At 38.9% G+C, this 117,657-nt stretch overlaps 1 protein-coding gene across 1 annotated transcript; it reads right to left on the reverse strand.

Moving 5' to 3' along the window:
• Nucleotides 1–21,044: 21,044 nt before the first annotated feature.
• Nucleotides 21,045–96,210, reverse strand: VWA3B (von Willebrand factor A domain containing 3B). The gene is made up of 29 exons (XM_067289704.1): nucleotides 96,110–96,210; nucleotides 93,885–93,971; nucleotides 92,015–92,239; nucleotides 89,889–89,983; nucleotides 87,228–87,478; nucleotides 85,200–85,359; nucleotides 81,155–81,324; nucleotides 79,161–79,285; nucleotides 72,146–72,262; nucleotides 67,981–68,177; nucleotides 67,187–67,341; nucleotides 64,550–64,688; nucleotides 62,984–63,115; nucleotides 59,891–59,989; nucleotides 57,427–57,609; nucleotides 55,906–56,033; nucleotides 54,251–54,432; nucleotides 53,411–53,575; nucleotides 52,273–52,312; nucleotides 51,996–52,152; nucleotides 47,526–47,644; nucleotides 44,713–44,763; nucleotides 42,287–42,503; nucleotides 32,363–32,483; nucleotides 31,190–31,314; nucleotides 29,930–30,067; nucleotides 29,365–29,462; nucleotides 24,172–24,413; nucleotides 21,045–21,125 (listed from the first exon to the last, which is right to left on the reverse strand). Exons 2-29 carry the CDS (start codon nucleotides 93,922–93,924, stop codon nucleotides 21,058–21,060), a joined length of 3,939 nt encoding a protein of 1,312 aa, XP_067145805.1. The 5' UTR covers nucleotides 93,925–93,971; nucleotides 96,110–96,210; the 3' UTR covers nucleotides 21,045–21,057.
• Nucleotides 96,211–117,657: the final 21,447 nt, after the last annotated feature.

The raw sequence follows: 117,657 nt of genomic DNA on the forward strand, positions 1-117,657 counted from the left end.
GCTCTAAACTAGTGTAGAACCAAGAAAACCAAAAGGACTGAGCCTATTTTTGCAGTATCTGAGGGTCTGGCTATGCATGTCTGCCATGAGGGGCATTAACATTATGCTAATAGTTCTATCAAGCCTGCTATGGTCTGCTATAAAGAACTACCAGAAGCCATGACAGAAGAATAGGGCTTTTGAAAATCTCATTTTCTTCAGGTTTAGAAGTCATCATTTCCTGTTTGCACTGCAGTTCTGACCCATTTCTTCTGATTGTTCCACTTCAGAGGAATTAAATGAACAAAGATCTGTGAAATAATTGGACTGAAATGCAAACCTGAGGAAAGCTCATTTGGTTTCATTCCCAAGAGAAACACTGATTAGATCTGCCTTAAAAAGCCACTCACATTTAAACAGTTTGAGTTATGATTTGGAGCCAAGTTGCAGAGTGAAAGCCCAGTGGAACAAAACCACACATGGAAATGTAAAACACAAAGATTCACAAGACAGCAAAAACAGAAACAAGGAATAAAAATATTCAAATGATGCATGTGAAATATAAATCAAAAGTACTTGCATAGTTCCAAAACAGCCTAAGCCTGTAAGGGACTGAATACTGCCAGGAAACTGAACACAGATAAGCCATTTTCAGAAACTAGCCCCACTGGAGGGAGAGATGTCCTGAAAACCAAAAGGGCACACTCACCTTTTTAGTGTTCCGGGCTATATTTATATATAACAGGTTGGCCAACCTGGTAAGGAGGGCTTTAAACTAGGAAAGACGGGGGAAGGGGAGAGTTATAGTGCCAGGGTAGTTGGCAAAAGACAGCTCAAGTCGTGACACCTCCAGCAGGTGAATGCAGCCAGGGAAGTGTGCATGGGATGTGGCTATGGAGGATCCTCTTGTACCCCTCCTGGGAAACCTGCATGCTCCATCAGCTCTCTGAAATGCCTGTACACCAATGCACGCAGCATGGGGAACAAACAGGAAGAACTAGAGATCTGTGTGCGGTCGCAGGGCCATGATCTCATTGCCATTACAGAGACATGGTGGGATAGCTCGCATGACTGGAGTGCTGTCATGGATGGCTACGTGCTTTTTAGGAAAGACAGGCCAGGAAAGCGAGGTGGCGGAGTTGCTCTTTATGTGAGAGAGCAACTGGAATGTATTGAGCTGTGCCTAGGGGTGGATGAAGAGCGAGTCGAGAGCTTATGGGTAAGGATTAAAGGGCAGGCTAGCATGGGTGACACTGTTGTGGGTGTTTGCTACAGGCCACCTGATCAGGATGAGGAAGTCGATGAGGCCTTCTACAGACAGCTGGAAGTAGCCTCACGATCCCAGGCCCTGGTTCTCATGGGGGACTTCAACCACCCTGGTATCTGCTGGAAAGACAACACAGCTAGGCACAAACAGTCCTGGAGGTTCCTGCAGAGCATTGGTGACAACTTCTTGACACAGGTGGTGGAGGAGCCAACGAGGAGAGGTGTGCTGCTGGACCTTGTTTTAACAAACAAAGAAGGACTGGTGGAAGATGTGAAGGTCATGGGCAGCCTTGGCTGCAGTGACCATGAGATGGTGGAGTTCGGGATCCTGCGAGGAGGAGGCAGGGCACTAAGTAGGATCACAGCCCTGGACTTCAGGAGAGCAAACTTTGGCCTCTTCAGGGACCTACTTGGAGGAATCCCATGGGTTAGGGCCCTAGAAGGAAGGGGCGTTCAAGAGAGCTGGTTAATACTCAAACATCACTTCCTCCAGGCTCAAGAGCGGTGCATCCGTATGAGTAGGAAGTCAAGCAAAGGAGGCAGGAGACCTGCATGGATGAGCAAGGAGCTCCTGGCAAAACTCAACCAGAAGAAGGAAGTATACAGAAAGTGGAAAGGGGGACAGGCCACTTGGGAGGAATATAGGAATGTTGTCAGAGTATGCAGGGATGCGATGAGGAAAGCTAAGGCCCGTTTGGAATTAAATCTGGCGAGAGATGTCAAGGGCAACAAGAAGGGCTTCTTCAAATACATCAGTAGCAAGAGGAAGACTAGGGAAAATGTGGGCCCGCTGCTGAATGGGGTGGGTGCGCTGGTGACAAAGGATGCAGAGAAGGCAGAGTTACTGAATGCCTTCTTTGCTTCAGTCTTTACTGGTCAGGCCAGCCCTCAGGAACCCCAGACCGTGGAGGCAAGAGAGAAAGTCTGGAGAAAGGAAGACTTTCCCTTGGTCGAGGAGGATCGGGTTAGAGATCATTTAAACAAACTTGACACCCACAAATCCATGGGCCCCGATGGGATGCACCCACAAGCGCTGAGGGAGCTGGCGGACGTTATTGCTAAGCCACTCTCCATCATCTTTGAAAGGTCATGGAGAACAGCAGAGGTGCCTGAAGACTGGAAGAAAGCCAATGTCACTCCAATCTTCAAAAAGGGCAAGAAGGAGGACCCAGGGAACTACAGGCCAGTCAGCCTCACCTCCATCCCTGGAAAGGTGATGGAGCAGCTCATCCTGGAGGCCATCTCCAAGCGTGTGGAGGACAAGAAAGTTATCAGGAGTAGTCAGCATGGCTTCACCAAGGGGAAATCATGCTTAACCAATCTGATAGCCTTCTATGATGGAATTGCTGGCTGGGTAGATGAGGGGAGAGCAGTGGATGTTGTCTGTGTTGACTTCAGCAAGGCTTTTGACACTGTCTCCCATAACATCCTCATAGACAAGCTCAGGAAGTGTAAGCTAGATGAGTGGACAGTGAATTGGTGGACTGAGAACTGGCTGAATGGCAGAGCTCAGAGAGTTGTGATCAGCGGCGCAGAGTCTAGTTGGAGGCCTGTAGCTAGCGGTGTACCCCAGGGGTCAGTCCTGGGTCCAGTCTTGTTCAGCTTCTTCATCAATGACCTGGATGAAGGGACAGAGTGCACCCTCAGCAAGTTTGCTGACGATACCAAACTGGGAGGAGTGGCTGATACGCCAGAGGACTGTGCTGCCATTCAGAGAGACCTGGACAGGCTGGAGAGGTGGGCGGAGAGGAACCTCATGAAGTTCAACAAAGGCAAGTGCAGGGTCCTGCACCTAGGGAGGAATAACCCCATGCACCAGTAGAGAAGGACCTGGGAGTGCTGGTGGACACCAAGTTAACCGTGAGGCAGCAATGTGCCCTTGTGGCCAAGAAGGCCAATGGTATCCTGGGGTGCATCAGGAAGAGTGTTGCCAGCAGGTGGAGGGAGGTGATCCTCCCCCTCTCCTCAGCCCTGGTGAGGCCGCATCTGGAGTACTGTGTCCAGTTCTGGGCTCCCCAGTACAAGAGGGATGTGGCGCTACTGGAGCAAGTCCAGCGAAGGGCTACAAAGATGATTAGGGGACTGGAGCATCTCTCTTAGGAGGAAAGGCTGAGAGCCGGGCCTGTTTAGCCTGGAGAAGAGAAGGCTGAGAGGAGATCTTATCAATGTGTACAAGTATCTGAAGGGAGGGTGTCGAGAGGATGGGGCCAGACTCTTTTCAGTGGTGCCCAGCGACAGGACGCTAGGCAACGGGCACAACCTGAAACACAGACACTTCCATCTGAACATGAGGAAATACTTTTTCACTGTGAGGGTGACAGAGCACTGGAACAGGTTGCCCAGAGAGGTTGTGGATTCTCCTTCTCTGGAGATATTCAAAACCCGCCTGGACTCAATCCTGTGCAACGTGCTCTAGGTGACCCTGCTTGAGCAGGGGGGTTGGACTAGATGATCTCCAGAGGTCCCTTCCAACCTCAGCGATTCTGTGATTCTGTGGTATTGCCCTAATTATAAGAGCATAAGCTCTACTTATTTTACGTTTGTCCACACCACGACAGGGATGGAGGTGGGGGGGGGGGGATGTATAGGACTGTTTTCTTTTTTATCCAAAGTAAATGAACTTTTCCTTGGTTTGCCTAAAAATAAACACAGAGTAGACGGCAGCCTGCGCTGTGTCCCACTGCAGTCAACGGAAACCATCCCACACATTTTGGTTTAACACGATTGCATCCTTGATATAAAATTTAAGCCTTAGCATCCACCTAAAGCCATTCATTTTTGCAAGCAAAATCACAATACAAGCCATTACAGGCTAATCTTTCAATAGAATGACGTGTAAGCCTCTAATATTGTTTGGTGTTATTGCCAAGGCAAATGGAGGTATTTGCATTAGAGTACTCCAGTGCTCCAGATAAGGAGCTTTCCTGCCTATTGCTTCAGTGAGCACTCAGCTGTATTATTTACGTAGTATAACCAGGTTACAGAACATTTCACAGAAAAGCAAATAAGTGCCCATGGCCGCTATTCTCCTCTGTAAAAAGAGAATGGCACAAAAGAGCTCAGAGGGATGGGGCACACACAGATGCTGAAGAGCAGGGGGACAGCTCACGGCCTAGGAGAGGTGTGGAAATCACTGCCAACCGCAAGCCTACCTGTGAATTCACTTATGATCTTGTGTGAATCAAACTGCCTGGGGACAGAGGCTCAGGGAGCCATGTAGAAGCACTACAGATGCTCAGAGACCTGTGGAGATTTTTCTGTGAATTGTCATACTGCACTGTTCAAACAAACATGATTAGAAATGCTTCCTCATTAATGTTTCCTAGGTGACTAGCTTGGGTTAATGAGTGTACACAAATATACTTATTTTTATGTTGCTTCCCAGGACCAACCTATCATAGTGAAAACAAAATTACCCTGCTGTCTCTCAGAGGTTTACAACAAAATGCTAGTCAGGTCTGAGGCATTGCTAGGGATACAGCCCAACTCCTCCAAACAGAATAAATTGGCATTTTCAGGCACATAATGGTGGGCCATTAGCAGGCAAGCACAAGGAAAGAGAAATCATGTGAATCACGTGAAACAAAGCGGAGCTGAAAGCTTTTTCCATCATGTTTTATGAAGGCAGTTGCTGTCAGTGCTGAGCCTCACTAATGAGCCTGCAGAAACCCAGCTGACAGTCTGTGGTCAAATACTGGCAATCACAGATTAAAGACATCTCCTTCATGAACTCAAATATCTGTACTTGGGTCTAACAACAGTCTGCACAGACTACTAGTGAGGCTGTGTCCTGAGATACATAAAACAAAAATATAAGTGGTAGGTATCTAACTGCTTTCTCTAAGCACTGTGCTAAGTTCTAAACTTAGAACTAAAGAACTAAAGAAACTAAAGAAAGTGTATGGGAAAGCTACAAGGGGTAAAGAGCTCCAAGTGTCCCTGTGCTGATTCTCACTTCAATAGCACTTAAAGCAGTCTGATAACTCATATATTGAAAGGAATGATTTATGGCAGCCACTGAGCAAAGAGAAGAAGGAAAAATGATATCCTATTTATTTTGCTCTGGAGTTATTTTAGCTAACATCATTTATTTCATTTTACTGTATACGAGGCTCAAGGTGTAAAGTATTCCTCATTAAAACTGGTGTTAATAGCCGCCATAAAAAGCAAACATTTAAAAATGAGACAGCAAGTTCAACATTTTAGTGAAAAGCACTCTGGGTCCTACTGAACCTTCATTTATATGGCACTCTGATGTCTCTTTATATGACTTTCCAACTTTTCCGACTTGGTTCCATGCAAACAGCTGCAGCCCGACCTGTTGTACTCAGACTACAGTGTCACTGGCAGATATGGGCAGCCCCCCACTCACAGAAATTGGATGAGCCAAACTTGAAATCTTGTAGAAAGTAACAAATGTTTTTAAGAGAGAAAATATCATTGGTTGGGGCAGGTGGGACTTGTATCATGGCATCAAGACAACCACTGGCAATAAAGGCAAAGACACCAGAAATCTCTGCTAATGAGCACATATTGTATAGAAGTCTAGCATAAAGTAACAAGTTTTTACCCCACAGTCAGTGATTAATGAGCTCCCTCACTGATTTACCTGAACTGAAAAAGTTACTGGCTGTCACTGTTCTCTTGGTGGGAGAGATGGGATCCTTATAGATGGCTCTTCTCTGCCTCTCTTTTAGGGGGCTACCTTCTTTTATAGTGTTAGTGCTATGCCACCTATGCCCTAGCTCACTTTAGCTTCCACACACACACAGTTAAGGCATGACAGGCATAGTAGGCTTTATGAGGATGTGTGTATTTGGCAAGACAGTGAAATCATCCTAGTTTCAGGCCGGCTCGTCCTAGTTTCACACCAACAGCAGTTTCATTTCAGCAAACTAATAAAACAGTTAGAAGTCCTGTATAACAGCCAAAGATTCTCCATAGAGGCAAGTGTCAGCAAAACAAATGTTTGAAAGTTTATGCTGCCCATGGGTGAGAGATGAGGAAGTCTGTGCGTCAGCCTGTGCCTCTGTTGGCCTGAGTAGGCATATGGTATTGCTTTGGGAGTGTTATAGCTATTTCAGTGGTGCTCAGAGCAGGGGTATCACTATATCTTCGTTTATATCACTGTAACACCTATGAGCCCTGTTCTGGCCCAGCTTCCTCCCTGGCTGTATGCAAATACAGAACAGAGACGGTCCTCAGCATGCCGTCACAGTGTTGTGCTGCAGAAGGTGCCAGCTATTGTGGGAAACAGACACTGACCTTAAAAACACATCATTGGTTCTTATATTTTCCCTCTCTTTTCAGTCCAGGTCTTCCTATCAGACACCTTTCCTATGCTTATTATCTTCTTACTATGCTTATAATCTTCTTACACTCATATTCAGAGATGGGGACAGCAAGGCACTATAATACTGCACTCTGGATTAGCAGCCTGCAAAGAGATTACTAATAATCTGATGCCTCTTGGAAAGTCAAATGGGAAATGGCAGCACAGCTGCCATTGGGGAAAAAGGGATTTCCCAGGGAAACATTGTATTTTCAGCACAGAAGAAACCTGGGGAAAACTTTGGGTGTCAGCAAACCTGAGAGCTAGAGACGGACACAGAGAGTTTGCAAACAGCTTCAGAGGCTGGTAGCAAAACACAAGAACTCATGGGATTAATCGTGCTAAAATCCTGTTTAGCTGATAAGAATTAACCCTGCTTGCACCAGCCTATTCACAGAACAACAAATACTAGCTGTTTTGATGCTGGTAATGATGAGAAAGAAAGGAATGTTTTGGCAGAACATAATCATAAAGGTTGTCTCTCCATTTATTGCCTTACATATGGGGAATAGCACTGACGGGTAAATTCCATGCCCCTGGAAAGGAATATTACTAAAATTAGGTTATCCTTAAACTGTGTTCTTGCTAAGTGAGATGGAGATTCCTAGAAAACTCTGTGTGCTAGCTGTTTTTCTGCAGATAGTACAGAGAATGAAGCTAAGCTTCAGACACGTTTATGGTACTGAGAGCTATTAAGAGACTACAGAGAAGAGCTCAGCAGCTTCTCCTGCCCCTTCCATTGCCATGTTTCTGTCTCTCGAAGGGAGGAAGCTATAGTCCCTTTGTGTTAGCGCTCTTCTTCCAGTGATAATATTTTATTCTAGGGACATTCCATTTGCCTTGACCTTATCCTCAACTGCACTAGGTAGGAGAAAAGCATGGGCTGATCAGTCTGACTGCTCTACTTCATAAAGAGCTGATGAATTATATGTTCCTGTAATTTAGAGGTATACAAGTCCAGATGTCTGTTTTATATGATAATTCAGATTCTGATCATTTATTTGTATAGATCCTTTAGACACAGGAAAGAAGAGGAAAACCTTATCCAAAATCAAAACCTCCGAAATGTGAGTAATCACTATTCACAGAGAAACTGCATTCAACTTTCACAACCACATCAAATAAAAATACAATATAAAAATAAAAAAATCAACTTTACAAGCTTCTGATTGATAAACTAAGGCCCCAACATTCAGCAGCAGCAGAGTGGGATAGGGTCATTCCTTAGATCTGCAGGAATTGCAGATATTTTCAAAATTAAGTCCCAAAGTTGTATCCCACATCAAAGGTATTGAAAAGTGACATTGCTGCATGCTATTTTTTCTAAAGGGCACACAGGGTAGGACTAAGTCACTGCTATAAGGGTTTTAAAGATTTACAAAAAATTTAGGAAAGTACTCAAGAAATCAGTGTACCACATAGAAGTCAGTAAGTCATTGTAATTGTGGCTACATTTTATTTATGCATAATATGCAGAAGTGAACAGTAGAGGGTGTTAGCTTAAAGGAAAACTTCAGTGCACTATATAGAACATGTCCTGTTTGCTACATTCGCAGTGAAAAAATCAGGCCCCACGAAGTGCAGCAGTGGCTCAGTATAAATGGCACTGGGGAACCTGACTGTTGCCTCATCTTCAAGACTGAAATAAAGAAATAAAATGATCATGAAAAATACCCTCTTCCCACCTCAGTCTAACTCTACAAATGCTTTGTGTCCAAAGAGAGTCCAGCTGTGATGGTTGGAGGGGGGGGTATTTCCCCACATGCATCTTTATCAATAATGATGATTCTCCAGGACAGACTTGGACTTCGGCTGGAGCTGGGCAGCCAGGATGATCCCTGCAGCCTCACAGCTGGAAATGCCGTTGCCCAGAGGGGCCTGACTGGGGCTCAGGGCTGGATTCTGTTGGCTGCCGAGCGCTGCACAACCTCAGAAACCACCTCGGCACTCTCAAGTAATGTAACCCCAGTGCAAGCTTTAGGCTAGAGTTTTAGGATTACTTAGGCATTTCATGGGATTCTCAGGAACATCAACCACTGAAGTCAGCAAGAAATAAGCAGGTGTTTTTTTGAAAATCTCAGAAAGTGCTTGTCTCTTTAGGCACCCAGATGCACCCCAGTGCATGTAATTACCTCTGGGCAATGTTACAGGAGCATTCAGCCCATGGCAGGACTGAGCTCCAAGCAAACAACCCCAATTTATGTAAGAGAGGGTAGCTTCCTTTCTCATTTGCTTTGCCAGGCTGATAGGAGAAAAGAGCCATGGGGGCTCTTTTTTTCCACTAATGCAATACTGTTTGAACAAACACAGAGCAAATATGTCAAGCATAAAAGCAGCATCTTACAAAGCAAGCTGGCAAAGGAGAATGATGCTTTAAGGGCCTGAAACTCCATGTACAGCTGAACCCACCCATAGATTGCAGAAATTTTAAAAAGTGCTGTTACCTCAGTCAGGAAGCCATTCTCTTTACTATCCAGCTAAAAGACCTGGCTTTGCCATCAACAAGTTTCAAGATAGTAGTTTTTTTGTTAATGTTTTTATATCATTTATGACTATTTATTAGACTTGAATGATTTTTTTAATTGACCTTGCAGAATGGATAAATATTTTCCTGATGACTTTCTAGACAGCAGCTTGGAAAATTTCTTGGGTGGCATTTTTCATGACATGCCTTGACACTTATAGGCATGCCTTTGATTTCCAAAGCTTTCTAAAGGTAAAGTTATGTCTTCCACCCTACTTCACATAACCAAGCAGAGTCTCTTGGCAATGAATATAAACAGAGAAACCTAAGATATTCCTGCTGTATTCAGCAGAGGGAATGACTCCACTAACAGGGCACAGTGCTACTTTAGGTGCTGTGGGTTATCTCACCCAGCCTCTAGTAGCCAGACCAGAAGAGTCCAGGTCTTGCACAAGTCCTATGTTGTATATGTCAAACTCAAACAGATGTCTCAGATACCCTTAAGGATCTCAAATAGCACTGAACAGATGTGTCTGGGCAACTGGACTTTGTCCTGTTTGTTTCAATTCTGTATCTCTGAGAAGAAAAAAAAAAATAGAGGGATTTTAAAAGTTCTTTAGTTTATTTAGACTTTCTCAGGAAGCATATTTATGGCTACAATACTTATGAGCATCACCCTACATCTAGGATCACTGGATTTCCCTTTGGATCAACTTAATTAGATGCTAAATCTGGATTCTAGACATACATGTACTCCACAACAAGTGCATGTGCTTAGATAGCAGCTCTCAGAAGAAGATTCTCAAAAGTGGCTCCTATAACTTGGTCTTGTACATTTTAGTTCATAAACACCCATTTAGGTAACAAATGAGAAACATTTGCGGGATAAGTAGCAGGAATATTGTGGGAATTAATTGAAGTCATGCACACTGGTGTCTATAAAGCCTAAAGCAACAACCCCTTAAAGTTATTTGGGGCCACTGGTGAAAAGATCAAAACTGTCATGAGCTCAGCATTATATAGAATATAAGAAGACCCAGGTCTTTTTGTAGTACTCATAATCTAATTCAACAACAACAACAACAAAACAAAACAGCAATAGATGTACATGAAGATATAGCTATATTATGTATAATAAAAGATAACTTTCTTTTTAATTGCCTATTCTGCCTTATCTACTACATTACTATTCTCAGATCTTTCTTTGCCAGCTTCTGTAAGAAGTGGGCCTGATCTCTCTGCTTTTCCTTGACTTCTTCAGAGCTACAAAAGAGCTTGCCACAGCACATACAAGCCACGTATACACAAGTTCACATATATGCAGGAAAAAAGGTTTCTATGGGAGACGTAGCTGATGGTGGGAGGTGGCAAGTATTTTGTTCAGTGCCTTGGCACGTTATGAAGTTCAAGGATTTTGCAGTGAAATTGTATAGTTTATGATTAAAGCTGGTAAAACACCATCATTTAAATGCATTGATCTCTTCAGTTTTAAGCAATACATGGCAGTTAGGCTTGGAAAACTGTGTATAAAACGTCACACATTTATAGGAGGAAAGCCCCCCCCCCACTATTCCCACCTACTGCAGATAATGACGGGTCTTTGTTCTATTTTGTCATTTAAAAAACACATCTTAAGTTTTTCCATTGACTGTAACCCATTTCTCTGTGGCAGTAAAATATGCAATCTTCTGCTGCACTTACAGCCAGGATTAGGCTGAAGATCCATGTCATGTAAAAGAGAAAGAAGAGGCAAAGAAAATTAATTTTGTCCAAGAAGACATGAGGAGAGTGTATGTGCTTGGGATGAAAGCACCCAGTGACAGCCTGGAGCTGCCCTTTGACCACAACGGCTGGCAGAGCCACATGAAAGTAGCAAGCACAGCACCACTTGTCCCAGCCAACGCTAATACATTTAGTCATATATTTAATTAAGAATAAACAGCCTAAAACTCAGCTGTCAGTGCCACAGGCATATTCACAATGTAACCATCTGAAAACACATTTTTAAATTAATGTGCCAAAAGATATTTGAGCACCCAGTACCAAATTGTTCAGTTAAAGTTCTCCCTCTTGTCCAGCAAGGAAAGGTCTGAGCTTCCTTCATGTGGCAGCAGCTGTTTAAAGAAAGGCTGCTGTTAAACCTAGTCAGGAACTTTCTGACAAAAGTGTTTTGTCCAGTGATAAACTTCTTATAATATATTCATAAGAAAATTACACACTGACCCCATGTTACTAATTCTTGATCTGAATGAAAAACTGGCCAGTGAGTATCCAAATCTACTTTTGCTCAGAAAAATGGTTGCCAGTATAAATATTGAAAAGTACAATAAACTCTGCCTTGATGTATAGTCTACAACCATCCTATGAGGTAATTTACCCAATCCAATGGCGACTTGCCTTTTTATGGGTGGAGGTCTCATGTTCAGTGTCCATGACCTCCCATGACAGCAGTCACTACAAAAACTTGCCAAGCCCCTGTATTTTGCATGCTTCTTAGCAAGGGCAAAGCTCTTTCAGTTCAAAGGTGACTTTCGTGTTAGATCAATGAAAACAACAGGAAAGAATAAAAAGGCAGCATCTGTGGGTGGTAAATGAATGCAGTATATGTGAAAAGACTTTCAGAACAAAGCCAGGCTGTGCAGACAGGGCAGAGAAGATGAAAAATGTGAAGAATAGCACAGAAAAAAAAAACAGTTTCAGTTATATTCACCATCTATATTCACCACATCATTGCCTGAATTCACTCCCCACAAGCAACTGTCTTGGTAAAGGTCTGATTTTCCATTGTAGCCATGAAAAGTGAGTAGATTCACAGTGTGTTGGATCAGAAAGAGCATGGGGAGATAGCAATTCCATGAACTGCTGGTATACAAGGAGAATATTCACCCACAGACATCCCTGCTCATGCTCCTAGCAAACACAACCTCACCGCATCTCGGCAAGCAGAGAGACTGGCTCTGCAGTCCTCAGTGCCCAAAACCATGAAGGGCCCTGTACCGCAGAGCTAGAACCTGCAGTAGCTCCAGCCAATGAAGTAGCTGGTGCATAGGCACTGCAGTGGCCCTTTTGCACTACGTACTGCACCAGCTGCAGCTTCAAGTAGATCCTAACAGGAAAATCCAAGGAGGACATAACATTAATGATTTAACCTGAGGAGAATGCTGAGCTTGAAAAGTCAGCATCCACAAGTATTTATTACTTACTGCTGACCCAGATTTTGTTGTCAGGTGCAAGCAAACTAGTTCTGCTTTAACTCTGAGCCTACTAGAAGCTGTGTAGCTCTGTTAGTGCAGTATTGATCCCAAACTAATGCAGGGTGCTTATCCCCAGGGCTTATCAATGCAGGCTGTGTACTGCACTAGCCACATTCATGTGGCTTCTGGTTGACCTCAGGCACTGACAAAGCGAGTTGGTAGCTGCTGGCAGAAGAAACCTGCCTGGGGATGTTATGAGAAACAAGCATGAGATGCGTAAAGAAACTTCGAGCATTGCAACATATGTGTGAACTCAGATGCGCCATGCTGTGAACTCAAAATTCATTCCAGGATTAGGGAAAGCTTGGCTGGAGCTTTTGAGTCCCTGGGAGCAAAGCCTGGTGCAGGTTTGACTAAGTCTGACCTGCTCTGTATCTCTACAGCAAAACCATGGAAGAACTGGCAGACTGCTCAGGTTAGCCTTGAGTTTTAGAGCTCAGCTGCGCCTGAAAGTCACAGCTAACTTTTGAAGAACTAAAGATGCTGGAATTAGCCACAGTCCTAAAATCAAAGGCCTTCCATCTAATGCTGCCTTTAACTTATTTGCACTACTCCTGTGATATTAGATGACAGTAATAACTTTTTTAAAATACTGAAACAGAGGAAAATAGTACCAATGTTACAGAAGAACCAACCATCCAGATACTGGGGAATAAAATGTATCAATGAGTTCAAAGGTCAGATCTAGGAAGAAAAAAAGACCACACTGGCAAATAAGGCCCTGTACTACATCACCATATTTCTTTTTACAACAAACCATAAAATGGTTGCCTGGAAAACCTTGCATACCTGTCCATAACCACTTATCTCTAGATGAAAGGTTATTTCCAGAGGAAACAAGAAGAGCCTGAGGAGAAGTTCTAAAATATCCTTGCTGCAGAAGCTTTCATAAAAATTACTGCATCTTCCATCCTAAATCTCCAACCCTCATTGACCTTCTTGGAGGTCACACAACATCGAACAAAGAAGAGGTGTGCAGGGATCTCCAGGCTCCACATCACTGTGTGACAGAGAGGAGAAAACTCACAGTCACAGAAGTCAGGACCAGTGCATGCAGGTGGCTGTGTCTACGTGTCACAGCCTGTGCCCTGAATTTCCCAATATCCTTTCCAGGAAAACCTCAAGCAGCTAAAGATCTTGTGGAAAACAGGGAAGCAAAGAGGTAGCAGCTCAGATGCCACAATGCTGAGCTCTGAGTTACTTGGGGAACTGGGAGAGGGCTGCCTGGAGCAGCTGAAGACTGCAATGTGGGGGCAACTTTCAGAGGAAGGGGTGGTGCTGTCACTTCTGAGCCCCCAAACCTAAAAGCTAGTAGGAGTGGAAGACAAACTGGGCAAAAAGAGCTGATGCTCAGTTTAGGTCACAGAAGTGTTTGTATTTGTTTGCTTCTAACCCTTTTTTATAGCCCTGTAATTAGAAGATGGAACTAATGTGCTGAAATAAAACCTCACACAGTTTTGCCCTTCAGCATGTTTTGTATTGAAGTGGAACTTGGATATGGCTGAGCAATTTGAGATGTGTCTCTCCAGAAGCAGCAAGGCCTCATAAGCAAACTTCATCTTGAGACTTGATTAGGGACAGCACTTGGTTAGTGCTGTCAACCTTGCTCCAGAGCCAGTGTATAGCAGGACTGGCAATGCCAACTCTTCAGTTTTGAAGAGTAGTTAGCAGAAGTCTGCACCCTTTTCTGCCAAGTGTCCCCTCCTCTCAGAAGAAACAGCTCATAGCTGAGGAAAACTGTGAGTGTGGTACTAACACTCTCAGTTTCTCAACAGCAGGTTGTTACAGGTGGCCCCGCATTCACCTGAAGCAGCGATGTGATTTCTCACTGTGCAGTTTATCAAAAGACTGAGCCCTTTGGAGCTCAGTTTTATTTAGGAAGTTAATTAGAATGCATCAGTCAAGCCAGCAGTGTTGTCACTAGCTAAGAAAGGGAATAGCCATGGAGGAAAAGACCCTTTGCATACCGGTGCAGACAGAGTCAAAGTTTTCTATATAGCCTTTTCCCATGGAACTGCCCTTTCACATGGAAGAGAGGACATTGATCTGATTTCATGGTTTCATGACTGAGTAGTGGGTTACTGATGACTTCTAAAGGGAATTCAATCCTGAAAACTTTTCTACTTCTTCTAGTTGTATCAGCTAGTCTAATAAAAGCCTTTAGCTTCATCTCCCCTTTTATCTTTGCTTCCCTTGGACCTTTGGGGATTCACAGCCAAACTACCAATATGACAGCTAACTGGCAGGTATTCTTTTCCTATGCCTTTCTGTGGTTTAATACAGCAGTCCAGTATAAAGTATTTATTTACTGCCTTCTTGTGCAACACCAGTGAATGCATGTAATGCTAAATGCTAGAGGGAGAGTCCCAAACTTCAGAGACCAAGTGTTTGATCCAGAATGATGAATCCAGGTGGAGGTGGATGTGATAGGTTTTGTTTATCAAAAGAAACAGAAGGGGAGGAAAGAAAATATGCAAGTCCCATTTTAGTAGTCAGAAGAGAATTACAAAGAAGTCTGAGCATAGACTCGGACAGTCCCAAAACCAGATAAGTAGCCCAAACGCCACCACTTCCAACTTTGTAGCAGGAACCAGCTACCTGGGTTTTCAGTGATGTGGACATGGTCTAACCCCAGAACCTGAAATTAGCCTGTCTTGGTCAAACCTAACCATCTGGCAAGTCTAATTGAGAATTCATCATGTTGACAGACCATCGTAATAACACTTGCCTCTTTAAAATACATGAGTGGAAAGAAAGGCCTATGAAAACATAACCTCCTGTACATCTGCAGCATGGTGTGAAAGCCAGGACAGAGCTCAGGATGTGCAAATGGAACCAACAGGAGCATTCAAATGAAAAAAATAAATTATTCTGACAATTTCCAGGTTTAATGCAAAACAATGCAACAAAACATTTAACCAAACTCAGGCAGGAAAAAAGCCTTGTGGGTCCCAGTAGACAAAATTAATAAATGTTATCCCATGACAGGTGATTCTTGAGGTCAAACTGCACATCCAGAAAGGAACAGTGAAATGGATCCTTAATAACAAGCAAAAAGGGAACTCATCGATCACCTTCCATATCCCTATAATAAAGCAATCTTTAAACATAGTATATGTCTAAAGAACCAACAGTGATTTATGATCAGCCTTTTATGTAGAACAATTCCCCATTCAGACTTCCTATATTGCCAGTTTTGATCATGCACTTGGTTAACATTCCTATTTATGCATCTCAGAAATTAGTATTGCATCCAGTGGAATACTAAGGTAAGTTTTCTTAGCCAATATTTCAAGGGGATCCCAGCCTTTGTCACTGTGGGGTGACATACAATCCATCTGCACATACTTGAACAGTATGTGCATGCAAAAACAGCCCACATTCCATTTTGTTCATGTCATTGCAATTGCACATTTAGTTTGAAATACAGTTAGTCACAAAAGACATAGGTGAAATGATCACGTGTTCAAAAGTAGCTGATGCGGAATTAGTCTGATTGAGTCCCATCTTCTGCTAAAAGCAGGAGCTTTAAAATTCCAAAGACCAAGTGATTGAAAACAGTTCTTAGGGGAAAAAATAGATTTTCTATTCAACAAACTTTTAATTAAAATATATTTTCTCCCCAAATTAATAGTTTTTTTGTGCTTCATTGATAGTGACATTTACTCCAGAAAAAAAGAAATGACATTTACTCCAGAAGAAGAGTTTGTGTCCAAAATAGAAATATTTCTACCTCGCTATACTGCCATAATGTTTCATGGAAGTTGTGGTACGGTGATCTTAAATACACTTTTTTTCTCTGGGTAGAACACATCTCCAGTGATGCTCTATGACCAGGGACTCTGTGTATGCACCACCCCCCATCTCCAAGAGGAAACTCCAGGGCATCATGGGATAAATAAGGAGCTTGACCTGCAGAAGAGCAAATAACATGAGCTATCCAAACTGCAGCTTCCAGGATAGACCATTTCAAAATCATATTTTTTCCAGGTTTGAGTCTTCACTGAATCTAGGCAGAAATTTTAACTATGTTTCCCACATCCACACAGAAGCATTCTGACTGCAAGGTCACTCTGGCAACACAAACTCCATAATTCTCCTGTTTTTAATAAATATCTGTAGGCCTTAGTTTTGCTCCACACCGAGACAGAAACAAGTATCAAAACCTCACAAATTTCCCAAAACTGATAGCTCAGTTTTCTCTTGGGAAATACATACCTGCACAGACACTGGATAGGATTTACCTGGCCAAATGTACACCTGAACTAGATGTCTAAACTAGGCACTTGTAATGTGCCTAAAGGAGGCACCTGAGAGGAGATGTCTAAAATACATCCTCAAAGACTCTGTTTGTCTCCATTGACTAGAGAAGGAGCCTAGGGCAACTAGCTCAAATGTAGATCTTGTGTATACGTTCTCCTAAATGATGTCATCAGGCTATTCTCATTTCATACAATGCATGTTAAGAATGTGAAGCAGAGAGAGAGTGGGGCTTGAGATTTTCAGTAGGTTTGTATAATGAAGCTCAGCCAGTAGTCTGGCCCAAAAGAAGCGAGGGATTAAGTAGAGTAATTTTAGTTCTATAGCAGGGGACACCAGTTCATCTGAAAATAATGTGCCACCTTCTCCTCTGTGCAACTCCTGGGGATTTGGTAATAAGCACCACAAGCAGGTCCAGGTGTTACTCTCTCCACACTGGCCCCAGAAAGTCTCTACAAGCTTTGCCATAAACCAAACATGACCTTCCTGCATTTACAAAGTCAAAATGGAGTATTTCACCCACTCCATCATTTTGACACTGAGAATTTACCTCACAACACTAAGGTACTAGCAATACGGAAGGACCTTTGGCGGGAGCTGAGTGTTTGACAGTGGTTTGGGCCCCTTCCAGCCATTGCCTCGTTTCTCTTAGATTTCAGGCCAAAAAGTCAGGGTTCTCACCACACTAGTTACATTGTACTAAGTGGAGTACTTCATGCTCTGAAGAAATTTGCTGCATAAAAGAGAGATCCCTCACTCAAAGAAGGTGCTTCCTCACTCTCATTCTAAACAGATACCAACACACAGAAAGACTGTAACAAAGGCCATATGGTAAAATGCCTGGGCTCTAGCCAACTGCAGCTTAGAATAGCCTTTCTAGAGCAGCGGAGATGTCCTCTGCATTTTTGTCCCACTCATTCTGCTACTGATGGAGATTACTCCCCCACAAATCTATGCAAAAGCCTCTCTACTTTGACTTGTAGAAATCCCTCTACACTCAGCTGCAGAGATGGCCTTGGCTAGCTGTAGCACTGTCAGGTCCCTGGTGTGCATGGGGACAGCAAGCATGGCACGCCCTGTCACTGCAATTTGAAACCTGCAGTGATAGTGTTACACTCCAGATGCCCAAAAGAGCTGGGAGTGCCAGACACCTTCTTCTAAGGTAAATTATGTCCATTACTCTTTAATCATCTGGCAGTCTTTAATATGTGCTAATATATTCAGAAAGATAAGTGAAATGTAACAATAATGTAAAAACAATCTAAGAACATTCTTCAGCTGAGAAAACCATCTGAAAAGAGAAGAAACAAAGTGCAGAGGAGGTAATAAAGCAAAAGAAAGGACCACAGACACTACCACTCCATCAAACAGAAGAATATCCTAGCAGTCATATGCCCTTATCAGTGCATAGTCCACTTTGGTATCTAAAATCAGGTTTGTGAACACTTTTAATATCCATTCACCTTGATATGCCAAAATATTAAGAATCAGTCTTCATCTTCATAACAGAAAGCCCTGGACAACCATACAATCTGTCACTACATCCAGAAGTCATGCCTTGTATAAGATGTGGATCTTCAGCACAAAATACACTACATCCCACCTGCTGTATATCATTTCAAAGGTCATGTCTTGGAAAGTGCACACTGTATGTTACCTTTGTTAGAAAGAGATTTGGATTTTTGTTTTACTGGGTTCAGTCACTTATCCATTATTTGGGAGCTGACCATAGACATGCTCCCAAATGTGTCTAGATACAGTTCTTGCTTTCATTTGCAATGCTATAATACTGAAGTAATTCCACTCTCTTTAGAGTGACACTACTTTTATATAAAAAAAGTCACACAGAAAAAATCAGTCCTTGATCTAAATCTGTGTTATCAAGAGGATAGTCCTCAAGGGCAAAGCACCTCATCTGTGTACTCATGGAACAGCCCCCATCAAGACAGTGCCAGTGGGAAGCTGCAGAGGCTCCCAGCAGTAGGTCTTTCCAGATGCCTTACAGACTGAGTTTGTGAAAAAGGCATTTTGAAAAAAAGGCATTTTGTGAAAAAGACCCATGGTTAATGAATCAAATAGGTCTACTACAGACAAAGGATACCCAGACAAATACAGTTTTCCGTTCTCTCTTCTAATATTGATACTTTTCAGCAGCACAACTGAACATCTGACACTTTTCCATACCTCCAAAATAAGTCCGCAAAATCATAAATAATTTTGCATTAATTGGTTTATTTTTGATTCAAGGAATAAAATCTCACAGTGCTAGAAATATTCCCTATCTGCAGCCCCATCTATTCCTCACAGGCTTCTTCATTATGCATCCTTAATGCTCTGTGCACTAGTGCTGAGGCTGTTCTGGCATTCCTTGTTTCTCCACGTTGCCTGCGATTGGACTGGTGGTGTTGCTCTGACCAGGCTCTGGTGAGGTTCCCACGGCAGGACTGTGAGAACAACATGGACACTGTGGTGAGCTGGGAGCCAAAGTGCTTGGCAAGAGCAGTGTTCCTCACCTTGACAAGCAGCAGGATAATGAAATGGAGAAAGGAGATGCTAGGGGAGAACAGGCACTCTTTAGTGAGACAAAATATGAGCCACCATGGACTCAAATATAATAGTTCAACCACATACTCTCACCCTGAAATTTATCATGGAAAAGATGACTCTGTGACTATGGTAAGAGAGCAATAGTCCTATGTAAAGAGTATTTTCACTGCTTTGCTTTCTTCTTTCACCCTCACTAGTTCTGGCCTGCCTGTCAGCTTTTAAACTACTACCATTTCTAGGCTTTTATCAGTTGTTACTCACATGCCAACCTTTGTGGACATCATATCAATCATCATATCATATCAAATGAAACAACCTATCACTAGCAACCTGCCTGGCACAAAAAGATGACAAGTGTAATGAATTGATAGCAAAAGACCAAAGCAGGAGGAAAAACAAAAATGGTTATATAAAATACACAGTGGTGTAGTAGAAAAAACTGAGAGGCATCTGAAGTTGATATAAACAGGGTGGGGAAGCAACACCACATATTGAGTGTATAGAGAGTATGAGACATGATCAGCATTAGATAAGCTGATTATCCACAGCTCCCACTGAAAACCCTGAAGCTGAGGGCTTGAAAATCAAAACCATGCCTTTGAAAATTGTTTTACACATGCACAACATCAGCATTCAGACACATAAAAGGAACATTTCGATTCTTCTGGGCAAATGCAACCTGAGAGACAGGAATCTGAAGTTTCGCTGTGTGAGGTGCAGGAAATGTCTTGACTACATCCTGAAAGCTAAAGGTATCTGGCTGTACTCTGTGCTTCAAAAACACTGCTTGACTAAAATACTGAAAGCTACTGCAGCCATACCATTCCCTTGAATAAAATGAAAGATCTACTGTTAAATGAGTGTTCCCCATCATCCACAATTCATGAGCTATTTATTTTCTTTACCTAGTGCACATGCTGTCTATGTACCTTCCCAAGAGGCTGAAACAAGCCATTCTGGTCTTGCTATCTGAATCTGGAAAGAATTAGCCCCCTCCTCCCCCCCAAATACCCCAACAGATTATATAGCAATGAAACTGTGCTTTATTCCCTTGCACATCTGCAAGTTTCATTCTTTATAGAAAAATAGATGACCCCAGTTGAATACACTTCCCTCTTTAGATGAATGGACAACCCCAACAGGGGAGAGGGTGGCTTTGGGCAAGTTGTAACATGCTATCAACGGGAAAAAAAAAGCTAAATCTGGAGGCTGCTGGGGAGCCCTTAACAACACACAGCTGCAGTAAATGACAGATGCAAGCATAGATGAAACAACAGCAACTGCTTATTAAACAAGCCATGACCAACAGATGGGAACACTGCTTTATTATGATAGCCTTCTCCAAATGCTGAATGAACTATCTGGAAAACAAGATTGGAAAAGAAGCGGGTCCCAAAAATACGAAATCCTTCTTTGGGAAATCTAGCCAATCCACAAGGCTGCCAGGTGCCACAGCTGTTAAACTCTTGAACCCAACTCAAAGGAACTGCATTTGCCAGAACAAAAAAAAAAAGGAAAGAAAAAGATAATTTTCAAAGGTCTCCCACCTACCTCATATTGGCAGCTACAGTAATTATCAGTGTAATTGCTTCAAGTCACATCTCGTTAAAAATTAAAAAGGAGGTTTGGGCTCTGCTAGCTATGATTTGCTAATGCATCAGGCATTGCAGTTTATTACTGTGTATCATACCTGTACCTTACTCAAAATTTTTTTGTGATTTAGTCTAATTGGCAAGGAAATCACATTAAATGAACACTGATTTTAGGCATTACTAAATGGGGGTTGGGGAGAACAGAGCAAAGATAGTAGACAGAGAGAATTTTTCTATGGAAACAAATACATGTTTTTAAAGCATCTCTAAAAACAATCACTGTAATAACTGCTGAGAGAATAAGCACTTGTGATCTTGGTTTTTTCAATCAAATAGTTTTATTAGAGTTACCTAGACAAAGAATCACTGGCCCACTAAAAGTCCATGGGGGGTTGACAGGACTTCATTTACACTCATATAAACATACAGAACTAACAGAATAGGAGCAAGAGACATACATAGTAAAATAATAACGTGTTAAATGTAACATTTCTGGAATAAATAAGACAAAATTACACATCAAAACAATAATGAACCTAATATACACTAAATAAGTAATACAGTTATTTAATCTTTATTAATTTATGTTAATGGTGTTTTCCTGAATGGAAACAATAGGAAGGGGTTGTTGATTCCTCCCAACATGAGCATGGGCTGGATTACAAACATTCCTCGAATGCTCCATTAAATCACACAGGACCCAAAACACTGTGGCACTATAAGGCTTCATTAACCTATATGAGAATTGTACAGTTGAATTCACATTGCTAAGCACAAAAATCCATCTCTGTATTCCGCAAAACTCATTCATGTTCAAGAGAACTTACTTCCCCTTATAGCACTAGAGAAAAGTACGTGAAGTCAATGGAACTGTTTGTAGGAAGAAATGTTCACTAACACACGGAGTAGTTACAAAATGCAGCCCAATCCGATTAAAAATATATATATATATGGAGAGTTCATAAGTGTGATAAGACAAACCTTTGGAAAGGTAAATGCAGGAATTGTTGATAGTATTAAAAGTTTTTAACACATTACACACATACTAACATACAGGGGAAACTACTGTGTATAATTATGAAGAAAAACCTTTTACTTCAGGCAAATAGATCAGGACTATTGAGCTTTTGTGAAAGCTAAAAGATATCCAAATTATTCAGGTATTAGATACTACAGAAGAGGAATATGTGGGAAGATTATGCATTTTTCAAATAAGCCAATTCCCATTTCCATAGACTGCTTTCAGATATCCTTAAAGAATGACTATAACCTAGTTACTGTAAAAGACACTTAGCTACCAAAGTTATTAGCTTTAACTATTAATGGCACTTACAGGTGTTCAAAATATTTCTCTGAGATGCTAACTCTGTTTTAAAAAAACCTGCTTTTGACATAAACAATCAAGAAATAATGAATTCTTGTAAAAAACTTCCAGGAAAATCAGGTAAGGGATCACTCTGACAGTCTGAACATGTAACCTAGACATTTGCATGTCCAGTGTATGAGGGGCAACAAAGTAGATTTCAAAGTTACACAGATGTCTGAAAATGAAAACAGAGTGTTTGAGCTCATAAGTACTTTAGCAGCTTATGCTCCTAGCTTAAATATCCAGCCTTGTCTGAGCATTATGAAAACTCCTGAAGGGCCTGTGTGCATTGCTAGATACCTAATATATTTAGTATCTGGTCCGCAGAGACTAACCAAACACTTCACTAGCATAGTAGAGCTTTCCAGCCCCTCACTAATGTTATTCTATGGCTTACTCATATCAATGTAATTAAATATGACTGCTTCTGAGAGTAAGTGTTCACCTGTATACATGAATCTCACAAAATTTGGTCCTCAGCACACACTGGACTGCCAGGCTGTGCGTGTGAACTATTCTCATACTAGAGTTGGACCTTGAGCAGAAGAAAAAAATGATGTCAAACAAATTTGTTTTCTTTTTTCTCTCCACTCTTTAAAATCCAGTATTAACTCAGTTAAAACAGAGGAGTATATCAGGATTTTAGTAACCCATTTGATGTAACTTACAAATTTGTATACACAAAATACTGTGAAAAGCACTAGCATAGTTTGAAAGCAGGACAAATACCCAAAGAGGATAAATACACAATCACATACTGAGACTGGATAAGGAGGTATCTGATCAAACTCAGTGAGGATATCCATACAGTCTTATTTAACATCTCTACTAACTCTCTGACTTTCCCCTCTCTGATGAGACACAGGATATGCAAATAGAAATAAATTTAATCAAAAGCGCCAACAATGCTCATGGTGCCAAGAAGAAGATAGGGGCACTCTTTAGCATGTTCCACCTGCATGCCATCTTGAAGAATAGTCTTGATAGATAATATGTGACCAGGTCTCAGCAAATTTGGCAAGGTGAGGCAGGATCAAAGTGATAGATAGCCACTGTCCTCATTTCATCTTTCCTTCAGCCTCCAGTAACATGATCTGCTGATTTCACATTTACTCAACATCTGCATCTCAAGATGTTCAAGAGTGAGGAGTTTAAGGATAACTGAGCATTCCCAGGGAAGCATCCCTATCTGTGGAAGCTATGGTCTCACACAGCTACAGGACAAGCTCAGCACCTCTACTGTCAAATAAGTCTGATCAGGCCACTGCTAAAATACAGTGGCACCTAAATGCCTGGTATAAATAAAGTACATGGAATTTGCAGACAATCATCAAAAGATAAGTGAGAACTTAGAAGATAAGTTCAGAAGACTCAATTCAAGTAGCTTGTCAACATGATGATTGAGTGAATCTATAGTCCACTACTTTTGGAAGGGAGTAAATAAGTAACAAGGATGTTGAGAGAATGTTTAAAATGGTATGAGGAGGTACAACTAGCCAGTATGGAAAAAAATCCTTCTATCGTTCCACTGACAGTAGGCTCATTAAAATGATAAGTTGGCTGTGGCATGCGAGAACATACCTATACTAGCCGAGGCATCTACTACAGAGCAACATGGAATACAGATACTGCTGTCAGATTTAACTGAGTTAACTTAGACACAAAAAGCAAATTAACCTCTGAAGCATTGAGCTCCATATATGCTAACTTAACACCTGCAGTGTAGACATGCCTTTAATCTAGCTAGCACAAGTCAGAAATAATACAGGAACCCTAATATATACTCTGCCTACTAACAGGTACTGAGGTTCATACTACTGCAACTTCACTATTGTTATAAATGTTAGGGAAATTAAGCTAGCATATGCCAGAACATGCTTTATTCACTTCTTTCCTTTACTGTGGAAAAATATGCTGAGCATGATCAGTGTGAAGAATGGTTTCCAAAGGAGCTGGCAGAACCCCATCACATAGGACATTTGAAAGCAGGCTGGTCTAACATCCAGAAATGATAATGCAGAACCCTGGTTCCTTGGGTGGGCATAAACAAAAAGCCTATGAGATCTGTTTAATACCTAATATTTATAGTTTTCTACAGCCTACTTCTTTACCTTCAAATTCCTCTTCATCATTAGGCAGTGAATTTCTTCCTCTGTGTTTTACTTCCCTCCTGGAGATAAACAAAAGATCATCAGAGTCTGATATCCTCTCCTTGGGATGTCTTTTGTCCTCTGCTCTCCTCTTCTTTTTCTTTTTTCCCCTATGTTCTTTCACAATATTTTTCTTTGCTTTTTCTCCTGCTTCATCTCCCAAAGATGAGTGAGGATGGGACTTTTTGGTCTCTTTGTCCAGGCTAGAAAATCAGAGAAGGAAGTTCACTAAATTAAAAGCTCGCATACCATATACTATTTATTTGGTATCTTTTTACATTATATAGATTTCACATCCTGCATCTCACAGTGCCAACAAGAGAAGGGCTTTTCATACTCTTGACCACTTTTCAGGCTATAAATGTCTTACAATTCCATTTCCATTTTAGTTACAAAATAAGTAAAGAATAATCTGGAACACAGCATGTATTGTTTCTCTCTTATTTCTGTAGATAGGGTATATCTTGCTAACCTGTTGCATATAACCTTTTCTCTTAAAAAAAAAAATCTGGACAATCTTCCTGTTAATCTCAATTCTAACATGATTCAACAAGAATTTGCACCCTTCATACCCTCGTAGACAGTCCATTCCCACCCCACTGCTGAGATTCCTAAGATTTGCAGAATAGTTATGTAGCAAAATACAGTTAGAGATGACTCCTTTCACTGCACTCAGCCCCAATTTATCAGAAGTGCTTAGGTAACTAAAACTGAAACAAGTACTTAGGCACTCCACTTTACTGACATCAAATAAGAGAAGGTTCCTAAATACCTTTCTGGATCTAGTCCCTGATTCTATCTACCCCTCATGACTCCAAAGAGGATTGGGCAACTATCTGCCTTTTATGATGTGGGCCCAGAGCTTGCAGTGTTTTAACTTGCACATGCAACTTGCTAGTTACATTTGCAGAGTGCTTGTTCTGTCATAATTCTTTCTTTCTACTGTGACAACAGCAAAACCCCCCAAACAGATGCTAGCATCAGATATTAAAATGAGAAGAGCTATATTAGTAGCTTAGTAGCTTCTAAAGACTTCTAAAGACAAGTGAATTAAGCATGACCCATAGCACACACACCACAAACAAACATCAAAAAGGCAATCCCAAAGAACCCAGAACTGAAGATTTAGACATGCTATTGTAATACAATAAAATTACTATTGTATTTTATATGTTATGTTATATATATAAAAATATACACACAATATATTACATTATAATTATGTATGTAATACAATATTTACATGCACTGTGGACTGTCAACAGGGAAGCCCAGACTAACCCTTACTTTTTAGTCCCTACTTCTACAGGACCTAGCATGAAAAAATCCTCTATTTGAGTTCCTAATACCAGTATTGCCATCAATCATTTTGTTTCCTTCCTGATGAACTTCGGCTTCTGCTGTGTTTGTTTCTATCAGCAGTGTCAGCATGTTCCCATTCAATGTGCCTGCACTGATGAGCAATATGCTGCGCTGTTCCCCACTGGGAAGTATGACATGGGAGGTAAGTATCTATTTTAGAATGCTTCACATAATAAATTTCTGTTGGAAGTACACTTCTGTGCCCCCCGAAAGGTAGGGGCTCTAATGGAAACTCCAACTTAATCTGGGTTAGAGCACTGCCATAGCATTCCTTATATTAGTAACTGATTAAGAGATGTGTAACTAATGAAACACAATTGTTTGTTTAATGGCTTTGAATGCACACCTCATAAAAGGAAAACAATCATTCAGCACTTCATGATGGGTTACAAAAAGAAACAAATCTAAAGTAAAATCATGGTCAGTACTGGCTTTTTATGATGCATCCACTGAGTTAATGCAGCCAATGCCCAGAAGAGGACATTAGGTATGTCTACATGACACTAAAGTCACATGTTAAGCAGCAGGAGAGGAATGAGTTTTCACATTACAAATATGTGGCTTCACAGAGAACTCAAAAAACCTAGCTGAGAATGTTACAGGGGAACTGACTGAATTAGTAAGTGCATTGTCGGAGCCTGTCTATTCATATCTTACAAAACAATTTACTGTAGTGTAATAGCTCCAAGAAGTAGGAAATTAAAAATGCTGTTAACTATAAAAGCTCTAGCTCACTAGACTTCAATTCTTAGAAGAGAGGCTAAAAATTCAGCAGAACCGGAGATGATATGTAACATGGAAAAAGATGGGGAGAAATACATCGCAGTAGATGATAAAGTTGGGAGCATGCAGGGGAAGATGCTGTGATTCTGCTGTGATTCTGGCAGAATGGAGTATCGTGGTTCAGTACTGATCACTGAATTCTTTATTGGCACATCAACGCATTTGACCTAGGTACCTGGGGGTAAGGTATATGCTGCCTATATACTAAAAATTACATCATAAACTCTTTATGTATTTTATCCAATGCCAAAGGGGCCTGCGAATCCCAAATGCTCAAATATGGCTACTTCAGGGCTGTAAGCGGGCATCTAAATTAAAAGAAAGTCTCAGTTTTAGATGCTATTCTCCCTTCATTTATTTGCTGCCTTACACATTTCACTGCACTATGTGCCATAAATCTCTGCATCCAGCCGAGACATTTAAATTCCACTTACACAGCTGTCAGATGCTCAGGTGTTACTGTCCTGAGTGTCACAATGTCCCTTTGTGTATCTGGGCCTTGGTTTCTTTAAAACACTAGTAATCAGATATAAGTGGTATCATTTGAAACAATATCACTTGGAGATACTTTTCATGTGCCTTTAATAGGGGTAATTTGAGGATGATCTATCTGAACAGTGCTATTCTCAGAGACATTTTACAATGCAAAAATTATATTAAAATAGTACATAAATTGTCATTTAAAATGTTCTGCTTTGTTTCTAAAAGCTTCAACTGCAGAGAGAAAAAAAAACAGAAATGATGTAGTGACAAGTTTAGATCTTAAAACAGCAAAGATATTGGTATGTTCAACAATTATTCTTGCAAAATTTATGCTCTGTTTCAGGGCATGCTAAGAACTGTTCCACTTAGTTCAGTTTACAGGGGATAGAATGAATGCCTTAACTAAGATTCCATTATTTTGTGCTGCAGGAAAAATATTTTTTGGAATATATTATTTAGATTTCATTAATTTAATTTCAGTCATCTGCTATACCAACTGACCAGTGTTTACATGACCAAACCAATGTTTACTAGCTGGATACACTACACATAAATTCACAATTAGTAAGACTTGAATATGTAGTTTCACATACTATTTTACCCAAGAGCTGTCAGATTTGACATCACTTCATCTAAAATTTAGATCTAATGAGTACAATTATTTTTAGTTTGCAGAAATTTAGCGCTTTCACTTCAGTCAGTTCTCCAAAGAATTCCTCTGTTTGCCAGTGAATAACTCAATCTTCTCATCATTTGTACATAACAATGGCAAGTCAGCTTGCCAATAAAGTCTATGTTTGGAGAATGAATATCAAATTTGATATTAAAGCACTCAATCATGAAACAAAGCATTTAGAAAGGAAGCCATTCTTATTTTTTATGCATTTAGTCATATCTTTTATTAATAAGGTACCTTATTTAGAATATAATCCAACACTCAGTGGAAAGGAAAGATTTCTACTGATTTTCCTAGAAGACAGCTCAATTATACATCTGCCTCTTTTCAACTGGTTGTATGTATTAAGTAGGAGATCATGGTTTTAAGGTTTACTTTTGGGTGAAAACAGGCTTGGCTACCATCATGTAGATGATCTGGCCTGGGAAAAAAATATTAATATATTTCAAGATTAGAGATTCTGCTCAGTAAATTGGAGATATTCATTTGTTTATGCACTGTGACTGCAAGCTGATAGAAGAGGGAGTTTCAAAATGCATTGGAATCACTCTTAGAAACTGTGTGAGAACCACTCTCTTAGGGCTTGTATCAGTGTTGCTTTTTGGTCCTTTCTGTTATTTTCACGGAATCCATAGATCACCCACTGCAGGTACCCTAGCCATGGATATCATTTTTAACACTGATAATCATATTAGGAAATTTCAATAAAAGTGAAGTTTTAAAACTGCCTTTAATGGTGGGATTTGTCCTGTTCATGTAGCCTCTTGGGAAGAAATCTCCCTTGACAGGGATTATCCAACTCTGGCAGCAGTGCCAATGCTGCATTGACATAGAGGGGATAAAGAGGGAGCCATTCAGTCTAGAATCCCTATGGCATGTCAAAGCAGATGGAATATTCAAAACAAAAGGATGCGTTTTCTCACACAAAATGTAGTAAAACTATGGAGCTCCTTCTGGCAGGAGGTTGTGGATGCTAAAAGTTCACATGGGTTCAAGAAGGTAACTGTACAAATTTGTGTAAGAAGAAGCCATCAAGGTCTGTTTAATACAGAGACTCCAATTCTGCTTCTGAAAATCCTTAACTCACAAATTGCTGTAGGCTGGGATTGTGTTCTGGGAAATAGCCCTAGATGATCATTCTGATCTTATACTGCTTTCGAAAATCTGATGTTGGTAACTATCAGAGACAGCTGGTGCTCTGGAAGTTACCACAACCCAATGCTATTTCAACTGGATAAAACTAGAACTTTATAAAAAATGAAAAAGTAATCCACAATCACTTGGAACCACTGCATGTTCCCTGCATTGTTCACATCAGAAAATTTTAGCCCTGTTCTACAGAAGTTCTGCAGAACTTAAGTAGGGGCTCGTATTCAAAGCATGCTACATACTCTCTCCCTATCATTCCCCATATTTAAGCCCAATAAAAGATCCAATATCCTAGAAACAATTTACAATTCAATGCATAGCTTTATATCACAGCAAAAATCTTGAAAGAAAAATGAGCTCTACAACAAACAGAAACTCAGTCTCACCTTTCAGCAGTTCTCTAACAACTTCCTAGGGCTAAGCTTCAAGCCAACACATCCCATCAATGTTTCCAAAATGAAAATTGGGCAACAAATTGCCAGGTAATAAAATGGTGGAACAGACAAGTAATACTCTTCTCATCCATATGCTCTATGGGTCAAACCACTCGGTTACATGTTTAGAGCAAACCATATTCCATTTCACAAAGACAGTAGTTAGAGTATTAGATATGGAAATCTGATGGTACAGTTGAACCCGAAGTGCAACATTTAGGATTCACACAAAATAAGTTTTATATTGTTAGGTTCAAGTATACTCACATCATATAATCTGCCATCTGCACCATTCTTATGTACCGACAGGAAAAGGCATACTTTGTTTGGCTGATTTTAATAAGGCCACTTCTTACACAGTGTTCCTGCAATGATACAATCAACATTCATCCAAATTAAATTTAAATCTTGGAAACAGTAAAGAAATACGTATATAAAAAAATCCAACCACTTTAATGCAGGTGTAATCATCATCTAAATGATGAAGACAAAAAGTTTCAAGTGCAAAGCATGTTTTTTAATAATGCACCATGAAAAAAATGCAGTAAAATTATCATAATGGCCTACAGACAAACAAACATAATGAAATGAATAAAGATTGTACTGCATGTGATTAAAAAACCCCTAAGTTTCTCATTTTAGCAGCATGGAGCTTGTGAAAGCCACCAAATGGATTATTATATTAGAGGGCTTTTCATTCAACCCTGAAAGCTGACTTACTTTGGTTAGCTGGAGACAGGGAATGGGACAGCAAGCTCTTTAGCCTGGCCAATTATAGCAGCATCCTGGTACTACCACTGCCAAATTTGTTTCCTCTTATAGGTTTACTTACTTTCTTGTTGTTGAACATCAGAACTGTGTAGAGTTTATTATCCGTTTCCACTCTCTTTGGCGTTGATATAACAATGGCAGGTACATAATAATCATTTCCAGTCTGTGTCCAAGTCCTGGCAAACACATAGTCTCCAACCTGCACACCAGGAAAATACTGGTTTGTGAGAACCTTGTAGCTTGTGAGTTTTACAAGACATAAAAGATAGATATTGAGATTTTTACACAGATCATCATTCTAACATGTTCCAGTCCTTTCATATAGAGCTTTAAAGGCAATGATAAAGGACTTGGTTCTCCCAGGTGCTGATCACTCTTAATTTCCACTGGATCAGGAAGAGAACACAAAGCAAAAAATACATGACAGAGCCCTACTGAATGCATCAGGGCTCAGCTGGCGAGTTGGTCAGAATGAGGATGAGGAAACTCTTCCAACTCTTTTATCCCCTTGAACTTTGTACAAATGCATACATTTATAACAAGCTTTTAAAGCAACCTTGGAATTTTAAAGAATAGCATATGTAACTGATGTATACAAAACCATTTTTAAATCAATACAGAAGTTATAATTTCCAGGAAATTCTGCAGATCTTTTCCAGAATGGGATGCTTCCCTTACAGAATACCAGGAACCACCTGTTCAGGATTTGACTTCATTTCAAGGGAAAAAAAAAAATGTCTCTAGTTTCAAGTGTAACAAAATTGTTACGGAACTGCTTTCTGTATCCATCATCTCTCGTGTAAAATAAGAATCACCTGAAAAAAAAGAATTGTGATTGCAGATAGTCAGCTGATCAACTTGAAAAAACAGAATTGGAATAAGAAGAGGTTTTTCCACTACTGTTACTTAGGGTTAGTAAAAGGTTATTTGCTGGATTTAAATTATGCTATGATAAATAAATTGTTAGAACTTCTTGTACATAAAAGGCTCTCCTTGATTCTTAGACTACCTGCTAGGAAACTTTTGCTGGGAAATAGCATACATCTCCTCCATAGGTGGCCAAATAGTCATGTTTCATAAAGAAAATAATATAGACTTCTGATAAGCAAATGAATAGGATTACAATGAAAAGAGGCTCTAAACAAATGAAAAACAGCATGTTGAAAATATCATCAAAACAGAGTTATTGCTGTCATTAAAGACTCTTTAAAATAAATCACTTTTTGCAAAATATAAAAAGAGCTATTATTTACTCTATCTATGACCAATGGGACAAAGTTAACAATGCATATTTGCTACCATAAAAAATAGAATTCTTCACCTGCAGATATGGACATGGCATAGCACCCCCTACAGATATAATGAACTTCACAGGTACAGTCCAGGTCTCCCCATGGATGAAGTCAACAAGTGCATGGGTAGAACTGATATTATTTATCACAGTTCCTAAAAGAAGAACATAATAAAATATTCAAATGATTATGTTTTTACCCCTTTTGGAAAACTTCAAAAAATCCTATAAACTGTCATATGTCACTGAGGTCAGACATACTCTGTCAGTACTATACATTCCTCATTTCCATTTATAGTTAGCTTTCATTTAGCCGGCTTAATTTGTGCTAAGGAAATGGGGAAATTTGTGCCTGAATAAATGCAGCCCTAGTAACCGTTCTTAATAACACAGCCATTACAAAACCAAAAAAAGGATAATTTTCTAGCCCAGGTATGAACTTTGTGAACCTACCAGCTGGCTGATTGTTGACATGATCAAGCTATTACCAGAGGTAAAAATATGGAGAAAAAGAAGAAAAAAACAAGTCAAGGTAGCATAAAAATAATGGACTTCTCCACTACACACACACATGCACGCAAACACACACACTACATCTACAGTTACTCTGCCTCAGGTCACAATTTCTATATGGACACACAGAGCAAGCTCAAACATCCACAACACAAGAAAATGCGAAGATAACAGAATTGGCCATGGTACTTTCTTTTTCCTGTAGCAAAGTCTCTGCATTAGTTTGATTTTTTAAATGAAATGACAATACACAATTTTACATGATAATCATTCTGCCTTAAAACTCAACAAAATGGCAGAAACATTCGATGAATTATTTGAGCAAACCCAAAAGCTCGGCCTTTTCCAAATGCTGCACAGAAACAACCCAGCATGGCACCAAAGAAGGAGAGACAGATACTCTCATCTAGTTTAAAATGTGTGTCAGGTACTGAAAAGCATTTCTTCCCATGCTCTTCTTTTATAAACCTATCTGTCAGCAGATCTGCATAGTTTTTGGACCTTACACAATGTGTGTTTTTATAAATGTATATATGTGCACACACAAAATACATATATTCATTTTTCATTAATATGCAAGTGTAATATTAAATCTAATGAAAACTGAACTAGCTAAATATGACCAAAAGTAATGTTTTATTGGTACTAGGAAACTCTAAAAATACTTAAAATGCAAAGAAAAATATTTACCTGGATAATAAAATCCGGTGATATCTGATCTTGCAATCACCTTTTGGCTTTTGACAGTCAAAAATACTTTGCCTTTTTGTCTTTTTTTAGACTGTGACTTCACAGATTCTTCTTCAAGTTTCTGTAATTTGATACAAATATGTTTTTTTCACAACAACTAGCCAGTCAGGCTGTACCTATCCTTTGGAATTAACTAAACATTTATGCAATATAATGTTATGAACTCTGTCAATAATTCACAGTAAAATGGATTATTTTAAACATTCAGAATAGTTATAAATAGATGAAGCTATGTTACAGGAAGCACTCACAGATAAGCTCACCTAACAGTTTTCACTATAAAATCCTGTTTTACATGGTCATAACAAAGTCTGTATTTTAATTGTCCAGGTAGAAATTTACCTTAATGAATCATGACTCTGGCTGCCATTTTCCTAGGAAAAATTTTACAAAGTTGGATTTCCAAGAATGAGGTAAGGAAAAATCTACTTATTTTGCAAAATAAGTGAACACTGAATACACATCTATTTCCTTCAGACAGGTGGGTTTTCATGATAATGATTTTTTATTAAAAGTATCCGTACTATGTGGAATGACTGATTAAAAAAGTCAAATACAAAATCCAAAATAAAAAGAAAATCTTGCAACTTCTGTCTGGACAAAATGCATATTTACAATCCATAACTTATATTTACCAAATATTTAAAGTTTGTTTGATTTTCAAATTTAAACTTTTCAGCAGTTTTAAAACATTTCAGCTTAGCAAAATATTAAACCACATTTTCCAGAGCCACCACGGTGTATCATTCGGCCTTGGTAGTTTGGGTTCTTCAAACATTAATTCTCTTCTTTGGGGTGGAACTCCCCAGACTATAGCTCCCATAAGGTACCACAGTCACCACAGAACAACACAACTTACTGCTGAATTGCTCACAAAAGAAGCTGGTGATCCAAGCAACTCTTAAATTTAATTAATTAAGTTTTTCCAGATGAAAAATCTTTCTCTTTGGCCAATCTTTTTGATGCACAAGTTCTTGAAAAACAGATGACATTTTCTGTGGGATATTTTGTATTATTCGCTTTTAAAATGTTTTCCATGGGAAAAATGTTTTTCAGTTGGCTTCAGGTTTTTTCAGTGCTATAACTGTTTAGTTGAGATATTCTTAAGAACAGACTAGGTGTATGGAGTCAGACCAAATATCCATCCAGCTGCTTTCTTGTATGTGCTCCAGGCCAATAGCAGTGTAAGAACAGGGCAAGCATGTTCTTACTTGAATACTCTCCCAGACTCCAGTAATGCATAGATCAGGATCTTCCTGAGGCAGAAGAGAGAGTGTTTGCATTTAATGGCTCATGATATCTTCTTCTTGTGTGACTTTTTTGAATATATGTCAACTTTCACAATCCACAATGTCCTGCTGCAAGGAGTTTAGCAGCTTAACAGTGTGGTGCTCGAAGAAGCACTTTTATTTTGAATCTGGCGCTAGCAAGATGCATTTGATGGTCCTATTCTTCATACTGGAAAAGTCAGTGAATAGTGATTCTCTATTCACATTTACACATCTTGATTTCATAGCTCTATTATACTCCCTTCTCCACCAGCTCTTTTCCAAACTATTCAGTCTATTATAAAGTTTTAGCTTATACAGAAGCTGTTCCAAACCTCACCTAATTCCTATTGCCAGTTGCTGTAACCTCCCTGCTCTACTTGATCCTTTCTGAAATGGGGAAACCAGAATTACAGCCAGTATTCAAGATGTGGGCACACTATGGACGTACACAGTGGCGTAACACTTTCCGATCTCTGCTTTCTCTGTACCATTCCTAATGATTTTTCTTTTCACCACTACTGAAAACTGAGCTATTATTTTTATAGATCTATAATAACTGCTAAATTTGTTTGGAAGGATACCAGTCAGCTCAAAGCCCAGCACTGTATCATCAAAAGATGCAATTTCTTTTTCTCAAGCGTTGTTATTTAGGACCATGTACCTCAATGATTTCTAACAAGGTACTTGAAATTTCACAGGCTCCCTCATACTCAATAGAGACAGAAATTTCCAAAGGGCAATCTAGCCTATCGAGGATGTTAATGCAGCTATATCCTAAAGTGAGGTAGGTTGAATTTGGATCCTAATTTTCTGATTTGTGGCAGTGTTTAGTATGCGTAACTGCAACAGGAAACATCTGGTTTGGAAGGGATGAACTGCTCTAAAATGACCAGCTCTCAGAAAAGTCAATGTGCTACATTTCTCAGCCTGGACATCCTGAATCCCTTATCATTCTGGTCTCAGTCAATGTCTACCTTGCTTCCCCATCTGCAAAATGAGGATAATAACACAGTTTTACATCACAAGTTTTGTGGAAACAAGATGACAAATTCTTTCAAAAGACTAAGATATTATAATGATAAAATAAAAAAGTTCATAGATAAAGTAACTACCCTGGACCAAATGAATGGTATGCATGGTACACTATAAAAAAGAACTGGGGCCACGTGCTGAATAGTGAGAACAGAAAGAAATACAAAAGGAGGTGGCCATATGTGGACAGACTCAACTCCTACTGCAGTCAGTGACTGCATTCAGCACTAACTGAATCAGGAACATAAAGAGCACTATGCGTCCCATGCAGTGACGGAGGTGAAGGGTTGTGGAAAATACAGTATGTGAAAAATAGTCAAAGACTATCATAAATGACAATTGACTCTACATAAAAAATATACTGCTGGCCTTTCTGAGCTTCTGAATACTTGACTTTGCAAGTCATTATGTTTTTTTTACCCTAAAGCCTTTTATATCTCACTTTACCATTTTATGGGGCCTCAGGGTTATTTGCCTTAAAAAAAAGGTCATGTTTCTGAATCTCTTTTTTTCTAGAAGAAAGAATTTCTTCCTATTCAGGCCCTCTCTCTTACAGCAGGTTTTGAGAGTATCAGGGAATTATGTGTATTTGTCAGAATGTGAAAGAATACTTCACATTTTAGTTTCCTGAGAAAATTAAGAAAACTGATGATACAAAAACCTTGTCTTTCTGATACTGAAATATTTTAATAATCTAGAATCACAATGTAATTTACATCTGCTACAACAGTATGAAATTAAGTACTGAATAACAGCATATTATTCTCTCCATACTGCTCAAGATAATGTTTCTAAATGTAAATTATAAGCAAATGCAAAGTTAAATAAATCATTCTGTTTCCCCATTAATTTTTAAAACATTTATTAGCCCACATTAGGTAAACAATTTGCAAGCATCCATCTCTAACACTGCTCCTTTGAATCACAAAATCATATGGTTTGAAAAACCAAACTTGTCCATAGATCTACACTCCATTTATAAATTTTGTTTCTGAAAAAAACCCATAACCCATAGACCCTTAAAAAAACCCTGCTTGCTAGGGTGAATATGCCCTGCTTCCTTGTCTGATGACATTTTTTCCCTTAAAAGTACAATTGACTTTGATACTAGATTTGCCCTAACAGAAAATAATGATGCAAAAGTCAGGAATAACTTTGACTACATTATTTGTTCTCAGTTTCGTTATAACTATCAAGAACTCCTCTCTCCCCAGACTTTTTCAATATCCCACACAAAAATCACAAACAACACTAAAAAATTCCCCCAAAATAAACAAAACTCAAAAAAAATACAAACCACAAGGAGATATTTTAAACAGGAGATATGTCTGTTTTCTAGTTTTATTCTTCACCTCTATAGAACATAAATTATACCAACACTCCTGTTTCTCAGACAGTCTCAGACACAGGCTCTTCACAGTGCTTGGCTGTTTGAAGTATAACCTAACAAAGGGTGATTTGAGTGCAAAGACTTACAACTCCACAAACACAAAAAGGCATTTGGATAAGCCATTTACTTAATTCCTCAGGCTCCAAAGGGACAGCTGCTGCTGCTGAATATTTATTATTAACTAATTTGTAATGCTTGACTAATAACTTGGGCAGCGTTCAGCATTCCACATTAATCCCGGTACTAAAGACTGAGGACGCATGCACAACGTACTGCAGAATTCAGGTGCTTCAGAACCACCGTCTAAACTCAAACCCATCCTCCCTACCTAACGTGAGCTTTAGGTGCTCAGTGCAACTGTCCCAGTGCCCATTTCTGGAATGAAGTTGTCTATTATCTTCATTACAAAAGAGCCTCATCTGATTCACAGGGATTTCTGCTGAGGCCAGGGTGTTTAGCTCTGCTTACGTTGAAGCCAATGCATTAAACCATTGAAGCCAATGCATTAAACCATATGAAGTGGAGCAGATTTTGTTTCCCTCTGCCAGTGTCTGCTGTATTTTAAAATTCACTTTCAAAAGAGATTTGTTGTTGCACTTTCTTACCGTAGGTGAGAACGGATAGGAAGACTATCCACAGACCTCTGAGTATATTTGTCCTAACCTTAGCCCTACTACCAACACAACCCTGATTCCTCCAGATCAACAGTGCCAAACTACCGATTTTCCCCTGAGCGGTGACAATGAGCCCATTCTGTGTAAACCACAGTCCTTTTTTTTTTTGGAGCAAGCATAACTTTTTGTAGCTACGCACTTTGTCCAACAGGCTACTCCATTGATGACAATGGAAAATTTAACCAAACAATTTTAGATAATTATTAAAATTAGTTATAACTTTTTTGTTGTTATACAATCTGTGATGCTTTTTTTTTTTTTTTTAACCTTCTTCTCCCTAAAGATGCACAAGAACAAAGACAGGAGATGCCAAGCTATTTAGGAAACATTTGAAATGTAAAAGAGATCAATAGACAGCTATTAGTGTTCATTAAACAGTTAGGAAGATTGAGGATTGTAAGAATTAGGGCATCAGGAAATAGAAGAAACTGCCAAGGGAGGTAAAGAATTTCCATTTTTGGATAGAGTTAAGACTCAGCTCTATAGAATTCATTAGGAATAATTAAATCAACCGTATACAAAAGAACGGGCTAGATGGGCCACTAGAGGTCTCTTCCCACCCAAATAAACCCGCTTTACAAAACACTCACATTACATTTATAAATCATTTTAGATTATTTTTAATCACACAGTGGTCATTCAGCATGGCCACAATCAAGGCTAAGCCCTGCACATTCAAGCTCATGCTGAGGGAAACACAGCGCTTTTAAAACTGTAGTCTTAATGAGAGTGGTTCCTTCATAAAGAATGTGGCTTTATTTCTTTGCAGAATCTGATGTCCATTGACATGCAGAAACAGAAATATTTAATATGAAAGGAGATGTTCTTTGCCACTCTCAAAGGCAGGATTATGACACTTAGGGAAAGAAAGAATTAACATGAAAATGCGAAGGCCATTAACAGAATGCAAAAACTGTCCTGGAAGCTACCACATTTGGAGAATAGTAATGCCATGACCCTGGTACTTGAGAGGCTCTAATGTGAGGTGGATAGGGGAGAGTGTACAAGTCCTTCTATAAGGTAAAAATGTCATGTTGTAAAGGGCTTTATCATTCAGTGAGAAAAATCATAATAAGAAATGATGGCTGACCCTTATGCCTGACAAGTTCAAAACAGAAATGAGATACAATATTTTAAGTCAAAATAGTTACTTATTAGAACACACAGACACAGTAACTGATACATTCCTCATCTTTTATATCTTTAAATCAAAGCCAAGCACCAAACTGAAGATGAAGCTTTTAGTCAACATGTTTTAGCGCAGCAAAAGAAACTGCGTAAACAGAGTGAGATACAGTCTACAATTATCCCTCAAATTAGCTAATCATCAGTTTTTGGTGTTTTAGATTTTCTCTGATAATAATTAAATGTGTTTGCTTATTACCCAAAACATTTACTTTCTGCATCACAGGGGATCTTCAGCCACCTCAGGGCCCTGTCCAGGTGGATGTCTACTTCATCCTCTTTCAATAAGCTATCGACATAACTTACCTTTCACAGATATCAGCAAACAGAGCAGCCTGAACTCAACTCCCACAGAAGGTCAAAGCACAGAGGGAGGATAACCAGACCATTAATTCAGTTGCAGGCTTAAACAGAAAGCTCCTGTAGCAAGGACATCCAAAAAGGATTACTAATTCTTCTAAGAAGTTGTAAAGATAATTAGGAACTCTTAAAAGCTAAAAGCTAAGGGTTTTTATTTTGAATTTTAGTAAAAAGAATCAGCAGGTGATTTAAAAGTCTGCTTTGTTGAGGAGACCTCCAGAATAATTGCCATTTTTCTACCATCTCACAATGACAATTTTCATTCAGTGCCAGATATTTTGTTGCTGTAATGTATTTCAGCCGGCAGTTTACTTTTTTGTATCCCTTCTGCAGACAGAAATCACAGCTGAAAAAACCCTGGCAACCTTTTAAGGAGGCTCCACATTTTTTTTTGCTGCTTTTTTCACTGTTTTTTTCCACCACATAAACAGAATTCTAATTACATCTGCATTCCTGCCTCTCACTCTTAAAGCCTTTCAGTTGCAGATTAGCAATTACTGAAGATGCTGCTCTGATTAGACTCCTAAAGCAGGTTGACTCAGGGTAAGTGATTGCACAATGTTAATCACCTCATGTCTGAGAGCACACATTGGTGTTTCAAGGCAACAGTAAAATTACACAGAATCAACCATAAAGATGTTTCTGCTACTCTTGTACTGAGACATTAGGTGGCAGAGATGAATCAATAATCCAAATAGCTGTATTAGCAAGGTAATATTTTCAGATTAATGTAAAATGAATCAAAATCTTCATCTGTTTTTTGAAGAACTTAAAAATGTTTTCAAATTTAGATTCTTAGTGGAACAAATACATTCTCCAAAGTTACAGAAACTGAACATGATCCTTCTCATAATCATTCATTTTCATACATGGCCTGTGTTCTATTCAATATAATACAAAGAAATTTTTACAACTTACATCATAGTATGAAAAAGACCACAACTCAATGTGAAAAGTGTTATTGACTTCAGTGAAAAGAGAAGTGGATGAACATCATATAAAACTAAAGACTGTCTTTTTAAAGAAACTGGCATTATATATCTAGGCATGACCTGCTAGGTAGGGTAATACCTGACAATTTTCAAGTAGAGGACAGTCCCATTCACTGTAGAGAACTCACAGTACAGGTTCATATTGTGCTCATTTGGGTTTCACTTAGCTTACCTCTTCATATTAATCCATATATAGATATACATGTATGTATATATATGCATACACAGATACATCAAGGTAAAAAAGAACTAGTATGATCATGTAATCAGGCTTCCTACATAATACAAAGCATACAGCTTTCCCCAGCATTCACTTCACTTAGGCCAGCCATGCATTAAAGTTCAGTCAGAGTAATTTCCCTCACTCAGTGATACAAAACAATGAAAAAGAAAAGGAGTACATTAATATATGAGCTTTATGATGAATTCTCTACTTGTTTTTACTTATCCTCTGTTAGAACTTAGAGGTCTGAAATAAGATTTTCTTTCTTCTTATTTTTTTAGTGAGCTTATTTTAGTATTAGCACAGTACAACTCTACCTAGGCAGCAGTTCTACAGAGGCATCAGCATTCCCAGTGAGGCACTGTTTAATGAAGCTTTTAGATGAAAAAACTTGAAACTGAATAAGAGAGATGCTTTGTTTTTTTAGAGGTAAGTACTTTGAATTTTAAAGCGTCAGTAGTGTATACAGGAAAATTAAATCAATTTTTAAAACTTAAAAGTATGTTTTTGATTTCCCTAAGAATTCACTCACACACTCTGTTGCAAAGACAAAACTCAGTGCAGAAGACCTATGCATTATTCAAATAGAATATAAGGTTTTAAGTGCTCTATGGGATTTTATACATACACACATGCGTTCATGTTTATAAAGTTATTATGCAAAATAACTTAAAGGTAAAAGCTATTAAGGTAGAGTCAATTCATTTTCAAGAATATCCTGAAAGACTGAAAATAATGATAGAACACAATATTGTAAGCTAAAATATGTTTTCTGAACATACATATCACAGAAAAAGCTAATATGATAGAGTATATTCTCTCTTCCCATAGTGCAGCCTAAAATAACTTATTAGCCTTATCTTTATACTTGTTTCTTCATATATTTCCATAGGCACTTCAACAAATTCCTCAACACCACTCCAAGTAAAATCAGTGGTTCATTTCAGGAAAACATATATGTAAGATCAACAAAAAAATCTCAGACTTCAATTATAGTTTTGGAGTAGCTAGATTATTTTGCGCTAATGCAAAAAATGGAATTAATGGAATGGAGAGAGCACTCTGGCTGGGCAGAAGCAGATGTCCTCTTTAGGATGAGCTGAATAGCTCTTCAGATGCCACTGACTCTGTTGACTAGGGCACCATCCCTGACAATGTGACTTAGATACCTGTTCATGCGTAGAGGCCTACATGGTACGGACACTGAAATTTCAGTGTCTGAATATGGAGATGAATCTCACCTATCTTTTCTTTTAGAATAAAGATACCATGGAATGTCACAGTGAATCACTTTTGACATTATGAAATCTTTTAGTCTTGTATATCTGATATTAACCCAATTTCTACTAAACCTGAGAACTGGGTAGATCCCACTGGAGATCTCTGTAAGAAAGTATAAAGATGAGATATGTTTATTCTTCTCATCAAAATGTCTGTGAAACTTTAAGAATAACAGACACTTTGAGCTGCTGCACCATCAGTGTGATGACAATCAATCAGCTTTGTATCTTTCCCCTAAGACTGAACAGTGCAGTTTCTTTTGTCCCTGTTCCTGGCACCTGGATGAGAGTTAGTTACATGGTGCGGAAGCTCAGCAGGTTTTGACATTATGTGAACAAGAAAAACACACAAAGGAGATTTCTTCTGTCTTTTTAACCAAAGTATTTATCAACCCTTTGGTAAACAAGTCTACAGTTCAGAAAGTCTTTTCTAATTCTTCAGATAATTCCGAATCTTTAGCAAGGAAATAAAATGCAGAACTGAGGCCAGTTCCTAAGAATGCCTTACTCTTCAAGATTGTGCAAAAATCTAACAGGGGAGCTAATGCTAATGGCAGTCCAGAGTGTTGCCCATTTCATTAGAGAACATTTCATTGTGTTCTGCAGATTATTACTGTGTATTTTACATGAAGTTACTCTTAAAAAAACACTAAAATTCAAGCAATGGAGAAAATGACTACTAGTCTATGAAGGTGCACTTCCAAAGGCAACCTTTTTTTTCTTCTCCATATTTTATGTATATGTAGATTTATGCAGATCTGCAGGATGAACTGCCACAAAGCTTATATCATAGCGATCTTTCACATATATCTTCTTTTTCAGCTGTCCTTGCAGAGGAAATAAAGGTATTTTGCTCAGATTTGGTTCCTAAGAAGCTCAATTTCTCTGGCTCTGTCAGCTCTAGAACTTCTGTTTACAAAGTATATTCAACAGAGTCGAAATTTGATGTACTACTGTATATAAAGCAAACTCTACTTTTTCATTCAGGATAAATTTTAGCTTTGCTAGAAGTAAATTTAGTGTCTTGCTGATTATTTACGCTTTACAGACAACCTATGTACACAATTAAAGTGCATACCCGAGCAGATTCATCTGCTTTTCCTGATTGCCTTGGGGTGCATTCTTTTAAAAAAAGTTGCTTAAGTGCCATATGACATGGGGGTAAGCTGCATCCCAAATAACAGTATTTCAGTAGTTCTCCAGAGCTAGTGAGTGTGAATAGTTAGGTAGACACATAGACAGACAGATAGACAGGAAAAAAAGTTTACTGTAGAAAGATATGTCGTCATTACAGATCACTTTCTTTTTGATTACTTTCTTTCCTCTATCCATTTGAATAGCATTACACTAAGTGCCTAATTAATAAGATATCACCACAGAACAAAATTATGCCAGAAGCACATACTGAAGAGGAATATTTGAAAGAAAAATGTCTGCCTGCCTTTCCAATCTCCTACCTTTTTATTGTTAATGTGTGACTCTGAGCTTTTCTCAATTTCTTTTTTTACAGCTTCCTGAAGATCAGAGGCTTGTTGCTTATATGTTAATGCTGCCAGTATCTCATCTTCTAACAATACTACGTCTTCATAGGAAATCGGCCATCCCAGGTTTTCTAAAGCCTCCAGCAAAGCTTCCTTATTCTGCATATATTGGACTGGCCCATCCTCTTTAAATCTTAAAAAAATAAATAAATACAAATCAGTAATTGCATGTAGGAGAGATTTTAATTTTTACTGTACTTTACAAACAGAATCATGGCATTTAAAGGCAGAATAAAACATCAGATTCATCTAATCTGATCTTTCGTACGCCACAGGTTCTTGCATTTCATTCCACTACTGTTGTGTTGAGTCAAGTAACTGCATCTGGCTTAACCATATGTCATAGAAAGACATGTAGACAGCAAATCGAATGGCTCAGCATAGGTGTCTGGTGCTGTTTTAGATGCCCTAGAACACCTGAGACATTGACAAAGAGCTTACAGATATGACCTAGAAATCATGAAAATCCCAGGCCCTTCTGGAGTAGCAGCTACGGCCAAGTAGCATTCAGAGCATCTAAAACGGTACCTATTAAGTCCTGATTTGCCTCATCAGTCTTGACTGAACACATCAAAAGAGAGAATCTTCTTCTATTTGTTCTTCTGTCAGTCCTGCTCAGCTCTCTTTTCACCCATCAGTCAGAAGTTTGCTTCCATTCATGGGTTATGGTTATGTCAATATCCACTAGACTGAAGACCCATTTTAAGCCTACACACTGAAAGTACTTCTACGCAAAAAGCTGAATCAGCTACAGCCTTATTGTTGATTTAAAAAACAAACAAACAAACAAAATAAAACAAAACAGAACAGATGATAGAATTCTTTAAATCTCCGATTGCTAGTAAGGTATTTCTTTTTAGTATTTCCATTACACCTGCAGTTCTTTTCTATAACTTTGCCAACATTTTAAAAATGTGAAACCTAGACCTGCACAGAGTATTTAAGTGTTTGTCTTACCAACATGTACAGCCATGGCAAGCCTATTCCACTGCCCTACTCTCTCTCATTACTCAGCTCTCTACTCCTCTAGGAACTGTTTTGCATTGGAATCATATTGATTGACATGGTTATTTACCCAGATTTTGTTCTCTACTAACAGAATCCATTATTCATCTAGAATCAATGTCAAGCAAACTGATCTACTGAATCACTTCTCTCAACTATTTTGAACATAAGCCTATTACCACTTTTCCATTAAATTTGAATTTCCCTCATAATCTCATATACCTTTTAACAAACACTTGTGAACCAGAGATCTGCTCAGGCAAATCCTTAACAACTCTTGTGACCAAGTTAGTAGGCTTTGTTTAATAGTCGCCCCAGATTCCTAAAGAATTTGAAAATACGTTGTCATTCTTTTGTTATACATGGACATTATCTCTGGAGTTGTAAATTTAGAAGAGAAAGATTGACCATTTCAACTTTTATGCATCAATATTAACAGTCTTTATATACCCCTCTAGTAATACACTGTACAATTGCTAGGATTTCTTTGTTCCTAATATACCTAAACTCATGACTTGCCCTATCTTTGCCAGCAATAAAATTATTCTGATGTCACCTTATCAATTTTATACAAAGTATAACTCCTTATCTGTACTAATAGGTATCTATTTCCTTTTTTTAATTATATGCTGTTCTTTCGTTTAACAACCTTCACTTCCTCTCTGAGCTAGAATGGGTTTCTGCCAAAATTGTTCACTTCATTAATGATAGAACTGTGTATTTTTTGCTCACTAAGTTAGTCTTCTATAAAGCCTTCTAGTTTTATTCCCATTTTTCTGTCTAGAATATTTCCCACCCATTCAATTTTCATTAACTGATCTTCACATTATCCCATGAAGAAAATAGATGCTAACTTCACTGATGTCAGCCCTGTTGACAGTCTGTGGTGTTCTAAATTGATATGCAGAAACAAGCTAGTTAAAGTAATATAAACTTCCAGTGTGGTATACAGCTCCAGCAGGATAAAGATGTTTATTAAACCTTTACAAACAGCCACTGAAGTGCTCTTTACTGGATGAGGGGAGATTTAACAAGATGCCAAAGGCGATGATATGCTGCCCTCCCAAGGCCTGCCACTTGACACTTGATTAAGAATAGATTAGCACCATTCAAACGGATTGTAAATCCTTTCCTTTAAAAATAATCAGCATTGGAAAAAGGAGGCCCAGAGTTTAATATTACTCCATATTACACATACATTTTTAAAGTGAGGTACGGGCATGAAATATTCCAAAATAAAACAAGCTAGTTACAGAAATACTGACAAAAAAGAAGTGTGAAATATTTACGACTAGCTTGTCAGAGGTGAGGTAGAAAACCCAAAGGTGATGGCTTACTTGTCTCTTTCAGCTTGAGGTAGTGCTCTCCAAATAATTAGATTTAGGCGCCTATCAAAGAAAGCAAAACAGCTTTTGAGAACGCAGTTCCTTGTGCAACTGATAATCTCAAAATAGCAAGCAAATAGTTTCGTAACATATCTGCACTGATTTGTATTCCAAAAGCACTGTATTGTCAAACTGTATCCTTATCATTCAGCTATGAAATTATCAACTGCAAGAGAAGATAGGAAAACAGCATCATCCACCAAGCAGCAACATGACTACTTCTGGGTCACTGAAGGATTAGTGGCAGTCACTGATTCCTGCCAGGATTTTCTATGGAGGGTTCAGTTCAACTCCAGCAAGCTAAACCAAATAACAGAACTGATTAAACGCCAGCTAAGTTAAGCACAATTCCTCAAATTAAACAGTTTCAGAAAACTGTAGCCTGAAGACACATGGAGAACAATGCTAATTATTTTTTCTGCTAAGATAACCCCTCAGTTGTGCCATTCAGATTTCTGCTTCATTAAACTCTGGCTACAAAGGAAAACTACTGACTGATAGGAAAACAGAACTGATTATCCCAAAGGAACGCAGTTCTGTGACCTTTCAAAAGGACCACAAACCTTTCTGCTTTTGCTTTTTAGACATAAATCGTAAGCTCTTATTGGGTTATCTACCTTACAGTTTTCTCTGTTAACATCTAAACAAGCCATTGCTCAATAACTTCATATCATAGTGTAGAAACAAATCTCTACCGATGATCCTAATTGCTGTAATTATAGAAAAATGAAATTTACTATATTCTCTTTGAAAACATAAGAACAGATTCATTGTTAGGAAAAATTCAGATCCATTAGACTTTTAAGTATCTTGCTAGATTTACTGTTGCAGATCCAAAAAAAGCCCATTAAAACCAGATTTTGAATACGAATTTCTTGTTGATTCATTTTATCCTCTAGAAACCAAAACCAAGCACTTTCAGAATGTAAATTACTTAATTCATTCACAATCGGCAGTCTCAGCATGCTCCACTGTCTATTTCACACTTCCAAATCTGCATGCTCATAACTGACTTATTTGTAAAAGCCTCTAGCTATACAAGATCATACAGTTTGCAGCTTCCAGCCTTTTTCTCATTCAGGACCGGAGAGTCTCTTTGTCAGAGCATGAAATTACTGCCCTCACCACTTTTCTCCCTCTTAATTTGGTGCTAAGGTCAAACTATATATGGGGAAGATATTGTCATGCTTTCTTCTGTTCTTCCAACCTGCGTGCACTGACATATTGTCTAACCTACGAATGTCAGAATAAATTTGTGTCCAGCCACCACTCACAAAGCTGAACTGCAGCCTTTGCAAATTCAATTACTGAAAAAGTATTGCAGCGTTTAGAGCAAAATAATTCAGTTGGGTTGCTGTTTCACATGTAGAGCAAACGCAATAAGAAGACACCTTTTTTATATCATTAGTGATAAGGAACTTAAGGCAGGCCTATCTTTTACACATATTCACAAGAGTAGGGAACTCAGCCCTGCTATTGTAAATACATCTGACTCATTAAGCCCTTACTGTCTGCATAGGTAAACACTCCCACTCACCACAGTTTCAGAGACAAGGGCCAATATTGTTAAAATGCTCAAAACTGAAATCAATGAATATTAAATATAGAGTGGTATAGCACAACAGTGAAAAACTTGAAGATTTATTGGAAATCGCCATCAAAAATATCTCACTTACCCCTTCTCCTACTAAAATCAGTGACAAAATGATTTCCTATTGAAATTAGTGACAAATCTAGATTTCTGAGTTCATCAGAGCACACAATATCAACAGATATTTTTTCACTGATTTCCATTAATATTAGACATAGTAAGCACCATTTACAAATCACAGTTCTTGACTTTTACCACAAAAGATAGATATATATAGCAATAGGAAATGGGAATGAAAAAGAGAGCTATTAAATGTTTAAAAAAGAACTGACATGATCACAGAGCTATAGAGGAAAGAAAAGCTTAAAGAGCCCACAGTGGAATTAATCAGAAAGCAACACTTAACGCTCGTCATCAGGGGTTTTTTTGGTCATGTAAAATAATTACTTCTGTAAATGTTATTGGAATAAAGCCTGACAAGACATCTCATTTATTAAAACAATTCTATCCAAAGCCCTAATAAGGTTATTAAATGACTATCAGTAGTCAAATAATTGCAATACTTCAAAAAAGCCCCACAAAATTAGATTAAGGAACAAAATAGACTAGATATCTAATGTCCTTGTCCTGTTCGCTTCTTATGTGCTCTTACGAACATTTAATTGATAACCACAACACATCTCTCTCAAAAAAAAACACATTAAAAATGATCAGTATCTTATAGGTGCCTCAGTTATACTCCTGTACCCAGAGCTAGATGCTAAGCAGCTGGCAGCAAAAAGAAGGCCACTTATTTAAGTATCAGTCTATGCTTTTAGAAGCTTAACTGTAGGTTAAAGTCTTGCTACTATTGTATGTTCTGGGGTTGTCTCTCCAGGGAAGATTGCTTCCAGGTTTATTCTCAGAAAGCAAGCAAAATATTATTTTCTTTGTCATTGAAAAAACATAATATGAGCAACAGGGTATTTATGATCTCCTTGGCTATTCACTGGCTTTTCATTCTGCATTTTTTCTGAAGAAACTAAACATTTCTCCTACAGGTTAATGGTTGATTAAAGTGTGTCAAAGTGTGGAACTACCAGTATGGGCAGAGTATGCATGAGCAATACCCAATACATCAGAAAAATCTGGATCTAGACTGTAAACATGGTAAATTTCTGATTGGCAGACTTGCCTTTCATACGATTTAATTGCTTGTTCCAGTTTCTCTTTATAGGCATCAAGATTCACTGCCTGAGGATTAATTAGCGTGATCCGCTTCTGGTCATTGCTAACGTGGGCCAATGGTAAAATCTATAAAAAAAAAAAGAAACACTTCATTTATCATATGTTTCCTCCATCAGAGTAACAGAATGCTCCATATTCAAGCATCAGAACAGACAGTAAGGAAAGGCATGAGGAAAGAAAAGAAAGGCTGCAGTAAGAAATCTCTAAGCACCCCAAGGAAATGGTCATTAGTCAGCAAGAAGGATTGTCAGAATTAAGACATCATTTTCATACTGTTAATAAAATCTTCTGAAATGATATGATCCCCTTACACAAATCAACGGTTTTAAGGCAAGGCAACTCAAGATTATTAATTACTAGTTAATTTTAACTAAATCAGTACTCTCCAGATCTCACTTTAATAATGAAAGGATAGGCCAGAAGGACACAAGCATGTCTAGATCATGACTATATTCCAGATTGTACTACTTTAAAACAACACTCTCTTATACTTATTAGCATCTAATTCAAGCATATAGATGGGGTAGTTACTTACTTAAGTAAGTACTTATTCTGGAGGACCATATTTTCAAAGGAATTAGAGTCCTAAAGAGAGACATTTTTGACCATCACACTGATTACTGACAAGAACAAGGTGGCTATTACCTACTGAAACCAGTCTTAACTGATTGCAATAAGACTTAGGAACCTAACCAGACTGGCCAGAATCAGGAATCTCATTATCTTTCAAAGCCCACAACAGAGCATCTCCATATCACCAAAAAAACAGGAAGCCATACACTTATCATCAGATCTTCAAAAGGCAGAGGAAAGGGGGAAAACAAGGCAAAGAAGAGGAAAGATGCCTTCACATCTCTCAATCCAAAGTCCCACCATTCTTCAGCCTATTAAATTACTCAGTAGTTACTCTATGAAAAGCTATTTATATATCAGTGTCCTGATTAAGATCATCAAGAGAAAAAATCCAAAAAGGCTATAGAGAAGCATGAGAATGTTACTCTCCCCAAAACACTCCTCAACACATACAGTGGAATGTGAAGCTTCTCCAAGTGTCCATCTGAGATCAGGATACGGATGACAAAAAGATGGATAAACTTCAATTTAGATAAAACTGAAACTCATGTTGGTGAGATAAAGCAAGCAATCAGAAAATGAAGCAATAAATAGATTTCTTTAATTGAGAACACTTTTCAGTTATGTTTCATTTGTGTTCAAATCATCACAACCTAGCTGAATTCCCGATTACTTCTGCATTATCATTTTTCAGGAGCAAGGGCGTGACTTTATATTCCCCATTTGCAGGCGGCCGTGAAGTTGCAGACCTCTCTTTCTGAGGACATCTTCACTCTGATTTATGAATCTGCATCACTCTAGTGTCAGACTACATTAAAGCTCTTCATATTGGATTAATTTTAAGATCACTTAGAAGCTAAAGTTAATGGGAACGTGACAGTGAAGTATGAGTTTGTATAAAAGTGGACTTTGAAAGCTGAATGGCAAGGATCTGAGAGCACCTCTCGTCCAGGTCCATACTGCCATCATTGCTGGTTGTTACATTATTCAAACCAAGATTATAAAAGGTCAGCAGGGTTCTGCCATGTAGAAGCCCTCTCCTACAGAATGCATTCCCTTACAAACTCCTGCAGCAACTCCAAGTACAAACAGCATCATGTGCTAAATGAGTATTTAATACAGGTTATAAAACACTCTAAATAGAATATGAAGGACATATAAACATAAACACATTATTACAGTACTGAAAAATAAAACCAGAATAGAATGTGTTCTTAACATATACTAAACTTATAAATACTATGCATACTCTTGGAGTCATGAAAACTGCTCATAAAGTCAAGTTAAATTTGAGAAATAGACTCAACTGAAAGAAAACACATGGAAATTTTTTGAATGTCAAAATGTTTTGGCATTTTATAAATTAAATACTTAAACTTTCATATCATACAAATGCTTTTGTTTCAAAATAGCTTTTATTTCAGAAACAAAATTTCAAATGTTTTAAAGACAAAAACAAAACCCAATAACCCTAGAAAAATATTGCTTATTTTAGACTGAACCAGATGTTTTGGTTGGACTGAATCTGAATTTGATTCTTCTGAGCAAATCATTGAAGGCAAAAATCCATGACTTGCAAGGCTGTACTAAAGATGCCACCATCTGCAAACCAGATACTCAGAAGGTTCCATACGGAAGGTTTTCTCCAAAACTACCACAGCTATAACTTAGATAAGCCCCCAAATCAATTTTTTTTTCTCAATATGAAACTGATGGGTAGTTTAATGAATTAATCTCTTTGAAATAACTCATGTGAAACTGACAGGTCACACAGAATTGCAAAACCAGGTCGGTCCCTTGTTAATGAGCAGTTGACATGGAAACCTTTTACTTGCCTCATCTCCAAGGTGAGAAAACCGCTCAGTTAGTCCATCACCACTGCTAGCAAAGGCTGAAAATAAAAATTCTACTGTCCCCAGAAAGAACAAAGCAGCACGTCCATATTCCCCACCAAGAAAACTAAGACCTCAGGAGAAAGAATGCAGATATGTCTCTACATTTATTACCCTCGGTGAAGTCTTCCAAACTACTGGAATAATCAAGATTCTTAATCAATCTGTTAATGATTCCTGTTCAAGCCTTCTGGTTAGTCTTAGAACCTGTTTTCTGCCTCTCCTTGCTTTGCTAGCATGAAGCTTGAAGGAGAATGGGTACTGTAACTGATAAAGTAAAATCTACTGGTTCCACTTTGTTTAAAATCCTGAATTTTATGCTTCCTTTCTATATCCTGTTTCAGACACAGAAAAAGCCATGCCTCTAAAGACAGAATGATAACTCCTCATTGCCCTAGAAACTGAGTGCTTTCAATGCAATTAATGAGGGTTATCTAGGTATGAAAAAGTGGTAAAATAGATATATTATTTTGTAAGTGCTTCTATCTCTGAACTAAAGAACGCCCATAGATAACTTTTCAGATTTCATACAGCAGCTGTACAGATTCTGTACAGCATCCTAAAAGCAATGAACTTAATTCGGCCCTGAATTAGGCTAACATACACACCCACAAACTACCTATAAAAATTCCTCTAACACAGCACTTGTTGAATGGTAGCTTTGCTTGCTTTCAAAGACTGTTACATTTTATAGACTACTGTTTTTGTGAACAGTAGTTCAAAAGCAGCTCAGGATTGTCTGGAAGGGATACAAAGGAGTCTGTTCATTTAGAAAGGTGGAAGAAAGCACACTACTTAGTACACGTGTGCAGAACAAGATAGGGGAAAGAAATGACTGCTCAGAAATCAATCATTAAGAGCTGTGTGAGAGTTTCAGTGCTTTTTGTTTGACATTTTGCTGAAAATAGATTTTTTTTGTAGTTTTGCAGTCACTGAATATTTATTTTTTTTGCAAAAATGGCTATTTTACATCTGAAATGTGAAAATGTACATTTTGAATGGTCCTGATACAAGACATCATCTTTAATACTATTACCTTCCCAATTCAAAAAAATACTTAAAGATCTTGGATTTGACTTGGCTTTACTAAAACAAAAGGTTTTGCTTCAAAACCTGCATGCTATAGCAAAAATTCCCATTTCTAAATGTAATAAATTTCAAGATGCATATTTGTACATTCATTATAAATATTTTAATTAGCTCTATATCACATCACATTCCAAAAACTCTTGCTTACCCATTATTATTTAAACAGATCCTGTTTAGCTTTTTATTTTAGCATTGTTTAGAGAAATAGCTTTTATTAGTTTAAAAGAATTGCAGCATGTTCATAGGACTTTGATAGAGTGCATCATATAAGAAGAATTAATTTAGAGAAACTTGGCACAAATGGACTTCCTTTAGAAGGAATAACAATTACAGCTTCCTTGGCACACAATTCATTGTGAATTTTGCATTTCCAGAATCTCACAATGCTCTACATATATTAATATTAGATTTTAATTATTGGATTGGATTCCCATGTGTTTAGAGGGACACAGGCAAGCACTGAGAATGTACCAATCCACAAAAGCCTGCACAATTTTCTGTGCAACTTAATGAGCCTAAAATATAGAACTCCAGTGAATTAATACACATCAGTAGTGGCTGTGGCCCGCAAGAAATTTGTGAACACCTGATGGCTGCACACTGCCATCAACTGGTATCTGCGAAAGAAAAATGAACAGCTCTAAAACTTGTAATTTCTCCACTTGGTAAGAAATACTATTAACTGTCAGCTTTATCTTCTTCCTGATGCAGGAATGAACTTTCAGATATGTACTACACATTTAGTGCGCATCATAGTGAACATCATAGAATGCAGTCATGACATTTGTAGAAATGAATAACAAAAACCTTTTTAAAACAATGCCAAGTTTTATGTTTGCTCCGAAACAGCATAAGAGCTTTACCTCATCAAATACTTTAGAACCCACATGCTTGTCCAGAACTGGGACGTATTTAGTACCATGAGGGACAGCTGTTGGAGCTAAGGCATCCATGATGGTGAGTCGCCTGGCAACCAAGCCATGAGTCTTTAACCAGTGAGCCGAAGAGATTTCTACAGAACTGGAAAAAAGAGACTGTAAGGTGCAGTATGAGGTAGAAATGTATTTGAGCAGTTCAAAATGACTCAGGAAAAATATAAACTATCACTTTTATGATATATCTATATATGCGCACACATACCTTTCACATGTCTTTTTCGCATCTTCCTGCATTTTCAGACCTGGGAAAAAAACATTTGCATTTCATTATGTCATGGCTTTTGTGCAGACAAAAGCACACATACTTATGCTGACATAGTAATAGCATCAACTTTTTATTTTAGCCTACTAGCAGTGTCACAAGGGCTGTACAGTAACGACCATTTCAGTGGCTAAATTTATCAACGAGAATTACATTTCCTGTGTTTCTTTCTTGGTGCTTGATCAATATTAACAGAGTTACTCTATCCCTCATGATATCTAATTAATTAATGAAGAAATATGTAAAGTAGATGGGAAATAATTTAATTTTTCAAAAAAAACCTTTGAACTTTTTATATATTTATTTCCTATAAACCAAAAGAAAGATTAACCAGTTTATCCCCAAATTCAAGATACAATACCAAATAGTATCACTATTGAGATGACTAGGTATGGCTAATCTAAGGTATAGCACTATGAAAATCTGTATAAACTCAAAAGGTATCTAAAGAACTAAAAAGAAGACACCCAAATGTTAAAACATCAAACATCTTTAAATACAGATGAGGTTTCAGAAGAACTTACAGGCCATATGATAAAGTTTGGAGTTGTATTAATCACTGAGAGAAATAAAAACTATCTGGATATATATCCAAGTCCCATTGGAAATACTTTCGTCTCTACACACTCATCCTTCCCAGTGAGCATGTTTTTAGCAAGTCTAAGCATATTAATGAAGTGCAACCTCATTTTATGTTGGCGCTGCAGAATTAGAACTAACAACTACTATATCACAATGACAGTATACTACTGTATCACAACAGGAGTCTGAAGATGTATATACCCTGTTGATAAAAAGCAACTACGCTTCGGTCTTCCCTCTGCAGTCCTAGGCATAGCTGTAGCACAACTGCAGCACATTGTGGACATAAATAAGCTATTCTCAAACTGACTGGCTTAGGCACTGGAGCAAGGAACCTGGCAGCGGCAGCAGCAAGGACCCTGTTACAGTACCCTCCTGCATGTCCAGCCCTCTGCATCTCTGCTGAGTTCCAGTCCTCTTTACTAGAGGTTTGCATAGTTTTATCCCAAACCACTAATTTCAAACCCATTAGGCGAAATGTTATCATCTGTCTCACTCCCAGCTTCCTGTTGTGTTAACTTGCCTTTGAAAATGGTTGCAGATTTCACACTCTTTCTGACAGAAAAGCCCTTTTTTCCAGGAGATATTCTTTCCTCTGGGCTTTCTTCCCTAGATTTCACGCTATGGCTCAGGATTCTCAACAGACTCGTTTTTGTTTGCTCTGTAGGTGTTGAAAGGGAAAGAAAGGAACAGCTAACTTATTAGTCAAATACATGCCAGGGATTTTTGGAAACTAAATTCTTCTTTGGTGTCCAGTCCCAATTTTTAAGGGACTGCCTGCAAAAGACATCAAAGATAATATCACTTCAGTGCTAATTTGTACTCTGTACTTTCCCAAGGGTGAAGACTTTTTTCACATCAGCCAGGTAAACTTGGTTTCAGATTGCATCTATAGGATACTTCAAAGAGAAACTTAGTGTACTAAGGAAAAAATATGTGTAACTAATGCTGTAACTAATAAAACATAGAACAGCCCTTCATTCTCATCAATGATGTACTTATTTAGATTTAAAAGAAATGAGTCAAATAGCTACTGTTAACAAACTGCTTACATGGGTTTTAAAGCATTTCTGACAAAACAGTTCCATCTTTCATTGCAGGGCATGTGACGAAGCATAAGCCAGCAGACATTTGTCAGTCTGGGTCAAATGAGTAAGACAAGTGAGAAGCAAAAATGATTAAAACTAAGTCAGAATTACAGGAAAATGGGGTTTTCTATAATCAAAGGCTTCATTTGTTCCCACAACAAGGGCTGTTTTATTCTAATATTAACACAATCTTTTAAAGTTAGTAAATAAATTCTGCTAACAACTACAGTTCATTTTGAGATTCTTACCTGCGTATAGTGCTTTCTTCCTCTGGGCTGGACTGTTGCCAGTTGTTTGCCAGGCCTGTACTGAGCACCAATGTGGAGTTAGTGCTGGCTCTTCCAAAGCACAGCATGGCCTATTAAGAGCAGTACTCAGCTCTTGAACATGTGTAGTTACAGAAGACACAGCCAGTATCTGCTTGTGATTACTGCTTTTAAGTGACACAAACAAAAAAAAAAGCAATAAATGATCTTCAAAAATATGATATTATTGGTCAAAAAAATGCTTATAAATGCTAAGCTAAAGTGTTCTGAAAATTTAAACACTCCTTTTAAATGTTTCCAAGAGTGCAAAATATTTGCTGTATTATTCTAGTCTGCATTTCAAATGGCAGATCAAAGGAGGTTAAAATATTGTTAAACTGTTTAAACGTTGTTCATTAGCCCATTTAAAACATTGTTCATTAGGTTTAAGGAAACACCCTGATGTATATTTTTAATGAGGTCAGAATGTTCTGCAATAGCTGCTTTGAATTCTAGGGGAAAGAGTAAAACAACCATCAGTAATGAAAGCAAGTGACATAGGTATATATATATATGTCCCATCATTAATAAAAAATAAATAAACAAACTTTGAAATATGTACTTACGTACATTTTTATACTGGACAACCTACTTTCCCTTCCACACATATTAAATCACTCAACAGGACACTCCACTTTAAATTTGTTTTACTTATTTAATGCATTTGTTTTATTGTTAGTATTTATTTTAATTTACTGCTTTTATTCATTTTTTAACACAGGAATCTAGGGTTTTTTAATGTACTTTTTTGTCTTTGTACTATTAGTGCACAGATAAATCAGGCGTGATGGAAAGCTATTCCCTCCTTTTTATTAATGCAGTGGTCCTGTAGGGATTACAACTAACATGTCTGAGTCTAGGTCTGTCTCTGTTCCCCAGACAGAAATTCAGTATAAACAGCCACACAGGAAACTTCTCTACAGTGGCCCAGGAGCCTGCCTCCACTATGCTGCAGAAGGACCTCTGTTCGAACAGCCGTTCTTGCACTGTGAGACTTTCAGTGGGTTTCTCAGCCGATGTTGAGCATGGAAATACTTTCAATGATGACATTACTTATCTTTTGATAAAAAGCAGGGATAAATATGGCATGAATGTATAGACATACACTGTAAGATCACAAATGTGAAAAGCAGTAAATTGAGTTTTACTCATAATGTTTGTCAACTGAACTATCCTTTAAACGAGTACATTTGTATGTAGTTTCCATTTCAATCAGCATCTTCTAATGAGTCGCAATTTAGTCATGACATTCCAGGCCGGCTCTACCAATAGGATAATCATTTTTAATTAATTCCTTAGGTCAGAGGGAGCAACTGTTCCATATGCTGGAGACATCAAAATATTTTCATCTCTTTGCTTTAATTATTCCTAATATTTGAGAGAACCTACCATTTTTTTCCAGTTTCAGGTATCACAGTATTAATATATTTTTCCAGTTTTATTTTTTCCATTAATTTAACTGTTTTTTTCAAAAATTTTCAACATTTCTTCTTAAAAGAGGAGAGTGTCAGCGGTTAAAAATGCAACACAACACAGAAGGAGAAACTTAACAGATAGCTCCTACCACATATTAGCAGAATGGCAGTAAGAGGACATACTTGTTCTCTGGATCTTTTTCTCTGTTACACCAATCCATCATGAGACATTCATCATGAAAGTTCTTCACTTTCTTTAGGTCTCTTTCTCCCTTTTCAATCTCTCTTCTTAAAAGGTGTATATCTTCACTCTATCAAAGAGAAAATCAGATGTTTTATTAAAATTGCTCTTAAAATGTTTCATTTCTGAACTGAAATGATGCAAGTTCTGAAAATAATTTTGAATAATGACTCAGTTAGGACAGCCACATAATTTTGTATACTTCTTCAGGTAGTCTCCCTGCTTCCTAAACCAAAGCTTGTTTTGTTCACTTTCTGCATGTACAAACAAGTTGACAGCAAAACAACATAAAAGTGTACTTGGCAACACAGGGCAATCACTTAATCAATTCTTGCTTTTTAGGAAAAAGATTAGCATTCTCTAACAAGCCAGTTATGCCTTGCGACATGAACAACCAATTTCTAAAGAATATAGTGAGGTCAGTAGCTCATAAATAAATAAAATACAAGATATGTACGTGTCAACTATTATTGTTCCATCAGTCTACAGATCACAGCTGCATCACATCCTGTCCTTGAAAAATGGGAAGTAAAAACCACAGTCTTTAATAAGTGTTGAAAGTGAACAGACTGGGAATCATTTGGACCACAGGCGGAAACAGGAAGGAAATTCCAAAGATGATCCCTTTACAACCCCCACAGGGCACAAATTCTGACCACGGACAGCAGAGACTCTGGTGCTCATCTTTCCAGCATGTGCCAGAGTCACCTAGTCCACATCAGCAGAATCATCTAAACTGTCCAGCGCATTCTCTGACATATTGCCAGAGCTGGAGTGTTTTCATATCTTCCTTCTTTTAATTACTCTCTGCAGCGTTCTAAATTTCCTGCTACTGTCTTGTTCCCAGTTGCTCTCATTGTTCCACTACAACCATTTCTAAAATTTGTGGAACTAATTAACTGAGCGTTCACTTTAATTAAAAACAAGAAAATGCTTTCAGTGGGTGTTTCTTTTAGCCTATTCAGAAATTTCCTATTGGGGATTGTTAGATTGAGCTCCTTAGTTACACTCGACAGGTCTCTGCTATTCTAGTAACTTTAGTCATTATAGATATCTCCCCAGCGGCTATTGTAGAGCAAACTTTCAGCAAAAGTCAGCTCTGCATTCTCTCATTCATTAACAGGATACAAACCATAGTTTTGTTTTACACAGTGACTTATTTCCGAGACAACAGATACCATGTGTGTTTCTTTCAGAGCTGAATTTGGCCTACATATATGTCTTCTTTTTAGCAACAGTAGCACAACAAATATACTTTACATATTTGGGCTTATTTGTTGTGATCTAAATAAAATTCCATAACCAAAACATGGCACAGTCATTGCTTTCACATCACTTCACATTTGACTAGAATTAACCTTGTTTTCTAAATAATATATTGTAATATGAAATTGCAGTAATGAAAATCCTGTGGTCTCTTCAATAGCACAAAGAAGCAAACATACATATTTAGAAATACTCACAACAGTAACCTCTGCAGCTTCAGGATCAGTCAAATAAATGTTGTAATAATGAAACCGTCCCCCTGTTTCAGTAGCTAGTTCATGCAAAAATTTATTGGCTTCTGTATCATCACAGTTGAAGGATACAGTATGAATGGGAATCCTATGGTGAAGCTGGACTTCAGCCAAAATTGTTTGAGGGGGCTGAAAAACAAAAGTGTATATTAAACATGTGGCACTTAAAATATATTTATCAAAATGTGGAGAATTTGTACAGAATTTCAGCAGTCATACTGTTGCTTAGAGCCAGATAGACATAGCACAGTTAAAAACATGGATTTTATATGGATTACATATTTCATAATTACATAAAATGAACTCATTTTGAACTAACTTTGAAGTACTGACAATGTGTTAGAGGCACAGGATAGTCTAAAAAAAATTAAAATTATAAAATAATTATTACATTTTGTTTCTGAAGTTTTAAAGGAAATTAAAGTATTAAATTATGGGAAATTAAACTACTACACTGATGTTCAGTGTCACTGGAGGTATATAATTGGATAAAAATTGTTGACATTTTTATTCAAATAGTTTAGCTCAATGACAAGTTGATTCATCACTAGGAAAAAAAAATAGAAACAGAGAAAGTAGGAAAATCAGTGCTCTTCCTCTAATACAGAAATAAAAAGTAGGTGGGAAAGTATAAGATCTGCTCTCTCTTTTGAGGGATCTGGTAGCAGGAAATTATCAATTCAATTCTCTAACTTCTGATAACATTTCTATTGTTCAGAAACCTGAGTTAAATCTTGATAAATTTAGCTTTCTGTTGGTATTTTTAATATAATTGTTTGTTACTCCTTAAGAGCAAAAAGCAGTTTTAGTCACTTTCACTTTCCATCTAAATAAAGTGTAATATAAATCGCAAGAAAAAGTGTTATTAAATAGGTAAAAAGAAATGAATTATTCATTCATTTTTAACATAATAAAATATCAGAATGAAGCATCTTAATAAGTGTGTTTTAAGCCAATTTATTGTTTAATTAAATAGGAATATATGCTCCTAGTTAGCATAAGTAAGTGCCAAACAATGCACGGATTATACTCAATTGTAAATTGAGAAGTTTTAATGACTGATAGCCAATAACAATCAACCTTTGTTTAGAAAATAACTATGATTAAAACAAGATTTAAAATGTAAATCACACTTTTTCATCTGCTAATTTAAATCAGGATTACACTTTGAGCAATATAAATCTACCATGACTCCTGGGCTACTTTCTTTCGATCAAAAAAACAGAGCAAAAAGAAAAGTAAGCCTTTAGCATTTTTTTCTTTATCAAGGTATAAAGAGGTTATTTCTGCAAGTTTATGATGCTTTCTGAATCACAGATTTATTGCATATGCTTAAGCAATTAATTTTATGTGGCTTTCAACACAGCTATTTACCCAAGTAAAGTGAGGATTTTGGTGCCTACCTGCCATTACAATCAAGCTAAATTTTCATGGATAAATAAAGTATTTTTTAAATGCCACTCACAGCACACTGGCTACTTTTCACCACGTGTTACAACTTGAAAGTTCAATTCCACTTATTTTCAACTCTAATTATATTTGATCAAGAACTTCTTTTTTCATTTTTTAGTTGGTGTTATATAACATGATATAATATGAACTATGAGCATTTTAAGTCATGGTGACAACGCTTTCAGAAATAAAGCATACTTTTGATTTCATTATCCATGTAAAACTAGAGTTAAAACAACTTCAGAATGATGCTACTCCAGAACTGCACCTATGTGAGATTACATCTGGCTCAATAACATAACATGGACTTCTGTATTACATGGAGAGAGAATAACATGATGTCAGCAGTAACACCTTTATATGAAAATAATGTAAATTAATTCAACAGTTAGGCTCTTATTCCTCAGACATGACATAGCCCTTGTGCAGTCTCTGCAACAGAACAGAAGGTATCTACTTATACATCTAATGTGCTATTTGGCAAAAAATTTTGAACCCAAATTTGTTTATTTTGTTATCAGTCATTTTTTTTCTAGCCATCACACAAGGTTGCAAGGTTTTAATATTTAAATCCAATCACATTACGGGACGTTCATCATTTCTCAATCTTTAATTCATGAGAATATTTTTGCTAAGTTAGGAACATAACAGGAACAGTTTAACATAAATCCTAAGCTTAGACATTAAGATACAACTTTAATCAATTATCGGATCCTTAAAACAACTAATTAGAAATTACATGAGTTATCATACATCAAATATTGGACTGTGGGAGAAGAGTTCTCATCAAAACCCTTTCACAGACAGAACATTTTAGAGATACAATTTATCAATATCACGACAACCTCCAAGAGAGTCAGCTTGCAGGTATGATATTCATCTCTCACACTTTGCTTCAGCCTTCTGAAACCATCACTGCAGCACCATATTACTTAACTTTCTGTTATTTCAGAAATACCTGGTCAGGTCTCCCATCAGTCAAAAGATAAATGGCTTGAGTGTCAGTATCAGCAAGGGCAAGCTGGAGAGCTTTGAGTGTATTTGTGGAAGTTCCAACCTAAGCAACCAAAAAGAAGGAGACAATATCGAATGACCAGAAAACCAAAGCAAATGTCAAAGTAGCATACACTGGCACCAAATTGGTATTCCGTGCTTATGCAACCACATATAAGTGAAATGTTGAGCAATAGAAATACAAGCTGTAGAAGGAAAAGCAATCACTGAAAGACTATAAGCAGATAGGAAAATATATGATAAAAGGTAAATTACATTACATTTCCCCACTACTACTATTGATTGCCAACTCATCACACTCACTTGACACATGTATTTTACTTAATCAAATAATTCAAACTCATAAATGAGTTGCTCAAGATGTTTCTCAAAATTAGGGAAAGGACTTACCGGTTTTCTGAACAAATTTCTTTCCAAACTGTCTTCCATCCAATCCCTCAGCACATCAATGTAAACATAATTTGTTTTTCAGCAAGAATGTTAGCCATAACAATAAAAACACAAATAACAGTACTGTGCCTTCTAGAAATTCATATTTGACTAATGCTAATGCTTTTCATGTGTCATTTACATACTTAGTATTCATGATCTGTCTTCTTTCTTTCCAGACAATGCAACTCCTAAACTCACTGAAATGCAACTCACAGCTTATAGGAGCCTAAAAACTATAATTATTTATATACTCAGATTTGTACCTTCAAACATTCAATGTACAAAAACTACCAAATTTAGGGGAAAAGTGAGGTTTTATCAATGTGGGGAAATGTTTTGTTAATTCTTAGTGTTAGATTTGAATAGAGCCCAAGAAAACTCCTTAAAAAGATACAAGTCTGTTTTATGGTAGTATAAAGCATGAGTACCCCTCCAGAGGGCAGTGAGGAGTACTGTAAGTGAGAAGAGGCTTAGGATCCACATATATAATGCGTTGTAGAAGATAAATACATTTTTATCATCCCTAACATTGACCCATACATGCAAAAATATGTTAAGAGGGAGCATTATTACTCAGTCCTATTAAGTGTATTAGTTAAAACGTCTTCCAATCCTTCTCTCTTCCAAACAGTTCTATTAGAAAGGGCAAAGTAAGTAAATCAGGTGAAATGGTGATGGTATACTCTGGGAGTGACTTTGTATAGCTATGTAAGAGTTATATGGGCCAGGCAAGATGATAGCTTAGATGCTTTATACTCTTATCTCCTTATCCACAAAAAACTCTAACAGTACCCATTCATATAATAACTAGCCTGAGCCATTTCTTTTGTTAAATACATCTAATATTCTTAATGTTTTAGTAAGCATCATACAGTTTTAAGCACATGTCATCCTTAATTATGTCTAAATTAGCCATCCTGGGTCTTTCCAGTAATGGTACGTGGTTTTGAACTTTTTCCACTTTTCTTGGGAAAATACATTATAATGTGGACGCTGATGATATGAGGGAAATGCATGACTACGTATATTATGGTAAAGCTTCTTAATTTTAGATTTCTCAGTTGCTACTGTTACAAGTGCACCACTGTTTTTTGTAAGTGTATAAGCTAATGCGACATGCCTCAATAATGTGGCATTATCATCCCACAAAATATAAATGACATCAACCTTAAAGGATTTTTAAGGAACAGTTACTGTTTATAGCTCAACTTCCCCATTCAACATCTCTGGGGACCAAAACATATAACATGAGATCAAAGGATCTATTCTGATTAATATTCAGAGTGATCTGCTGTTCATTTCAACTTCACTGTCAAGCCAGCTTTCTGATTTCAGAGTTATGCCTGTACCATTTTAAACAGTCTAAAAGGTCAGCAGCAGATGACATCCTTGAAAAAACAGTAGACTGTTCTTGTACAATTCCCTGTGCTTTTCAGAAATCTAGAGCTGAACACTTGAAAGGAAATTTAGACAGTCAACAATTCACAGCTTCGGTGAACAATGATCAAAAAGGCCATTCCCAAACACATGTACAAAATGGTGTCAAATTAAACTAGTTCAAGGTATTATCAAACCTGCATGATGTTGTAGCATGTGTACGGCTTAACCAGAGACAATTCTCTGCATCTGAAGGAAGGCAGGAAAATTAAGTTTACTAACCACATTTATAAGTATTCACTAACTGCTCAGCCAGGCCACACCAATGTTTCTCCTTTCTCTATGCATTTGTGTTATCATTTTCTGAGTATGATGGGTTATTTATCTTGCTTTTCAGCCTCAGAGGTATTATGTATCTTCTCCAATTCCCTCATCCCCAGGAATTTCATTACACCTGAGGAAGTACAGTCATAATGGTGAGGAGTTTTATTATATAAATATATGTTTTTCTGTTAGCAAATGTAATGTGGGATATATATGTACTGTTATATGACTGATTTTCAGTCCTATGCTGGTGACGCTGCTGCCCACTTTTGACACATTAACTGGTCCTAAGCTGCTGGCAGTTACAGTCATTCTAGTGTGTGACTGTGGCTGACTACAAACACTTCTACTCTGTTTCAGGGAAAAGTCATCAGCTTTTGGCCACAGTCAGAGAGAGAATACTGGGTAGATAGGTGGGTGTCTGGTCTGACTCAGTATGGCTGCTCTCATGTTTCTGCAGAAGTTTAAAGTCAGCTGCCTGTCTGTGCACTGGCTCCAGCTGGGAGCTGCCAACCATTTCCTAAACCCCCGGGCTGTAAGTCTGCCCGCGACACCCCTGGTCCATGCAGCATCCATGAAGCAAGAATGACAAATTTAAACAGAGGGTCTGAGCACTGTCCTGTCTCCTAAAGAAATTAAAATGGTCAGTGCTTGCATTGTGGCTATTAAAAGTATCAAGCTGTAAGTGGAATTAATATGAACTTATAAACATGCCCACTGTTAAAAGATAATACCTGACACAGATGATACTTTTTACTCTGATCTACTAAACACTATACATCCTCTGTATTTTCAGCATACTCAAGTCAAATACTTAGTCAATCCGAAAAAAACACCATACAGAAAGAAGTCAGAAATAAAACTTGGTACAAACATACTTCTTGATAATTAATTTCCATGTTACCTCAAGTCCTTTTATCCAAAGCCAAGCATCCTGCAAATTCTCCTCATTAACTTCAGCTAGTTTCTCTTGCCATGCCACTGCTTGAGCACTAAATTTCACAAAGTTAAATTTCTTTTTCTGTCTCAGTTGTTCCTGCAGGAGACAACACCTGAATTTTACTCAGTGGTAAAAAATATATATACTTGTATTCTCAACTACTGATTAGTTAGAGTTGTCTTAATTCATATATAGTTGATTATATGGTTACAATAAATTATGGTAATATTCAGTTATAGCATACAGAGAGACACAGAGAGACAGAGAGATGGGGCTGACTCTGCCTGCAGTTATTAAGATGATTTGAACTTTCCATTTTAAGTAAGTCTCCATTTACTCATATTGCTAAACTTAAACTATTTGAGCAGCAAACGTCTAGGAGGGTGAGAAACACAGAGATGAGACTGGATATGAACATTAGGATAAGGAAGAGATTATGACTGTTTTACAAAGGAAATCAAAATGAGAATCAAAATAAGACATTGTTTAGAGCAGGAGAACAAGGGGAAGAATTAGGACAGTAAAGGGAGAGTTAAGAATTTGCTGAAGTTGTTTTTGGACAGAAGTTGTAAGGGACTGAAAGTTTTGTGCAAGCTAGTATAAACTTTCAGAGCCTAGAATCTTTGATTCCCTATTATCACCATTTCTGTGCAGCCGCCTGTGAAACCTTCTAGCACAGCATCTAATCATCTTCTAATGCTGATCCACCTAGATAACCACATCTTACTGTTTCCTATCAGTTACAAACTTAGTTCAAAAAACTCTGTTATAAATTTTTTAGCCCAACTAATGATTGCTACCAGTGCCAGACCGATGGAATATTTATTTGTCAGTTGCTCATTTCAGGTCTAAAATAGACAAGACAAATGATGTTCTAACAGTGCCTGTTTCTGTCAACTATTAAGATAACCTTAGATGACATCATTATAGATGTCTAAAATTAGGAGAAACAAATACCGTCTTAGGTGCGTTTCCCAGTACTTGCTGCTTCTGAGTCACTTCTGCACTCTGCAAGTCACTTTGCAAAGCTCTGAGTCACTTTGTAAGATGCAGGCAAGCTCAAAGTGCTCTACACCCTCTAGTGTAAAAGTAGGCAACTGCATCTAGAACACTCATTACAAATCACAGCATGTCAGCGGAACTGGATGACATGGCTTAAAAATAAAAATGAAAATGCCAAAAGGTGTTTCATTGCATTGGATTGGGTTTGTTCTTTTTTTGAGGGTGGTAGCTGGAGCTACAGAGGAGATAGTTAAGCCATTTTAATTTTTAGCATTTTCTGCATAATTTTTTCAAATATTTGTATGGAGGGAGAGGAAAAGAGAATAAAACAAAATGTGAAGAATACAAAAACAGAAATTTTTAACTGAAATATGAGCACTCCATAAAAATGAAAATATTTTTATAAATCTCATATTTTTGGTAAATTATCTTCAAAAACATTTTAAAAATTACAGTAACAATCATCCAAAAAAAGGTTAGCCTATTCTAAAATGCTCCTCAGTCTTCAGAATCATCACTTTATCAAACCTGTATGAGCTGAAATATTTTCTCCTTCACTAATGACAACTTGTCCTTCATAGACTGAGATGTATCAATAAGAATATAGACATCATCTTCAAACACATTTCCAAAGAGCCCTCTGCTTCCTTGCTGAAGCCACTTAATCCTGGGGGAAAAAAAAAACACATCAGAACTTGACATATAAGATCCTCAGAGCACTGTGTATCCGAATCTAACAGGAAGTATCTTTTTATCATTGCTGCATTTCTTATTCCCTTTCCCTAAGCATCTGCTACAAGTTGCTGTCATAAGCAGTATACTGACCTGAAACCTTTAGGCTGTCACTACATAACAACGCAAGACGCTCTTATGTGCTTATTTCAATGGGAATTTGGAGACAGACAAAACATAAAGCTATACAGCAACTTTATAACATCAATTGTCAGGTACTAGCTGGCTATTACCACGAGGAAGCAACAACTTCTGTCGCCCCTGTAACTGTTCTCCAAGCTGAACTCAAGAAATCACACAAATATATGTCAATATCCCTCCCTATTCAGGAAATCACTTGAGAACCTATTCTGCAAGGAACTTAAGCGCTTTAAAGAGTCTTAACGTAACACAGATGCGTAAATGACTTGCTGACCTGAGGCCTTAACCACAGACTTAGTTTTACATTTTAAACAGAATTTAAGCATGCCTGCCAGTTAAATGCATGCATGCATACATCTGTGTACAAGAACATTTCTTCAGTAATGGCTGCAACTGGTTCAAATCTAATTTCACCTGAGAGTCATAAACTCCTTGTCTACTCTGAAGCATAGGCATTTAAGAGGCAGAATATAATGGCCTTGGGAAAAATTTTACTCTTCTCCAGAGAGGTTAAAAAAAATGGTATCACAGAAACTGAAAGGATCCTATAATGTTTGCTACTGACAGACACTTTACCATTAGTTATTTCCCCAAAGTGTTTGATGAAGTCTACCAAGATTCTGTAACAATGAGATGAGCCATTCAAAACAGCAAAACCATAATCACGGCTTTGCATTTCAAAAATATAAATTCATCAAAGCCCTTTACCTCAAATTTTGCTTTCACAGTATGTAAATATTATCCTAAATATAGCAAAGATGAAGATACACCAAAAGGAATAACAAAATTCTGCTCAACCTTGCTAAATATATTCAGGCAATCACAGTTTTGGTAGAGAAGCAGCAATAAAATTATAAAAGAAAGTTCACATTCTGCTTTTTTTGATGAGACATCTCATTGCCCTAATATACAAAATAGAGGGCACTGTTTACTCTTTCTTTTGGCTCTAGGACATCTATTTTGAAACTTTCCTTCTTTTCCTAATGTAGTTATAAAAGCTAAGATGCATTGAATCTATAATGGAGATATCCACATTGGAGTTACTTAGAGAAAGACTCCTTTTGCAGACAGCAAGAGAAATGGTCATTTCTAGGGTATAATCCATTTGACCTATTTGGGGCCATCTGTAGGATAGATGAGTCATATTCTAGAATTGCCTGTTTTTGTGTAGACTTCCTATAGAACCTGCAAGTGTGTCCATATTGCTATAGAAACATAAACTATGGAGCCAGCTTGAGCACTGAACCCTTGATGATATATGCGTCTTAATAGTTAGCTCATACCCTGCCGCTGATTTAGACTGTTCATATATTTTCTCTCCAATGCAAAATTGCAACAAAGGCAGATAGCCATTATCAGTATGGGCACAAGCCAATCTACACTACTTAGTATGAGAGCCAGGTATAAATCCCTGGTCCCCTTTCATTTAGCAGTGTTGTCATAATTTAGATGACTAGCTCAGCAGCAGACATCTGCACTTGATCAGCAGAAAAGCCCAACTGTTCATGGTTTCATGGTTTTAAATGATGTGTCATCTTCAGCTGTTCTAGGAATATTTCAGAAGAGAGATTATCTAATTTCAGATAATGCTAGCCCTATTAACAATTAGGAAAAAAAATCTATCCTTGTGAACACTTTGTATTGTAAGTAACATATTCAAGTTCCTCTGGCAACCAAACAAGTGCTCCCTTTCAGCAAGTTCCTGCTCCTGATTATGGGAGTTCTGCTCCCCACATGATGATAGCATGTATTTAACCTTGGTTCCATCTTTTTAGGGAAGAATATCACTCAAAAGGAGCAATTTCAAAAGAGCACTTGGTTCACCATTGCAGCTGGCCCATCTACAAGGAAACCTATCTCAAGGCTAGTGTAATATGCTCGTAAAGTGCAAGAAAGTGGAAACTACAATAATCTGTTTTCTCTTTTAAAGGTATCACAAGAAATGCTTAGGTAAACAGAATGAAAAGCTACCAGTTTTAATAATGATTGTAGAAGTTCTCTGGCACTTTGTGTTCCAATGCTTTTTGTAACTTCAGCAGTATTTCAGGAGTGTGCAGAATGACTCATTTTTCTGATCCAGCAGGAGAATAAAAGATAACAAAACTGTTCATCAGATTACTTATATAGCTACTAAGAAGTCCTATACACAGAATTCTGATCTAAAAATGGATTTCCACCTTAATACTGCTACTGGCAGTTTACCAGACTCTTCAGTTTATTATGGCAGTAAATGAAACTTTACAACCTCAATGTAAAATAACACAAACTGAATTTATGTGACAGAAAACTAACCTTCCTTCCACTTGTCTGAGAACAGTCCTCATTTTCTCTTCATACTGCTTGTATTTTTCTGTAGTGACATGTACATGAACTACAGAACCATCTTTCCAGAAGGTATGTACAAACTTGTCACAGTATTTTGCATGAATTATCTTCCTCTTTGTCTCCTACAGCAAAGAAATACAGGTTGCATGTTCCAAAACATACGCTTTTGCAGTATGCTATAATATTTGGAAAACAAACTTCAAAGGTACATGCTTATTGCAAATGAGCAACTGCAGAAATGGACACAGAATAGGGTGGCCACAGAATTTGCTCCTAGCGAAAGTCTATAGAAACTGTTTTCATACTGGTAGCTAGCAAGAACAGAAGCATACTGAATAGCATAATGGTAGAGCTAGAGAAAAACAAACAGAAGATAAATGAATCGAAATTTGTCTAAGGACCTATAAACACTGGGGTAGCTGGGACCTACCCTTCTAAGGAAAAAAGATGACGACAAGCATTCTTTGCCCTATGCCATGTAAAAATATAGAATAATAAGGCATTGCTGAAGCCAGTCCTGATTCCAGATCATATGCAGACCAGGGAGGCAGGTGTAGTCATTTTCAAATAGACAGCCCTTTGAAGAAATCTTATTATGACCATCTTTGTCCCATCCCACTAATAAACCGGTTTTAACAAAACTCACATAACAAAAAAACATACACTTTATGATAAATTGAACTATCAAGCAACACTTCAAGTTTTCAACCAAAAAATAAACAATAACCCACAGGATGTGAGGGAAAACTAACAATACTGACAGCATCAGTTTGTGAAGATTCATCCTCTGGTTTACTTTTTATGTCAACGATCCCATCCACATGGCGAAAAGTAGAATCAGCAAGTGCATCATACAGTGTCAGCTTCCGAGCTTTCAAGCCATACTTCTGCAACCACTCCTCTGAAGTTAAATATTCGTCAGACTTATGCTCCTGTAACGGATGATCAGGTTTGGTTGCTAATAAGGAAAATAAAAACAAAAACACCTTCATGTTTAATATGGTTCATTTTGGATAAGCCATTTCCAAAAAAGGCTAAGAAACTGGGATCAAATTTTTCAAATTTATGGTCAAAATTTGACTCCTAAATTCTTGCTTAGGCAAGTTGCTTAAACAGTTTCATTTTTTAAAACTATGACCAACAACAGATACTGTTTAAACCAATAACAGGTGATTAGGCCATCAGTCTAGATAATCATTTTTAATTTTGATAGCAAAACTGATTTGCAGAACTTTAAGAAGAATCCTAGTAGATTCTGAACAGAATACAGAATTAAATAATAATAATAAATGCCCAGATACTCCCCAAACCTAAAACATGGAACTATATGTGGTGTAAGAAGATATGACTGTTATTAAGAGTCTAACATATTCCCTTATCAGCTCTAATTATCAGGGATGGTTTTTTTTTGGGGGGGGTCCCAATAAACAGTGTCTGACTGCTAACTATAATTTTCTGCGTTATAGGTTTGCCTAAGCATGGTTGCTCTGAGGAAGGAAGAGAGCTTAGGAGAGAGACAGAGAGACAGCAGTTAAGTAAAAGAGTTTGGATGTTTCTCAAAAGATGGAGGAAAATACTTTGTGTTGTCATATAGACAATTTTCTACAGATGGTTTGTTAAGGAGCTTTCACACCTTTGGGTTTGTAGGAGAGATTCTAACTTTGACAGAGTCACCTGTAGCAGGCCTGTGCCTCTTGCCAACCTTATCATCTAAATTTTGACAAGTTTCAAACTCATATGATCAGCAGAGACCTGTTAAAATTTGGCAGCTAAATTCTCTAAAGATTACTCATTGCTCTGAACTTGTTCTACTTGCACTGACAGCTTTGGAGTGAGTGGATATTTCTGACTGATTTTTAATAGTCTCTTCTTCAGTTGTGGGTTTTTTTATTATCAGACAATTCTTTGCAACAGATTCCTTTATAACTGGCACAACCCACCAGAAAACTGAGAGCAAAGAAGGTAAATAGCTACAGGATCGACATATAAAAAGAATATTTTTGGTAGTATGAAGTTTGGTTTAACTGTTGAACTGTTGAATTACAAAATGCCTGAAGAGATTCCTTCATAAGATATACATAAATTCAAGTAGAATCATTTGAGAAAAGGAAACATCAGAAGATATAATTGGAAATTCAGTTGAGAACATAGGCTAACACTGTATCATGTTGTTGGCTCTTTGAGAGAAGGCCATTTAAAGTAAAAGGCAAACTTTGTCTTTGGCAGAAATTTTGCTCTGTTTCTCCACAATATTGCCTTTTGATAGCCTGAATACTTGAGTACCATCTCACATTTTCTCTAGTTCTGTGCTCTCCCCCTAGCATTTGTTATTGATATTGAAAGAAACAGGATTATTTTTTTTCTTATCTGGTATGACTGTTCTAGTGTTTACCTTTTTCATATCATACTGTTTTATAAATTCTTTAAGGACCATCTTCTTAAGATGGGGAATTGCGCATCTCTGGATACTGGTAACAGGATAAAGAGCTCTACAGTCACTCATCACTAGCTCAATAAACCACATCTAAACTGACTGACTCAGCAGTAGTTCTCATAGCAAGGTGAATTTATTCTGTCACACTTTAATTTCAGTGACTTTTGTGGTATAAGCCTACTCTGGTTAGTTGCAGCTACGGTGACTACAGTATTCACATCCTGAGCCTATAAACAAACCTATCTGCTGCCTTAACAAACACAGGGATCAGCCAGCATCAGCGCAGGTGCAGGTGCAGGTGCAGGTGCAGGTGCAGGTGCAGGGTCAGAGTCTGTTCATGCGGAAACGTTTGCTTTCTGATTGCTTGTGGCCCTTAGGACAGCCAGTCTCATAACTGTCACAAATGCACTTACGTAGTTCTAAACAGAAATCTGCCATTTTTCTTTTTTCCACGTGCTTTACGTAAAAAGTCATGTCTCAGGTTCAGGTAACTAATGCATTATCTGGAAAGTCAGCAGAAAATCTGCCTCTTTCTTTCTGTTTCCCCTGCTACAGAGCGTTGCAATCTTTAGAACAGATTATATTTTACAGCAGAGCATTTTAAAGAGATGAAGAAGGCAAAAACAGGAAGAAAGGCAGACAAACAGCAAAACTGCAGTTATTTGGACCAATGGGCAAAATTCAAACAATGCTGAAGAACTGCCATAATTTAAATGTAAATCATGCTGTAATTTAATTTATTTTAATTCATCTATAAAGTGATTATATTTGAAGGCATACACTAAAAGAACACTAAAGCTGCAGAGTCAAGCACTCATAAATTAACAAGCACTGGAATTAAAGCTGCCCTTGAAGCTTTTTTGTGGTCCCTTTGTTCACATGCATTATGATAGAGCTGTTAGACTTCATATGGGAAGTCCTGCTAATTCAGAGGATGTTAACATCAGAACACTAAAGAACTGTATAATATGCCTTCACAGAATAATAAAGCCAAGCTAAGTCCTGCAGAATTATGTTATTGCCAGATGTCCAAATCCAGGGCAGGCAGAGAAGGTTCCCAGCTTCATACCTTCACCACCACAACCCAAATCACACACCTCAACACACTGCTGACAGAGAGTTCAGGTGATGTACAAGTGACTGTACAAACTGTTCTTCAGCAGGTGATCCAGAAAAGGGTATCTGTCCCCTGCCTCCATCAAGCCAAAGTGAAAGCAATTGCACTGAAAAAACAGTACGGAAGCTACACAAAATCACTGATGAGTTGTGCTAACTCAGCCTGAATTTTGTATCAATTTAGGCAAAAATCCACACTAGACTCCATGCAAGTATTTTAAAACCAGGGACAAATGCAGAATATAGACATTGACAATCACAACTACGATCATGAAAATCCAGCCTCTCAGTTGCAAACTAACCCTGAAGCTGCCTAGACTTTACAAACTCCTAAGTTTCCAGTATTTAAAACTTGCTAGTGTTATCATTACACTCCAGAGCATGCCCAGAGCACCTCCATCTCAGCAAGGCTGAGCAGCTTCTCACCAATCCCTGTTTAACCTTTCCAGGGATTCAGAAAGCAGTGATGCTTCTGTCTCCAGAAAGGCTCAGTCCGGTATGCACAGAACAACAGATCATGCTCTGGGCAAAATATAATGGTGGAAACTATTTGTTTAATGAACAGATGTTGGTGTTCCTCCATGTATCTTAATACAACAGTGGTCATAGCACTCACCCAGAATGCGAGCAATTTGGTTTCAATTCTCTACCTCTGCCTAAGAGAATTCAAACCCACACTTCTTCCCTTTCAGGGGAATATCCTAGCTACCAGATTAGAGGCTATCCCAAGAAGACCGTGATGGGAGAAAGATAGGGTACTTCCTTAGCACTCTGCAGAACACAATGAAAGATTTACTGGCCCAGGCAGAGAGGGAGAGAGCACAAAAGAGGAACTAAAATTCTCAACATCTGTGGTGAGCACATTAACCTAGAAGTGGGGTGATCCAAGTTACAATCCCTGTTTCTCAGACTGTTTCTGTATTTTGTCCAAGGCCTGTTTAATACAGAATATGGAAACAGTCCGGATGCTGTGAAATCAGTACTCTGAGGCAAATACCTAAACTGGTAGGCTCCAGAATGCTAGGCCTGCTATTTATCTCTCCTTGGTACAAAAAAAATCTTGAAGTCTAGGTAATTTCCAAACCTAGCCACTGGTGCGAATTAACAATGGTGTGTTTCAGCCTGAGGTGTTAAAATTCAGCAAGTTTTAAGCAGTAGTAAACAGAGGTTTGTAATGGAAAATTTTAAGCAACCCTATGTTTAGATGCCAAGTATAGATTCTGCCTATGTATAGACATTGCTGCTAAACCACCTAAGTGGAACTAACGAGAAAATCATCCCTAAATTGGCTTATAATAAAAACTGTCCACAAACAAAACAAATCGATCATGAATGCAATGCAACGGTCACTGTCCTGATAGAAACATAAATGATACCATCTTGAGAAGCAGGCTGGTCAGATTCTGATAAAATTTTCTGGACTTGTGTCAGTGTACTCCTGGCTTCCTCCAGCTCCTTCCAGATCAGGAAGACATCTTCACGGACACCAGCTACTGCAAAAGGAATAATAGATAGAACTTGGCATTTTGAGAAAAATTCTGCTTTCACCTTTATAACTTCTCAATTACCATGAAGTCATTGGGTTCATCCAGATAATGCTGTATGACCTTGTTCATAGGATCCCATTGCAATGCTATTCTCTGATGGAGGTAAAAAAAGGGCTCAAAGCTGGCACCAAATTCACCGTATAGAGAATGAGAGGTGCTTAGCCTGGTAGAAGTAACCTACGGAGTTGGCCGCAGTCTGTTCCCATAATGGGAACAAATTTTTTTTAACACTATCACACAATAATAAGGAAATTCCACACAGAAATTCACATGTGGTCCCCAGGACTTCATTGCAAAGGAAGGCTCAAAATATCAGATCCAACTTTGATACTTTAAAGAGAGAACATTTTCAACTCCTTCCATCCCCTGATGTACATAGATATCTTTAAAATTTAATCTTTTTGCCTGAAGAGTATGTGATTTAAGTTTGGTAAGATACATTTATCTTCATCTTAAAAAAACCTCAGTAGTCGTAATTAAATGTTAAAAAAATAAAAACCTTTTCTATCAGGCTATATTCTCAAATAAATGAAAAAAATCCAAAGCTGAAGTTGACACAAGGTTTTCTTTATCTTGACAACTATGTTTGTTTAAAAGATTAAAATGTGTATTTACTTAGTAGAGTACAATTATTAAAATTGAGGCATCATGTGTACTTAAGCGGTCTACAAACTACTAAGAAAAAAATGTGTTAAATTAGGTTAATCCCAGAGTTTAAGACTGCAATATAGGACAGGCTGCAATATAGAAAAATTGCGTGTAGTATTACAGTAAAAAAATATATAAAAGGGGCCAAATCATAAGCTCTCCTAACTGTAAATGCAGACTACAACCTATTGCAGATTACAACCTATCACTGAATTGCAGCTGAAGATGCTGAGTAAGTCAAAGTATATCTTAGCATCTAGTGGTTTAGTGAATATACAGTGGTTCACTATACAAAAGATAGAACATGCAAACCTGTGTACTAAAGTAGGCTAGCAGTTAGCAAACAAACCTGATCATTTTGTTCTTTGATAAATTTCCTTGAAATAGTAATATGAACACGGTTTACAAAATAACAACTGAAATTTACATGTGAAATCCTTTTTATTTCCAAGAAATATTTTGAAACGTGTTATTGTACAGTGCCATCTCCTGGGACCTGCCTGTACTTCAAAAAAAATCTGCTTTAGCCGATACAACAAAAATCAACATTTCCTCAGTTGCAAAAAGCCTAAGTAAGCAAACCTTTCCACAATATAACACATAAAAGGCAGAAAAAAAATTAAATTCTGTCATCATGACCTTACAAGTTCAATAAATGTATTCTGTTCAAATACTTACAGATGCTAGCCTAGCTAGCTAGAAAGTCAACTTTTCTTTTAAAAACAATCCCTCCCCAGAAATGCAAAACAGACAAAATATGACTGTTAGCAAAATTCCAGCAAGTAGGGAGCTAGGCAGTTCCTGAGGAGTGGCCAGCCATTAAATACATATCTGTAGTAACAGTACAGAACTAAACCCACAAAATACATGCACTCACACACAGGCACATATTTCTAAATTTAGGACTGTTGAGAATGCAATCCAGTGAAACCATCTTCCACTGAATCTATATGTCCTCCACAAGCTGCCAAATGGCAGGATCCAGACTTAATTTTATGAAGGTATTTAATGTTATGTTAAAAATATTGAAAGAATTAATAATTTTTCAACTGCCTTCAAAATAATATTGATGATTTTATAGTGTTTCTTAATTTCCCCTTTAACTGATGCTATGGACTCTTCAATTTTACAGGAATATTGTTGCGGTTTCCAATAACGTGTATTGAATTAACATTACACAAGAAAGTATTTTTCCCTATTTGCTTTTATGCTGCAACACAGCAAAGTAAAACTGCATACATTTTTAAAGCAAATAGGTTTGATGACCCATATTTTGTAGGACAAGTGCAGGCATCAGCAACTGTACATTGCCAACGTCAAGTTGCCTGGAAAACCTTTCATCCAGGCCACAGTCTTTCCTGGGTTCAACTGGAAGAGCAGGTTGCAAGCAATGCCACACACACACACACACACACACACACCCACACCCACACACCCACCCATCCACCCACCCACCCCCATCAGCATCCTCCAGGCAGTGTTTTTGAACCCGTGGCCTGTCCCTAGCTGATGACTTCGAAGCGCATCAGTGAAAAATGACTGAGAAAAACAAACCTCTTGTCAGCTTAAACTCTCTGCGTTCACACCTCAGCTGTGCCATTTTTAGGGTCACAAACCGCAGAGCAGTTGCAAACCACTGCCCTGGCGGCACCCTCCAGGCCAATGGCCCCTGCCCCGGCCCATTCCCCGGCCCTTGCGCCTCTCTACACCCACCCCCTTCCGCGCAGGAACCACCTCATCTTAAAAAAAAATGTGTTTTAAGGGCTTTTTAAGAGCTTTAAGGGTCGTTTCCCTCGGGAGAGGGGAACAGCCCTCCCCTCACCCCAGCCATGAAGCGGCCCGCTCAGCCGCGCCAGCTGACAGTTCAACTGTCCCCTGGGCTCCAGCCAGGAACCCACTGGCTCCGCTTCAAACAGCATCACAGGCGACGGCCGCAGCGCAGCCAGCAGCCGCAGGAAACGCATGAGCGAAACAGGGCTAACGCTCTCTTGTTTACTCCCGGCCTGCGCTCACAGTGAAAGTTTATTTTTTGCTCCCGCCCGTCCCCTTCCTTGCCTGACTCCCCGCCACGCTGCGCAGAGCGTGCACCATTGCAACCCTGCAGAGCAGCGGCGGCACCGGCCTGCAGTCCTGCTGCGGAGAAGCAGGCTGCTTTTTTTTGGCTTTGGCCACCAAAATTTCAGTGAAATGAGAACAAGTGTGCAGGTGGCTGTGCTCAAGGAGGCCCTGCCCTCAGTGACGTGGTGTTTCTGTCCCTGAGAACCGAGTCCCTGAAATAAATGAAGAGGACGGGGAAGGGCACAAGGAAGCGTCTGGGGCAGCGGCATTTTGCTGACACCTGCTAACTGAGAAGCCAGGCAGTATGGCTAAGCAAAAACACACACGCGCTTGCACATATACATGAAAACTAATAACCATCCTCATTTCCATTTCTCAGTTATTTCACACCGGCAGGCAATCTTAAAAGAAGAAATTTTTTTCCATGCCTACCTGCCAGCAGACAAACTTATCCAGTTTGACAAGTCATTGTAACCCATTTGATTTCACACGCAAGATATAATAACTGCTTAGAAGAAAAGCCATACAAAAAAGCCTACAAAATCTACAGTATCTTTGAAAACCAAGCAAATACCAACACAAATGTAGATCATGCAAAACAGAAGTATTTCTTCCTTCTCGGACTATCTGACTTGGACCATGGAAGTGAATCCAAATGTAATGGAAGAAGACATCTTTTAAACTTGATTTACTTGCAAGAGTGGCCATTCAATTTTTTCACTGCTGGTCCCTCCCTCAGCCTATGTGGGGCAGCAGAACACAGCAATATTCCCAGAAGTGCTGATTTTTTTAAATCCACACTTAGGAGGGGATGAATCAGAGGTACGAAGGAGCATAAGAGGGTCAGCTGCTGCCTGCACCTACTAGGCCAAGCAGCAGAGGAATTCATTCGAGCCAGATCCTGCCCCTTTTCCACTGTGCAAATGGACAAAGTAAATGAACTTTGTACCCCATGTGGTACTGCAGAGCAGCTATCTGCATCACTCTCTACACATTAGCAAAGAGATTTGCCAGGCCAAGGTTAGGCTTCTAAGACTAAACAAAGCATATGTAAGGAAAAAGCAGAAACAATGATCTTTACTATAGCTTGTAAGCAAAGGAGCCACTCTGAAGATATTATCCCAGTTCCCTGGAGCGTGGTCTGTGCAAAGGTTACTTACTTCAATGTTATATATGAGGGTGGCACTTTTATGCTTCCCATTTACATAATAACAACCTAGATTCTCCCTGTGACCATCAGGTAACTGTAGACAATCAGGCAGAAGAACAGCCTACACTGTTTGCAAGCTTGTCAGACACATAGGCCTATGCAGCCTGGAATAGCTTGTTATTCCAGAGGACTGTCCATGCTGAGATATATATATTCCTCTTCATATTTTTCACATCAGGCAATTCCTGATTTCAATCCACTGACATTTTCTTTACACATGCCAACTCATCTATTCCATCACACAGAGAAAAACACTGCCCAGAGATTTACTGTTGTTTCTATTTCAGCCCACGAGGAGCTACTATTCATTACAGGATCTAGCTCAAAATGCCACTGTTCTTCAAACCCTGTTCAGCACTTATCTCACTGTCGCTCCAAGCAGATAGCACAACTGTGCACCTCCGAGGAAGAACTTCCTCCGCAGTTTCCACCATCTCTTGCCCCCTATGTCTTCAAGTTCCAACCTAAATTTCATCTTCCTTCCCTTAAATTTCATTTCCCTTCCCTCTTCCATTTAAAATTTAGCTACATAACAGAATCGCTTAATTTGCACCTTTTTGCAGACGAAGCAGCTACACAAAGGATGTAGGCAGAAGTGATAATAGGAAAATCAGTGCTGGAAGGATAAGGAGATATTACCACATTTGTCCAAATTAGGCTTTACATAAGAGCATTTCTTCTGCCTTAAGCAGATCTGAGTCTGCCAACATAAGGATCCTAATTCTTTTGTGGCTTACACCTGTTCTGATCTTGAGCATCCATTCAAACTGAGTGTTAAAAAAAATTCAAATTTGGCAGTTTCTCACGCTTACTTTCTAAATGACTGCTCGAGATGCAAAACAGGGGAGAATTAAGCTCTTATCTGAAGTTTTAAATAGCTCACTTACGACTTATTTTGGTTAAGTATATGAAGAAGAGTGAACATGAAGATATCCTGTATTTGCAAAATAATGTTATTCACTGGATACCCAGAAAACTATCAGATGGTTGTAAAATGGCTTTTTCAGTCCATAAAACATAGTGATGAGTTTGAATTTCCAGCTGTTGCACTTGTGGTGCAAAAAGAAACAGAATCAAAATGTCCCTGTGCCTCCCCTTAATTTCCAAGAAACACCACATTTGGAAGATTAAATATCTGGTTCATTTTCTATTTATTTCCTTCTATAGTTTATGCCACACACCCAAGAACCAGTTTCAGAACACATTAGCAGGTAATCAACATTTTTATTATTATTGCCTTCTACATCCGTCAAGGAGACTCGGAAACAAGAAGCATCAGACACAGACCAGAATAATGTCTCCAATGTATTTTCTTTTCTGAAAGGATTTGAGATTCTGCGTATGACTGCAATGCTCTCATTGGCTCCCAATGATGTCACAGCTGTGGTTATAATACCCAGTAAGTGCAGAAAGCTAATTGTGTTCCTTTTTAATGTGTAAATTCTACTCCATAATAGCAATAAGACACAGCAGACAATGCATTTCAAGGAGATTACTGCCCTTTTGAGTGATTAAAGCTACTCAGCACTCAGCTTTAGAAACAGTGGTGAGGAAGTAACTTCAGTCATACAGGAGCTCTAGGCCTGTCTATTGAAACAGACTGGCTGCCTGGGGGAAGAGGAAAGTCCCCCCCTGAAACAGGGTCCAGCAAGGAAGCACTTGTAGCAGGCTGAAGGCGATAATTATAGTGCTCTGAATTAGTATGAAATGAGAGACACAGTTCTGAAGCATACTCTGCTCTTAGTTTTTAAACCCTGTGCAGGACAGGCTTGGGTGTCCTTTCATGAAGCAAACAAACAGGTGACACTTTGCCCTCTTATTTCTGGCCCCCACCATGGTTCTCTTGTACTGTTATAATCATGGTCTTAGTGTACAGTGAAGGATAGCTTAGTACACAAGGAACTAGTCTACGACCTGGGAAATACAGGCTAGTTAGTCACAGACTGCCATATGAATTTAAGTGAGTCACAAAATCCACCTTATGCCATAGGATCCCCAGCAGTAAGAAGAGGATAATACCGTTCTACCTTTGGGGCAGCACTCATGTGAAGTGCTCCAGCATAATGAAGACGTGAACCGTGAGAGTAAAGAGGTCTTATACCTCCCAATGTTCAAAATACACCAGTTTTTTTAACTGAATGTCTTGCTTATGAAGATTTCAGACATATGCAACCTCACTTCACAGCACAAGGTGGTCTCCTCAGAGGCTGGTTGAAACACCGATCAACTAAGGCTGATTTATCACAGAAAAAGTAGCACTATGACTAGTAAGAATCACATGGAGAGCTTTTAGCCCAGCCCCACCCCCATTAAGACAGGGATTCTGCTTCTCCTCTGCTTCTCTCTGCTATTTGTTTCCTCTTGTATTTTTTCACTTTTTTTAACCTCTTTGCTCCCTCTTTTCTCTGGTTCTTTTTACTGTGCTTTTAAAATCCTTTTGCCTGTCTTTATGATAAATTCAGATGTGGAGAGAAGCAAGTCAACTTCATGTGGTTTTAATCCCCTTATATTAGGTATGAACTTGGCCTGTATCAATGTGGCTATTGTATCAGCCAATCTGTCATACCCTTCCTATCTTTCTTTCCTCTTCATTTCTGCCATTTCTCTTTACATTTCCACAAGGTCACTGCCATAAGCACACCAGTACTATTCCATATCTTATTAAATAAATGTTCTTGCTTCTTCTCCTTTTTTCACTTCTCTTTCATTCACTCTCACAAGCACATCCTCTGCTCTCTTCATTTCTCTCTTTTCCTTTCCCTCTCCTTCCCACCCACAGAATTTCCATTTGACCAGCCCTGTCCCCACTCCACCCATGCCGACAGAAGGCTTCTTTTGAGTTTACATTTGGCAAGTTCCTATATTACATTGCTATTTTGAAACCTTATTGAGAAAATCAGTATAATTTTGTTTTTTTGTATTGTCTACCTAGCGTCATCCGCCCTTTCACTTTTCTGGAATTCTGGGCAATTAGACTGTTTCCATCCTCTTCACATTTTAGTGCAGGTCCAGTGGCATCCGTATAGTCAATCCTCTCAGCAAAAGCATGGAATCTGCAGTACAAAATAGGGTTTCACCAGTATGTAAACTATGTAAATACCTTCCTAATTTTTACTAGATATATGCCATACATGCAAGTTCATTGTGGTGTACAACTTTGGAATTATTTCCTTACCTATTCAAGATATCCAAGCCTTCAGCTCCAGCAACATTATGAATATTATGAAACTTTTTATGTACATTTATATACATTCTGAAGTCTTTTTTATGAAGAACACCGTTTCATTTTGTTACTGTTTACTCTGAGGCACCTTCCTTTTCAATCTTCTGGAAATCTGCTTTAATTAACACTTTTAGCATACTGAGCAAGCACGTTACTTCACTAACGCCTTTGAATCAGCTCATGCTTCCAGTTCAAAGCCCAACAGGAATATTTATTTTACTATTGACATGCACGTCAGGAATTTAAGCAGACTACATTTACCCTCATTGTCAAAAAAAGAAAAGGTCTCAGAGCAGAAAAAAGATACATCTCTTAAAAAAACCAAACTACGCAAGAATCAGACTCAAACCATGAAGAGTCCATGAACTTCGACCATTCCTATGGGGAAGCTGGCTTAAATGTATATACAGTTATTGGGCAAATACCCACCAGCAAGATATCTGTTGGCCTACTAAGTCTCTGCACCTAAGCTAGACTCGTGCAAAATTATTGAAGACTCAATGGGAATCATATCAGAAGAAATGGTTCTTCTCAGCTCCCTACCACGCCCCTTTTGCCTCTTTCTCTACTGTACAAGATACATTCACCTTTCTTTTATAAAGGAGGAAAAAACACTGCCAAAAGAAAATGAAGGATGGCAACTGGCAGTGCACCTGGTATTGTGGAGGTACCGCAGTTCTAAATGACCACAGCAAATATAACACTTTCCCACAGCATTGCTTTTGGCAGACATTCCACCTCTTAAAAGCTAATTCTAAACACAGATGGCTTCAAAAGAGCTAAGCAGCTGCCATCTTACCAACTGCTCTCCTGCCATTTGGGAGATTTCTACTGTTGGAGGTCTTCCCACTCCTGTACAACTAACAGCAAAACAGAAAGAACTAGCAGCCATTTCACAGTTCTGTGACTTATAGTGACTTCTGTTAAGGAGACAAACACCTACTGACTCCTACTGCCCTCCTGCTGTTCAACACGAGCTTGGTATCGTGGGTTGTTTTTTTTTCTTATTATTTTGTTATCAGCATCAAGATTAAAGTCGTATTATCCCTGTCGACTGAAGGTTGATTCTAGATTCACATGGCTGGTTCCCAGGATAAGGCAGCCAACAAGCCATGTGAAATATTTCAATTTCCGCCAACCACATCAAATAGACCCTGGAGAGTATGGTACAGAACTGCAGCTTCAAATCACCAGGTCTAATGGATAACACTACCTCAATATTTTGTTATTCCTGGAAATGCCTATTTAGGACAGGCATTACCTTTTCAGTACATGTCTATATATCACTTGATCCAACAAAACCATAATCCTTTGCTAGCGCCTGTGGATATCACCAAAATACAAAGTAAAACAATAAAAAGTTGTTTCAGTTCATGTTGTGACCCTTTCCCCTGAACAATTTTTCAGTATTCAAAAGAGGAGCAGAAGACAGACAATTTAGGATATAAATAAGGAATGGTTTTTCTGCAAGTCAGGGAGCATCCATCTGAAGAGAAGCTTGGTCTGTTCAAGTAGGCCCTGTATTTTAGTCATAGCTCTTTAATTGACTTCCTCTATTTCCCTGGACCACTTACTGAATAGCTTTGTCTCATTTTCTCCATGAGTAAAATTGGAACAATTCAGATATTTTCAGATACTGTTCGTATCAGAAAAGCAGTTTACAAATACTGAAATCATTACTGCGCTTCTTTTGTCATACCTGCCAGAGGCCAATTGGCTCAACTCCTTCAGGAAAAAAACAGTTCCATCTTCCCTGGCATTGAAAGATACAGTATTGACCGGACAGGGGCCATCATAAATCTTCTGAAGAAGTAGCTGCTTTGTGTCTCCAGGAACATCACCCACAGCAAAGAAATAAACAGCTTCAACCTGCCATTACACAGAAAAAAAAAATGGGAAGACTGACTGTTTTGCAGAGATGTCTGGCACGTATTCAAACTCTGTCCCATGCTGAGTACTGGGATGAAAATTTGGTTGAACTGATACATTACTTGGGCTATAAGACTTGCACATTGCTGGCTCTCCCTCTCATTTAACTTAGTTACTCAAATAAAGTATAACATGCATAACACTTCCTGAAGTGAGAACTGAACCTGGCTCACAGTCCCTGGGTCTGATTCTGCCCAACACAAACCCCTTACCACAGAAGAAGTTAACAGAAAAACAAAGACAGGTGTCAGAGATGACACCTTTATTATTAGTCAGGATGAGGCGCTCTGCTGCATTCTGCTTTTAAGAGAGATGCTATGTTGGTGCTTTGCCAGGACTAAAAATCAGTAAGAACTTTTATTCCAAAACTAGATTTGTTGGCAGCACATATTTTGAGGGTTAGGAAAGATGCAACATTCTTTGAATTCTATTGCAGGTATTTACAGATAATTCATATTCTTTTTTCTTCCCAAGGCAGAGGGAGCTTGGCAGGTTTCTTATGACCACACACATCTCTTATGAAAACATTATTGCAAGAAGAGTGAGAAATTGAAGAAATGTCTTCTAGTTACTGCCTGTGTATTACGTTGTAATAGATGCGATGTTGCCTCCACATCCATGCTAACAATCCTCATGGTAAGTATGCTTCTTGGATTTAGACTTTCATTAAAAACAAATGTAGCAACAGCTATTTCCTCATGATGTTCAGGACAATAAGCAAAGCACATTGGGTCCTAAGGCATGGTACATACCAACTGATAAATATCAGCTATTTAACTGAAAAAACTTCAAACAGGTATTGTAGGGAACCCTGGACATGCACCACAAAAGAGAAAAGAAGACAAAACTGTTTGAGTCTGGGAAGACACTGAGGAAGTTTTTCTGCACTCGCACCATTTCATGCAACGGTAAAGCAAATTCAGTATCACCTAAAAGTGTGTTCAAGGATTTCCATTACTGTCTTTGGCACTGATTTGTATTTCAGCTCCCTAAACCAACAGATTAGCACATGGACATCTTTTATTCAGTTGGTATTCCCAGCTTCAAGGCTGTAGAACCCCCTTATTGTCCCACATCATGAGCACATTGACACAAACTGACACAGATTTCTGGATTTCAGGCTCTCTCCCCTCTATCTTTTGCCACAAATACTCTGGCTAATGCTCATCACTGGAAGACTTCTCTCCCAAACAGACAGCCCAGTCCCATACCAGACTGGGCAAATTGCTGAAGCAGCACCATGCCATTTCAGGCTTCCCCTGCATCTTGTAGAGGGGGCTAAACACTCCACAAGGGAGCCAGGACCCATACTTAGAGACCACAGTTACATGGGAGCAAGCAAGCCTGTGGTTGGCCAGGTTCCCTGACATCACTGTTAACACCAAATACTAACGTTAAAGAGACAAATAAATGTATTTCATTAAAGTGCGAGATTAACAAAATACTAACTTTAGAGACAGATGCACAGAAACAAAAGGAAACAATGCGTGCAGCTCTCTGTACTTCCGTTCAGTTCTAAAAGGTCCCCTCTGTTTCATCCAGCTAAAAAGCTGTCAGAGCATGTACACAGCTCTCCCAGCTGGGACCCAGTCCTGAGACAACACCCTTGTTCTGGAAATTCCTTTTGCTGAAGAGCCGTCTGACCTGGGGGGGGACACACACATATCGCACAACCACTCTTCTCTGTGTTCCTCCTGATTCACATGTTCTCCTCCTTCCCAAGACAGCCAATAATTCATAGATTTGGTATTTAATTAGAATATCAATTTTCACACTTCTTCCAAGGAATTTACTTCCTGTCCCTGCAACTTTTAAAATGCTGAAATTTCTTGGGCTTAGCTGACACAGAACCAACTCCTGACAAGAAAATAAACAAAATTGCTAACCACAATGTACTCAACTATAAACCCAGCAATAACACACCATGAAGGAAATGGTTCTTACAGATTAGTGGGGGAAAGGTTCAAACCTTTGTATGTAGTCCTTCATATTTTGAAAATGATAATTTACACAGGCATCTAAACTAGCAAGCAAACTTCCTAAAAGAATAGGAAGGAGAACAGCATGAGCAGCTCCCCACAGTCTTTATCTTTGTGGAGAGGTGCATCTTGGATGAGTGACCCCTGCTCCAAGCTTGCTGGAGTGGTGTGACACACCTGTATGGCACTGCAAGTTAAACACTGCAGCTGCAGCTGTGGCAGGTACAGCCCAAAGGACTGCAACTTTATGGCAGAGTGATCTTGAGCTTCGGACAGCCAGTCATGAAGAAAGGAAATCAAGGGAGTAGCCATGCACGGGAAGAAAAGCTCCACTAAAGGAACGACAAGGAGAGCCAAGTCTAGGGAAAAAGGAGCTATTGTTTTGGAACAATTTCTGTCGAGGAAGCCAGCTCCAAGGAGTGAGTCATTTACGACTGTTCAGTGAGTATGCAGCTTTTTCCTGGGACTGAATGGAGACTCCACCAGCCTGCACTACAGCAAAGCTTGCACTCAAACTGAATTGTCAGACATGAATGATAATGACTGTACTTAGGAGTAATTAAAGTCTGCTTTATATTGATCACCTGCCAAAACTGACTCCCTCAGATTACCCACTAGCCCACCAATGTCCAGAAAAAATAATAGATGTTTCACTGTCAGCTGGATTTTAATTTCTGTTTATTCATACTCAGACCCGCCAGGTTCAACAAGCCTTTTTTTCATCCAGACAATACTGAAATCTGAATATGAACTTTTTTGTTTCCCACCAGGAAATCAGTAATATATTGCAAATTGAAAATGTTAATAAAATTTATGAAAGAGGCATCTAAAAAAGCAATCATAAAAAATGTCACTTTTGCACAATTTGCTCCTCACCCAGTTCCTTTTCAATATCCATTTTCAAACATCACGGTTCATTCGGTTGAGAATTCACCTATACAGGGAGCCAGAAAGAAACTAAAGCCCAATTTACCTTCTCCTTCAAACAATGTCTCAGAATGAGATTTACAAGGAAGTTAGGATTGGATCTGTGCAGAGGGATAGATCTTAATGGCAGTAAAAACTAATGATTCTAATCCACACACAATGGGCCCAATTTTCCATTAAATTCAGGTGCCAGAGAGCTGAATCAATTTACATTGTAAGCAAATTTCATACAATGTCTCTTTCATGACACAAGTTTTAAGTGACTAGCTTAAATGATGGCATATATTTTTTATGTCTTGTGCATCTGCTACAATGAATAATGTAATATGGCACTTTTAGAAATAGACAGAATTTAATTGCAACTATACTTGGATATGCTTTGTGCTATTGTCCTGGAAGAAACTTTGTCTATAATCTGAATGATGCAAAAGGATTTGCAAGCCCCTACAATCAGCTAATGCTTAAATAAAATTCTGTACATACTATTTTGGATTTTAAGTAAAATTTTCCATGAGCACTTTAGATACATTACAAAATAAAAATGGTTTCACTGTCTTCAGTATTGTTGATATGAATAATATTTTCATAAGCTTGAGACCCTGAAAAACATATATGGTAAAGACAGTGGAAGGCAAGATATTTTCTCTTTCCCTTAATGAATGAATATGTTATTTATTCTGGGTACTCCACGGAAAAGAAAACAAACAAGTTTCTGCTTTCAAAATACAATACATTTACATAAACAGACTATCAGGAAACACAGCATCCAGCTATACTGGAAAAAATCCTTCCAAACCCTCCCATTAATATTTATCATTTCAAAATTCATCAGGGCAAATCATGGTAGCCAATCTGGCATTGAATATTCTTGGATTTACTTGAGGCTTCTGAAAAGACATATGAGCTTACTGTCTCATCACTCATGGCTTCCAGCAGAGCCTCAGCAGAGCTGGTATGGCTGGCAGCTGTCATCCGATCCAGCTTCCAAAGCCACTTAACAGCAGACTTTACAGTATGTTCAGACACGGGAGCACATTTCTGTTGCCACTTCATGAGATCCTGAGCAGCCCTGAAAGTGACATCAACTATAAATCAGAAGTAGTTAGAATAATGTTGGCAAAGCACAAAAACAGATCTCTACTATCTTTACTATTTGGTTAGATTTTTAAGTAATAATAACAATAATAATAAATCACACATACTAAATCTAGACCTGCATTAAGAGAAGCAGAAGCAAAATAAAACCCTCAGAAAAATACTGGAATTTTTATAACAATTTTTTTTAAGACCACTGTTTCCAAAGCAGGGTCAAGATGGCTGAAATACTTTACAAACAGTTCCTAATTCATATTTATCCTTAATATAAAAGATCTCTTTCAGCAGTAATTGGTTATACAGGGCTCACAACTGGGCAAGCTGTACTCCAGGAGAAGGATATAGCCTGTCTCTCATGCTGTTGCCCAGACAATTATCAGCATGAATCTTTTCTTTAAAAAGTTGGGAGAAGGCACAATCAGGTTTTTAAAATATGTGTATGAAAAAAAAAAATCTGGCTTCTACAGAAGCCAGATTCCCTTCACAATTTGTTGCATGGCCTTTGTGTCAGATCATCTGATCTGTGTTTTTTGTAAGAGAGTTGATTTTTATCTACCTATGAAAATAAGATTTCTGATGCTAAGCTTTTTGATATTTTAATTGAGCAAAAGCCTTTGTCTTAATGGCACTATAGAAGTGCAAAATATATGAATGTGTACACCTGCATGTGCACATAAAAAACCAGAAAGCAAATAAAAAAATAACTGGTTCCAGCATCCGTGACATTCCATCAAGTATTATTCTGAAGTGTTTCCTGCAAACCTAAAAGACCAGTATGCCTTCACAGATTCTTTAAGGTAATATTGTATGCTACAGTGCCCCTTGCCTCCCTCCTGCAGCAATGATAAATTCAACAAACACTTCCTAGGTTACAGTGCCTAAATTTTGACTTAGCTTTGTGAACCATCTTTAAAGAAAATGTTACATGTGCTTCTCAAAAGCTATGCAAGTTGTTTTCTACCTTTCAAATCTCAGGTGTATCACAAGGTAGAGAATTAAGATAGGGCACCAGAACTAAATCAGTAGGATGAAGCTTGGGTAAAATGACTTTAGCAATCTCAGTTCCTAAATTGGGATTGTAAATTCCTGTAAGTCATCTTTGATGACTTTCAAAATTGTATGGGCTAATTTGCACACAATATTTTCATACACAGGAATGTCCATCCATCTATGCAAACCCAAATGTATGCGTTCAAATACATTTGTGCAGAGATATGTAAATTTGAACAGCTGCTTCTATTTTTCTATTTGTAATTAAACACAAATTCATTTATTCATGTTAGGGAGCAAGCACTTGTCTTTTGTTATGGAAATCTAGTATTGTTTCCTAGTTCTGCTACTGATTTCTGTGTGACCATGAATATCCATAGAAATATGAATAATTATGCCTCTGCCTGTGTTACTTGGGGGAGTGTACACTTAGCTTTAAGGCAGAAACTTGTAACAGCTAAAGACATGAGAATGTCTAGGCAGTCAGATGGGACCTGTCTAGATCACGCTGTAATGCTTTCACGCCTCACTTGGAGGCATTACTGCTCTTGCAGCATCTCCCTTATCTTTCTATTTTTCTGTGGTACAGTTGTAAAAGGCACATATCAATATTTGTTTTCTGTTAGTGTTTATCTGTTCCTCAGGGTGGTAAGAAAGGTCTTCCATTAAATGGAAGCACTAAGCTCAGCATTACTGTGGGCAAAACTTGGCGGAAAATCTGTAGGGATTACCGTGACACAAATCATAACAATTTCTGCTACAGAAAGCATATTATCCAAACACATATCTATATGATATGAGACTTTTTTTTATTCTCCAACAATGGGCAGACACAGATTTCTTTCTGCTTACCGAATGAGGTTAAATTTGGCAATTTGGGTCACCTGTTCCATGAGGACCATCGAAAGTGCATCACAGCATAGATCAAATTCAGTTGGAGACGCAGTGCCAAAATCCAAAACAATGACAATGCACTGTTCTTGAATCACTCCAAATATCTGTCGGCTTTCACTGGTTAACCATTCCACTCGCTGCTTGTATAGCTCAATAGCTCTCATTAGACAATCCACAAAATGAAGAATCAGTTCTTTTTTGGCTGTCAGCTTCATTTAAATGAGGGAGAGAAAGACATTGAACATCAAAACACAAATGGAGCCCCAAGCTTAGCACAGCTGCAATAGCTGGCATATAAGTGCCAAATATGCCAGCCAAGGTAGCAGTGAAAACAACCCATTTTAATTCCACTATTTCAAGAGCAAATACTTGATAAAAGCATCTAAGCTACAACATAAAAGACACTATTTTGTCCTAATTGCTTTTCATAATCTTTTTAAACAAGCATGGGATAGTGCCAATGGGCTGTATTACTTTTCTGTCTCAAGACTGGAGCAATTAGAATGAGCTAAACAGGGGCTAGGGTAGAGAAAGGGCAGCAGAACAGATGGATGAACAAACTGAGGAACAGAGAAACCTATTTTCTTAGACTAGAATTTTGACTGGCTTTTAAAATTGTGTGCAGCCGCACAAAGGAGTGTACGGTTTGGTTCTGGGGGCATTTCAATCTTGTCTTTAGCTTTTGAAAGGAAATTTAAAATGCTTCCTATTTGTGCTTTTATTTCACTAACAATGCCCAACATTAGAGCATTTCTGGTAGGTGCTTAGGCAAATTTAGTTGAGACAAATGCAATCAACAACTAAAACTTCCCATGTCATATCAGCAAATTAAGCAATATCTCGACTCCGTACTAAAATGAAAAACATAGGAGACTATGTATATATGTACACACATTCACTGTGCAAAATGTGGGTTTACGAACTCACTGTAGGTTCTACTTGCAATGAGTATCTTTGTATCTACTATATATACTTGCAGCAAATGTCTTCTTATCTACTAAAGACATTTCCCTGATATCTCTGATCCATGTAAGTTAGTTTACCTGCTACCTTCTGCCTCCAACCAGTTTCCTACGTGTGAGTACAAAACCTTGGAGATAGAAAGGTTTTCAAATAAGAACATTTCTCAGTGAGAAGAAATTTCGAGCACTATCCCAGAATGTCAGTCTGCAAACTTCTTCCTCTAAATGTATTTTTCCCTGTCCCTTAACATCAGCTAGGGTCCTGTAAAGCATTTCCCAAGTGCACAGCATCAGGCTGTCTGCCAGAGGAATGGAGCCTAAGAAGGAGTACTCAGAAAGTCCCGTTCCCTCCTATCACAGCCAGCCTCATACAAGCAGCTCATTGCATTACACTGATCAAACCCCATCTTAAAAGCAAGCAGTTTTCTTGCTCCTCCCTACTTCTTGCAGATTGATCCAGATTCCCATTTCTCAAAGGGCTGGAAAACTTCTGACTGTCCAGGCTAAATTTATTCATGGCAGCTTATACCCAGTTATATTTGGACTAGTATGCTTTTTAGCATAGAAAACTATAGTTCTTCTCTGTCCCTGCAATTTGCCTTTCTGTAGGCATTCAAGGGCAATAATACCCTTTTTCAGTTTTCTTTGAGCTTAACTAAATGCACCAGCATCAACTGAGTCCTCTCATAAGATCAGCACTCCACTGTTGTTCACCCTACTAGCCTTTCCCAGTAGCTGCTCCAGTTTGAATTGCTTTTTCTTAACCTACGATAACCAGGACTGTACACAATATTCTAAAATAGGGCTCACCAGTCTTGTAGCGTGGCACCTTATGGCTACAGTAAATTTTCTTCTCCCTCCCCCCAACACTTCCTAAAATTGAAAAACATTATGTAGCTATTTCATACAGAATTAATGGGAAGAAAAGAGGGAATAAGACTCCCTGAAATGTTTTTTTCTCCATTTTCACACCTTGTGCTTCAGAAGTGATGCTAGTTAAAAGAAAAATGACAAGCTATCGTTTTTTGTAAAATTCTTTATGAATTAACTTTCTCCCCTACTAGCTCACATGCGTATCTCTTCAATCAGAATCCATCCCCCTAATAATGGGACAGCCAGCAGCTGTTACTAAGACATTCCTTAGAACATGAATCTGGGCAGAGATCCAACTAGCTGTCTCTGCAGACTATGCTGAGCCTTTTGTGACCCACTGGCACTTAGCAATGGGGAGCTTTGCATCGGGAATGACGGCACATTATGTCTCCTCATTTCAGCATCTCCATTTGTTTTACTGACTACAATTTTCTTAACTCAGCTGAGCATCTTCTTTTTAAGTGTTTCCTCTTTCAAGAAAGGGTAAATGTTGCTTAGAAACTGCAGCCTTCTCTAGAAAGCCTTACTGCAATGCTGCACCAAGGCAACAGCATAAGACTTCACCAGGAAAAAAAAAAACAAAACACAGATATCTAGCTTATATACCACTGATCATTATTATTAACAGTCTGGCAAAACAGAATAAAATGTCAAAAGATAAAGTTCTCACACAAAAGATACAAGTATTTCCTGTCATGGGGAGACATTATAGGCACATCATTCTGCTACAGTGATACTAACTTCTAAGTGTATGGGGAAGTTATCCCAAGTCAATCACACTTACATTATACACGCTGCCATCTTGTGCTCTCATGTATTGAGGAAACAGACCATCTGCATACCGAGAAGCCACAAGTTTCCCCAGGGTGGTCACATAATCTACAGTAAAGGTTACAAAAGATCAAGTTGCTAATCATAAGGATTACTTTCACAATGTACTTTTCTAAAACATATGCAACACAAAAGGGGATAAATCCTGTTCTACTTATCATGTACTTTGCTTTTGATAAATCAAAGTATCTTTTCACAGAAAGCTAAAACCAATATGAAGTAAACCCTTTTCAGGGGAATGAGGAGGATTCTTTGGATATACTGGGCTTTGAATGAGGAGGAGCTTTTCCCTTAGTAATGAGCATTGCAAGATACATCTGTCCTTCAAACAGACACTTTCCAGCTTGACATGCATACCATCCATAGGTGAGGCAGATGTATCTGTACTGTACTCCCAATGTTATGAAGCTTGAAAGAAATTTTTTTCTGCTTTTGTTTATATCAGGGCCCTCAGGGCACCAACAGGCCTTGATTGCCCTGACCAGCTTCACCTGGGGCCTACACCCATAGGGTACGTAGACCTGGGCACCCTGTCTTTGCTTGAGCTGTGTTTTAGATATACCTGCCTCTGTGGCCCTCTCTCCTGGATGGACCTGTCTCCAGTTCAGTCTGCTGGATGGGCCTCTTGGACCTACATTGCAGATTTGTCTCCAGTCTTGTCTCTGGCTCTATCTCCTGCTGCTCCTGACTGGACTCCTGGGGTGGACCCTGGACCTGGTTCATCACCTCACCTCATCTGGGACTGTCAACAGACCCTGCTACCAGCTCCCTACTGTGCCTGCTGTGCTCAGACGCTGCAGGACTGCATGCTCGTCACTGGGGGCAGTGCCTGTGCTGTGGTCCCCTTGGGCTCCTGGCTCAGCACCTTGCTCTTGTTGCTCCCTGACAGTCTAGTCAGAAGCGGGGGGAAAAGTACATTTAGTTGTTTATAAGCAAAAAGATAAATGAAAGGTTTAGGCAATTAAACTTTCGTATTATGCATTTACCTCTCCACAGGACTTGCAAATATTTGTCCATCAAACAAAATACAAAATCTGGAACAGATAATGCTGTTCTCTTACACAATGAAATGGGTGCTGAAGTGGGTGCAACTAAGGAAAAGGTTGCGCACTGCTCTGTTGGTAGCTAGAAAACTTCTGCAGTAGCTCCACTGATAGGAAAATGTTAGGGGTGGGAATATTTAACGTCACAAAGCAGCTATTCTATAAAGCATGCTGCCCTGTTAAGCTGGTACTTTTTGTTCTTAAATCTACACTGTAACAACATGAACCCTGCTTTACAGCTTCTTCTTCCTCTACAGCACACAAGATTTCAGAATCTGTACTGTTGGTCTTTGAATGCCCCATGGACGCAAGCCAGCATTATACAAGCTGGAACAACTGCAATATATTACAACTTTTACTTCTCGGGCTGTAAACTCTCCAAAGAAGAGACTATCTTACCATCACCTACAAAGCACTATTATAGAAGTGACTAATAATTATTAGCAAACTCTTCCTCTCCCACTGCCAGATAACTGCAAAGAACATTTTTGTACAGCCTGACTTTGCAAGAAAATCAGCCTGAATTCAAACCAACTTGAACTGCTTACGTAAAAATTGGATCCTTGGTAATGATATACTACTCGGGAATGCCTTGGCTAGCCCAGATAATCAACCAGTAGATCACAGATTACAGCACACTGTACTCCACATTTGCCTCCTAAAAAAGAGACAGAGATCTCATGGTGTGTTATTTTCAGGCAAAAGATTAACAGCCTCAGCACCACAGGTTATTTTCCAGCTGTAGCTAAATTGTAGAGCACCTCAACAGGGGCTAGGGTAAAGAAGCAACAGTATAGTTCAATAAGGAAAGTATCTTTCTCAGATCAAGAGGAAATGGAGTTCCTCAGTCCGTTCAATGTCCCTCAGTTCTGGCAATGTCAGGAAGTGGGGGCATGGCTTCCCTTTCTGTCATCATTATAAAATAACAGATGATCTGAAAATCTCCTCAGTGTAGACTGTAGTGCAAAACGAGCACCACACTACAGTCTATTCTAACTCTTTTTTTTATTTATTCTATTATTGGCTTGTCTTATACCTTTCCTGTGCTGGAATCCAATTTGTGACAAAATCTGGGAGAGGGACAATTTATTTCTCTTGAGCCCATGAAGTTGGAGCCATTTAGAAGATGAAATGAGGGGCTGTACATCCAAGTCCCACTGACAGACTGCCAGTCTCCCTTCCTTTTCTTTTGATTTCTTCTTGTGGTCCTCATGGGAATCTGAGCTCTCATGATCTTGTCTGTGCTTTGAATCAAAGGCATCTGTTTTAAAGAGACAGGAGGGAAAAATACCTTTTACACTTCAACAAAAAGATTCACTTGAATTCTCTCCTTTCTCTACTTCTCTTCCATGGCACTCTGTACACATATACCTTACTTCCCATGTTCTTTTATTATACTGAACAATGTTCTCAATCTGGAAAGCTGCTATCAGTCCTACACACCTACTTGCTATTATGTCTCTTTTTTTCATCCATATATACATACCTTCAATTTATTACCAAAAATGTCTCTTTTATGCTGAAATCCAAGCACTGACAAGGCTAAGTCCAGTTTGCCAAAGGGCAATTCTTGCAGTCCCTAAGATATCTCTCCTAAATGTTGGGAATGAGAACCATAACAGGCACCTGAGGTTGGTCAGACTATCACTACATAAACAATAGAAACATTATGCAATAAATCAAGGATCTCTAACAATTGTATGTTGAATTTCTGCCATTAGCAATGGCAGAGCCAGCTGCAGATCCTGACTTTTTTGCAAAGCAGGTGAAACTCCCTCACCTCATGTCTACACCACAAGTGTAAATGATGGTACTGGCAGTAGCTGTTCCAGGCTCTGTGATGGATCATGCACAGGCACAGATCTTGGACATGAAGGCCCAGTTTCATTTTAAGTTCTACAGAACAATGAACACACCTCAACCCTGATTTATAGTTGTTTGGGCTGGCTCCACCTGAAACTAGTAGCAGAGGCAGTCCAGGGCCTGGAGGGGTTGAGGAAGAAATGGAAGTGATGGCAAGAGTAATGCCTCTGTTCCTCAGCACACAGGGTTCTAGGAAGACTTTGGTATTTCCTGCTCATTCCTGAAATTCTCTGCATGAACCAAGCTGGGTCTAGTTGATTTATTACCCTTGCTGTACCTAAGCTGATTTCCTGTGGACATGTTTGATGTTTCTGCCCATTTTCTCCAGCATCAACATTATCTGGAGTATCCTAGTCCCCCATTGCCCCAAATACGGTAAGCTGTTGGAGCTGCAAATGTACTGCATGGATCAAACTGGTCCAAAATTCAAAGAGGGGCACTTCTATCTTTAATGACTACAAAATAAGTTTCAGTCTAGTAGGGAATATGATCAGACCTCTCTGCCAAGATAAAATATTATGACAACTGACCTGGTTACAAAAGTTCATGAGATAAAATGTTCCTCAGTTAATAATGCATAAAGAAAGTGACACTGTGCCTTCAAAAAACATCTTTCAGTGTAACAGTAGCCTTCTATATGGGGCAGACTGGCACCAGCTCTTTCATAGCCATCAGTCCTACAAGCAGGGTGTTGCTGTGGCAGGCCTGCAGAGGTAGGCACATTATCAGCCCTCCTCCTCCTCCTCTCAATACAAAAGCAGCAGTGGCACATGTTAACTCTAGAGAGACACAGATGAAGGTAGGCAGCTGTTCAGGCACTGAACATAGTCAGGCAGTGTTACAGTATATGACTTGAACAGTCATTCCCAGTTTCCTCCTCAGAAAAGCAGAAAAGTCAGCACAGCACCCATATACAGCACAGGCGAGACTGGCACTGCTTCAGAATGGTTTGCACACAGCTGGCAGACCACAGTTCAACAAACCAAAATGTAAATTATCCAGAAAACATGGAATCAGTGTAAAGACAGTCCTGAAATACTCACAGTCATTCCAGGCAGGTCTCCTACATGGATTGCCAGTCATGCTGGATGTCTTGATTTGAAACTCCTCTTTGTTTTCTTCTTAAAAACCTGAGGAATTATTATATAAAAAATAATAATAATAGATTGCCATGCACAGGACAGTATGAACAGGAGACCAACAGCACAGGCCTTGCCAGTAATAAGGAGAAGTCTAAAGCCAAGATTTTCTTATGGATACTAATAGTACAGATTAAAAAGGATAGCTATCTTCCATGTCAATAAAGTGTGAAGTCAGACGTGACAGAGATCCCCTTCATATTCTGAAACGGGTATGCGAAAAACTAGCAATATAGTTTCCCTTTATCCCCTCTAAATTATCATAAAATATAGCCAATGTGGTTCCACACAGATACACTACAAAAATGAGAGTGGTACTTCGGCCTGTTGTCAGACAGCTGTATTACATTCTATTATTGCTTTGCATTATACCTTACCTTTGCTATAATCCAATTATGACTAAACCTGGGAGTATCTGAGATGCAATTTTGTGAACAGGTTTATAACTTTGTAAGACTACGAAATGATTCACAAAGGAAAAGAATTATGTGTGTATATATGTATATGCATGTGGTCTAAGGCCCAGCTGCGAATAAGACACAACATATGAGCAGAAAACAAAACGCCAGGGGAAGCAAGGCTGCATATATTGGCTGAGTGTATCATTTTGAGACATCGTGTTTTGCCATTTCCTTATTTCTTCTTTTAATAAATAAGATGAATGAACAAGGGATATTTATGAATCACTAATAGGCCAGCTGCTAGCTATTGTCATCAAGCAGTTTCCTATGGGAAAAGCAAAAATGGGATAAAATAATAACAGGACTGCACCAAAAGAATTAACATCCTCCCTCTTTCTTCTTTGCAGAGCCAAACATGCTATTTATTCCTCCGAACATGAGTTTAAATGCCCATACAGAAATATATGAACCATTCCGGTCTTTGTCCTGCTCATGCAGAAAGACATTAACAGCATGAAAGGCAGGGAGAATATTAAAAAAACAGGAGTCTGTCTGCTTGTAACAGCACAAGCATTCTGCAAAAGATGTTTTCTAGCAGAAGAACACCTCATTAGCAGGGATTTTGTGTTAACACAACAACAGAAGAGAACATTTACTATAGAGCAGTCAAGGTAGACAATGTCCATAGCAAGCAGTGAGACTTTTGTAATTTCTAACTGAGGATGCAGAAATTATGATGCAGAATTATACAATGCTCTCATGGTAATAACTGATCTGCATTTCACACGCCAGCCTGCACCGGAGAACTAATCCCAGATGCCATCTCACTTTCCAGATGCCCAGAGGTGCAGTGATAGATTTGCCTTTGCTTTAGACTCACAGTACCACTCCCAGCCACTGGAACAGCATCTGTATGTGAAAAACTGGCACTGCATGAAAAGGAACATTTGAAAAGGAGCTGTAGTGACTTCAGTGGAAATAACAAATTCACCTCAAGTCTTGGAAAGGCAAGCAAGATCAAAAGAGATGACAACCAGCATAACCTTGGGCTCAAACTTTGAATCAAAACCGAGTTTTTTCAAAAGGTGAACGGGAGTTCATCTGAGCACCTCTACCTTTTCCCTCCATCCAGCACAAGCAGTCTTCTAAAACCTTCACCCATCATGTGTTTCGAGTTTTTAACAATGTGGCAGCATGTGTTGAATCCATAAAACCAGCCCACCTGATGCACAAGTAAACTCCCGCAGAAAGCCTGTGGGCTTTACAGCCCCAAAAGCCCACCCGGGCCCACCAAAGCGCTGACCCCCCACGCGGACAGTGCGCAAGGAACAGCCATTTTCTGTGGAAATGGGGCAGCTGGTGGGCTCGTGAAACCACCGCCAGGCGGGGAGCGTGGGGCCAGGGCCGCCAGTGCTGCCATTGCCGAGCCACGGTCTACGGTGACCGAGGCGTCAGCTCGGAGAAAGGGGCGATGGAGGGACCCTGTGGTCCCTGGGGCTTCGGCCCACAGGGCCGCATCACCCCGCCGCCAGGGCGCGGGGCCACGCGGAGAGGGAGGGGAAGGCGCCCCCCCCCGCGCCGCGCCGCGCCCCCTCCCCGCGGCCGTCGAGGCGCAGCCGCCAGCGGGGCGCTAACGGCCGCTAGCAGGGGGCTAACGGCCCCCGCGGCCGGCGCCCCGCCCCGCCCCGCCCCGTGACGCCCCCTGCCGGCGGCGCTGCCCGCCCTCACCTGCCTCCGGCCGCGCCGCCGCCGCCGCCCCCCCCGGCCCTGCGCGGGATGGCGGCGCCGCCCCGCCGTTGACGGTGGAGACGGCGGCGGTTGCCACGGCGTGGCCGGGGCCGGGCGCGGCGGGCGGAGCTCCCCCCGCGGCGGAGCGGGCATGGCGGCGCGGCCTGGCCGCCTCCCTCCTTCGCTCCCTCCCTCCCTCCGCTCCCCTGCTGCTTCCCGAGGGCGAGAGGCGACCCCGCGGCGGTGGGGGAGGCCGCCTCGCTGGAGCATGGGGTGGGGGGAAAGGTAGCGCGCTTGGGCCTGACAAGCTTTGTGCGCTGGGGTGACCCCTACGTGCTTCTTTCACCAGGAAAGGAAAATAATCCCTATTTTGTATTTTTTCAGCTTTTGGCCTGAACGAATTCCAAATGAAAACTGAGGTTTCGGTACAGAAAGTGAAAACGATTGTCTTTAAATAACTGGGGGAAATCCCCATTTTTCTGCCTCAGGAGAAACTACTGGCCATACAGTGAATAGATATGAGTGTGTTCATGAAATTGTTTTCCTGCCCCCGAAATTCCTATTTTTGTTGTTCACTTGCTAGGTGCAGGAAAGGGGGGCGGATTCCTGTTGTACACCGTCCAAATACCAAAGTCATCTTTATGGAGGAATAACTGGTTCTGCAGTTCTTGAAGCTCCAAAGCTTGGGATTTCGGTATTTTTTGCCCTGTGTCAAGTTGCCCCAACCAAGAAGGAGAGAGGAGCAATAGAACTGAGAGACAAGACCTGATAAAGAGTGGCAAAGGCACACAATTTTGGTCTAGATGCAAGCTTTTAAATGAAGAGTTCAGTATGGAAATGCTGAGGTGTAAAACTGGTAGAGGAAAATACGGAATAAATTCATTGTAAACAGAAGCAACCAACAGAAAAATGCATTTTTTTTTTTAGCAACCAAAAGGACATAAACAAATTTGTATAGTCACAACAATCTAGTGGATCAGAAAGACTCTGATCCACTATTTATGTCAATTCTCAATGTAGGCTGATCAACAACCTTTATACTAAAAGTGGCTTCATGTCCTTCTTTTAAATCAGAGTAACTGTATACCCACTGCAGGGGAATTCCCATGCTTTTGGGCAAGCATAACTAAAAGTTGCTCTAGTGTAATAAAATATATGAAAAATGTGCAACATAAACCTGAACTCAGTATTAAAAGGCTCCCACTGATTTCAGGAAGCCAGAAACACAGGTATTTGGTCTGTAAATGTTTATGTATTTGTGAGCATAGTTTCCATCTAAGAAACAAATAGCACAGAACTGTACACTTTCTCTATTCTGCTTTTGTTTATTGTGCAATCATAAAGTAATAAAAAAGAAGATAGGTTACTTTGTAGGATCAACTGATCAGTCTTACGTATGTGTCGATGTTCAGATAGAAATACCCACCCATGCCCATGGACAGTGCCTTTCTATGGCATGCCAAAGCATTTGCTTTAGCTTTCTGAGAAGGCTTGGTAAACAAAGATAGAAAAGAGAAGCTCCTTATAAGGCATACCGTTTAGATGTGTACGCTACTTTCTGGTTGGAAACTGTGCTCCAGCTTCTCATACAACTGGAATCAAGAGTTTAAAGACTAGCCTAGACATGGTAAGTCATTCTTGATTACACAACTATTCCCCTGAGGTATAGAAAAGGCACTTATTTCTCAGCCATGAAGTAGTTTCCCATTACATTATTAAAAATAGTAGGTACTGAATGTTCTCTGGATTTGTTAGGACAGTGTGACTACCATACTGCAAGTTTTTTCAGTGACCCATATTTTCTTTGGGGTACTTTTAAAATTTCTCTTGAAAGTGCAGGTGCAATGGATTTATAAGTAGAGGCCCAAAAATCAGTCTAGTCAGTCTCCTGATTTGTTTTGCTACTCCCAGCAATCTAAGTTTTTAATCAAACAACTAAAATAAAGACCTAAGTACCTTTTTCTGCAGTGTACAGAATGAGCATATCTATCCTCAAGACTAAGTATCTGTAAATGTAGTAATTACAGAGTAAAAAAAAAAAGTTTCTGATTATATGTACTATAATTTTCTATGCAAACAGTCTGCCAAAAACCCTCACTCTAGGCTCCGCTATGCTAAACAAAGTGTTGCAAGAAAACATTCCTTACAATGCTTTGAATTGCAGCACTTGTAGAACAGTCTCACAAGGCCCAGGGGCAAAGGCTGGCAAATGCAAAGCTACTTCCAGCTCCCACAGGTATCATGATCCAGTGGGAGATTCTGGCTGTTCTTTCCTAGGTAAAATTCTTCCAGGCCAGAAAATCAGATGTTCTCTGCACATCAGATAAACAGAGTTTCTTGTTCACGTGGAAGCCTTGCCTCAGTCACTGCCCGCCATTCAGCTAATGCTGAAAATGAGGAATGAGTTCTCCAGATGCTGCCTGCTGAATGAGGCAAGACTGAATAATAAAGAGGCAGGGATCCAAGTAACTGGGAAGTGGGAATTCACTCCTTGCACAGGGATGATAAAAATAAGTTTTGTGCCATTCTGGCATCTGACCTTTAGACTGAGTGACGAAGGGATATTGATGGGTGGAAAGCATATGATTATGTCATTCGTTAGAGAATGCATTGTAATGCTATGAAGAGCAGTGCTGAGATTGTATTAGCAAGTACAACTTTGTCCTGACTTTAGAATATTTTACTTATCAATAAATACATTTTACCATTTTTTCTCATGGCAAAAAATCATCATTGACTGCATTTCCGTAATATTAGTGCTTACAACATGGAACTGTTTGCTTATTGTTTTTTATGGCAATTCTTTTTCAACCACAATCAAAAGATAATGTACTCCCGTTCTGCCTTCCAATACTAAGGAAAAAAACAAAACTATTTTAGCATTTTCCCTTCGTTCTTCAGATAATTAAAACAACAGTTAACATTGTAGCATAAGTTCTTTATCCATGCAAAGCATTGTACATGTTATATCTGGTGTAACTGCTATTTTATAAATAAAGAGACAGACTCTTGTATCATAAAATTTCAGGCACTGAGACTTATGGCTATGACACTATGAAGAATGGAGCCTCAGCAGGAAGTTTAAAGCTGTCACATATCCTGCCCAGCGCTGTCATACTTCCTGTTGACTCCCTGTCAAAGAGAGAGAGACAGGAATCAGTTGCAAGGGATAAGGAAGAAAACAAAAGCAGTTTGGATTGAAGCTGTATTAATGCTGTTCTTACTATACACATTGTTTACAGTGATTGTGTACAAAACCCCACGCTCCTAACATACATTTTAACCAGCACAGTTATAAAATATAAAAGCATAAAACAAAAGCTAAAAAGTGCAATATTTAAAATACTCCTTTCTTGTGTACATTGTTCTCACTCATCACAAGCCTCCTTAAAAAAAACGCCTTCAAGGTATGCCTGCACAAGTCAGAGGTAAATGAGCTAGCCCTAAATGAGATCACCCTGATATCAGCAGTGGTATAGCAATACGAGTGTGGGATTTTGCCTGTTCCTGCCTAGAAGCCAGGTAAATGAGCTGGGACAGAGCACTGGGCAAAAGAGCTAGCAGATTTAGAGCTAGCTCAATCATATCTGTATGGCATTGCACCGTACCTCGTAAACTTACCCAAAGAGAAGTACTTTTAAGTTTCTTGACATTTCTTAAATTGTTCCTTAAGATGTTCCTTAAGTTCCCTGTGTCAGAGCTGTGCAACCTAGAGTCTGTGAGTTACTTATAGCTCATGAACACCTTTGGCTGTCTAATGTGAACTTAGAAAGAAGTAATCACACTTTTGGATGAGGACATAGTGAGGAAGTGGCATGAAATTAAAAAATAGGCACTATGTAGTGGGAGAACGGAGGATGAAGGGAGGCAAATGCCACCTGGGAGTAAACTCAAACTTTAGGGGGAAAAGCTAGGGACAGGAGGGAGGTTAAAGGGGTGTGCGACTTATGTGCGATATCTGGAAGAAGCAAGAATTCAAGGTGTAGAAGAGATCCGCATTAGATTTACTAGGAAAATGGGAAAGGGATGGGATTGGCATGGTGGGAGTGATGTGCATGGAGGTTTTTTACCCCTTTACCTCACAGTCTGCATAACAAATTCAATGCACTGGAGAAACTATGAGTCCCATGCTATAGGAGTGCTGGAGCAGAGAAGAGGGAGGTATGGAAGCAGGAGGCGAGAGAGTCACTGCACATATTTATTACCAAACTGTGATAGCTGTAGGACTAAACTGTTAGCCACAGAATAATAAAAAAAAATGGGCATCTCCTGCGCATGTTTAGTGCTCATGTTTAGAAATCTATTCTCAGGCCTTGAGGAAAGAGCTTAATGCTTCCCATGGAAGCCAGCAATTGGTAAGGCACAGTCTTCAACAGCCCACCCATCTTTTTGAGTTGCATATCTTTTCTCCACATAATCATACTACACTGCTTCCTATATGGAATCTGCAAGGGGATGGTTGCTGAAGATGCACATACCATTTCATGGCTTCTACTTTTCTTTAGATCTGTACTTATCTAGAAGTGTTTCCAAACTCTCAGGAAATAGAATCTTCTCCTTCCTTGCAAATTTCTGTCTTCCAGGTATCCCATATAGTGTGGCCTGGGGCTCACGGAGACGAGTTGTCACTGGAGAGGCAATGCTGCATGGGACAGTGAGTAACAGGTTGATGAGAATTAAAAAAAAAAAAAAGATAGTAGTGTCCCATGACCTCTGTGTTTAAAGGTGCTTGCACACCTAGATTTGCCATGCTCTGGTACCCACGCAGTATTTTGTGCCTTCTAAAACTGAGGATGAAAGATTCAAACACTGCTCATTCCTCACTGCCATAGGGTGATATTGCCTTAGTTGTACCACACGGATTTTCTTCCAGGTAGCCTGCTTGCACAAGCACAAAAGCATGCCTGCAGGCACCATGCCCATACTGGAAAGACTATATCGAAAGGAGGAGTATGAGGCATGAGGTGCAAGGAAGTGCTTCCTGTCTCCCTCATCAAATACGGAGAAGCTTTCACAGTTCTTGTTCTTCCCCAAGTCCCTCATTAGTGTGCTCCTTCCCCCTTCTGGAGTCACTCTTGTTTATATCATGTTCTTGAAGGGAGCAGTCCTTTCTTAAGGGGAGTGCAAAGAAAAGGAATTTGTTTCTTATTCCATTGAGGAATGGAAAAAGCATGCTTCATCATATTTGCCATGGTATATCTCCCATTTTTGTCTTTCCTTTACAGGGTAATTCTAGGTAACATGGTTAGAAAGTCTCTATTTCCTTCCACTAACATCTGCCTGCTAAGATCCTTTGGGCTGTGAAACTCCAGGACAAGGCATATCCACTCTGGACAGCCTGGAAAGTGCTTGAAACATCACAGGCAGTAGTTATCTAGAAATAGTTTAGTGAGAGGAAGGAAGCTAGAGCAAAGGTAAAGAGGCTGGAAAGGAGAGAGGGAAAAAGAGAGAAAGCAAGTGCTAGTACAACAAGCAGACAAACAAGATTAAGCTAGCCATTAATAATTCTGGTCTAGAAAATAGAAAAAAGTTCTTAAATGTGAGAATAGTGAGGACCTGGAACAGACTTGCATCTGGACTACCAATGTGACACAAACCACTTTTAAGATGGTGGTTGATACACAAGGAAATCATTTGGGACCAAAGTGAAGAACAAGGTTCTGCCCAGTCATCCATTTTTAGGATAGACATGCAACAATGATGAATGCAAGATATAAAATTAAAAGGGATGTAACAGAGAGAGGAGGAGTGAGAGAATTAATGAATGAGTAGATTAATTTGCATTGGAAAGGAAATTTTCGATGGAGGAGTTGCAATAAGAGCAAGATAGACATTTATTACAACTTAATTTGGGTTCAGACACTCCTTTTACATTGGCATAGAAACACTGGATGTGGAGGGACATTTGGGGCACAGCTCACATAAACATACTGACAGAAAAGTTTATACTGAAGGGGCTTGGATTGTTTGGGTGCCAGATGAGGTTGAAAATCTAAGAAACATTCTGCAGAAACATTCAAAAGCTAGCGAATACTTTAGCAAACTGAACACACTAGAATAAGCCAAAGCTAAAAGTTCAGTATTCTGAGGCGAGAGGGAGAGTGAACTCTTCTCTCCAGTACAAAAAGGTCTGGCTCATCATAAGAACCAGAAAGCAAAAGCCATAGTCATGCAGTGATTTATGGAAACCAACAGATTCAATCTGGGGCACCAATAAACAACAACTGTGCAAATTAAGTGAGTGTCATCAAAAAACACAAAGCTTTACTAGCAGCATCTGTTGTGAAAGGGTAGAGCGAGGTCATGTATGACAAAGTCATCAAGATACATCAGAGTTCCTGGGATTCCATCCAGGTTGGAGGTAATAATTTTCTCAAAGTATATAGAGACTGAACATTCATTTGTGATGGAAAGAGCCTTTCTGAAAGTCAGGTTGTTTTATTTATAAATACCTAGAGCCACTCTGCATCCATAGTAATCTAGCTGTGCCATGACCCTGCCATTCATGCTCACAGCAAATCATCTATGCATGCACAGGGAATTCTAGCATCACATTTTATTTTCTTAAGTACTTGCCAGTGTGTTACATATATTTCTGTCATTGTTGTCTGCCTTCTATAAAGAAATTTGCATTCACTAAAAATCCTTCTTACAGTGCCTAAGCCTAAGCCTGTGAAAGGAGAGAATGCTGGGAATACCAGAAAAGAGACTGTTAATTGTTAAATAATTTTTTTACAGTTCCCTGTCTTGTAGAGCAGATAACAGAGGAACTTCACTGCAACAACAAATCAAAGTATATATGTAAAGATTTCTAATCAAGTCTAGACAAGAGATGTATATATCTTGCATGTTATTGTATTCCTGCCAGAACTATAGCAAGGGTGGGACAAGTGAGGCACCACCTGAGGCAAATAAGCCCAAATCCCTAAAGTGAGGGCTGCTGTGAGTGGAGGCAGAGCAGGAGGCAGCTACAGAGGAAAGCGAGCATGGCATGAGACAGAGGACAGGAATCCAGAGGACAGGAGTACAGGAGGGTGCCCCAAAATATTCTGTTACAGTATAAGACAGTATATAGTATTGTATAACAATAAATTCAACACTTCACAATGTACAAATTGAAAGTCTACATCAGAAAGTTGCTCCAGTATAGATCAAGTTGGGAATTTAACCAAGTTCACTGTCTTTGTAGACAGCTGTGAAGCTTTTCCCATTTTAGGTAAAGTCAGTTTGGCCTCATCTGCTCTTTGGCCAGTAAACATACAGCAAAGGGGAGTGCATTAGCTTGAAAAATTATAGTTAAATAACATTACTATTTTTCATGCGGATTATAGTATCCTGGAGTTACCAAAAAGGAAAACTGGAAATCAGAGCTCCAGGTACCATCCTGCTGTTAGTTTAGGCCCCCAGAATGGCAGAATTGCCTTGCATAACTTCAGTCATCTATAAAATTAATCAAAGCTAGTCACCTGGCCTCCTTGAAAAATCAATGGAGAGAGATCGGTAGCTATTTCCCCATGCCCATTTATTCTCTATCTGCCCAGGCTGAGTATGCAAGCTTAGATCTCTGCTGAGTAGGAAACATTTGCAGTTTCTCCAGCTTTGGAAAGCTGGGTTGCTTATCAGCGACATGACTGATTGGCAGCTCTGGTCATGCGTGCGGGCTCCAACCTCCACTAACCAACAGGACAGAGGCACCTCCGTGTGCTGGTGCAAGTTTTCTACATTAATTTGTTCTAAGGGTTATTTGGCCAAAAGAAGTATATCATAGATGACAACTCTACCCAATAGGATCTATACTGAACATTTATTTCATATAGAAAAAATATCTATATATAAACTAAAATGTAGAAGAATATTTAAGGATTGGTTTTCTCTTCATTGGCACATATAGAGTGCTTTCACATTAAACAAGTTACACCAGATTCTCCTGGAGACATTAAACCTATTAATGCTATATTTTAAAACATTATGTTGTCTTTTAACAATATAAAATAGTTTTGGTGTTGATTAAATCCTGTACAACATTTTGATAATGTGGAAGAAAAAATGCTTTAAGCAGTTAAAACACAGTTTTTGCCTTTTAGTTTCCATGTATTTCTACACCATGGTTTTGATGGACATGTTGCTTATAATATTTATAAGCAGGACTTTTCTGAACCTAAAGTGTGTCTAAATAACTTCAGCTCTCTCGTCACTTTAAAGCATTTTTAAAAATTTTTACTTCCCCCAAGTTCATTCAGGAGGGATCAGTAGCCTCAGAGCATTGTAATTATTTTTCCAGTCCAAGCACAATTAAGATAATAATGATCTCTTCGTAAAATATTTCAATAAATACTCTTCTGAGTTATGAAATAATTCATAGATAAAAACTTTCATGAAGTATTCGCTGACATTTTAATGTCAAGTTGTCACTGTGGGCAGGACATGTCTCTTAAAGATAGCACAACTGGGACACTGTCCAGGTGATTTCTAACTTGGGCCTGGTTCCTCCTCCTCAAATTGCCATACAGGGTTTGACCTGTAGAAGGTGGGATTTGCATTTTGTGAAAAGGACAGTGCCACACGTCATTCTGTAGTGGCCACCAAAGAAGCTAGATTTAGTGCCATCTGCACCCAGCGTCCTTCAGTGGAGGATGGTCAGAGCATGCGGATATAGGATGAGGAAGGAGCCCGAGAACCGATGGTGGAGGGAATGTTTCATGTCGTCAGTGAAGCATATTTTGTAAGGGCTTTGAAGGGCCATTAAAAGTGTTAAGTCAAAAAAATGACTTGTTACATATTGATCATGGAACCTGCAAACTGAGCTTTTTGTTTTAATCGGTCTCTTTTGTTTTCTTCCAGTCTAGCTGCCAGCTTCATCCCAGCAGAGCTGGAGCCAGGATGTCTGCTTACAGCCACCTCACTACACGGCTGACAGGAGGTGCTGATACCATGCGGAAACCAGCTCGCACCCTGCTTTTGGAAACCAGATGTATGGATATAATTATGCTAATCAGTGGAGTTATGCCCCTCCCATCTTTCCCATCATTTCCAGCTGCAGTACTTCTCTTGTAGTTGAACCAGTATTATGTCACATTAGTTTTAATTTTCCATAATACCCCCACAGTTGGTGTGTGTGTTCATAACTCAGGGCTCATTTTACAGATGACTCACATAATAGTCAAAGTTATTAATTTATTACAAGATTGCCTACAATCCCAATTTTTACAGTGTTCCTACATTGCTCACAGACTTAAAATCTGGAGCCATTCGTATTACTCATTAGTCGACTGAAATAATTTGAAGAGTTAGTGTAACTATTGTTTTCACGGGGCCCCAGGCCACAGCATTACATGCTGGAGAGTCAGTGGAGCCTTTTATCCCGTGTGAGTGACTCGGAGCATCCCAACCAGACTCCAATACCTTTGCTGGGCCAGGAAGCACCTTTATTCTTGAGTAGTCCCATGGCCTGCAATGGAGCTTTTCTGAAGTTCTCAGTTCCACATGAGTCAGGACACTTGAATGTGGCCCTTAGGTGCCAATTAAAGTCCACTTCACCCGCAGGAATATACTTCCAATTAACATAGTAGCCCTGGAACGCGTTGTGGGGATGCGGAGAAGAGCAGAAGCTATTACAGCAAAAAAGTAATTGGAGCGTTTAAATGACAAGGCCCTCATGATTAGCCTATATCGTCATATGAATTATCCCACAATAACCCAACTCCAGGTTCCATAACTGATGCTCACGTGAAGGTTTGTACAGGACGTCCAAGACTGGGGCTTCTCAGCCATCCAAACATCTCAGGAAATCAGGTTTTTCAGTTTCCTTGCTCTTGAGCTTCCCACATCACAGCATGGTAAAAAGCCAGAGCTCCAGGCTCTTCAGAAAGAATTTATAAAGAACAAACAAATATGTCATTCAGAATGCTGTCTTGGAAAAAATCTGAAAACCTCCTTCCCTGGGAAATCTCAAAGTTTATGTTTTTGTTCTGGAATGACTTTTTCTGTTGGAATTTCACTTGGAATAGAGATTCTACTATTCTGCCAATTCAAGGCTCAGTTGTGATTCAGCTGTTACTCATCCATAAAATTAATGATATAACTTTATGTCCCTGTGTCTTAATTTATAGAAGTTTATCATCAGTGTAAAGCATAGCACTATTTGGGAGAGACATAAGGAAGACAAGAGAGTCTGTCTGAAAGACTGTGCTAAGCCCAGGATGTTTATTTTTCTACAAAGAGGTAATATATTTTTCTTTCTATTCTGCTTTTCTTGAGGAAATTCTGTAATGAACCCTTCCACCATCTTGTAGCTAAAAGCTGTGAATCTTACACCAAGAATCTACTTTAACAAGCAAACCTGTGCCATCAAGTGATCCCCAGAGTGTGCAGTACAGTACATCTGCAAACATTAATCACATCAGACTCCATTTCCTGTGGCTAGCTACATTGGCTTCAGATGCAATAAAATCCTGCCTGCCTAACCCACAGTGGTCTTGCAATGAATATTTATATAAAGCTGTCACTGCACACTGTGTTGTGCAGTTAGGGGACTGCGCCAATAAAATCCTAGGTCTCAACCCCAAGGAAGGTTTTGAGTTTAGGGGCAAAACTGGTGCAATAGAAAAGAGCACCAAAAGCAGTTTAAGATGTAGCCAACGAGCAAAATAATTTTGGCACTCACACTTTCTATTCTCTTTGCTGAATCATTTACTTTTAAAAGTACTTGGAAAAGCACACAGTGACAGCCCCACAACTTTTGAGTAGCTTTGTGTATCTGATATTGTCGTCATGTGACAACAGTAAACATAGAAAATGGTATTGCCTCCAACAGCAAACAAGGAAAGAGTGAGCTGCTACAGAAAGCCCTGCTCTCGCTCGTTCAGCTTCGTTTTAGAGAGTCTTCCCAGAGACTTGGCCAGCCTGCCCCTTTCGGGTCTTCCCAGAGCAGATTCAAAGGAACAGAACAAATCTCACTGCCATAACAACGCCCGCTCCAAGTTTGGACATAAAGTATAAACAAGAGGCATCAGAATCTGGCCAAAATATCTGGTTTTGAAAAATATTATCAGTATCCTGGAAACCAGAAACCAGCAAGACCCAGTCTTGAGCATTGGTTAAACACCTCGAACCAAGTGATCACTCGTGCTGGGCTGAGTGAGACCAGCCCAGGAGTCCAGAGCAGGATACAAACACGTTTCACCCCCAACCCCTGGTTGCAGCCAACCTACTTTGAGGTATCTGCATGTGTAGCAAATAAAACAGAATAAAGCAGAATTATTTTGCAAAGCTCCTACAGAGTCTTCCCATTGGCTTATTTTGATACTACATTTGCTTTGTTCTACCTTGTCCTGTAATTTCCAGCACTCTGATGAATTTCATACCTGACATATGAATTCCTGTATCATAAAAATTCTTTGGAAAAGAAAGAGAATTAGGCAGCTCGCAGAGGGGAGCTAATGTTTTTGATGGACAGAAAGATAAAGTAGCACAGCTTGTTAACACCTTCAGGTACTTCACTATTTTGATTCTGGGAAGGGCACACTTCATTTCTTCCTCCCTGTTTTTGCTTGTTTTTCAGTAAAATTTTCTTGTAATAAAAAAAGAAAAACTAAGCATACGCTTCACTCTAAGTGTATATATAATCCCTTAAGCTCATACATAAAAGCTTTCCTAATAGAGATAGACTTTTCTTAAATAGGTCTGTGGCAGGAAGAAAAAGTCACTTCAGTTCCATAGGTGAAATTTGGATAGTTTGAAAATACAGTCTGCAGGATCGATAAGGATTTCCCTGACTGAGAAAGGAACTCAAACTTTCTCTACTGTATTTTTCACCCCCTGTTCCTTTTAGAGTCAAATCTTGGTGTCTTGTCTATGCTACAGAAGTCTAAAATGTTTAACTTGTTAATATATATTAGTGAAAAATAATCAATAATCAACTTTGTAATTTAGTTGGTAATAAAAGATGAAAGCTGAGCTTTTCACTTTTTGTAATTTACCTATTGGGGGTCAACTGCTAACTGTGAGCATTCGTTCTAGGCATGCAAAAAGGATCCAAACTTTTACTGAAAGAAAGTGTGTTATTTTCCTAGTTGAAGATTAACTCAGTCATAAGCTGTTTCTTCCCTGAGAGAAAGAGCTTTCAGATTTTTGAAAACATGCAACGTAAAATTCAGCAGCTATTCTTCTATATGAATGCCGACTTTACTCTTCCTGAATCTAAGGATTATTTTGCTCTGTAAGAAGAAAACACTCTTTGTTGGGAAGGCTATGTACATTATAACTTTACTACCCCTACTAACTTTGATCTTTTTTATCTTTCTCACAGATATGTTTGGTAAATATATAAGCATGTTTCAGTTTAAAATATAATAGAAAAACAGGGTATTACTTCATACTTCTGCTTATATAAAAATAACACTGTATGCATGGCCTGGCATATGCCATGGCTGGTGCTACTGTTCAGAAAAAAATAGTGCACAGACAAAACACATGATGTACATGCAGGTGCAATCCAGACATTATTTTTCAGCTCATTGTTGTTGACATCGTATAGGAAGGAAAGGAATGAGAATCAGGACATTTCTGTTGAGATCACCCAATCTCTCCTGATTTCTGTTTCCCTCCCACTAACATGGAATGAAACATATACACTTACACTCATCTCAGGTTGCTGTCAGATTTACTCTCCAATTAATATTTGCAAAGCACAGTGAGATGGAATGAGCTAGACTAGGGAACTATAGCATATTACTTTTTCTATTTGTTCATTCCCACATCAGTGGCAGACTTTTTGAAAACTATTTGTCAAAGTCTACATTTATAATTAAATAGTTGTTAAGTACTTTGGTATAGATCTTCATGTTCTCTTTTGTTTGTAATATTTCTGTAGAAGTGTGAAAACAATATTTCTCATTTGTTATTACTTCCTGTTCCATGGGGAAAATGTTATTGGTTTTCTTATGTTGTCTCTCTTATCCCCATATACTCGGTAAAACTAACATAAAACTGCACAGTTCTGGGAATTAATACTGATAACTAGGCCCCCATAAAAGCACTTCTCAGGCAAAATTTTAAGGAGTGCACTAATAGGTCCACTAGGTAAAATTCTGAGGGACTTCCCAGATGTTATTTTTAAGCTGTTACTATTATTAGATTTTTAAGCTAGCTAAAATCTGCATGTGAACTCTTTGCTGTTGTCCCTTTTGATTTTTTTCTTGATGCATGCTCAATCCATCCAACCTACAGAAGTGATGCAAGAAAGCATCAGAAAAGGTTCACATTAGAGAATGAAGAACCTAAATGAGTATTACAAATACACACCATGCATAGTATCTATTCCTGAAAACTTGCTTAGCTGATGAGTCTGATGAAAAAAACGTAAACCGGAGTAACTGTGAGTATTCCCATGACATGGAATAACAGCTACAGACATGCAGGAGTCTGCTTTGAAGAAAGGCATTGTGCTTGGAGGATTTATTTTTGAGAGGGGAAGTTGGGTCTCCAGCCCATGTCATTATACTGTTTAGAGTAGCTCACTCCTTTTTATTCTCTGTCCAAAGTTTGTGCTGTATCACAATTAACGGCAGGGATGCAGCGCTGTATGAACTGTGTTCATTCCTGAGAATAGCTCTAATGAGGGCTGGAAGAAACGGCTGGAGAAAATGACCAGGATGTAGGTATTTAATAGATTTTATTTAAAAAATGACACGGTGCTAAAGAGCTCTTGGCAATTACTGCGTGAGGTGATAGCTCTGTTACAGCAGAGGCTTACCTTCTCAGTACTCCCAGGTTACAGCTCAGTGCCTTCACATACCTGCAGTACTGCCCAAATTGCCAGCCTTTGCTAGGAAATCCCTTAATTTACATTGAATTAGCTCATTGCTCAGCTCCCTTTCCCACAAGCGCAGGAAAATGTATAGATGCTTAAAAAAAAAGAAAAAAAAAGAGACATAGTTCCCAAAGAAGCAGAGGTGGCCAAATAAAAATGTCTGAGAAATTAATCATAAAGCAATCCCGCTCTTCTATTTTTATATGCTCTGTGCTGCTGCTCAGAAGCAGCTCCTGGCCAAGGCTCCCACCGGCCGCAGCCCCGCAGCCGGGGAGGGCAGCGCAGGGCGCTAAGCGGCGCCTCGTCTTTTCCAAGCACTTCGCAAGCATGAAGTTAATCTCTCAGTGCTGCGGAGAGGTATGTGTTATCTCGTTTCGCAGGAGGCGAAGGACTCATAGAGCCACACAAGTCACCAGGGCAGGGCCAGAGGGAGAATGCAGACATAGCTGGGTTTCTTTTTTTTTTTTTGCCTTATCCTAATTAGACTATCCCTATATTCTTTCCTCATAACTTCAATGGCAAAATTTTCACTGACTGCAGTGAATGCCAGACAATGCCTTAAATGGAGCCCTTTCGACCCAGCACTGACTAAGACACAGCCCTTAAGGACTATTTTATTGTCTGCCAGGGCCTGACTGCCCAATATAACTTCAACCGAGCCTTCCACCTCAGATCAGGAAATTGAAACGTAGCTATCCAACATTTAATTCACACGGCCATCTGAAACTGGCAGCTGCACCAGCTAGTTTTGCAAATCAGAAAAATGTATTTGCCAGCTATTTTTGCCAAGCAGAGAAGAAAGTCAACCAGCATCAAAATGGTAAGATGCTAGCTGGTTATATAACCAACCTCAGTTAACTGGGGCTGGGTGTACATGTCATTATTTTTAAATATTTAATTAATGTTTATCTTCTGGTAGCTCCCACAGGTTCTTAATGCTGCGGTCGTACTTGAATTGCCCTTCGTTGATTAGAATCTATGAAAACAAGCACCATACAGGTTTTGGAGACAGGAAGACTGTCAAACATATGAAAAAGTGTATTACACTTTTTCTTACACTTATAATGTAAAGTAAAGCTTTAAATAGCAGCATAACTGCTGTTTTACCAGTGCCTCCCTCAAGTTATTAAATAGCAGCTGTTTTCTTACAGGCATCATAGCAGAAGAGGGACTTCAAAATGCATTACAGAAAGATGGGATTAGCTCAGGAAGCTTCTTCCATATGTAAGGGGATACCATGGAGAAAAAGTTACAGAATTGCATAGAGGGAAAAAGAAGGAAGAAGGTATCATCACAGATACCACTGATAAAAGGGCTGGAAGAAATCTAACTTATTCCTGCCTCAGAATGAAATCTTAACCTTCCTGACAGATGTTTGCCTGGGAAGACACAATGATTTATAGATTTTCAGGTTCAAAAGAGTCAGCAAGGTCTTCTCAACACAGGCTGTAGGACTTGCTTGAACTAATGCACTCTCCGGTCCAGAAGCTGCGGCTGAAGCAGAGCACACCTTTTGGGAAAATCGTCCACTTGGATTTTAAAATTACTTACGAAGGAGAAGCAATCTTTGGCAAATTGTCCCGGGGTTATTTACCTTCCCAGTTAAGGCAGCTTAAAAGATTTACTAGGATGAGTCTAGGATGCCTGCATTGCCCTTAAACTTTATTTTTCATACTGAGGCCCCCTTCTTGCTTATTACTCTAATGGCATTTTCGTAAGCATTATATTTCTCTCGGAGTATTCTCAGCCTGTAAAGACTTGTGCTGTGCGAACTATTCAGCTGTCATAAATGACAAGGCTGCAGCTGATGAAGACAGTAGCGATAACATCAGGTACTGAATGCTCAGTCCTATTTTTAAATTTTTGCTTGGTTGAGAGGGGAGGGGGGTTTCCTGTAAGTATAATTAAGTGATGGCTGGCTGTGTGCTACAAATAATTTCTCATGCAAATTTTACACAAGTTCGTGCTTACTGCTCTCTTACAGCCCTCAATGCAGAAAAAAGTCATCTCTAGTGACAATACTTCATTTAAAACAAGGAAGAAAAAAACGATGTGTGTTTCATAATCTTCATGACACAAAGGACTTCCTTCACAAAGGAAGGCACAGACTGCAACTGATGCACCTCAGATCTAATCCCAAATCTCTAGGAATCTGTGGGAATCTCCCTGCAGACTTCAGTGTGCACTGGGCCAAACTCTGCGCTTTCGGCGCAGTAGCTACCAAGAGTCTAGATTCTAATCCTGCTCCCCTGCCATACGGTAGCAAAATTCCTATAGTTTAGCATAGCACAGGAGCGAGATGTTCACGTTTTTAAAGTGTCTAATAACCTTCCAAAGACCTTCTTATGCCACCCAGGAAACAATGGGAAACAGTGCTCTAAAAGAATGCTTAGTTTCATCACTGAATCTTTCTGAAAAATGCAATGAGTATTCAGTCATTATTTATTCCAGAAATGAATTAAAATGTGCCCACCCTTGAAATCAAAATAAACCTTTTAAATTAACCTCAGTAATAAACAGTCCAGTCATTTCTTTCAGTTCTGAAAATTTATGTGCTGCTGTCAAAAAAAAAATTACAAAAGTTAATTAGCCCAGTACAATTAATTGATGTGTTCTGTCGCGTCCTTAGAATTTAAATTCTGTAATTTTAAGATGTAAATTAAATAAAATTAAGAAACATATTTTATTTCTTAATCCCATTAAACATGCATTGTATTTTAGGCATTAGGGAACCTGAAATTCACAGCAGACATTTAATGAATAATCAGATCTGGAAGATATAATTTGTCACAGCCACAGAAAGAGCCTGGTAAAAAGCAAGCCTGACACGTTAATTAAATAAGTCTGAATATACTGGACGGTAGAATACTTGCTGACATTTATAGGTATTTTTTGCTTTAAAACTTTTTTTGACCTATAGAAAAAAGCAAGAAAAACAAGAAACTCCACAGCATATGGAGTTACAAATCCTGACAAAGATATGTTTAAATATTTAATGCTTTTGGATGCAATTCTTCACACATTTTATACCAAAATTTCCTTCTCAGAAAGCCAATATTTAAAATTGTATTTTCATAAATGACTTGGCCTTACAATCCTTTAACCTGATGAGTAATTCTAGATCATATGAAAGCTTACTCATGAGGAAGATTGTAATTTTTGAATCCTTAGCTTCTGACCTCACAAAACATGAGGTCAACTTTACTACCACAAGTGAGAAAACTAAGACCATCCAAAAGCCTTTGCCATATCAGGGTGCTGGAACCCTTTGCTGGAACAGACCGAGCTTTTCTGTTCTTTTACAAGTAGCTTACTTTTCCCTGTGAATACTCATACCAGTGGGACTAGCCAGCTCCACATGAAAAGCTGCTCACGTAGAACAAGTGTTTGCAAGATCTAGCCATAAGTGGGCTGTCCCATAAAGGGCCTAGGCTGGCAGCATGCTGACTCTTTTCCAAACTGGCTACATACCTCCAAACTTTCATTAATGCTTTTTTAGAGGACTGACATCGCCAGGAACTGCCTTCCAAAATGGAAATCCGTGCCTTCACAAAGATCATGAGATTGGCTTAGAAATTATATTTAAGTCTCTCTCTTCCTCTCCCTTCCTATATACATGCAAACATACATACAAATATATATTCACATACACATGTATAATATGTATTTACACATGGATGCACCCATACATACCATATATACATATGGGTGTACGGGTGTATGGGTGTGTATTTATATACACATAAAAGGTGGGTTTGTTTGCTTGCTCTTTTTTCAGACTTTAGGAAGACCACCATTTCAAATACTTCCACACTGGCTGCCAACACTGTCTTTTAAAAGGAGCAGAACAAGAAGAGTGAAGGGTCTCGTACAATCACATGACTCACGGAGCTGGGATTCAAGAAAAAATAACTGCAAATACCTTGTAACTCACAACAAACCTGTGAGCACTGGCAGCATCAGAACCAAGCCAGAGCACAAATCAGCAACATTTTGATTGTTCGCCATTTTGAACTTTCATGTTTTGAAGTACATTTTTGCTACTACAAAAAGGCACCTTATAAGAAACTTAGTATTACTGTGATGTTAAGAAACTACCCTTATTTAAAGATTATTGATCTTTCACAGAGTAATAATTGACTATCAACTATTTCACCAAAAATAATATTTTGGTGCAATTACAACTTTGATCCTGTAAACACTGGCTGGTGGTCCCATTGTTGCCACCCCTTTCCAAGAAAAGGTATGTTTTGTAGGAGTCATCCCTAATCCATCTCCTGACAACCTGGTGGTAGCAGAAGCACGTGGGCATAAAGCCTTCCGGCAGCTTTTGCCTCTGCAATGTAACAGAAGATATATTGCCGCCTGGGACACTCTATGCTCTTGATAATATTTTGGCTGAGATCAAAGTTGACCATGAACTCCGATTCCTTTCCACGCTCTTTTCTTGCGATAGTTCCCTGACTGCAGGTGAGACCACCTCAGACGTGAGACTATGATGCTGGGGAGCTGAGTGGTACTTTCTCAGTTCGCACATATACTCACGAGACTTTGAAGAACCTGGGAGAAAAACCTCAACCCTGGTAGTAACTTTGAAACATGGTAGATCTGAAGGAGAGTCTTTACCCCTGCTCTGCCCCACGTGACAATTAGGGACTTCATTAGTAAATAAAGGAGCACAAAGTCTGGAATGAAAGATTAATCATGCTGCCTAAAAGTCAGCAGTTTTAGTCATGGTATAAAACTGCACATGACAGCATTCCTTTCTGAAATCTGATCCCAGAAAGAACAGCTTACACAGCTGAAGAGATTCCAGACAATGATCTGCTGCTCTGGCCTCCTTGAAATGTATTCCTCCGCAACATCTGTAAGCTGTAAGTCATCTGTGTAGGGCTCATGTATGTGTAATACATCCTTGAGCCATGACTTTTCCACTGTGGATCAAAGCCATGTTCTAATACAACACCGAATACTTTAGCTATGTCCAACATCGCTATAATAAATTAAAATAATATAAATAAAATAAAATAAATTATAAAACGATTAAAACAATTTTATATTAATTTCTCTGTTTTAGAGCATATCTTATATTCTCTTTGGCTGAGTGAGCTGAAATATTTCTGAGTTAGCCCCAACAAACTTCTTGTAAGTTGAAAGTTGGAACACTACAGCTAAATCTGAGCAATCATATGATTACTGTTGAAATCCGAATCATAGACCTGAAGGATGCCTTGAACAATTTCCGGTAAATTCTGATCTGTCACAAAAATTGCAAGATTAAAAAAAACTGACTACTTTTTCTGTTCCAGCCTGTAATTGCCTATAGTAAAATTGCTTCTAGCTAGATATATCTATAAAGCTTTAATGAATTTGGGTTTCTCCTTCCAGATTTTGGAAACAGGGGCAGGGGACAGGAGAGAGAGAGAGGACTTCTCCTTGGAAACTTAGGTATTCTGACTTTTACCAGCATTAATCTGATCCCCAAAGAAATTATAGCTTCCATCATAAATCAACTGAAGTAAATGGTATCATTTTAGCAAGAGATTCCAGTGCTGAAATGTTCAACTTGTGTAGAGTTTGGGATGGATTCTCTACCATGTTCAGGACTTTTGGCCTACCTCTGGAATTAATGTGTGCTTTTTCCATTTGAGCTGTTACACCACAAATTCAATCTCTCACTGTACCTTTTGCAACTTCCAGAGTTGCACAGAGAGCAAAGTGGTGCTCAGAAACAGAAGGCAGTTTTTCTGCAAGCAATCTCTCTGGTTGCATATAGGAAAGGCATGGCTGTCTCCAGGTACCTTATTTCCTGGATAAAATTGGATGGAAATGTAATTACTTTTGTGATTTTATAAACTGTTTCAAAAGGATCTCTTAGGATAGTGCTGCTTATAATAGCATCCTAAAATGCCAGCTGAAGGCATTGCTTATAGGAAGGAGTATCTGTAGCTCATGATTCCTTCTTTTACAATCTGGTTACCAAACCCAATATTGAACCTAATGTGGTTTCCCACAGTTGTTGATCCTAGGATCTAGATGTAAGGTATACCTTTAATTACAGATATAATTATAATATAATATATGTATGGGTTATGTTGTAAAATCCCATGAACTATATAATTGCCTACATGTAGCATTCATGCTGTTATCTATGTATCATAGATGCAAAACTACATGCTCTTTACTGAAGAAGTCTTTATTATCATTTCTGTACACTTCTCTCCAGAATTTTTCCTGGAAATACCCCTCAAGATTTTAAGGGGTATAATTTCTATTAGTTCCTTCAGAATGACTGGATATTTTTGACTTCACATGGAACCAGTGACTGCTGTTTTTAAGTGCAAAGCCCAGACCACGACTGAGCAAGCATACTTCCTGTTCCACATTAATTCACTCTTCTCCATGTGGAGTCAAGGGTGGCGGGTGGGAGGTAGGATCATTCTAGCTTGCTGTGATAATTCAGAGAATTTTCAGCACATGATGATATTCAGATTTTCTTTTTCTGCTAAAACAGACAGTCAGAGGTCACCTTACATTCAAGGTTGCTTTACGCTTTGGTGAATATGGCACTCTGTTTGCAAAGAAATCAGCTAGTGAAAGCTGCAGGCAATTTTCTACTAAAGGGCATATTTTTGGTTTGGTCAGCATGATGGCCTTCCAGGACAGTAACACATACTACTTGCTATTTATATCAGGATTTTCCCATTTCTCCTTCTGAGATTACTGAAAACTCTACATGTCTAGACATTCTTTGTAGTCTTTGAAAATTATTTACTGATGACAGAAAGAGGTCTGGTGGCCTCTCATATTTGCCTTTGAGTCTTTTTCAAATAGAGAAGCCAGGCAGTGTGAAAACTTCAGCTGTATCTGCTTAGTTAAAAAAAAGTCTGTACCCAAAAGCTGTTCAGCAGACAAACACAAAAAGCAGTGGGACAACGGAGGTATGGAAAATCATCAAAGGAAGATGAGCAGAAAGCACAGCTTTGTTTTCCAATTTACATCTAAGGAAAGACTGATGTTGTGGTTGATGATATGTCTCAGAAATGCTAATTGTCTCAGGTATTAGCAGAGGCTGCTCAGCAGAAGAGCCAGAAGTTGATCTTCCTGTTGTAGCGAATATCATTCCCTCCATTTCAAACAAACATGTTCAAGTGATTTCTTTTAGCACTTTTAAAATAGAGGTGGTTTTGTTCTTCATTCCTGACTCTGTAGGAATGGAAGGGATTGAAGAACTGAAACACACATAAATCAATTCTTCAGCAACATGAATCATTTAGCTGGCTTGTTGGTTTTATATAGTACACTTTGTAGAAGTATCTAATAGTTGGAAGAAAGAATAAGAGGAACAGTCTATGACTGATCTTTTGATTACCTTAGAAGACATACGCTTTTATGGTTGTTTTTTTCCCCTCATATAACCTCCTGGGTTCCTCTTTCATCAGAGACTCTTAGTGATAAGAAAAAGCTTACAGTACACTAGGTAAGCTGAAGGCAGTTAGATTGCTGCGTATGACAGGATTAGGGCTGGAGGCTGCCAAAGGACAGCCAGAGAACTATCTACAAGGTTGGCCTCTCCTGCCTCTGTGAAAGGGAAACACTGGATTTACAGAAGGGGGGAAGGAAGGCACAGCATCATGGGGGGAACGCCGAGAAACAGTCCCAGAGGAACGGCAGATGGCTCGGCAGATCTCAGATATCTTTGGTGAGAGAGCACCAATAGCTCTCATGCTCAGAACGG

The sequence above is a fragment of the Apteryx mantelli genome, chromosome 1 (genome assembly GCF_036417845.1).
Source record: "Apteryx mantelli isolate bAptMan1 chromosome 1, bAptMan1.hap1, whole genome shotgun sequence".
NCBI classification, from domain to species: domain Eukaryota; kingdom Metazoa; phylum Chordata; class Aves; order Apterygiformes; family Apterygidae; genus Apteryx; species Apteryx mantelli.

What these genes read in the sequence shown, in the direction of transcription:
- VWA3B (XM_067289704.1), bottom strand. Translation starts at nt 93,924, where the DNA reads ATGACTGGCAATCCATGTAGGAGACCTGCCTGGAATGACT. An exon ending in AAGATGGCAGCGTGTATAAT is followed by an intron (nt 87,479 to 89,888) that starts GTAAGTGTGATT and finishes ATTTAAATGAAG; the next exon opens with CTGACAGCCAAAAAAGAACT. An exon ending in GAAAAAGATCCAGAGAACAA is followed by an intron (nt 54,433 to 55,905) that starts GTATGTCCTCTT and finishes ACTTAAAAGCAG; the next exon opens with TAATCACAAGCAGATACTGG.